Source organism: Chionomys nivalis, chromosome 22 (assembly GCF_950005125.1).
Source record: "Chionomys nivalis chromosome 22, mChiNiv1.1, whole genome shotgun sequence".
Lineage (NCBI taxonomy): Eukaryota > Metazoa > Chordata > Mammalia > Rodentia > Cricetidae > Chionomys > Chionomys nivalis.
In genome coordinates, this window is record NC_080107.1 from 29316064 (window position 1) to 29460242 (window position 144179).

Below are 144179 nucleotides of genomic sequence, written 5' to 3' on the forward strand. Positions count from 1 at the left end.
GAGGGCCAGGCTCACTAATGGAGCCCTGAGGTTGAGTAGGGCTGGAGTGGGTGACTCAGAGGAAAGCTGGAAGAGCACACCCCTCTCCCCGTGCTCTATCCGGAGGTGGGGCTTGGGGAGCCTGGACTTCTGGCTGGGAACCCTGTATATCACGGGCAATGAAGTTGTTTTTCTCACACCTTAAGAAAAACTCACTGAGACAATGGGGATGTTCTATCAGGAACTCACCAAGGCCAGCTGGCCTGGGTCTGAAAAAGCATGGGATAAAACCGGACTTGCTGAACATAATGGACAATGAGGACTACTGAGAAGTCAAGAACAATGGCAATGGGTTTTTGATCCTACTGCACGTACTGGCTTTGTGGGAGCCTAGACAGTTTGGATGCTCACCTTACTAGACCTGGATGGAGGGGGTGGTCCTTGGACTTCCCACAGGGCGGGGAACCCTGATTGCTCTTAGGGCTGATGAGGGAGGGGGACTTGATGGGGGAGGGGGAGGGAAATGGGAGGTGGTGGCGGGGAGAAGGCAGAAATTTTAAATAAATAAATAAATAAATAAATAAATAAATAAATAAATAAGAAAAACTCGCCCAATCAGATCAATAAGCCAAGGGCAGACAAACACAAAGATCGGACTAAAAGCCAGAGGATGAAATCTCCATGTCTTTGGGTTTGATTATATACTTTTAGATCATGGGAACCCCAAGTGCATGAGCAACAACAGCGATAGGAGACCCAACTTCAAGACTGAAGACTTTCCGTTGGCTTTCTCAGGAAACTGAAAAGGCTAGTGTGGAAATAGGAAATCTTACAGGCCATGTTGCTCTCAACTATCCAGTATCCAGGATATAAAGGATTCTCGCGGCCCCCAGCGTGGTGGCAGAGGCTGTGCCTTAGTTAGGGTTACTATGGCTTTGATGTAATACCATGACCACAAGCAAGTTGGGAAGGAAAGGGTGTATTTGGCTTACACATCCAGACCGATGTTCTTCATCCAAGGAAGTCAGGGCAGGAGCTCAAACAGGGTAGGAATTGGAGGCAGGAGCTGATTCAGAGGGCATGGAGGATGCTGCTGACTGAGCTGCTCCTCGTGGCTTGCTCAGCTTGCTTTCTTATAGAACCCAGGAGCACCAGCCTAGTGACGGTCCCACCCACAGTGGGCTGGGTCCTCCCCACAAATCACTAATTAAGAAAATGCGCTACAGGCTTGCCTACCGTTCCTTGTTATGGAGGCATTTTCTCTATTTTTTTTTTTTTTTTTTTTTTTTTTTTTTTTTTGGTTTTTTGAGACAGGGTTTCTCTGTGGTTTTTGGAGCCTGTCCTGGAACTAGCTCTTGTAGACCAGGCTGGTCTCGAACTCACAGAGATCCACCTGCCTCTGCCTCCCAAGTGCTGGGATTAAAGGCATGCGCCACCACCGCCCGGCCTTGGAGGCATTTTCTTAATTGAGGTTCAGTCCTCTCAGATGACTTAGATTGGTGTAAAGTTGACATAAATCTATCCAGCACAGTCTGTAATCCCAGCACGAGGGAACCAGGGGCAGGAGGACCACACAAGGCCAACCACGGTTACATAGTGAATATTGTCAACAAACAGACAAAATTCCTATAATTTAACCAAAAAGGCAAGAAACACAGCCTTTAAAATGCGCAGAGGACTTGAACAGACATTTTTTCAGAGAACACACACAATTAGTCAACAAGCATATTAAGTATTTGAATTTCATTACTCCTCGGGGAAATGCATAATGGCTATAATTTTTTTTAAAAAAAGTTAATCTTGGCAAGGATGTAGGGAAATTGGAAATCTTTACATCAATGATAACAACTTCATATGGTTTGGAAAGAGTTCAATGAGTCTTCCAAAAGTTAAACACAGACAGCAACAAATACACACACAGACCCACACCCACACCCACATACGCATGTTCATAGTAACATTATCCTAAAGGTGTAAATGGTTCAAAATATCCTCCAACAAATTGGTTAGTAATTATGTTTACATATAATATGAAGCCATCAAGAGGATGATGTGCTGAGACATGATACAAACTAAGTAAATCTTAAAAACGGGGTGCTAGGTAACAAGTGAAGGGAACAGCAATCCAACAGAAGAAGAGAGTAGATGAGAAGATGCTTAGCCTCCTTCATTAGAAGAGAAATTAAATCCACACAAGCAAACAGGCCTTACTTTTCAGACCGACAAAAACTCCGAAGTTGAAAAACTCTGTTGGTCACGCTGTGGAGAGCAGCCACAAATATTCCTGGCGAGAGTGCACACACCCCTTTATTCTCTTCACTGCCCACCAGCATGGCTGCTGTATCCGTCTTCTAACTGACGGGTCCTGTTTGGGGGCTGTCACTGACATGTCAGTCCACACTGGGAGTTCATTAAGATGGAGCCCACAAACAATGGCCTGGGATTTGTTTTCACAAGCAGTCACACTGGGGGCTCGAACATTCTATCTGGCAAAAGCAAAGTTTGAGACCAAGGCCATGGCTTCCATCCCATTCTCTCCTTTGGTAGATACTCAACACCCCCCGGAGGAGCCATGCCTTTGGAACTTTTTTATTCTCAGCAATGCTCCCAGGGTGATTTTAACACAGAAACTAGTCAGTAGTTACTGAATAAAATCACAGACAAATAAATAAACAAAGGAAGAAACAGAAGTCATTTTGCTCTGATGTCCATTGCAATCACTTCATCAATTTTAATTTCTGTGTCTTGCCCTGGAGGACTATCACACTGTACCGCAAACTGCTGTGTGGCTTGGGATGTGGCTCAAGCTTACTTTGAACTCATGTTGACCATCCTGCTTCAGTTTCCTAAGTGCTGGGATTATAAGGTGGGCTGCCACAGCTAGAATTTTATAAAGTTTTTTAAGGTTGTTAGCTGGATTTTAGGCCTGTAGTAATTTACCTCTTCCATTTGAAATATATATGTAATAAAGATAAATGCAAAGAAGGGCCTTCAAGCTAATGAGATTAAGCTAAACTAGTGAATATATTAAAACTTGATTTTTTTTGTTTATATTTGTTCTAAAAATGGAGTTTGGGCTTGGCATGTTAGTAAATGTTTTTCATTCCTGCTCCCAGGATTTAGAGGCCAGAGAAACTAAGGCCTAGAGCAACCTTGCTACTTAGGGAGATCCCACCCAAAAATTAAAACTAGACAAATGAAACTGAATAATTTGATGAGCTTCTACTTAGATATAACAATCTTAAATTTCACCGTAATAGCAAATGAGCATTGAAAAATATTGAGTTCAAAGAAGAGTCTCTAACCCAATGATTCTCAATCTGTGAGCCACGACACATTTGGGGGTCAAACAACCCTATCTCAGGGGTCACCTAAGATCATTGGAAGACACAGATATTTACATTATAATTTGTAACACTAGAAAAATTAGTTATGAAGTAGCAACAAGATAATGTTATGGTTGGGGTCATCACAACAAGAGGAACTGTATTAAAGGGTCACAGCATTGGGAAAATTAAGAACTACTGCTCTAACCTATACAATATATATGACAAGGTGTTTCAGTGTTATGGGTAATAGTGTCACCTGGCATTTTCAGAATTATCACTAAGAAATGGAAGCCACCGACGCAATTTATGGGCCTGTCGTCTTGTAAGGGAAGCACGTAGAACTGGCGTGCATTGGCACTGGTCTTGGATTGGGCACATTCAGCCTGATTCAAACAAGCTCTTTCACTTGTCTGTGGTTCAACTGAGGAATGGATTGCATTATTTGTAGAGTTCTTCTCCAGACCTAAAAAAAAAAAAAAAAAATGTGTCGTCTCTATATGGAAGAGAGCGAAAGTTTGAAGGAAAGGGTTTTACACGCATTTGTAAACACCTAACCAAATTTCCTCAGGAGTAGAAAGCTGACTGCTCACATGACGCTGTTGCCACGTCACCTTGACAGCACCGTGCAGACGGGAACGAGGAAGAGGCTGCCGCGTGTCTCGCGGGAACCACTGATGAAATATTACTATCTTACAAACACGACGGCCCATAGTGCTGCTGTCAATCTTCTCCCGGATTCTCTCACACTTGAACACAAATACTTAGCCGTATAAATAGAGGCAGAAAACCCACTTTGGGGACTCTTCGGTGCTATTTTCTGCCGCTTTGCGCCCACAACCATCTACTAAACGATGGAGGAACGAGGCAAAAGATGGTCCCTACCTCAGAGGAAGGCGTCCCAAGGAAAAGCAAGTTCTGACGCGGAGGGTCATTCTGTTCCAGCAGGAAACTATTTTAGACCTCAAATCTTCTGGCGTAAGATTTGAAGCCATGTTTGGTGGCCACTGCATTTTGGTTTAAATGATAATAGAATGGGACATGGAAACATCTCCTAAGCTTATTGAAGAGCACTATAGTTATTCCTTCACTTGGTTATTCAACGAACATCATAGCAATTGCCACGTGACAGGTCCCGAGTCGAGTGCCTGAGAGACAATGGAGAACAAGCCCCTACCACTATGAGGCTCCGGAGACAGATGAAAGAGCCAGCGAACCGACAAATAACAGAGTTATGTCGCTCGTGGCATTTACAGTAGGATGACCAGGACAGAAAATAATGATCCCCGAGCTCCCAGAGGAGGATGGCCAGGGGCAAATTCTTGAGATGAAACAAGCAGGAGGGGACCTGCAAAAACTAAAAGATAAGAGAACAAAGAGAAGGGTGCTCTAGGCAGAAGCAAAGAAACAAAGCAGAAGTTGGTTAAAGGCAGGAGGTGGTTAAAGGCAAGGACCGGTTATTGAAAGACTTGAGGCTTGACTGCAAGGGAATGGGATGGTATCGTATCCTGAGATCGGAAAGTCTAGGAGGGGATGGGATGGAGAGGTGGTGGCCATGACTAGGGAGACAGTGGAAAGCCGTGTGTAGGTATGTGTGTGAGATTTTCACACAGAAGTGCCATGGAGGCCTTGGGTGTAAGAGGGTGTGATTTGGAGCAGTTTTGGGCTCAAGATAAACACTTTGAAACCTCAGGATAAAGATGACAAAATAGATCCTAACCCAAAGTCATAATAGGTAATGAAGAATGTCATTCATATTGACTAAAGGAAAATTCCATCCAGAGGACATTACAATTCTCAATATAAACCCACTGAATACAGGTTCAGCCGACTTCGGGAAACTAATACTACTGGACGTGGAGTCGCAGTTGTAGAGGGTGACTTTATTTATTTTGTTTTTTAAATATTTATTTATTTATTATGTATACAATATTCTGTCTGCAGGCCAGAAGAGGGCACCAGACCTCATTATAGATGGTTGTGAGCCACCATGTGGTTGCTGGGATTTGAACTCAGGACCTTTGGAAGAACAGGCAATGCTCTTAACCGCTGAGCCATCTCTCCAGCCCTAGAGGGTGACTTTAATACCTCATCCTCAACAATAGACTTGACTCTCACAAGCCGTCCTCTGATCTCCACACCCTCACTGTGGTGTGTACAACTCGATGTACACACATGCACACACACTTATAAAAACACACAATGTAAGAAAGAAAAATGAATGGATTCTAGAATTTGTATATGACATATCAAAGTTAAGTCAAGATAAGATAGATAAGTTAAACAGATCAATAAGATTGAAGCACTAATTGCATTTTTTTCCCCAACTTAAGAAAGAATCCAGGTCCAGACAGATTCATCGCAGTGTCCTGGTTCTACTTTAAAGATGTACCACTGAGTCTTTTCAAGTTGTTCCATAAACTAGAAAAAGAAGGAATGCTTCCAAACTTATTTTATAAAACCAATGTTAATTACCTTAACTCCCAAACCAGAAAAAGACACAACAAAAAAGGAAATGATATGCCAATCCACTTGTTGAACATAGACACAATGATCAGCAATAAAATACTTGCAAAGTGAATGCAAAAACACATTTTTAAAAAAGAAAATTCATTGCTGGGCACAGCAGCATACATCTTAACTCCCTGCACTTGGTGGCAGATTGCTGTGACTCTGAGGCCAGCCTAATCTACATAATGAGTTCTAAGCCAACTATGACTGCATAGTGAGACCTTGTCTCTAAATAAATAAATAATTAAAATAATAACATTAAGAGAACATTCAGGCCGGGCGGTGGTGGCGCACGCCTTTAATCCCAGCACTTGGGAGGCAGAGGCAGGCGGATCTCTGTGAGTTCGAGACCAGCCTGGTCTACAAGAGCTAGTTCCAGGATAGGCTCCAAAACCACAGAGAAACCCTGTCTCAAAAAACCAAAAAAAAAAAAAAAAAAAAAAAAGAGAACATTCATCATGATCAAGTTGGCTTTACTACAGAGATATTGGGATGGTTCAACACATGCAAATCAATAAATACAATATGTCACACGAGGTATTCAAGGACTGAAATCACATGATCATCTCAACAGGTGCTTTAAAAAAAAAGGCCTTTGGCAAAATATAACAAAACTTAAATGATAAATCCAAGAAGAGAGAGGCTGGAGAGATGACTCAGCAGCTAAGAACACCGGCTGCTCTTCCAGAGGACCCAGATTCAATTCCCAGTACCCACACACAGCTTACAACTGTCTGTAACTCCAGTTCCAGGGGATCCGGCATATCATATAGACACACATGCATGTAAAACACCAATGCACATAAAATAAAAACAGGCAAATCATTAAAAATAATAATTTAAAAAGCCCTGAAGAGATGAGAAATGGAGGGAACTTAGAAAAAGCTATATATGACAAACCTACAGCCAAAATCATGCCAAATGAAGAAAAATCATGCCAAATGAAGAAAATATTCAAGGCATTCCCGTTAGGGTCTGAAGCAAGACAAGCACTCATTCTCCACTCAGACTCAATTTAATGCTTGAAGTTTTAGCTAGATCAATCAGAGAAGAGCAGGAAATAAAAATGATACAAATGGGAAAGGAAGAAGTCAAGGTACTTTTATTTGAAGATAATATTAGCTTGGCTTATTTCTAGACAGATTTTCTTAAATTTTTCTGTCTACCCTTTGCCTCTGGGCTTTTACCTTTCTCTATGTCTGTATATATTTTTCTTTTCTTCTTATTCTGTCTGGTTGCATGGCTGGGTGGCTGGATGCTGGCATACTCCTCTTTATCCTTTTCTCACTCCTTCCTTCTTCTCTCTTCTCTACCTATGCTCTCTGCCTTCCAGCCCTGCCTGTTTCTCTCTCCTGCCTGCCTATCTGCTATTCAGCTCTTTATTAGAACAATCAGGTGTTTCAGACAGGCAAAGTAACACAGAGTTAAACAAATGCAACATAAAAGAATGCAACACATCTTTGCATCATTAAACAAATATCCCACAGCATAAACTAATGTAATACAACTTCGACTAATATTCTACAACAGTCCTGGAACCCATTTCTTTGGTGCCCACTGATTCTGATACCCATTAGGATCCTGGAACCCATTTCTTTTGGATACCCACTGATGAGCTGAGTAGAGGGTTCCAAGCTATCCTGGGCTTCAGGCATCGACTGGAGGTCTTGAAATTTATTCCTGGGGACCTAACACAGCAACACACACACACAGATTAGAGAAGGTATGTGGGCAGAGGTTGGTCTAAAGGGGTTGCAAACCTCGAACACTTGAAAGTGTTCATCATGCTGCCATAGAGTGATAATTCTTTTTTTCTTTCCTTTTTTTCTTTCTTTTTCTTTTCTTTTCTTTTTTCTTTTCTTTTCTTTTTTTTTTTTTTTTTTGGTTTTTCGAGACAGAGTTTCTTTGTGGTTTTGGAGCTTGTCCTGGGACTAGCTCTTGTAGACCAGGCTGGCCTCGAACTCACAGAGATCTGCCTGCCTCTGCCTTTCAAGTGCTGGGATTAAAGACGTGCACCACCACTGCCTGGCTAGAGGGATAATTCTTAGAGCAGAATGTTCTGGAAGAATGTTCATTGGAAGCTTGGATTGCTTGGGATGGGTATGTCTAACATTTATGTAGAGAATTTTAATTAACCACATTTTAGATCTGCAATGGATTGCTGAGATAGAGTGCCTCCCCCTAAATCTCACAAGCTTAAAGTGGGGTAGAGAAAAGCAGTTGTTATAAATCTTTTTATAACCCACATGAATTCTAGTGGCTGGGAACTTGCTCAGTCAGAGGAATTGTCCTATTTCAGGGGAGTTAATGAAGCCAGGGAAATAAATTCCCTTTCACTTGCCAGGCAAGGGAATAAAATCTGTGCTTCTAAGCCATTACTTGTATACTACCATGAATACAAACCTTAGCTGTAGTCATTATGTGGGAAGGGAACTTGGGAACAGTCAACCCAACCACCCAACTACACAAGCAAAGAACTGCAATGATTTAAGCGCACACCATTAATACCCTGACTGAATCTTGGTGGCTCCAGTTCAATCAGGCTGGCATGCGAGGACATATACCTTTCTTCAGTATCTTTACCCCACTTGGATGGGCTTTGCTGTGGCCCAGATTTGGCTTCCTAAGTACCTGGTATTACAGGTGTGCCCTGCCATGTCCTACACACGTAGTTCTCAAATCTTAGATGTTCTTGAAGCCCAGGAGTGCTGCACAGAACTGTCCTCAGGCTTTCTCACATCTCCCAACTTGTTAATTTCTGTGTCCTAATTTCCTTGCAGATTGCTCCTTTCTCCCGACACTCTGCTTCTGCTGGTTCTATCACGCGACTGCTTCGATCCTTGGCTACTCTCCCACCCTGCCCACACAGAGGCTCAGGCTCCGCTGCTTGTTCTGATTCCAGCTTCCACAAAGGCTTTGGGGTTGTTGATGTTTTTCTTCAGTCCTGACCTTATCGCTTGCCCAATAAAACAGCTGTATTTGTATTTGAGTGTCTTAAATTATTTCTTTATAGAATTTGGCAAATAATTTAAAAGGTATTTTCTCAAGTGATTCTGAATATTTCAGTGTCCTAATGTCCCGAGTTGAAGGCATGCTGGAATAAATGGTAGCAAGATGCAGTTATCTGATCACAAAGTGGGTGAGACAGACACACCCTCTAATTCCTGTTATTTATGCCAAAATTGTGCAAGATCACTGACCTGTTTTAAACCAATAGGATATAGCAAATACGAAGGTTTGGAAGATGGGGTTAAAGCCCGAATCACTCAATGGAACTCAACAGGCAGCCGAGTTTGGTTTCATAAACTATGAATTTCACAGCCACAAGGAAAAGAATGGTTACAACCTAAGGAGCTTGGAAATGGACCCTTCTCTATTTGAGCGGCTAGACTAGAACACAGTCCAGGTAGCAGGACACTGCAGCAATTCCAAACCCACACAGTGACATTATTCAGCAGTGTTAACATACTGGTACCCTATGCTGAAACCGAAAGCCTACATCTTGGCTTTCTTAACCTGACCTCTCTCTGTTATGGATCAAAATCAACTCTCTTCAGTGAGACAAGTGCATCGAACACATTCTTAAAAAGTTGTGTGCCGCCGGGCGGTGGTGGCGCACGCCTTTAATCCCAGCACTCGGGAGGCAGAGGCAGGCGGATCTCTGTGAGTTCGAGGCCAGCCTGGTCTACAAAGGGAGTTCCAGGACAGGCTCCAAAACCACAAAGAAACTCTGTCTCGAAAAACCGAAAAAAAAAAAAAGTTGTGTGCCATATGTCCTGGTTGCCCAGATTAAGCGTTCTATATGAGTAGTTACAGGGCTTCAATACCATTGCTCTGGGTGTGTGGCTTTCTGGAATGGTTTGGATTTTCATACAGAAGATGAAATATTTGATATGGCATCAGACTCTTGAACAACCTAAAATAAGCACCGAATGATTACTGAAATACATGGCTGTTGCCTATGTTAAAACTTTTGACAGCTAAAAGCTCTTCAGAGTATGAAGTGTAGGAGGGCACATACCTGACTTGCTATTGATACTGTATGATGGTTTTAAGGCAATGGATACTGACAAGGGCAGGGAAGATAAATTTCTGGAATGCCTTGAGAAGTAGCTGCCTAAATGATACAAATTCAGGGATAAGAGCAGAAAAGGATCAAAACACCCCTCTAAAATTTGTACTCCACATTCTGCATTCTCTGTTGGTTATAGTCATTAAGTTGGTTACAATCACTCTACATGAGTTTATCTAGATGTTTGCTGCAATACACTCACCGTTAGTCAGTTTCTCTGTCATTCATGATTCAAAGAGTTCTAGACATTGGCAAAATGTCCCAAAAGGGCCAACCTCAGCCAAGTCCTGCTCCCAGAGGTGTATGCAGACTGAAAGTTTTGAAAAACTCATTGGCTACATCTGGAGGACCGGAGACAGCTAGAAGCAAGGCTTGCAAATGCATGCAGCTTGGTGGTGAAGGAGTGTGGGTGAGGTGGAGCTTGTCTGGGGAAAAGCCAAGCACAGGGCAACACAGTGGGGCAGCTCGGGAGGGGACTTTCACATTGGAGGTGGCAGGTATTGACTAATATGGTGACTACCTAGGTTTAACCTCCGGCTCAGGAGCTCAGCTTGCTCCAAACCTCCTCTGACCAGCAAAATGAGTTATTACCTTGTAAAACTGTTTGTCAAAAAGAGTCAAGGGAAAATAAACACATATTATGTCAGAAGGTGTAATATCATACTCGAATTCAGTTGAACATACCAAGTCAAAGTTTCTAAAAGGTCGACTCTCTTCACTGTTCTCAACTCCATCCAGCCCGGGCCATATTAACCATCAATTACTCAACAGTCACGGACACTGTGCCCTGTATTTTTCAGCCAGCTACAATGCTATACGTACACACTTAAAACATGCACTGTGAAATACTTTTATTTCCTTTTTGTCTTCTGCAAAAACATACACTATATCCTCCAATATATGCGGAGCTGTATGGTAATATTGACTTTGATTTACTGAGAAAGGGGGTATTATGCAGTAAGGCAGAAAAATACAGTTTGTCAGATATTCTGCCTACACCAATTAAAGGATGATCTAGCAGATAAGTTACTCTTCTCTAAACCAAGGCACACATACAAGTCAAATCTATTCCTGTCCCCACACCCTCCAAAGGAGGGTGTATTTCCGCAGTATTCTGAAAGATTCCAAGAAATGGTGGAGATGGTAGCATGCTGAGCAGACACACAAGCCACCCCCTTAATTGACCGTACCTCTTCCTTTCAGACCTGTTCAGGGAACCACGCACACGAGTAACTGAAATACCACTCATGAAGCAGGCACCAACCACCAAAGTAAGGGAGGCTTAGATTTTCTATTTTACTTCAAAAGGAACAAATTGGCCATCAGTCTTTGATAAATTCTGGACTTGCTATCACCTCCAGACACTGTACAAATAAAGAGTTCTCTAGTTTTACTTATTTATAACATAAATGCACTCTCTCTCTCACACACACACACACATATATCACATAAGGCAAATTAACTTCATGCTTTACTTCAGCAAAATGGGGGAAAAGCTTTCTCTGAAATTGGCACTGAAGTTTCAAATTCTTAATAGTAAGAAGATACATCCATCTGTAAGCAGAATGAACAGTCATATACATATCAATCAAAATTATTTCCTTTATATCATCAGCAGTGAACCCCAGAGGTAGTATGGCAGAAACGAGCATGGATCCTAACAGGTCACAACCAATGAATAATTCAATTTATTTTTTTTTCCTGTGGTTTTGACCATAAATCACTTTACATTTAGGATCTGAATAAAAACCACTCTTCAGCAGAAATCCTGGTCCATTAATTTAACTGACAATAAGTTTACAACTTTCAGACTGCAGATATAAAAAAAGGTATAAAATTATGTTCAGTTTGAAATGGTTTTAATTGTATTCATTAAAAATATTTACATTTCCCAGGACTTCCAAAACCCCCTTGCAATATAATTCTACACTATATTCTATTTATTTATAAAATGAGGCTCATTTATGAGATTTCAATGACTGCTATACTGCAAATTACCTACATTCTGTAAAATATTTTAAGAACTTTTCATAGCAAAGGTAGTTTATACTGGATTATCTGAAACCCAAAAGTGTCCACAGATGAGCCTCTTAGAACTCTTGGCTTAACGCTTGGGTGCACTATGAGGGGACAAGTGCTACCACGTGCTAGCCTGCCCTTCGCTTTCCCTTACACTGTGTGCACATTGTGAAATAAACACATATGCAGCATGGCCGTGTTTTGATATGTATTTTTTATTTCCCTGCAGTTTTCACTTATCAAGAACAAGTAACAGGGAAAGTTGTCTGAACTAGTGCATAAACAAACATTCTGAAACACCACTACACGTATCTAATTTACAAGAACCGTATAAAAAAAGTCACTAAAACACTACACTATGAAGGTGTCCAACACTTACAGTCAGACTTTTTCCAACCCGTTACTTGCCTTGTAGCCACAGGAAAACTCTCCAAAATTGAAAAGACAATCTTGCCACAACCCTCCCCCCTCCCAAAACCTGGGATGGCTCGATATATAGACTTCCAATAATTATTGCAATGATATAATGCAATACATACCTGGTAAATATCTTTTATGTGGTGTGTTACAGTTTTAAAGCCAGTTAAAATATGCAGTCTTCAGATAAAATGTAATCCATGAAAAATTTTCATATCTGCACAGTTTAAATGTGCTAGATGCATAATTTTCCTAGTCCACTTTTTCTGTGTAATTATTTTTTATAAACTGGTATTATAAATAGAAATATACATTCAAAATATATGGAAAAGTGAGTTACTCCATTAAATTTGCATGTATCGATCCATCCCTTTCCCCTGCACAGTAATAGAAAATACTATTTTGCCTTGAAGTCGTATTTGACAGTGAAATGCCACTAAAGTATTTACCAAAAAGTCCATCTAGTCAAATTGTGAAACAAAATGAACCAAGTGAAAACTTTACAGTTCCTTTAGAAAAAAATTACAAGAATTTCATTTCCTAGCTATGAATCTTTAACTTTTTAGACACAAAGTTGGATTTATTTTTTTTTACAAGATACAAAATGTAAACATGGCAAAATAAATAGTTAAAACAAGTGATGCAGGATCCCATTTCATGCTCATGATCCCATTAAAGAATTATTTTTAAAATCCATTCAGTTGCAAATTCAAGTGCAAAAGCATGATGATGAATATCTACTATTCAAGTAACAGAAATAATATTGATGATACAAATAAACTATTTTACAAGGTAGTGATTTTCCCAATTTTACAAAATATACATCATATATCGATTTAACATCTGATATACTGTAGTCCATTTAGGTCCATTGTTCTGCTCTGTGATCCACAGAGTGTTGCCTTTTGTATTCCGCTGGAATATGAATGACTGCACACCATCCACACAGGTCCAAGCCACATGCTGTAGGTTATGTCACTTCCATAGCTACTGTTGTCTCTGCTATTCCATTTAAACCCAATCTTTCTGGTTCATGGTTCTCTCTATAAGAAGACAAAGAGTAGAATAAGCTTTAGAACTCTTGAGAATCTATGGATAGGCCACATTTTTTAAGTAACTATAACTAAACCTAAAACCCTCAATTTTCATCTTTTCCAGGCAGAAATGAAGATTTTTTTTCCTTCAGCCCAAAAATTTTAGTAATTTCTAATACGAGTGATAAAATAGGGAATATATAACATGACTAATCCAAGTTTCTTTTTATTGGCTTATGGTCAAAAACTTTTTTACCCATACAAAGAAATTTACTTTCTGCTTCACTGTCCTCTTTGCATAAAAACTTGCCCTGGAAAATATTATTTAGTTTTAGAAAGTTCTTAAAATCTACACACATACACATAATATCAAAATAAAAATTGTTTTTAAAAATATAAATGTCAAGGTCACAGAATATGATTTCAATTTAAGCTCTGGTATGAACCAATGACAGCTCCAACTTAGATTATCAGTCTATAAAGATATGGTGAAGAGTGGAGAGATGGCTCAGCAGAGGACCCAGGTTCGATTCCTAGCACACAATGTTTTATATCCCTCTGTAACTCCAGTACCAGGGAATCTGGTGCCTTCCACTGGTATCCACAGGCCCCAGGCATGTACACGGTGCACACACATGCATGAGGTCAAACAGTCATACACCTAAAAAAATTATTTATAAAATTAAAAAAAATATGAGAGTGACTGAAGCTTCTAAAGTATCAGTCAGCTTGACATTCTCTTTCTACACCTCTGGTTGGCATTTAAGGATGCTACGAGTGTCTGTAAGCACAGAGGTTTCTTTCTATTCAGCAAATCCTCAAGCTTTTTGAAAAATCAAGTCTGTCAATGCCTTGAGCAGTGAAAAGCCAAAGGCCCTTCTCTTCCTACAGCATAGCTGGTGCAAAGCCCAAGAATGGTCCCCACACCCACACACCTGGCCATGCTGCTGATGGCACTGCTGGGAGTAACCTTTGGCACTCTGTCCATACTGGCAGCAACTGTGGCAAGTTTTAAGGCTGTTGGCGATGGTGCTGAAGTCCGTGTATTGATATGCACATTGACAGGGGAAACAACACTGACGTTATTGAGGTGCACTGCATTGGTCAGGCAGGAATTGTTCATGGGAAGTGGCTGAGGACTGCTTGTGCACAACGCAGGGATCAAGTGGTTTGTAGTAGTGTGGCCAACTGTCCTTACAAGCTGTACAGCTGAAATCCCTGCGCTGGATGATAAAGCCATATTGGTGGAATATAATGTTTTAGATGGTCCTGCAAAAAAGAGGGGAGAAATTATTCAATTGGTGCCATGGGACAAATAAAAAAACTCCTACAAAATTAGGAATTTAGTAATAAAAGTAAATGCACTCATATTCAATAAATTCTAAGCTAACTTTGCATATCACAGTTGTATAAAAAGACTTCACAAAGCATTTTGCTACCTCCTTACATGTCAACTTTGGAGAAAAATATAGTAAGACAGATGAAAATGATAGCTGTATTGCCCTAAAGATTTATAGGCATACAAGGATGAGCAAGGGTAGACTAAAGGAAGAAAACTTGAGAATTCTGAGTGTGACAGCCATGAGGAACAGAGCAGCAGGTCTCTGGAGCGCAGCAGGTAAGCAGCAGACAGGCTTTCACAGCCACACTATCACAGGAGGAGGAGTCAGGGTAATTATTCTTATGAATACATGCACATGGGAAAGTAAATGTGACCTCAAGCTTTTTAACTGACTGTGCCGTTCTGTATTTCACTTTTTAGTCAATTCATAGATGAATCAACAGGGGCGGTTGATAATGAGCTCAATGGATTCCTAACACGCGAGACAACTGGCAGTCTGAGGAGGAACTCAGGATGGAGGGAGGTAGGTACACACAAGAGAGCGTGAGAATTCCGGGAATCACCCAGCTATTCTGAAGAGCATGAACATACACTTCCTCTGTGCACATGATAAAAACCAAACCCAACTTAGTAAGTGGCAACTTCAAGCTACTAAGTATTATGTGAAACCCCAACTGTACCTGAAGGCTGGACGACACCATTCATGTTGTTGTGGCCAGTGTTCTGTTCCTTGGATACCTCACTGCGACTTGGAACGGGAGCACTGACTACTGCAGATGCAGCAAAGTGGGCGCTGGCTGAGTCAAGTGTTTTAGACATACAGTCAGAGGTGCCTGAGCCCTATAGAATGGACAGGAGCAGAGTTCAGTTTTCCATGCTTATTTGTCTGTCTGTCTGTCTATCTGTCTAATCTAACCCCTCAGTAGTAGGGGGACACCATGTTCATGCAGAAGTCAGAGACAACTGTCAGGAGCTGGTCTGTCCTTCCACCATGTCAGTTCCAGGAATCCAACTCACATTGTCAGATTGGAGCAAGTGCTTTTACCCGTTAGGCCATCTTGCCAGCACCCTATATTCTCAGTTTTGTTAGATGTGATTAATGAATACATTAAAGAATGTGTGGAACCCAAAATGATATTGTCTAATTGTGAATAGCTGTATTTAGATTAGAGGCATAAGACTTTAGATTTTTTTGTTTATGAAGCATGAAAATCACTAAAACCAGCAAGTAATTATTTCTGAGAAATAATTTTTCTAAACTGAAAAATCCATGCTCTATTAATTTTTCTAGGTAATAATGAACCTTTTTGATGAGCAGATTCCATAAATAAGGTAAAATCACAGACATGATTAATACCCACTTTTGTCACACTGTAAAATCATAGACTACCCCAACTTTGAAGCAGATTGCAAACACTTCAGGTTAGTTATTCAAAGAGACTCACAAAAAAGCAAAGCAAACCAAACACAGTGGCCACTCTTCTATGATTCTGTGTAAAACTAGCCGTTACTAACGCTGACGGTCATAGACTCCACGTCAAGCCCAGATCTATTGGGACTATCAGCTTGAGGATTTGCTGAATAGAAAGAAACCTCTGTGCTTACAGACACTCGTAGCATCCTTAAATGCCAACCAGAGGTGTAGAAAGAGAATGTCAAGCTGACTGATACTTTAGAAGTGTAAGGACAGCAACCAGAGTCACCAAGATTTTCATGGTGTTGACTCAAGACTTAAAGGTACCGAGCCATGTGGGTAACATATACTAGAATAATGGGCTAATATAAGTTATAAGAGTTAATAAGAAGCCTGAGCTAATGGGCCAATCAGTTTATAACTTGTGTAGACATCTGTGTGATTTTCTTTGGGGCTAAACGGCTGTGGGACCTGGTGGGAGGCCAGAAACCCCAACAAGTAGGCCCACATGTTACAACCTACAATGTGAAGTTTATTCTCTGATGATTCAACTTTGAGATTATTTCTTTGTATTTTTGTTTGGCTTTTAATGGCTTAAAACAATGTATCATATTCTTATATAGTTACAGAGGTCACAGTCCACAATGAATCTTATAAGGCTCATACCAAGTGTTTGCCGTGTTGGTTTCTTGCAATCTTATATAGTATTTCTCATTCATATTACTCAAGTCTGTATTTATACGTCGCTATAAACTTCTGGCGGCATTTCTTTTTCCCTTCAGGAAAAAGTGGTTCAGAGAGGCAAGGGGGCTGTACAGTTTAGATATACTGCACAATTCAATGGAATTCCTTCTCCTTATGCGCTATACTAACATAGTACTTAAGCACAAACTTGAGGAAGAGGTTAGAAAAGCCATATTCTTGAAAAAAAAATGGGAAGTAAGGGTAAGGAGTGATGGTTTCAAAAATATATAATAATTTTATAAAGTCTCAACAATCCTTCCAAAAACTAGTTATTTCTTTCTTAAATCCAAAGTACATTTGCTCTCAAAATAACCAGAGACTATCCTATAAACTAGCCATTCAAAAATAGGTGAGCTAACTAAGGAAATCTGGGTTATGTCAGACTCCAGAGTAGAGGTATACAGTCATCTGGAGGAAACGGGAAAAGAGGAGCAGGAGGTCACCTGTGCTTTTGGATGTGTCTGCTGTGAGGAATGCTGGGATTGCTGCTTCTGTTGAAGCTGCGCAAGTTGCTGCCGTTGCATTTGAACTAGCTGCTGTTGATGCGTCTGGAACTGCTCTTCTGTGATGCCCCCTGTTACTGATGAAGGATAAATAAGCGAGTATTAAAGTATTTTTAATGACATAAGTAGAATACAATGCAAACCAGTTAAGAAAAAAAAACAACCACAAATCACAATATACATCTGTAAAGTAAAATCATAACGGCAAGTCTTTCAGTGTGGTATACGTTCACGTCTATCTCCTTCATGCCTTTGCAGTTTTGAACTTGATTCTAGCATGAGGAATTTACCATTTATTCAGATTGAAATTTTTCTTTGAATTTTTTTTTGACATGATTTGTGTATTTAGCATGTGGGTGTGTATACCACAATGCACATAATGGAGGTCAGAGACAGCTTGAGGGAGTAGGTTCTCTCCAGCCACCATCCTGACGATTGGTGGCAAGCCTTCCATGGTGGCCTCAGATTTAGTGCATTTAAGATTCTCTTAGTTCTCCGCATTAGGGTTCCCGTGGAGTAACAGTAGTAAAGTAACAGTAATAATGATGATAAACACTCACATTTACTAATGCAAATATTAATAATGACCAAATTACAGCCTTAGTAAGAGAGGGCCACCTGTAAGACAAAGTGACTTCTGCCAGTTTTCATGATACTAAGTGAAAATACTTTCCTTTCTGACTCTAAACTGGAGTACAAAACAAAGATATTCAGCAACCATAAGTCCAATACATTCAACACCTAAAATAAATACTACCAAAGGAAGGACAGGAAATGAGATTATTTTCAGAAAACTAGAGTCACAATGGACCTTCAGATGCAACCAGCAGTGCTCTGAACAGTGTGTGAAGTTATAGATTTCAAGTAAAAGCAAGAGACCAGTTTTCTTAAGTTGACAGAAGGATTAGCTCAAAAAAGACAATTTTTCTCAAAGAAATGTAAACCAAGCTTCCTATTTAAGTGGGTACTGATAGACCGACTTAGCGAACATAAGGCTCTTCGTAGAAATGAGCACACATTTAGAATACAATGTCCCACCACACCAGAACACACACATACTTTCGAGACTAATTCTCATTCTTCTTTTCTTTTCTCTTTGCTGTGCTAGGGGCCCACATGCTCAGCTAAGCAGATTCCACCACAGAGCTACATCTCAGTAATAATTTACTATCTATTCCCATGCAGAATGGTGCCCTAGGAATTTCCGTGACTAAAGGGAAAACAGATTAGGAAAAGGGTTATTAATATAAAGTCCTACAGTTTCTTATGGAAAGAAACAAAGTGCCAGTCAATGTTTGCATATGTGCTAAGGGAATCTAACAATATGAGCTACAGCCAAGGCTACTTTATTCCCCAAAGTTTCTGTTTAGTAAGATTATCAAATGAGAACATTTTGATAGTAATACAGACATATAGCCAAACTGTGTCTAGAAAGTCTTATCTTTTTAAAAAAATATATAAAGAGAATTAGGTCCAGAGATGGACTGAGCTATGAAGGGAAAAATATTTTGTTTCGAGAAGATTTCAAACTCTGCTATATTTATTATACTGTTCACTTTAGAATCTTTACCGGTATTTTTGATGTACACAATAGTTATTTTACTGAATTATCAACAAAAATCAAATGTGTTTCTTTGTATATGTTAAAGTCAAGTGTTCTATTTTTAAATGAAAAAAAATCAACTCTAAGGTTATAATCTTCAAAATCAAATGAAAATATTAAGTATTCATGAATTTCCAGTTTGAAAACCTTGGGGGGAAAATAGTTTATTAAATATAAAGGCAGGAGGAAAACCCATAAATTTAGCAAGTCTTACATGTCTTCTAGTGCTGAGCCATTTGGAAAGGAAAGGCATGGGGATCGAGAGCTAGCTCAGTTCAACGAGACATTGCTCTTTTACTAGAGCTGAGCTTTATGTTGTGGAAAAGTGTGGCCCATGTTGGTTATGGATAAAATATAAGACATCACACACAAGAAAAGTTGTATTTAAAAACAGATAAGTGAATAAGAGTCTTTTTTTCCTTTCCAAAGCCTGTGAGGCAGTTGGTTAAATGGTTCTAATTTAGAATAAAAGACAAGTGACTGACACTGCCAATCAGAAATGCTCTACAATCCAGAACCTTTTCACTGTACTCAAAGACCTTACACACTCAAAGAATTCCAGATATTCTGATTAGGGATGTTTAATCTGAGCACTGTGAATTCCAGATATTCTGATTAGGGATGTTTAATCACTTAAGTTCACACAAATATTCAAAAACTTGGAAATTCACAACACTTTGGTCCTCTGAAATATTTCAGATACAGGACAGTAAACTATATCTATGGTGGTACCTGGCTGTGATCCCATTAAAGCAGCAAGGCTAAGGCTAAGTTAGCTAAGGCTGCACAGGGAACAATTATTCCTGAGTTAGTCCATGGCTAACAAAGTACTGCCAACTAAGAGTTCTGCAAGTGGTCTTTTGGGCATATATAGGGTATGTGTTAATGTATGTATATATACATATATATTACTATAAACTCTCATCCCTGATCCCACTTCTGATTAAGAATCACTGAGAAAACAACAACAACAAAAAAACCAAATCCAAAACCTAAAATCAAAGAAAACCTAATTCTACAATATAGACAGGCTTTTAAAATTATACCCTCTCTGTTTTACTCCAAGCTTAGTGTGTTCTTTCCATTCATGACATCCAGTCCTTTAAACTAAGGTGTTTTGTGTTTCAAACAAACTGATGTTCTTTATCCAGAATTTTCTAGAGTACTGTTTAGTATCACTTAAATTCCTTAGACGAAAGTAAGAAATAGTAATCAGGATAGAGAGTTGCAACAATTATCCCCTCCTAACCCCTTCAAGGCAAGGTTTCACCTGACCCAGGCTGGCCCAGAACTCACTATGTAGTGGAGGATGATCTAGAACCTGTGATCTCCTGCTTCTATTATAAACATGCGCCCACCTACAACACAAACATCTTGATTCCTCTGTTACCAGACAGTGTGGTAAGAGATACACAGTTTTCATGCTACAGACATAATAGTGAGCTGTTTCTCAGGGCTCACTACTGATAGTAAAAGAGTAAAACACAAGATTAAAACACTTCCTAAATGGATTATTTTTCCTTTTATAAATTGTTGGATTATTTCAAAGAGATTTTTTTTTTTTTTTTAACACAGGGTCATCTAGTGGCACAATTAAAATGCATCAGAAAGGTCACGGTTAACAGTGAGTGAATCCACTTGAGATTCAATGCAGGAAAGGAATTCTGCTTTGGTCAAGGTTGTAGTGGCAAAGGCCAAAGTGAGGATGGACCAAATAATAAGCTCTCTTCTCACCTGCAACCAAATGAACTCTTCTATCTTACAAGTTGGTAGCTTAAGAGGAAATTTAGCTCACTCCCCATAGTTCTATTAGGTCACAATTACTACAAACTTGTCTGTACTGAAAGGTGACAATATTTGACTGACTGCTTTAAGTAAATGGGAAGCATTCTTTATAGTAACATATTACAAAGTCCTAAGATTGGATCCACAGAGTTATTCTTGTGGTTATATGAAATATATCTTAGCATTTCTTAACTGTGTATTATTGATAAAGAGAAAAAACAGAAACATGTTCTAGATACTCCGGAATGATCATCCTATAACAGAATACTGAATACCAAGCTTTTTTTTTTTTTTTTAAACTTGTGTCCACTTTTGTTCTTTAATTTTTATCAGTGTTTCTTAAACTGGGCCAAGATGATGTACTCTTGAGAAGGCATGGTTTTTCAAATATTGTCCTAGAATGAGTTTTCAGATTAATGGAAAGAACCCAATGTGGTAAAGATTACGCTATCTTGTATTTTCTATTGGGAAGGTCTTTGTTATGAATTATAGTAAAAGGTTTAAATCAACACTGACTTCTCCAGGATTTCATTTTAAAGGACAGATCTGGGTCTGAACTGGGGTAGGCAGATAGGGAGGTTCTGTCTTAAATCTTCAATGTCACAATGCAGAGTAAGGGGCAGTCCTCATAAATGACTAGGGAAGTTAGGGAAGTTGGATTAGCGTATAAGTCTACAAACATTCTATAAACATAACTTCTAGATAAAGGGAAATAACTCTAAGTGTTGCAAGGCTCAGGAAATGAGGAACTAACAGATACAAGGATAATGAGAACAGACTTCTGATGCCCAAGCATAGTAGTTAACAATAAAACAGTGCACACTACAATATTTTAATACCTTGGGTCTGAGCCTTTTTCTTACCTTTGAAGGCAATCATAATCTCCCCAAATGTACCTTATAAGTATTTATGTTAGTTGTTAAAGCAGTTTGATGCTAACACTTTTTACAGTTATAAACACTGTATGGCAATGTAAGAATGGAAAAGAAACTAAGTAAATGAGACCTCAAGAATTCCTCCTGGAACACTGAGCAAACTTTTATTGACAGTGGGGTATCTGTTGGTATCTATCAAAAACGCAAAAGAAAACGGTAGCAAGTTAACTTGACTGTATCAGTGAAACCACGTTACATGTAAATCTGGCCCTTCAAGTTTGAACAAGTAAAGCTGTTTCATGTATTTAACATATTTTTTGAACTTTATACTACAGAAAAAAAAATCTAAAAAGTTGACAGTATCAGTTAAGTGACTATAAATTAGTATGCTTTACTTATATTAATAATGCAATATTGCCATGTGCTATAAGCTCCTTGAGATATTTTTCTTCCTCACTTTTCAACTGTTAAAAACATGCTTTTTACATAAAACAGAATATAAACAATTTTGTATTAAATAATTTTTTGCTTTTTCACTTATGTTCAAATATAGCCTGTCTTTACTTCTTCTGTCCTGTTGAGTTTTTAAATTAAGAAAGATTATTTTAGCCGGATGGTGGTGGTGCATGCCTTTAATCCCAGCATTCAGGAGGCAGAAGCAGGTGAATTACTGAGTTTGAGGCCACCTGTTCTACAGAGAAGAAGGAGGAAGAAAGAAAGAAGAATAAGGAAGAAGGAGGTAGAGGAAGAAGAAAGAAGAAGGAGGAAGATCTTTATGTAGTAATTAATAATGTCACTTAATTCAAAACAAGTTTTCTGTTTTAGTCTAATACTTAGGGCACACATTTAAATTTTTCTTGAAGCATATAAAAATAACAAATATAAGTTAGATATGAAGGGATACATAGGTAATTAATTCTAGCACTTCAGAAGCGGATGCAGGAAGATCATTGAGTTTGAGGACAGAATGGGCTATACAGAGACCCTGTCTCTAAATAATCAATACATTAAATAAGACATATTTAACACAGTGACTTTAAAGTTAACAATGTTTATTAGTAACATGAAAGTAAGAAGACGCTAGGTCACTTGGCCTCGATGCATATAGTATAGCCCTTACCTGATTTCCTTAACAACTAAGAACATGCCATAACAAACACTACTGCTAAGCACATGAGACTCCATTTCTGCTTAAACACTTCATTTATTAGGATTTCTCAGCTGGGAAAGAAAACTTAGCATTAATAACGTAGAAATATTCTCCAATAGGTAAAAATATGTGCCTGTCTTATTAGTCTTAACAATGTATAGCTTTCAAGACTAAAGCTCACTAAAATGAGTAAATGACAAAATTTAACAATTTAATGGAATTCCCTTCTAGTTGTTATTCAGCTGCTGTTTACAAAAATGACTTCATTCCCATGTCTGACCCTGCCCCTCCCCCAGTGGTAAAAGGAACCAAACCTAGGGTCTGCTAGGCAAGTTCTACCACTGAACAACATCGCCAGCCACCAATCCCACTATTTTAAAACAAGTTTTTTAAAATAAAAACTCTCATGATCAAGGATGAAGAGGACCTCAGAAAATCTAGAAGGAAATAAATTCTTTGCATTACCAACAAATACAGAGACCTGATTTTAAGACTGGCTTCTGGGGCTGTGGAGATGGCAGAGCTAGCAAAGTGCTTGCTGTACAACCATGGTGACCCAAATTCAGGTTCCCAGGCTGAAAGCAGGGGGAAGAAGAAAGCACCTATAATCTCAGTACCAGAGAGACAAACAGGCAGATCTCTGGAATTTACTGGCCAGCCAGCATAGCTAATTTCAGATAAATGGCTATCATTTACATCATTTTACAGAATACCATGCATAATTGCAGTGCACACATTATAAACACATTTATAAATTATGTATACTTGTAAACACGTGATAAGATTATCCACAGAATAAAATAAATCAAAACTACATTTTAGAATGTCTAGGTATTGAAATTATTTACAATACATACATCATAAAATCACTAAATTAATTTGACCACAAACTCATATCCTGTGTATTTTTTTTGAGCCTCAAACTAGCTATATAATCAAGGATGATCTTGAACTCCTGATCTTCCTGACTCTACATCACATCTAGCACAGTATCTCTTAAAATGAAAAAGATCTCTCTGATCTCAACTAAAAAGGTAAACTATCAGACCAAAATCACTATTCAGTGAGGCTCCTTTAATTTTTTTTTTCTTTGCCAGAAAGGCTTTCAAAAGAATTCTCAAGGAGCAATGCTGACATTCCCTCCAAGTTAATGAATATACACTGTTTAAACATAAGTAGACAGCACTGTACGATTATCAGGAGGCAGCTAGTAAGCAGTAAGCTCACAGGGACACTGTTCAGCCCACACATTCGCCATACCAGACATTCACATGCCAAATTCAAGCCATTTAATAGGGTTATGTTTCTTATGCTGAAAACCAAAAATAAATATTTCTTAAGTAGAAGCAGGAAGTAAGTCTCCACAATTTATTATGAATTAATTTATCATATAATGGACATGAAGAGAAGGGTGGCAACAGACCTTTGATGCTCACCTGATATGCCATTCTTGCTGGTGTTCAATAAAGCTACAGATGCTGCAGAAACCCTTCTACTGCTCACAGTCTGCCCTGGTTTTCTTGAGGTACATTCTTCATTATCAATGTCCTGTACATTTAGTAGCCTTGGCTGGAAACACTGTAGTCGACATGATCTGATATTGCTTAATATTTCAGAAAGGGACAGTCTATTTTCACAAGGTTTACTGGAAGCATTGGTCCGAGAAAAATTAGAAGAAAAGTCTATAGTTTGGGAAGAGCTTGAAGAACCATTCAGCATCTCAGGGTCTATTTGTTTGAGGACTGGGTCATGTTCTGTAGATATTCGGTCCATTATGACCCTGTAAAGCAATAAGATATACATGTGCATGTGTATATCACATATTAAATACATAGCTGTTTTTTTTTTTTTTTTTTTTTTTATCACTTCTCTTTCAGATAGAAAATGAAAAGAAGGTCTAAGTAGCTTACCTTCCACCTCTGCCAATTCGCCTCCGTGCAAACCCTATACATCTTCTTGGAACTGTAAGTGTTGTAAGACAATGCTTATACCTCAACTTATCCAGGTCTGCCAGCTCTGAATTTTCACACGTATGGTCCAAACGAGGCTGTAAAGAGAGAGAGAAAATAGAGTAATTATGAAAGAAAGAAAAGTTAAATCATGATAGAAATGACTGAAGGTAGTATCAGGAGAATAACCAAAATTAAGATGAAAAACTGTAAGACTGGGGTTTAAATGTATTAATTAAATCAGTTAAAATTTATAAAATTATATAAGAAGTTTCCTGTTCAAATTATCTATACTAAATACATTTAGTAATGCATTTTAAAAAACCTAAGAAGAATATATCTTAGTATTTATTTATACATAGGGAGTAGATAAAATTATTAATTTTTTATGTGATAAACTAGAATGCATTTTTTCAGGGGGTGTGCTAGAGACAACAAAAACTTGAAGCGTATGCACAGGTTAAGCTTAAGCTTTCTCTTTACTTTTAAAGAATGCAGAGCCTATTTCTTGGCCTTCCCATTCTATGTATCATTCTGTTTTTCTGTCTTACCACTTTGTCACCCTTCCACAGTAGTCTTATCTTCTTTTATCATTCTAACTTGAGGACAAATCCCTACCCTTCCTACATTAAGTCTACTTCCCAAAAAGCTGTCTATCTGCACATACAACAATGCAATCACATGGTTTCTATAAACCATGTTAAAAGGGTAAAACCACCTTCACTGCTCTATAGCTCCATGCTTAATGGCATTAGTATTGGAAAGTCATTGGAAGGTCATTCTCTCAACACTGCACCCAAAATACGACACTAATAACAAGAGGTTTCTAAATGTGTCTGAAATTTATGGATACAATTATAAGACAACATTCTCATGAAAAAAGTTTAAAAATTATACTTACAGGGTATTTTATACTACACACACACACACACACACACAATTTCAGTGAAAATCTAGAAACCACCAAAGTTCCAAAAACTACTTAGACATGTGCAATTTTCAAAATTGCTAAAGCTAGAATTAAAGTTCCAAATGAAATAATTTTTAAAATATAAATTGTCTATTTCCAAGTATAGGATTCTAATATCCTTTGAAAGAATTTGGTATCTTCCATCTATTTTTGTTGGTACTGACACACTATAGGAGGCATTAAATAAAAAATACTGATGCACTTCCCACTTTTAGACTCAGCCTAAGTTACCTTGATACGAATGCTCTCTTAATTCCAGCTCACAAAAATATCACAAAAAACAAAGTTCTTACAGCATAATACTGGCATCCTGCCCTCCTTCTGAAAGCACAGGGACCATCGGGATCATTTTCTTCTTCAGGTTCTGATGCTGGAGATGGTACCTGGATAAAACAGGTGTTCTAATTTAGCAGTTATCAAGTTAACTGAAGAATGTACATAATGATCAAAAATAAAATCAGATCACAACACACCTGCCTATGTCCAGTGAGTAGCTAATTTGTCCTAAACATTTAATAACTGGTAAATATTTTCTGCGGCTAGAAATCCATATTTTTAAGATTCACTCTTGCATCTAAGTACACATGGTATTGTTTTCCTGTTTCTGAACGTAAAGGCTAGACTTAAAAATGATATGTTTATATATCCCATTTTTCTAAACTGTGCAGTCATAAATACTTGATGACAATTATGCTTCCCCTATCAGTAGTTGTATTTTTATCTGGAAACTTCTTTCTATAATACAAGTCAAATGGTAGAAAATAGAGGGTATTAGATTCCTGGGAACCAGAGAAATAACAGTGAGGCACATTATAGGTATTGGAAATAAACCCAGGTCCTCTTTAAGAGTAACAAGTGATCTTAACCACTGAACCATCTTTCTAGTCCTTTAAATCTGTGCTTAAACCTAACAGGTCAGAAACAAAATAGAAGACAGAAATTTGGTAAATTATAAACAGATTCGTTGCTGAGAAAAAGCTTAAGACCACAACAGTAGAGTAAAGTATAAAGACTTGAGTTGCTACATTAAAAAGGATTTTGCCAGGACCAGACGCTACCAGTCAAATATCCTTATATAATCTGATGGGGACTCCTAGGGCAGCATTGACTCACTAGAGCACAATTTATGTCATAAAAACAGGTTAAGTGACATGCAAAATATACTTTGATACATCAGAGAAACAATAAATATAAACGTCCTCCCTAATAGTTAAATACCATAAAAACCTTAGCACTTAAGTTTTCGTTGTCTTACTTTACTTTGCAGTACATCTTTTTCTCACAAATGTCTGCTTAATCATATTTACTTGGCAGCTTTAAAATCACAAATCCTTTATTCCTTTTTAGAAAGGATTTTCTTTTCTCCACATTAATTGCAAACTGCGTCACCTTGAGAAAAGGGCATTTGTTTGAGCCTCCAATAGCTGTTCAATTGCCCACAGAGGAGAAAGGCACAGAGAGCCAAGGTTAATTCTCCTTCCTGAGGTATCAATTCCCAACTCAAAACTATAAAGAAACCTTAACTTTACATTTTGATTCCTTTGTAAGTATCTAACTCTTCTAAAACAGACAAGAAGTGATACCAAGTGTCCAATAATTCTTTGCATGAAGCACTTCTTCCCAACTCACTCTAGGGAAATACTCCAACATGCACAGAAAGGTAGCATCATAGAGTGATGACGACAGTAGGACCGGAACTATAATCAAAGTAGGCTTAGGCCTTCTTCCCAACTACATTCTGTTAGTCAGCCTGGCTACAATGCTCTCTTAAAGTTATTTGCTCCCTTGTTCCTTTTCTACTGGACAACATGCTATCTTTTCCTATGTGTCCTGAAATCCACCCCTGGGAGAATTTACAAGAAGAATTTAGACATCACATTATTTAGTGATGCCAAGGAACAGGCAAGCAGTCCTCAGTAACGTGAAAATACCATTAAAAACTAATGAAAGTTGACTAAGACTTAGTAAAAGGTTCCAGAAAACCCTAAAAGTTGTATAATGCAATTTTAATGTGGGGATGGAGGCTGGGGATTATGTGAATAAATATAAAAATTTTGAGCTGAAATGAAGATTCCTTGATCTACAAGGAATGTATGCTGAGTGAGCTCTTATCTAAGGCAGTGGATGGAATAGCAATCAGGAACACATTCCCCTTATGGTTAGTGTCTCATGGCACCCTTTTTATAGAACACAGAGCATATGCAAGACTTTCTAGGTTCTCACAAGTACTGACAGTAACCTACTCTGCAAGTTTTACATGCATTTATTTAACCGTGTCATTTTCTGACTTAAGCTTTTAATAATTTCCCATTTGCCTACTCTTAATACCTCATCCCTTCCACCTTTTCCTCTCTCTTCTGACTTCAGCAATGCCAAACTGTTGTATTTATCTCACAATGCTGAATCTCTGTTTCCAGAGTCTTTATTTCCTCTACCTGGAAGAACTTGATAGATTCACTATTTGTTACATTTTTCATTTCTTCAAAATCGTCATCTGATGACCGTTCTATGCCTGCAAATGGTTATCCCAGACTAACTGGACAATTCTTCTGACAAATGTAATGACTGGTTTCATTAAGTGGTTCCCAGTAACATATAAAATAAAGCGTATTTTTGTGCATTTATTAATACATATGAATACCAGAATATCATTTGGGGGAGAAAAGTCAGTGACAGGGCAAAAAAATAATATAGCCACAGGAGGCACATTTTTATGAACTGGGATTTTAAATGGCTCGAACAATAAAAGTATTTACAAGCAGTCTTGTAAAATTATGTTGGCTTTAAAAAGAAAAGTGATTTTAAGTAAATAAAAATATTAAAATATGACACATCTGATAGCAGATTCAAGCTTTTACAGTATTTTCTTTTGAATGCTTTCTATATCATAATATAGAAAGAAAAATAGATTATTGTCAGACCAGGTGCTTTGTGAAAAATAACCTGATCCTTTAATATAAAATAAAAATCTTGTTTTAAAAATAACACTGATGAAATGAAATTCAAAAAAATTAATCCTAAATACTTTGCAAAGTTTTCACAAGTAAAAACTTTAATTAGTTCTTTTAAATCTTCTTTAAAGTAAAATAGCTATTACCTGACAAATAAAGTTTACATTAAATATAAAAAACTATCATGTTGGTAGAATTTGACAGAAAGTGAACTACTGGTAAATATTTGTACTCATGTTTAAATGTTTTCAAATACTGACATCTTGGACTCAGTAACGTTATTTCTAAAAAGGCCACTTTACCAACAGGATGAAGACAAAGATGCTTGTTTTTATAAAAGGGGAAACCTAAAACTATCTAAATGTCCCACAGAATACATCTCTACAGCTGACAGAAAAACCAGAGTAAACATTGAGTGGCAACATGTGTGTATCCATGTACACTCATGAATATGTAGAAAATGTTTTATACCACTATATGAGCAAAGCAGAAGCAAGACTAGGATGCCAATTACGTTGCAAAATACAGCAAACAAAAGAGTAGGAGGACATGTGTTTAAAACAGTTTCAAACAAGCACCTGTGGAAATTCATCTTCATCTGAGCTCTGAAAGTCATATTGCTTAATGTCACTCTTATTGATCACAGGCAATGTCTCAGGAGTGGGCTGCGGAGGGGCTATCACAGCCTCTGCCTTAGGCTTCTTTGGGTACTTCTTCTTTTGACGAACCACGTCAGAAGCCTCTTCTTTCAAAGACAAATGATGAGGGTGCTGTTTACGTGTCGGATTTTCCCCCAAAAGGAAGAAATGAAAATCATTTTAGAAGTCATGAAAAACTATGCTGCTCTTTGAAAAACATACACTTTTCTTTAGGAGTTAATCTGAATTATTATTTTAAGTATGAAAACTTTATTATGGTCATAAACTGAAACATGATTTAGATTTACTTTCTGTAATTTATAATGAAAAATAATTATGGTGTTTAAGTTTGTTTTTATAAATAGTTTTAGATTGTTATATTATCAAACCATTCAGTGTTTTAAAGTATTTAAATTTAATTCTTAGTTAAATCCACTGTGCTGGTGAACAAAATTCATTATTTTAAAAGTAACTGAATAGATCACAAACTTATTAATTTAGTTCTACACTTATGTCCAATTTTAAAACTGTCTACATGTGGTAATATTTTGAGAAAAATAAGCTTATGAGCTAAACAAACACTGCCATTTTTTACAACATATAATTATTGCCTTGACTGAACAATAATCAAATGGTCCTCAAGTACCCCAGGGTTCTGTGGAGTCCATCTGGCAAAGGGGCCTACTGAAGGGCTGGGCCCTCCTTCTTTCCACAAAGCAGAGACCTGTTTCTGTTTTATACACTGGCTGGTATTGCTTTTGATAAAGGGAGAACTGCCACTTTAAAAAAAAATGCTGGAAAGACTGTTCTGAGCAACAAAGAAAAAACAATATTAAAAGTGTAAAATTATTAAGGAAATTATATATTGAATCATATAGCCAAGATATTAAAATTACCTTAGAATGAGAAACAGTGCACACATCAGAAATGCTGTTTGAGGGACAGATCATACTTAGTGAAATATGAACTGCTTGATAGAGATGGATAATTGAGTATAAACTATTAGATCAAAAGAAAAACTCCAAATTCTCAGTAATTCTTCATGTTTTAAGGTCAGATGAATGAAAATTAAATATAGTAACTATGTGTGCAGGGTAAGACAATAATATATTACACTGTATCTCTAAAAATAATAGGCTATTTCTATTTACTTAGATAAGATCTAAAGATTGATCCACTGTAACTCTGTCAATAATTATGGGTTAAAATTTTATATTCAAATGCTTAGTAATCATACTCTTAGGAAAGGCTCTGACAAAGTGGATTAAAAAGTAGTTTTCAAAGTGACATTTGTTGCTGCTAACTTTTTTTTGGCTATCTTTGTGAGTGTGATTCAACGGGAATTTAATGTGGGCTAGATGCCTGTGATTAATAAGAACCTGCTGGTTGAACTGACATGAGTTGAATGAGGAGGAGTCATACTGCTCCACATTCTTCCTTGGTGTTTAAAAATGAACCCATAAAAAACAATGACATTTTTAAAAGATGAATTTTCCACAAACACCCCAAGTCACTTATAAAATCTTGCTGCAGAGTAGTCTCTACTTACTGTTCAGATGCTTCAGGTCAATGCTTATCTAAACTTATTATTAAAGGCTCTATGAATTTTTACATACCCAAGTTAAATAATACTTGAATACAGCAAATGAGCACTAAATAAAAACAATTCTTTAACCTAAAAATAAAATGTTCACCAAGGCTAGCTCTTTTAGTTGGAATAAGCCATATTCCAGAATGTAGAGGATTTTTTAAAGTCAACCAAGGTATGTAACTGGCAAATGCTGGTTCTGGCAATGACCCTGTTCTCTACAGAAGCAGACAGCACATGAAAACAATGAACTTTGGTAGACATGACCTCAAACTGTGATGTAAACACTAGCTATGACTGGTGTCACAGAGGTAGAGTACTGGAGGTGACTAACAGTCAGCTATATTTAAAGACCTCTCTTAGAGTGCTGACATGACAACAAGCCATGCCATTTACTTCCTTCCTTTACCACCATATTATGTGATTAATATTACCACCCATGATTCTCTCCAAAGAATTATTTACCTTAGTTTTACATTCTTGAACTTTGTGATGGTTTCCATTATGAAGAGTTGCTGGTGTGGCATATAACTCTTTTTCCGATCTATTAACTTTTACTTCATTAAGGATTTCACCCCCATAGTCTCCCAGATGATATCTTGAAAAGATAATATAAGTATAAGAAAATAAAGCAGAGTTTAATGATTAAGGAAAACATATTAAAAATTATGGCATTTAAAGTAACTGTTTTCTGTTTTTTGAGACAGGGATTCTCTGTGTAGCTTCGGAGCCTGGTCTGGAACTCACTCTGTAGACCAGGCTGGTCTCCAACTCACAGAGATCTGCCTGCTTCTGCTTTCCAAGTGCTGGGATTAAAGGCGTGCGCCACCATCGCCAGACCATTTTAGGTAATTGAATGAGCAAAATAGAACTATCAATTTGGGGGGATGGGAAGGAGTGAGACAGAGCCTCAAAGTGTCCAAGTGGCCTCAAACTTGCTTCAACTCCTGATCTTCCAGTATCAAACTCAACTGCTCAGATTTCAGGTATGGACCATCAAGCCTAGCTTTAAGGTATCTGATTATTGTTAAGAGAAAAGTTACAGAAACAACAAAGTTTATATTTAAAATTCAGTTAAAAACACAACAAGAAACTTTAAAAAAGTTTAAGGCATATGATAAATGAATTTCTCACATAAAGTACTTTTAATCAGGCACTGGGAATATTCCTTAGAATGTTTACTTCAGCAGTAACACAAACTCCCTAAAAGGTAATGGAACTTCAGTCTATTTAATTATGCAGGAAAATATTTTGTAGATACTAATTCTGAAGAATAGAAACAGGAAATTTTGCCTTACAACCATTCATTTCCTTTAAACAGTGTTGAAGAAAAACTAATATAAAGAAAAGGGCAAAATAATCCCTTGGTTTTGTTAGAAAAAAAAAAAGTACAATGATTCTGACAATATCTAAAAAGATTAATGCGCACGCCTTTAATCCCAGCACTTGGGAGGCAGAGGTAGGCGGATCTCTGTGAGTTCGAGACCAGCCTGGTCTACAAGAGCTAGTGCCAGGACAGGCTCCAAAACCACAGAGAAACCCTGTCTCGAAAAACCAAAAAAAAAAAAAAAGATTAATTCTCTATACCAAAATTCTCCCAAATAAACCACAGCACGTTTATTTTAAAAACAACTAGTTACTACAAATGTAAAGCTAAAAATGAAATTCCACTATACAGTCACTCTCTATGGACATAAAGCCTGGCTAGCATGGCTCTAGTATGAACAGTGGCAATGTTACCTTTTCTCCACGACTTCCAGAGTTAAGTGCAATAATTCCCTTTTGGTTTTCTCTCTTCTCTTAATCATTTCCAAAATTGTTATGGCTCTGCTGAACTCCCGCCTCAGCTTCAGCATCTTTTCATAAGAGGCTTCATCATTCTTACGGTTCTTTGGAAATAATAACAATTTTAGAGAATAATGAAATTATCCATGTTTCCAGTTTCATTTAACAAGCTCTTACTAAATCTGAGTAAGTTTTAAATTATTAAAACAAACAAACAAACAAACAAACAAATTCCCAAATAGCAACTCCACAAGAACTCATCTGTTTAACTTTGAAAATTTATGTATGTTGACAACTAATGGCACAAAAAGAATAATTCCAATATAGAAAAAATCCAACTGACACAAAATGTAGTATATAAAAATTATGAAATCCTTTTACTGCAGTAACATGCTACACAATGATAAAAATAGTTCTACCAAGATCAAGGTACCTAAAAAATAGACTAAGTGAGTGTCTATCCATCAAATCTGTAGGTGGGAGCTAAAAGGTTCACAGCAATACAAAATACTCGAGAAAAATGACAAAGCTTCACTTCTAGCAACTCAGAAAACTAAAAACAGCACCTCAAGAAATGGCATTCTCATGCTCTGATAGATACGTCATTGAAGGGGATGAAAGAGATCTAGCAAAAACCTTAGACTTCAAAACATTGGTAACTTTTAAGCATAAAACATAACTTTAATAAAAGATGGTTTCATTGTAATAAGCAGCAGTCATCAGAATATAAAATCACCAGTGACGTGTGCTCTCAGTCCATGTCCCCACAGTGTCTGACTTACACAGAGCCACATTTAAATACAGACCCTTACTACTTCTCTGCTAGGCAGACCTACACTTATGCAATCTTCTCACTCTTGAGTTAACAACTAAATATAATATTAGAAAGAATCTGAAGAATATCAAAGGTTTACAAGAGATTATGAATGAAAATATTAAGTCCTGAGTTTTATTTTTCTTCTTTTGCATAGTTCCTTGGACTTGGAAAATAATCCTCTACTGTAAATAGCATAAATCATATTCCTTTATGTTAATGCATATGGAGTATTTTTAAATGCTAACAGATTATCTTATTTTATCAAAAGAAAATTGACCTTATCTCCCTCCCCCACATCAGTACTCAGTGACAAAAGGTAGCATGTAGAGCATAGTTGTAAGCAATTTTGGAGGGTAAACGGGAAATAATTTTTAACTGAAAAAAATGAACACAATTAACAGCAAACATTAAAATGTCTACTATTCTGCTAATATTTTGTGTGCTTCCCAGATGTGCACAAGAGATACAAAGAATCAAAAAGTGAACATTCATGATGCCATACCCACCTAAATTACCCTTCTTAGCCTTTTCTTTGCTCTGTCTGTTCTACTTTTCAAAACATTATTTATTTTAAAATGATTTCAAACATACAAAGTTACAAAAACAGCACAAATATTTTCCATGGATATTTAACCAGATCTCCCAAAGGTTTAAAGTTTAACTACTTTTTTTTTTTTTAAATCTCTAGTTAGGTGTATAAATATACATAATATTTGCAGTATTTTCCAAATTTGAGATGAACAAATGTCCCTTAATATTCTAATCTGCTTTTCCAAAAACAATGTTTTTATATAATCACAGCAGAGCAACCAAAATCTGGAAACTAAGATCAATAGAAAATTAGTGAGATGGTAATTTTCAAAATTAACTTTTTTTAAGTTTGACTCCAAGGTTAAAGACAGTTTTTAGTTCCTATGCTTCTAATACTCTGTATTTGGACAAGTTCCTTTTTCTGTGATCATCATGACCCTATTTTTTAAATGGAGAATATTTATTTTTATAGTGTATTCTTCAATTTAAGTTTCACTGATGTTTCCTATGATTACATTCAGGTTGTATGTTTTTTGCATAATTAACACAGGAATGATACTGACTCTGTCTCACACCCTATCAAGAGTTAGATAACACAATTTGTCCTCTTACTGCTGATTACTCAATTAGGATGGTGCCTGTCAGGTTTACCTGCTAAAATATTATTTTCTCTTTTAAACTAACCTAGTATGCTGTATAATTACATAAGCATTGTTTGTCATTAAATTTTTTCTCACGAGTTTAATGTTCAATGGTTCTTTCACCTGGAGTAATTATTAGTATTATGGCTGCCAAATGGTGAAGTTTAAACTATTTCTGTTGATTTTTTAAAGTTATGTATGACATCTAAAAAAAGATGTAATAAATGGATAAAGAAAAAGCACATATACATAGTGAAACTTTTTTTCAGCTATAAAAATGAAATTAAGTTTAAAAGAAAATGAAAAAAATTGGAGATCATTATGTTAAATAAAATAAGCCAGGACTCAGAAAGACAAATACATTTCCTCCAATGTGTAGAATCTAGATTTAAATTTGTGTGTACACAGATGTGTACATGTGTAGTCATGACAACAAAAAGAGGATGAGTAGATCTTGAAGGGAGGCATTAATATATGTGACAAAGAACATAAGGGAAGACTGTGGTTGTTTGAAAGAAAATGGCCCCCAAAAGGCATGGCACTATTAGGAAGTGTGGCCTTGTTGGAGGAAGTGTGTCAACGTAGGGGCAGACTTTGAGGTCTCTTGTTCAAGCTTCCAGTATGACTGTCAGTGACTTCCTGTTGTTTTCAAGATGTTGGACTTTCAACTCCTCCAGCACTACAGCTGCTTGCATGCCACCATGCTCCCTGCCATGTTGATATTGAACTAAACTTCTGAAACTTTAAGCAAGCCCTCTCAATTAAATGTTTTCCTTATAAGAGTTGCCGTGGTCATGGTGTCTCTTCACAGCAATAGAAACCCTAAGACAAAGATTATCTGCAGGTGTTAAGAAGAGGATCAGCAGGTGGAGAACAGTGTTAGGAATGGGGGAAGACAGCACAAAGACAAATATGAAACTCATCACTTTGAGTACTGACTTAAAAACATTTACATGTACCCAGTCTCCACCTTAACCTCCCACTTATCTAAGTATGGGCTCACGGGCTATTCTATGAGTTATGATTCATTACTCTCATTATTTTGATGCTTAAACTTTCCCAGATCTCTTCAGGTCGACTCCTATGTCCTACTATGACTCCAAGGTTATTTTCTTGCACAGCAGTATTTTTCTCCCAGGCTTGTCTTTATGCTTCATCAATATTAAAAACAAGTTCACACTGACACTGTTTCTGTTCTCTTCAAATGGCCTTACTCTCTAGTTTATAATTCTTTACCTCTTCTTATAACTGTCTTAGCACCAACTCGTGCTTCTTTTGAAAAATCTTTTCATTTATGTTTTATTTTATCTTAATGATATGTGTGTGCACCTATGTATATATAAGTGCAGGTGACCACAGAAGCCCCAGTGTTGAGTCATCCTGGGAATGAAGTTACATAAGTTGTAAACTGCAAGTCAAACTTAGGTCTTCTCTAAGAGCAGCCAGTGCTTTTAACTGCTCCATCTCTCCAGCTCCTCAGGATTAACTCTTTTCTTCTTATGCAGCTAAAAAATTATACTTCTGTACCTACCATCAAATCCCTAGGGAAATGATTTTTAAACTGCTGTCATTTGAAATCAACTGCAGTTTTGTAATAAAAGATGATTCACAGATGACTGATGTGCACAGGTAGAACTGGGAACCTGGGAGTTTCCTTTCCCACCCAATTATTTTTTCTGAGTAAGAGGTAGACAGATGGCACAGGCAATAAATAAGACTGTATCTATGTAGTTAACATATTAAATACACATGTTGGTTAGGACTTTCTAACCAATATATTCAGATAAGATCATCTGATGTAAAAACGTCCTAAAGCACTTATTAATGTCCAAGTTAGTTAATGTCCAATTTTAGTTCAGTGACTTATGGCTAAATTCTAGACTGCCATGCAAGCACTGTTGTGCAAACAGTAGTCCTTTTGACCTCTGAACAAGGTATAAAAGTGTTTTCTAGTTTATTTAATGAAGCAAAGAAAGGGAGCAAGGCCTCATGACCAACAGTATTATCCCTGCATGCCCCACCCTGCCCACCTCTTCTGTACCTAGTGTGCATGATCTATGGAGCACTTCCCATCTTTCTAATTTTGAAACACAATAAACGTTTGTTTATAGCGAGGCAGGGATAATCCATCTAGTCTACAATTGAAGAGAAGAATGAAAAGCAATGAGTACTGAAAAGGAAAATGTAGTACCCTGCAGAGGAAAATGAAAGGTAAGAAGCAAAGTCAGGAAAAATTGGTTTGGTGATTGTGGGGTGGTGACATGCCAAATTTAAGAAACAATTACTAGTAATTTTTACAATACACAGCTGAAAAAGAACAAAGTATACTTTTACATCCAGAATGTCACTTATATGCAAATAAATCATCAATTTCAAAGCTTTCACACCTTTTCACTAGAAGAAGCACAATCCCACTTTCCCTCAAGAAACGATCATTAACAGTCATGTTCACCGTGTAACCCAACCAACAACACTGCTTTCAAAAGACAACTTCAGATTGCCCATGCTGACAAGCCTTTCTTCACAGCCAGTCCACATGCAAACAGTTACTGTGGTCACAAATTTAACTCATCTCAATCTTTTCTAATTAAGATGTTACAACCCTCCCAGCACTCGGGAGGCAGAGGCAGGCGGATCTCTGTGAGTTCGAGACCAGCCTGGTCTACAAGACCTAGTTCCAGGACAGGCTCCAAAGCTACAGAGAAACCCTGTCTCGAAAAACCAAAAAAAAAAAAAAAAAAAACCAAAAAAAAAAAAAAAAAAGATGTTACAACCCCCAAATCCTTAGCTCTTCTCTGCTAAAACTGGGGGCACTAAACTATGAAATAGGTCTGTGCTAGTGACAGCCATATATTATTGGGAAATCCATTCTCTTATGTTTAGGAAAACCACATTCATAAAAAAGACTCATACAAAAATTCTAATTATTAACCAGTAGGAGAGTTTTTCCTAAAATAATACAAATCCTGGCATCTGCTGTACTTCACAGCTGCTATATTAACAGCTGACAAAGATAAGCTTTCAATGTTAACAGAAACAAGAATCCACAGAAAATGCTTTGTTCCAAATTATAATTCTTCAGTTTTTATCTTAAGTGTTCCTGTTTTCTCGTGAAGTTAACAGACTAAGATGCCATATGTTGTATTTACTGTTCCTTCCTTATAACAAATGCAAGCCAGCGAGCAATCCTCTCAAACAATACTTCCATTTTTATTTTTAATATATCACTCCACAGCCCAAAATTTTAGTTCTCTTAAATTCTGACTCACACTTCTGGAATTCAGATGTAGACATGTCTGTTAATTTCTAATCTGACACAACTGAAAATTAAGAAAGTGAGGAAAAGATGCCATTGCTACTTTTGGTAATTTTCAGAACAGGTTTGAAAGAAGTTTTCCTGACTTCCTAAAAGATCATAAAACTTAAAGGCAACAAGACCATTTTCAATTGTATGAACAAGAATGCCATTTCAAAACTCCCCAGTAACCAAGGAAAAGTAGTGTTCAGATTCTTAGCTTCTCCAATAGAAGTGATTCATAAGTGAACTCAAAACCTGCAAGTGTATAGGCACACACAGCTTTTGCTATAGTTACAACTGGAAGTCTAAGCTAGTTATTAACAGATTGCTAAGGCAGGCTTTCGGGTCATCAGTGTCACGGTTTTCTAGTGAACACAATCAAACTGCAGTCAATGAAATACAATGTGGATATTACCTTCCGAGTCTGCATTTTCTCCGTTCTCCTCCGAAATGCAACGTAAGGATCATTGTTGGTAGAGCCATCTCTTTTCTCTTGCTTAATCTGGGGGATGAGGGATGGCCCCCTGCAGTTTTTCCGCTTTCTTACCCAGTAGTCATATACAGCTTTAATAAGGTAATCGTCTTCATTTAGCAGCAGTTTTGCTTCTTGAAGTGTTACAAGCTAAACAGAAAGCACAAGATGTCATCAAGGGCAATGCTGAGAAAGAAATCAGTTTAAGCTACAGCAACTGAAGAAAATGTGATCCACTTAAATAATTACAATTAGATATTGAAGTTGCTGGTGAAGATGTAATTCTATTCAACCTAACAAAATACACCTAAGTTGGGATGCTATTTTTTTAAAAAAAAAAATCAGTATTTTGCCCAGGGAGGTAGTGGTTCTACTATTTAAAATATTTGATATGGGGCTCAGGACATGGGGTTCAGTAAGGAACTACAACTAAAAAGACAGAGGGTCACTGAAGAAGAAAGCAGGTGTAAACCTTCAGACTATACACACTCACACACACACATACATACAAACACATACATACACACACATGCAAATATTTAACAAAGTTGGACAAGTGATACTTGGAAGGACTACCATTGATATATCTTGTATAAATGCTGGAATAGAAGATACCTAGAAGTCTTCCAATTTTCTGATATAAGAAGATTCTACAACATTTGAAGTTGCCTAGTTTCAAGTTTATTAGCATCTATCTGTTTGGTTTTCAGTAGAAACTAGAAGATATGAATTTCTTTTTATCTACCTTCAAAATATACTGTAATGACTATTTTGAAACTGATAAATAAAAGGACAGATTTCAAAATTATGCAAATTTTGAATCCTTTGTATGAATTACATATAAAAATAACTCCACTAGTAGAGCTGGCTAAACGCTAGAAAATTCTTGTTATCATCACTTCCGGTTCAAGATAAAAATTTGCTTAACCGTATATAGTACTTTGGTCCTTGAGAAGACTAGATCAGTCACTCACTTTTTAGCAGAATGTAATGGGGGTGTCACTTACTTAAACGAACTATAAATTAGAAAAACATGCCATTTTAAGGCTGGGAAGCCTTGCTGAAGTGATACCACCCAAGTCACTTTAGAGAAGAGTCATTTTTCACAAGTTGAGATAGAACCTAAGACATGTTCCCTAGAAATCAAAAATAAGCAGGGAATTTTCTCACTAATATTACACATTGATCTGTATGCTATATATAGTCATTCAAAAAGATATGACTCAAAAACATTTCTCATATGAGTCCCTGTGCTGACACAGCTTGACAGAATAAATGCACTGATCACTGCTTTCCCTAAATCTATGCAGTGACTCTGAGTTGAGTAACTGGTCCATTATAATTCGGCTGCCCTACCATATACATGCATATATACACACACACAAGCACACACAAAACTCTTCCTATTGCTACAGCTCAAAGTCTAAACTAATTATGATAAGGTTGCTAGGACATGTGAAACAAATACTGTAAACACGTGGTCAAAAGATCAACTGAGGAGTAAGCTTTCAGCAGCTCTTCGATGTCACCGTGCTCAAATGACTAATGATAGTAAACACTACCAAGCTCCACTCAGTCAAACCATTAAAACCTTGCTGCATCTGGTACCTTGGGCAACTGAGGAGAGGGAACCTGAAATGACCCTATCCTATACTGATGAATATCTTACATATCACCTTAGAACCTTCATCTGGCGATGGATCGAGATAGAGACAGAGACTCAATTTGGAGCAACGGTCTGAGCTCTTAAGGTCCAAATGAGGAGCAGAAGGAGGGAGAACATGAGCAAGGAAGTCAGGACCACGAGGGGTGCACCCACCCACTGTGGAACTGATCTATTGGGAGCCCACCAAGGCCAGCTGGACTGGGACTGAATAAGCATGGGTTGAAACTGGACCCTCTGAACATGGCAGACAATGAAGGCTGATGAGAAGCCAAGGACAATGGCACTAGGTTTCGATCCTAATACATGAACTGGCTTTGTGGGAGCTTAGCCTGTTTGGACGCTCACCTTCCTGGACCTAGATAGAAGTGGGAGGACCTTGGTCTTCCCGCAGGGCAGGGAATTTGGACTGCTCTTCAGTATCGAGAGGGAGGGGGAATGGAGTGGGGGGGAGGAGAAGAGAAGTGGGGATAGGGGAAGGGGAGTGGGGGGAGGGGGCAATATGTGGGAGGAGGGGGAGGGAAATGGGAAACGGGGAGCAGGTGGAAATTTTAATTAAAAAAGAATAAAAATAAATAATAATAAAAAACCTTGCTGCATCACTTCAACGCTTCCCAGCCTTAAAACAACATAATCTTTTTGTAATTTAGAGATGATTGTAAGCAACTGACACCTGCATTGCATCCTGCTAAAAAGCTAAATGAATGGTCTGATCTTCTCAAAGAATAAAGCAGTATATATGATTAAGCAAATTTTTTACACATTTTATTTACAGGTACATCAGCATTATGCTGGCTGAATTCATAAAGGAGAAATAAACCCTTTAAAGCCTATGTCAGAGCTCTTATGGAAAGCATTTGTCACAAACACGATGGTATCTTGAACCAGGGAAGAGTTAAGAACAAGAAATTTCTTGTATTAAGTCAGCCTGAGTATTAGGTTTACTTTTATATATGCAGTTCATACAAGGAAGAGAATATACTAATAATAAACACATGTATTCCAGTCCATGTGACAACTGAGTATAAAAAAGGACTAGCATTTCTAAACATGATCTTTTCTTAAAGTTATTTTAAAAATTATGTTTATTTAACTTGCATGAGTCTATGTAAATGAAGGCCTGAGCATGCCATTGCTCCTGTGTGGAGGCAGAGGACAATTTGCAGGAGTAGGTTCTCAATTTCCACCTTGTTGAGGCAGGGCCTTGTTTCTGTTGCTGCACTGTGAACTCTAGGTTAGCAAGCATGTGAGCAAGCTTCTAAGTAAATTTCCTGTCTCTACCTACCATCCTATAGGTATCAGGATTACAGATTAAGGCCACTGCATTTGAGTTCTGAAAACTGAATGATCAGACTTATTGCTGCTTTTACTTGCTAGCAATTTCCCTGGCCCTCTAAACATGACCTTAGATAGCTTCAAATTGTTAAAAAAAGTTCTTGGAATGGTAATATAGAGTACTAAAGTCTACAAAAACAGGACTAGAACAAGAACTGAGCTTTCTCTTCGATTTCTTTGTACATCTATGTGTCTTTGGGAGAGTGTAGTAGATTGAATTTAGGACCTAAGGCAGGCTAAGTGAGTGCTATCTACTGACCTACACTATTGTCCAGAGCAGACTTCCTAAAGCTCATAACATCCTACTTCACACTGACAGCATCACAGCAGCATCATGGGCTGCTCTTGTCTTCTAGAAGCCAGGAAAAACAATGCTGTACTATGTTGTATGTGTTGCTGATACTATTTTGCAATCTTTGCTAATTAAATCAACAACTTAGTCTATTGCAGAATGAGGAGGAGAACAAGAGCTCCTTTCCAGTCAACAGACTAATAGAGATTCCTATCCCACACCACACTCCTGCATGTGCCAGAAGACTAAACCATCTCCATTTACTCCTCCTTTCTGGTGCTCTTTGCTCCAGCTTACAATGTCCTTTTGTTTTCTTTTTAAATATCCTATAGTACAATTAATAATTTAACATACAATTTATAGTTAAACACTTACATTTTTCCAATGTCAGCTATATTTTACAAAAATCTATAAAATCAAAACCCCATGCCATTTACTTATTGGTGCTTGTTGACGTGTGGTCTCAGCTCCTCACTGCTGCAGTTACAGGTAGGCACGAGTATGCTGGGCTTTTCCTACCACTTTGAGAGATTCTTTAAAAACCCCTATCACTTAGCATGCACTTTAGTCACTAAAAAGCAATGGGAGTGAGTAGGGGCTGGAAAAAGGTCTGCAGTAAATTTGCTCTGAGCTGCCTGGACACCTGGGTATCAACAGACAGGAGGAAACTAACTATACAAGCTCTGTGGTATCAAGGACCATTAAGTTTGCTGGCAGATAAAAACCCAAGGCCTTGCAGTGTCAATATATTTTGAATAAACAAATAAATTACAAAAGAAAATTGAAGTTTTTTATTTACAGAAGTAAATCGGGCAAAAAGGAAATATTACCAGCTCACCAATAGTTCAGATTGTAGAGAAGGGGAAAGATAAATTCTCTAGCTAAAGAAACTTACAAAATGGAAATAAAAGCAAGACAAATACAAAGCTGAAAGAGAATTTAGGAATTTTAGAATACATTATTGGTGAAATCAGATACAGACAGACAGAGTGCAGGAGCTCTTCCTCTGGGAGAGGTTACATTTCTTTTCTGTGAGGGTGACTCACTACAGACCATCTTTGTCTTACCTTTCTTTTTCCAAATCTGCTGGTATAACTATAATTATCTACATTAAATTTAAAGTGCTAAATGGTATTTTTTTACTTTATGTTCTTCAAGAATGAGCAATAAAGGTTGGTTTACATTGGATATAGTGAAGGATGACATAATTTTATGTAGGTAACACAATAAACATTTCTACTTATCAAATGACTCCGAATACACAACTATGGAAAGCCAATGCAAGGAAAAAATATCAGCATTCAATTAAGTAGAAATATACACTGTAACACACTAAGTAATATACATGTATTAAATTGAAGAAAAAGCAAGACTTTTATCAAGGGCCCAGAAAAGGTTTTCAAACTACAGCAATGAAGATTTGACATAATCACAGTCTCAAGGACAGGATTCCTGAGAAAGCACAGTAACATCAACCATGTATTACTTTTCAAAGGACTTGCGTTCAAATCAAAAAAGTCTTCTATTTCAATTCTAAGCCTATTAATGAAACAGCTAAATAACAGTATGTTCCTTGTTCACAGGGAACCAAAACTAATCCATTAAAATTCATATGATTGCCAGGTTTAGTGGCAAAACACCTGTAATCTCAATGGTTAGGAGGTAAAGGCATGAGGATTAGGAGCCTTAGGCTAGCTTGATCTACACGAGACCCTAAATAAAACAAACAAACAAAAAACCCAAATAGCCAAACAAATCACACTATTCCACTACCTGTATATTTGAGAAAATTACTAAAGAAAAATTTGTGTAATTCATTCTTTCATTCAAAGATTTCACTACAGCTTTCATATATTGAAAAAAAAAATTTCCTAGCCACATAGTGCTAAGACAACTGACCTCTGCAGCAATGTGAACAATGCTGGTTTCCCAGAAATACAAAGTTAAAACAAACCTGGGGGTAACAACACTTTGAGCTGTAATGGAAACTATAAACACTACATTTGAGGGCAGGAATGATGGCTCTGCAGTGAACAACACATGTTGGTCTGCTGTGGACCCTGGTTTGTTTCCCAATGCTGCATGGGCATAACAACCACCCCGAAACTCCAGTCCCAGCTGATACAACACCGTCTTATGTCTGCAGGCACCAGACACGCACATGGAGCACATATAAACAGGCAAGCAGCACTGTGTTCATAAAATTTTAAAAATCTAAAAAAAATTAAATTTAGAATTTCTTTCATCGATTTCATAACACACATGCACTAAAACTATCACTGCCTATAGTGCAACTACTAAAAATTATGTTTTGAAAGCCAAAGAGAGGATGAGACAACAAAATAGTCCAGTATCAAGATATTTTTCTTGAAAAAGAACGATTTGACTATTCAGGATGTTCTAGGAATCTTCCCAGGAATATGATACAGAAATGATAAAAGGTAGATAATAAAATCTACTTTAAGCCGGGTGGTGGTGGCGCACGCCTTTAATCCCAGCACTCGGGAGGCATAGGTAGGCGGATCTCTGTGAGTTCAAGGCCAGCCTGGTCTACAAGAGCTAGTTCCAGGACAGGCACCAAAGCTACAGAGAAACCCTGTCTCGAAAAACCAAAAACAAAAAAAAACAAAAAAAAACAAAACAAAACAAAAAACAATCTACTTAACCCCCAAACACCTGTTAATCTCAAAATACTTTATATTGGTATGGATTTTGGCTTACTGAAAAAAATTAAAATATTTTTCCATTCCTGTAAAATAATTTGTATATTGACATAAATGCAAAATTATGTCATTGTATATATATTTCTACTTCTCTTAAAAATATTTTGTACATTGTTTTAAGTATAAGATTATTTTTGTCATATTGTATGTATGCTTATACTTATGTTTAGGATATTTTGTATATTGACGCAAATTAGGGATTTTTTGAAAAAAAATATTTATTTATTTATTTATTTATTTATTTTGTATGTAGTGTTCTATCTGCATGTATGCCTGCAGGCCAGAAGAGGGCACCAGATTGCATTATAGATGGTTGTGAGCCACCATGTGGTTGCTGGGAATTGAACTCAGGACCTCTGGAAGAACTATCAGTGCTCTTAACCTCTGAGCCATCTCTCCAGCCCCAAATTAGGGATACTTATGTCACAGTGCACTACACATTTCTACCTCTGATTACGATATTTTTGTATACTGTCACAATTTTGAGGTCATTGTCCCTGTACATCTGCTTACAGATTGTTTATTTTTATAATGTGAAACTTTAGTTTTTAAAACTATATAGGTTATTAAGAATTACAGGTTAATAGTCACCCATATTTGTCATTGGCTAAACAGACTGAGCTCCCACAACACAGGAAGATGCCATAATTCTAGCTTCTCTTCTGTTTCTCATCTCCTATCTTCTGGCAGGAATCTAGCACCAGAAAAATAGAACTGATACAAATCCTGGAACTTCACTATGGATTTTAGCTGAGTAGAAGGAGCAGGATAGAAATCAGTGTGGCTACTTTTTCAGGCTGTGATGATGATGGACTTTAAGCAACTGTAAAATGTTTAGTAAAGATCATCAGACTGAGATTTAGATGACTGCGTATCAAACCACAGATTAGAAATGCAGACTTGGCCTTCTGGGCAAAGGGAACAGGGAAGATCTATAAATAGGCACAGAGCATTGGGAACCAGAGAGTTACACCTGGAGCCAGGTGGAAGACAGTCTTTATCATAAACCACCTAATAATTTTTCCTCCTTCTTACAAAAGGTTTTTAATAAAACCACGACTAGCATAATGAAAAGTCCAGATGAGACACCATAAAATGGAAGAGGTGGATAAGACAATATGACACTTCAAAACAAAAATCACTGGTTTTATTTAGGATACACTGGCTGTGGATGGCTATAAAGAAGTCAACCATCACGTACAATGCTGGCCAACTACATGAGAGACAATGCTCTTAAGAAAGAAAGAAATGGGTGTGAAAATGATGAATTTGAAAATTCTGCTATGTTAGAAATGTTATAGAGAAATATTGCCTGGAGCTTAGCAGGTAGAAATAGAACTTGAGGGCCAGCAAGAAGCTGATGGGAACTTAAGATAAAAGAGTAAGCTGAGGACTGGACAAAATGTGAATATTAACACATGACAGAAAAGGGCAAAGGAAAAGGAGAAAACCCAAATCATCAAATGTGGCTAATATCATCTGATATAACACAGGGACACTGAGGTGAGCACAGGTTGAAAGAGGCTCCTGGATGACAATCTGGAGACTACTTGGAACTTAAAGAATTCAGTGGTATGAGTAAAAGATTATGCTATGTAGAAGGAGGCACTAAGTATTTCAAATTATCCTCTTATTGGCTAGCTCTTACATACTGATCTAACCCATTTTTAATATTTTATGTAGCACCACGAGTTGGCTTACCAGGGAAGATCTTAACCTGCGCCTGTTTGGAGTGGGAGAATCATGGCGACTCACTGACTCGGCTTCTTTCTCCCAGCATTCTGTTCTGTTTACTCCACCCACCTAAGGGTTGGCCTATCAAATGGGACTAGGCAGTTTCTTTATTAATTAACCAATGAAAGCAACAGATTAATACAAGACCCACCTCCATCATTACTTGTGGATCTGAACTCAGAGCAACTGTGAGCACAAGCTGTGAACATTTTAAAACATGGTCTCATGTTTTCCAGGCTAGTCTTAAATCTGCCATGCTGTGAATCTTTGAATCCTAGTAATACTTCTGACTACCTCTGAAAAGCTGAGATTATACACACATGCCACTACACCTGGTTATATAGCAGTGTTAGGAATCAAATTCTAGGCCTTGAGCATGCTTGCTAAACACACTATACCAACTGAATTTTAGCTCCATAGAACATTGGGTGTTACTTTCAGTCAAAAAAGGGTAAGATTGGTGAACAGTACAGCCAAATAATTTTTCCAATGGAAAGGCTTTGAAAATGTTCTGAAGAGCTGGTACACTTTAGAGCAGTGGTTCTCAACTTTCCTAAGGCTGCAAACCTTCACAATACAGTTCCTCATGCTATGGTGACCTCCAAACATAAAATTATTTTTGTTGCTACTTCATAACTGTAATTTTGCTATTATAAATTATAATATAAATATGTGATATGCAGGATATCTGGTATGTGCCCCCCCAAAAAAAGGTCATTCATGACTCATAGGTTGAGAACCACTGCCTTAGAGATGTAAAGAATTTAAGCTGTAAGGGGAATCAACTTTTATAGGTAAACTAGTGAAAAAAATTAATAATCGATTGTATAGTTTATTTGCAATTTTTGTTATATCCCTAACTTCCTTATAATTAGCACATTAATATACCACACCATACCAAAAGTAATTTTAAAGACAGTTTATTTAAAAATCTAATTATGCAAAAATACATCTTTTATTATAGTAACCTTGCAAGACAAAAATAGCATAAAGAGTACAAAAATCCCCAATAATTTCATCATTCAAATACAACCATACCATTGTTGGCATTTTTTTTTTTTTTTTTTGTTTTTTGTTTTTTTCGAGACAGGGTTTCTCTGTGGTTTTGGAGCCTGTCCTGGAACTAGCTCTTGTAGACCAGGCTGGTCTCGAACTCACAGAGATCCGCCTGCCTCTGCCTCCCGAGTGCCATTGTTGGCATTTTGTTGTATCTTCTTTTTCTTACTGGACATATGCAAATATGCCTTACCTAAACCTCAGTTTGCTGAGTAAATTATATATCCTCTTTTCAAAACTTAGTATCATGCAATAAACAATATCCTCTGATATTAGTCAACTTTCAAACTCATTATTAAAATGCCCGCATTATATTCCATCATACAGGTAAATGTCTCTCTTTTAATTTTTGTGGTGCAAGGGAGATGATACCAGGTTTTCCACATGTTAAGTAAGAGCATCCCATCTGAGCAACATCCCCAGCAATCTATTTATTTTTCTGCAAATAATTCTAGACATTAGGTCATTAAGTCAAAAGGATAAGCACTTAAAGTCTCCTGACATGAGTAGTTTAATTCTTTCTAGAAAGACAGCTACTATTCTAAATTCCTTGTGAAATTTTGCTTACTAAAGAAATTCTCATTACTTTGTGAATGATTTTCTATAACTTAGCATTTTGAATAATATGCGAGTTATTAAATTTAAAACTCATTGAAAACAATGGAAACTTGTATACATTTGGGCAACTGAACAAGATTTAAGAAAACTACCTCAGAAATCCAATTGAAACAAAATTAGGTATGGAAATATCAAAAACATAGCAACTACGCAAAGGATCAAGGCACTCAAACACTATTCAATCCATATGGAAAAAGTCAGGATGTTATTCTCCATGCTCCTATTCAAGAAAATGATGAAATATTTAGTTCACACAGAAATTCTAGGATGTAAGAAAAAGAAAGAAATTCAACAAAGAGTAAAATGCAGCACATTCCAACAACACACTTGGATAAGGGGAAGCTAAAGTGTTAATTAGTTTAATTATAAAGAGACACTTTTACATGGTACAGTACCTGGTTAGAACTGGCTTTTTCAAGTCTGTCAATCATAATTTCAAATTGCAAAGGTTTAATTTCCATCTTTCTGTTAAGTCTATTTAATAATGTCTCATCTTCCGAATCCATATCATAATCTGGTTGCTCGTTGTCTAGGTTAAAAGCTAGGAAAAAAAAGAATAATTCTTTAAACTGAGTTGAAATCATGAAGCTGTACACACACAAATCAGTTTTAGAGACTGTAAAAGGGCAGGCATATGGCTTTACACATGATTTAAAGTTTGACAGAGTAAAACATCAACTGAGAAACTATTTTTAAAGTACCCTACACATAGGACAAAATATAAAATAGTAGTTATAAAAGAAATGCACATGCCAGTGTTGTACAGAAGAACTACAGGAGAACATTAAAAATCCGCAATTAAGCTTAGCATATAACATATAATGCAAATCACTGAAGATAAAATGTAAAATAAAAATGTTTTAATGGTGTTAGAATGGCAAACTAATTACAAGATAAATTAAGGCTAATTCCTTTTCTTATTATAAAGTTAATAAATTACTCCCTATATCTCCCTCTATTTAAAAAAAATCAAGATACACTAAAATATAAGAAGAAATTGCCGGAGGAAAATATATGGACAGTTTTAAATTCAAACACCATAGTAACTAATTTAAAATACTTGACTACATAAAATTTTAAATTTCTATATATAAAGTTTTATAACAATAAGTCAAGAGACAAAGAACTAAGGGTAAAGTAACATATAAAGAGCCACTTTCCTTATGATTTCTCAGAAATATAAGCAAAAAACTAATCTTAAAAAAACTGGCAAAGAATTTTTAGTGGAGAATATCAAAAGATTTTTAAACATGCAAATTAGGCAGACACAGATACAATATTTGTCACACATCAGCTAGATAAGATATAAAAGCTGACATTAAGCTAGTTGGAGGATAAGAGGAGCAAATTATAACTGGTATTTATCAATTAAAATACATATTCTCTGACTTAGTAATTTCAATAACTTAAATTTACATAGAAAAAATACATAAAGGATTTTTTTGTGACACTATGAGAAATAAAAAATTGTCAACGAAGTATTCTACAGAGGAAAAGAGAAATGACAGTGGATACATGCTCAGACTCTTAACCAAAGCCCAGGAGGGAATGAGCTGTGAGCAGTCACGATGAGGTGAGGCTGAAAGGACGTGTGCAGAAGGCCAAGGTGTAGAAAGGACATGGGTGGGCATATGCACATGTTTTTTTAATTTTATTTTATTTATTTATTATGTATACAATATTCTGTCTGTGTGTCTGCCTGCAGGCCAGAAGAGGGCATCAGATCTCATTTCAGATGGTTGTGAGCCACCATGTGGTTGCTGGGAATTGAACTCAGGACCTTTGGAAGAGCAGGCAATGCTCTTAACCACTGAGCCATCTCTCCAGCCCCTGCACATGTGTTTTACGTGCAGAGTATTTTGAGAAAAAAAAAAAGTTGCTGATAATTTGCTACTTCTGCTCAAGAGAGGCTATCAAGATAGGAGTTCAAGGATGGAAAAGGGAATACCAATTTTTTCTCTGATATGCATTGTTGGGCATTTTAAAATATCTGTGTCTTTACTGAAAAGGCTAAAGTGCACAAATAAGTATTGAAAATATGTGGTGAGAATTGAGAACAAAGCAGTAAGAAAAGTCAGTCACTAGCGTGCTGGTTACTTAATGCTGCCTGCACATGAAGGTGAACCCATACGTAACTATCCTCCACATCTGTACTATTTGTACAATTAAGCATGACATTCTTAGGGGTAATTCCCAATAGTGACAATAGAAATAGGGGTATATGCTTATTAACTTTAATAAAACCAGTCACTACAGATAAGATTTGAACTCTAATTCATTCTTTAAAATACTTTACCACTAAAAACAACAATAAAAATAAATGTTAGCCAATACTTATATACTTTTATACTAATTACTATGGGCTAGGCAATAGCTAATTAGTGTGCTTTAAATCGACTATCTCAGCTTCCCCATGTAGTAGATATTTGATGCCCCAATGAGTCTTAGATTCTGAAATTTTACAATGTTAGTATATTTAACTTGTACTATATCCTACACAATGAAAACTACAAAGTCAGGATTCTAGACTTTTATTGGTTAACTTAGGACATACTACTCTGTACTTATGATTGATTTAAAAATACACTTGAAATTTAAAAAAAAATGTAGTTTTTAGCCTTTATAATTATTTTAAATTTACATGATTTCTTTTATTCAAAAAGGAAGCCCAATTCATATCAAACTCAATGAGAGACATTATAGAACCTATAAAGAACCTATAAACTATACAGATTACTAAACACTAGTCTTTTTTCCATAAGAAAATGCTATTTGCAGTTGCACACAATGAACACCTTTGTAATGCAGATTAACAACAGTTAACCAGGTAGCTGATACAGTAGAAGCTAAAGAAAGACTTTCCTAACTGCTAAGCAGCATTAACCCAATATGCTACTTTCCAGTCATCAGAAATTCCCAAAAGTTCAAGGGCAAGGCTATATATAAAATTTGCATGACCACTTTGTACACACCTACCTAATCTTACTCACCTCTTGTTCCTCCACCTCCTATCTGCTCTATCTTCTTATTCTATGCTGACAAAAACCAGCACCCCCACTTGTGAGGCGGGGGGGAAAGGACAAGAAAAGCTGGGAAATAGTTTAGAAAAATTAATGGTGAGAATTGACAGGAGATCTGACAATGTGCTAAATCAGAATTAGGGCAAAGACTAGCTTAAACTAGCACTCTAATTATTCTAGCACTACCATTTTCCCTTTTATCTGAAAACTATACAAGCGTCATTAGAGACTTCAACTTTCTGCTGGTTCCAAACCAGGCACAGGTGTTTCAGCATTCTGTTTATCCCATGCACGGGTTCTTTATGTTATCAGATAAAAAGGCAGACTCTCTTGTAACAGCTATTATTTATATAGCTCTACTAGTACTTGGGAAAAATGAATACTAAAGGCTGTTGGCTAAAACAGTATTTGTTAAATATGGCATAAGACTCAAACTATAAGCAGAATATTTCCAATTTATTGAGAACTCAGTTTTTGAAACCCAGAAAATATCTTTTCTTGCTATATAACAAATGATATAAACAATGGGTTAGTGTTGCAGGTCAGTCAATTAAACAAAAAAAAGTAAACACTCCCTATATACAAGAAAAAGAGAGGTAGAGCTGGAAGAGCTAGAAATTTTCTTGTACCTTAGGGAACATTGAGGAAGTGGGGGCAGAAAGATTTTAAAAGCCAGAGGCACAGGGAGCTCACTGATTATGTGTCTTCTAGTTTTGTTAGAAGCTATACCCATAACCTCTCATCAACATGACTGACCAAACATGGGCTGACCAAGGACAACAATACATGTCAACGAGGATGGGGCGAAAAGTCCACAAGGTAACCCTACAAGCAACTAAGGAATGCTGGGCAACAGAGAAACCATTTTCTTCAGGGAGGAGCACATCACTTAGTTGTCCAGTGCCAAACAGTCAGCCCCAAAAACATATACACACAAGCAACACAATATGGACCAAACAGATTATATTTAGGAATACGTACGCATACACATATGCATATATGATTGTAATAATAAAAAAGAGGCCATGAATTTGAAGAAGAGTAGGGAGCGACTATGGGAGCGTTTAGAGCTTAGAGGAAAGGGGAAAAATGCTACAGTCATAACCTCAAAAAATAAAATTTAAATAAAAAGGCATCGACAAGGTTAATAGGGACATATATGTCCCTGCATGTAAATGTCTTGTGGTAAAAGTGTATCAGCAACAAAACAAAAAAAGAAACAAGAAGATTTAAAGATGTGCATAATCATGCTAAGAAGGAAAAATAAAGCGGGAAAGAAAGCAGAAAATTCCCTTCAGTGTCCACCAAGAAAATTTGGTTACTTCTGTAAGAAGAGCAACAGCTGCTGCATGGGAAAAAAATTTGTATAGTCTCTTGACAGAATATATAAATTCTCTTCAAGCTGACTAGTTATATCTTAAGGAATATATGCTTAGTTTAGCTAGGAGTACCTTTCAAAGTCAGTTAGCATTTGGCCATATTCATATCCAAGTATCTAATAAGCACAGTAGCCTAATGGAATGAAAACACATGTAACCAGGAAGATCATATTTTCAATAGCTGAAATATGGTAGCTAACTAAGCATGGTATAACGCGAGTGGTATCCAATTCAGTGGAGCACAATAGTGAGGCAGCTGCTCTCATCACTTCAAAGTACCACTAGCAACATGACAGCTAACTACTATATACTATCATGCTCATTACATGTTGCATGGTACGGGGAAACATTTATTCTCTCCCCCTATTTTTCCTCTCAGTCTCCAGGAGGGAAAGATAAGTAATGGTAATACTAATTAAGTTTCTTTCTACCCCTTCACAGTTTCCTGACTGGTGGAGCTGGGAGAACTTAACTGGGTATATAATCTCTCATGTATGTCTGTCCTTCCTTCCTTTTTTCCTCTCTCCCTTCCTTCCAAGCCTCCACCGAATGTTAAGCAAAAGAGGCTGAAGCACCTACAAGTGAAGACCAGATGCCACCATTGCTTCAGTAACGAGTGGTACAATAAGCGTTTCTGATGAAGGTCTTAATTAGAAAGTCATTTAAGACACATTATTTTTTAACTTCTGATGCTACTTTAAGTACTATTAAAACTGTTTCTCAATTTTAAAGTAGGAAAGGGAAAGGAATGATACTTTGCTGAATATAGTATTTTTAAACAGTCAATATTTTCTGCTACTCCTTTTTATTTGTTGATGTCAAAACGTTCTATTTTCTATAATTTGGTCTCCACCTCATGGCCTTTAGATAATACAGCCAACTCTTCCATTTGTTTTACTTATGCTCTTATTATTGACATACGAGTGCAGCACCATGTGTAGTGTAAGTATTCTCTGACATATTGTACTGCCAATCAGAGTCCTTAAAAATCAAGGTTTTACAAATAACAAAGCCTGTACTGTTCCCCTCTCTACTTATTTGTGAATTCATAGCTCTTTACACAAATCATCTTGTATTTATAGAAGTCTACCCTGCCCTGGACACTTACCCAGTTCTGTCTGATACTTTTCATAGATTACAGGGGTGCCTATTGTTGCGGTAAAACACCAAGATCATGAGCAACATGGGGAGGAAAGCACTTATTTTAGCTTACAGTTTACAGTCTATCACTGAGGGAGGTTAGGGAAGGAACTCAAGGCAAGGGCTAATGAAGAAGCCATGGAGAAATACTGCTTACTACTGGCTTACTTTCCATGTCTTACTCAGCCTGCTTTCTTATACAACCCAGAACAACATATTCATATCACTGATTAAGAAAATGCATACAGGCTTGCCCATGGGCCTATTTGATGGGGGAATTTTCTCAGCTGAGGTTCCTTCTCAAATGATTCTAGCTCATGTCAAGTTTATATAAAACTAATCAGCACAGTAATAGATACAAAGAGAAGAAAGCCATTTCCTTTGAAACTACAACTTAATCAAGAAACAACATCAAATCACTGCTAATCACCAGTATCAGCTGAGTATACTGAGACATGAAAACTAAATTCTAATCTTAAATAGTATGAAGTAAGTTTTTTTTTTTTTTGGCTTTTTCTAGACAGGGTTTCTCTGTGTAACCATCCTGGCTGTCCTAAAATTCACTTGGTAGACCAGGTTGGCCTGGAACTCACTGAGATCTACCTGCCTCTTCCTCCCAAGTGTTGAGATCAAAGGCTTGTGCCACCACTGCCTTAAAATAGTTAAAAGAGAGTAGTATCATTATTTGGAATTTTGAAGACAAGCCTTTTCCTATTCTATAATAATATACTGTGACAAAAGCTACTTAAGGGACAAAGGGTTATTCTGGTTCACAATTCCAAGTTACATCACAGTGGGGAAGACAGGAAGGAGCCGAGAGCAATCGGAATGACGCATGCATGCTAGTACTCAGCTAGCTTTCTCCACCCTCCTACAATCTAGGATCCCCTGTCAAAGGAATGATGCCACCCACAGTGGGCAGGCCCAACAAACATACTCATAAGACATGCTAATATAATAGACAATCCCTCTGAGACTCCCTTTCCTGGACATTCAAAATTCTGTTAAATTGACAAATAAAACTAAACATCATATGCTAAGCTTAACAGTTGCTACTTCAATAGAGACTGACTTTCTAAGATGTTTTTATTACATACATTATGCATGATAATAGATTTCATAACCTTCATACATCTAATGTACTGAACTCGCACCCCAAACTCTTACTGTCTCATTCTCCTGCCACTATCTCCAGTCCTCTTTTCTTTCCAACAATCCCACTTCTACTTTCTACTTTCACATCTTTGGGTATGTGGTTCTATGATCGCATTAAAGGTATTTCTAGGAGCATGTGTTATGATTTGTCTACAGGCACATGGAGCATCTTAATAGTGCTTCTTCCATCAACCTGCCTTATCAACCTTAACTGCATGTAAATCCTTAGAAAGGAGTGGGTCCATGAGGCTTTACAGGGTACAAAAAGGCCTCATCTTGGGTAGATTTTGTACATGCAATCACAATTGCTGTGAGTTCAGGAGTGCAACAGCTGTGCTGTATCTGCAAGTCCATGTCTGACACCAGACTGACTTATATGAGAAAAAAAAATTAATTAAGTTTAATATTATATGTATTGCTTTTATTTTTAAATAAATTTAAAGTAAACCCTAAAAGAACAAAACAGACATAATAGTTAATGATGAAAGCAAAGATGCAACTTAAAATAGGGATCATGGAAGATCCAGCTTTGAAGCAGTAAGGATGGGGAGGAAAAAGGAGAAATAATTCTAGATCCAGCTCACAAGCATTAAAAACTGTGGAGGCCCCAAAATGTGAGCCTATTTCCAACCTGTCTGAGATCCGAGAGTTTGCTCAACTGTTAACAAAAATCAGGGCTATACATTCTGAATCAGGATGTGGTTACTTGGTTCTTTTGACATTAAGAAGGCTTATACAGGTAGATCCATTCCAACCTGGCAGATGGTCAGGATATACAAACATACTTCTGCTCCTTCTTTTGTAATATTACCTGGGGAGTGGCTGCCTTCAGGATACTTGGTCTAGAGTGGCTTCACTGCCTAAACAACAGAATGCTAATGACTTGATGTTTCAAAGTGTTAAAGCAATTAACTGTCGAGCTGTCCTTTGTATCATGTTAAAGACGCCTTTTGTTGCAGTCTCCCCCCTTTTGTACTGGGGTATAAAACTGTATGCAAAATTAAACATGGGAGATTTCAGTATTCACTGGAACTCCCTCCTAGTACTATTCTATGTTTTCTGTTTACTTTTAAACATATCTTCATATTTTTTACTTATATTTTTGATGATTCCCATGCTCTTACCCTGGCAAGAGGTGTTTTTTGTTGAGGCTAGTCCCCAACAAAAAAATCCATTCAATAACCCCTCTTGATTTCTGTTTTCATTACTGGAATAGTCATTAGCCTTATGAAAATTATCCTTATAAAATATTTTACCCATTTCAAAAGGCTGAACTTTTTTTCTAGCTCCAACAATCTTGGTAAGGATAGAGGGTAGAAGCTATCCTTTGATTTCTTTATAACCTAAATATTTCTAGTTAAGTACCTAATCGAATCCTAATTCACTAATATTATAATACTACAAATTACAATTACTGTTTACTTCTGATGTTTTTCTTTTGTGTACTTGTACTTATATTTTTCTTTCATTTTGTCTTGTTTTGTTTTCCGAGACATGGTTTCTCTGTAGCTTTGAGGTCTGTCCTGGAACTGGCTCTTTTTTTTTTTTTTTTTTTTTTTTTTTGGTTTTTCGAGACAGGGTTTCTGGAACTGGCTCTTATAAACCAGACTGGCCTCGAACTCACAGAGATCTGCCTGCCTCTGCCCCTCCCGAGTGCTGGGATTAAAGTTGTGTGCCACCACTGCCTAACCACATATATTTTTTTCTAATCCACAAATCCGGAAAACTATTTTTAATTTCATTTGTATATACTGACACTAAGATTCTAGAAGTGTTTTAATCAGCCTACGTCAAATCACACATTCTTAGCACCCAACCTGGCTGGATTCTGAGGAAAAGATATTTTATTTTCCCTCTACTCCCTGCTGCCTGAAAGATGTGCATTCATTAGTGTTTCCCTCCAGTCTGAGTTCTATAATGTCTTGGTTATCAGAATGCTAAATTTTAGTAGTCTTTGCCTTTACAGTTTATGTTCTTTGCCTGAAGAATTAGGAGCAAGGGAAATAGCTCAGTGAGTAAAGTGCTTGCCATGTGGGCATTAGGACCTCCTACCTGAGCTTCATCTCTGGCACTCACGTCAACAACCAGGTATTGGCAATCCCTACAAGCTGAGCAGCATGAGGTTGGCTGGGTCTTTCTGCCTTTCTAAGGTCCTAACAGAAGGGTCTTGGAAATATAAACTTTCTTTTTCTTTTTCCTTTTTTTTTCCCATCCTGTTTCTGCCTTTCAAATACCAGCCAGAATGGAAGTATGCTTTTTTGGTGGGGGTACTTTGGAGTTCTCTTACTCTTTCTCTTAAGCTCCCCTCCCCACCATGTAGCTGTTTGTGGGCTATACGCCTGATATCCATGCCAAGCTTAAAGGACACGGTCTTCCCTCCACTTCTCCTCCAGGGAGCTGCTGAGATTTTCAGCTTGCCTGCCCTGTTCATTTTGTTTTTCTTTTAAACTCCAATAAAACTGTCCTTGAGCTTAAAAAACAAAATAACAAAAATCAAAACAGGTATGCTTATAAACTCAGTGTTGAGGATGTAGAAGTAATGGTTTGCTCATGCTTGCTACCCAGCTATCCTAGCCTAACTGGGTAGTCACAGGCCAGCGAGGAGGGAAAAAAATCAATGTGGAGGGTTACAGAGGCTCAGCATTTGAGGAAGACTTCAGGTTTCTACATGCACAAACATATGCACATACAAGTACAGGTATATATGTTGTCTTCTGTATACATCTTGTCTGCACTTTTAAATCATGAAGATAACATTATATAATCTCTTCTAAAACTGTTAGTATTGCCATTCATATTTATTCTTTGTTTCTGTGATTTTTCATATGAAAAACTAACTGACCTAGTACCACCTACCAAATACTTCCACCCTTTCCCAATGATCTCCAATGGTTATTTGGTCTTTGTGAAGGTCAAAATTGCCAATTTGACAGAATATCAATGAAGAGACAGGCCTCTGACCATGGTTGTGAAAGAATATTTAGATTAAGTTAACAGAATTGAAGACTCAACCCAAATATGAGTAGCATCACTCCATAGGCTGGATTAAGATAGGGAAAACTAGGTCAACACCAGCATCCATCACTCTCTGTTTCCTGATTGCAGATGCAACATGACCCTTGTCATCTCTAACTTCCCTCTGTCATCTCTAATTTCACGATGGACTGTCTTTCCTGAAACCACAGGCCAATATAAGGCCCTCCTTCCTTATGCTGCCTTTGTCACGTATTTTGCCACGGCAATAAGAAAGTGACTGAGACTCTCTAACATCAAAGTCCCACTCCTGTGGGAATCTTCCTGAAATATCTGAATGGAAGTTCAATATCCTAAACCATGATTTTAGAAAGGGATTAATTTACAAGGAAGAAATAGAATGGTAGTAGGGGCAGGAGGTAGAGAAATACAGGGAAACATCTGGTTTTCTTTGAATATAGCTTGCATCATTACATTTAGAACCATTTTACATGCTCAAAAGCAAGCCCAAGAGCAGACAGAGAAAAAAAAATCACATATATAATAAAAGAAACATCATCAAAACAAATACATTTATGCAACACATAATTCATATACCGAGATAGTTAGAAGACACACAAAAGCAGGTGTCAACCATCACATTTGCTAATAGCCTCAACAAAGTTGTCAGAAGGAATGCACAAAACCACCTCAGTATGTTTATTCAGAAAAACAAAACCAATAATTTGTCAATATATACTTGTCATCTGTATAAATCCTCTATTCAAACCCAAAGACCAAGAATGGGTCAAGTTGATTAGAGCTCGTCTTTAGAAATGGAGGCTCGTGGTGGAAGAAGGTTGAGAACCCTTAAAAGTGAATAGTCCCTACAGACCAGAGCCCAGATATTCGTATTTGCTGGAAAAACAACAGGTGTGTAGAAAACTATACAATTAACTATGGTTGCTCATGTAATATGTAATAAAGGAAAAAAAAATCAGTCTTAAACTTGATTGTTGTGCTTACTCATTTGTGGAATTCAGTTTAAACAAACTTTTTATTTTTATTTTTTATTATTTTTTCCCTACTACCATTTTATTCTGTATAGAATACAGAAACAATCAGAGTATGCCATCCCAAAATATTTAAGGGCCATATTGGCCCTTAAAGTGTTCCCAGATAAGGTCATTTGGAAAGCAGAAGACCCAAGAAAAGCATGCCTACCTTCCCTTTTTCTTTCCCAAAGCAAACAAAGCTCTCATGTGAAGACACCTCCCCAACCAGGAGATGGAGAACAAGATGGTCAAGAGTAATGGTTACAAACAGACCTGTTATCTGCGTTTAGTTTCCTCATATATTTAATTACTTTTCTACAACTGCTATTCCATATTCAACACACCACATCAGTAACTGGATCCATCTATTTTTTTCTGGTCTTCATTTACCTATGAAGGTTCCCCATGCAGCTATAATAATCTGTATGCTTTTCTTCTAATACTGTGTTTTATGTGGCTTTAATCCCTAGTCCTATCCAGAGCTCTACAGAGAAGCCATGTTTCACTATAAAACAACTGCTGAGGTCTTATTTTCAAAAGAGCAATGATGTTAAAAGAAGGCAGACATAGGAATTTATTTATGTGTTAACACAGCAAAGTTGTATAATTTAAAGTTGAAACACTGCACCTTACAGCTCAGAAAATGGTCAAGAACCCTGGTGAGCGGAGCAAAGGCTTTAGGATCATGATATAAAGACTGGTATTTTAATTATGCACAAAAGCTAAATAACATCCTTCTAGTCTTATTAGCAGTAATGAAAAAGTATTTGGATCATCAAAAGGGAATAAAAACATGAATATGACAAAAGATAGTTTTTGTTTGACCTTGAATTTAAAAATTTAAGCTTACAAATTACATTTAATAGCCTAAGACAGTAAAAAGATTAACGTGGGCTGGTGACACGGCTCTGAAGATCCAGGTGCTTGCCTTATAAGCTGATAACTTGAATTAAAGCCCTGAAACTCATTTAAAGGTGGAAAGAGAAAACTGACTTCACAAAGCTTTCCTCTGACCTCCACACATGTGCTATACTTCCAACATTTTTCTATGAATTGTAACAGTTTTAGAATGCATTAGTCATCTCCATCTATTTCCTAAATGCTTACGTATGGAAACTACCTTAAAAATCCCTCTAACTTTAGGCAACAAAGACAGAAACACCAGTACATCTTGTCCTGAAAGGCTCATCTTTGAGCACTAATAACAGCGCTTTCTAAGACAAGTATGTGTTTAGACTAACCAGGGTATGTTTTCTGTCCAATTTTTCAGTTCTAATGACTTTTCAAAACCATTATTACTTCATTTTATCTAATAATAGTTAACATTGACTCCTCAAGTACAAATGTATGACAGGCTCCTCTTGGAAACAAGCAATGTACCAATACTACAAAACACAGAGAAAGTAAATGCAAAGACATTCTAGAAAGATCAAAAGGATCAAGGATAGAAATGTAGAAGAGACATATTTAACTACAAAATATAAATTGCCAAACATGAGACTGAACAAGTGGCTATGTGACCCAAATCTACCATTAAAGTAAAACAAGTATCCAGGACTACATAGCCAAAGAAGTTATATGAGCATAGATGAGACATACATCTGAACCGAATGCTGTACAAGTTTAGCATAAAAAAAAGTTCTATCTATATACATAACATATGTGTGTGTGTATATATATATATTCATTCCAAATCTTAGTTAAGTGGAATAAAACCACCTTCCAAAGATTTCACATAAGATATAAGTCCTTCTTTACATGGCTATCATCAGTCTTGAAGTCAGTTTTTTCTCAAACTTAGCCATTCACCAGAAATCACATGGAGGACTTGTTAATTTTGTGATTAATCACTTATCTGCAATCCAGTAGGTCTACAGTGGGGTTTATAAGTCTGTATTTCTAACTCTCAAGTGATACTGGACTGTGTTCTGAGAACCACAACTCTAGTGGTTCAGAATTATTTTTTGTGTCTAATGTAAAATACACCGAATTTCAAGAATCTGTAGATCTTTCAGGTCTTCTGGGTTAAAATAACTTTTTAAAACAGCTACTGAAAGCTTAGAAGCAAAGAAAGTGCCAGTTTGGAGCTCTCCAAGGTTCTGATTCAACACACAAGATTGGCTGAGAACTATCAAGTGAGTCTGAGTATAGTAATCAGAAGGCAGTGATTCTCTCAGACTTATAGTCCTTAAAACTATAAGACTTAACCAGGTGGTGCTCATACTCCCATCTCCAACTTATACAGAAAGTGAACTGCAGCCAAATTTAAAGCTTTTTCTACAATGTTATGTAGTAAAATCCAACCAAACCACTTAAAATTTGATTATTTAAAAGCTCCACAATCAGGATTCTTGGTCATAACTACCTATACTTCTCTCCCACTTCAAAAAGTTCATTTTATATACATAATAAATATCACTGCCCTAAATTAATGGGAATTACAAAAATTAAAAAAAAGAACTATAAGCAACAAAAACAAGTAAGTTGGTATCTTGAATTCTTTCAAGCTGGGACTTTTATCATTACACAGAACACATAGCCTAACATTAAACAAACTAGAGAATTCAATGATAACCAAAGAACAGTACTTTAGGTAAAAGAGTATGGCTGGGCTGCTGAAGCAGGAAGACTGAAAGGAGGAGAGCAGTGTGGTTATATGGTATAGCAAAGAACACCCAGTTCCTCTTCCGAAAGGTGCTGGGCTGCTGGGGTAAGGTGTAGAGCACTTGCCCACTATACACAGGACCCTAGGGAATGCTTAGAGCAGTAGAAATTGCTTTCACCATAGAAGAGAACACCAACTGGCTTTCCAGTATCAAATGGTCAGTTCTGAAAACATCACAGAGTTAGAGAGTATGAAGATAATTTTTCTATTTCTCCCTCTATGATCTTCTCAGTCTTCCTTCTCTTCCTTTAGAATCTCATTCTTCAGTTATTTTGTTATTCAAGAGAAAATTCTATGAAGGATAGCATTTTTTTAAATTAAAAATGCTCCTAACATTTGAAGACATTCAACTTCATCCATAAAAAAATTTAAGTTAAAATGCTACCAAGAGAAACAGAAGTCACAGGTACTAGAGTAAGAACAAATGTATCACAGTGTACAGGGACCATTTGTATCACTTTTTCTCGAAATAGAAATTCTATTTCCAAAATAAAGGATTTAATAATTTAATTTTAAAAATATCATGCTAGTTTAGGCATGACATATACAGGAGAAAAGTCACTGTGCTGAAAACTAGGAATGCTGAGAGCAGGAGAAATAACCTCCAGGATGAGCAAGAGCACAAACTGGTCATCCAGGATCAAATGGTCAAGTCCTGAAAACATGCATAAGTAACATACAGACTAAGACTATGGATTTATGAATATATATGTACATGCATATGCATATATGTATAAATACATATATACATGTAATAACTATTAATGAAAAAAGAGATCATGAATTTGAAAAAGCAAGAAGAGGTATGTGGGAGACTTTGGAGGGAGGAAAGCAAAGGGAGAAATGATGTAATTATATTATAATTTAAAAAATAACAGTTACTTAGAGGGGTTCCCAGGTGTCCTAGGAGATGTCACCAGCTTGTTCCTTGGGCAGCTGAGGAGAGGGCGCCTGAACTGGCCCTATACTATAGCCACTCTGATGAATATCTTGCATATCACCATAGAACCTTCATCTGGCGATGGATGGAGATAGAGACAGAAACCCACATTGGAGCACTGGACTAAGCTTCCAAGGTCCAAATGAGAAGTAGGAGAGAGAACATGAGCAAGGAAGTCAGGACCGTGACGGGTGCGCCCACCCACTGAGACGGCAGGGCTGATCTAATGGGAGCTCACCAAGGCCAGTTAGACTGGGACTGATGGAGCATGTGATCAAACCAGACTCTCTGAACGTGGCTGACAATGAGGGATGACTGGGAAGCCAAGGACAATGGCACTGGGCTTTGATTCTACTGCATGTACTGGCTTTGTGGGAGCCTAGTCTGTTTGGATGTTCACCTTCCTAGACCTGAATGGGACCCCTGACTGCTCTTTGGACTGGAGAGGGAGGGGGAGGGAAATGGGAGGAGGTGGAAATTTTTAATAATAAAAAAAATAACAGTTACTGTTCCAAGGCATATAATTTTTCAACAATTAGATCAACAAAATTACAAAAACTAAAAGTAGGCTTTTAATTAAGCAATGGAAAAATAACCATTTCACGTCAACATAAAATGGTAAAATCTCCAAGAACACTACATCTGAACTTTGGTGACAAATATATATAATCATGCTTCTATGAAGTTCATGTTCAAGACTTTTCACTAAAGCACTATATGTAACAACAGAAGACCAGAAACACACACATCTGCTTTAACAAGAAACTGGATATTTAACTGGCACACAATACTCCCCACATGCACACAGAGGCCTATTACTCTGGAGTAAACAAAAAGAATGAAGACACCCTATACATGCCAATATATGATTTATTTTCAGACTATAACTTTTTAAACTAGTCTTAAACATAAAAAAGCAAGGAGTAGAAAAATACACACATGATGGGCAGTGGTAGTACATCTTTAAGCCCAGTGGGAGGCAGTGGCAGGTGGATTTCTGTGAGGCCAGCCTGGTCTACAGAGCTAGCTCTAAAACAGCAAAAGAAAAAGAGAAAAAGAAAAAGGGAGGGAGGGAGGGAGGAATAAAGGCAGGAGGCTGGAGAGACAGCTTAGTAGTTAAGAGTACTGGGTGCTTCCAGGTGACCCAGGTTCAATTTCCAGCACCCATATGGCAGCTCACAACCTTCTATAACCCCAGTTCCAGAGAATCTAACATCTTCTGGTCTCTAGGCACTGCACATACACGTGGTGCACAAACATATATACAAGCAAAATACGCATGGCACGTGCCGTGTGTGTGTGTGTGTGTGTGTGTGTGTAATGAGTTTTTAAAAAGAGAGGAATACCCACAGAGTGTAACAGGGGAGTTTATCTGAGAAAAGACAATAAAGGAACTGATAAAGTAGCTCACCGTAAGCATGGCTGCAGTGCAGGATGAGCATGCACGATGTTTGTTTCACATGTCTTTTTTCTTTTAGAATCAAAATGCCATGTTTTATTTAAAGCCATCTTATTTATTTTGTGAACACAAAAATCACTTTGTGTCTTAACAATCCTGGGTCAGTGGTTCCTATTTACTATCTGACACTCTATTTTCCCTCTAGACAATAATCATTCTTGTTCACTCTCAACTTTGGCAAGTAGAGAATGAGAGCAAAAATTCTTACATAGATTGAGATCAGGGATTGGAGAGATGGTTCAGAGATTAAGGGCCCTGGCCGTTCTTCCAGAGTTCCTAAATTCAATTCCCAGCAACCACACGGTGGCTCACATCCACCTCTACTAGTATCTGATGCCCTCTTCTGGTATGTAGGCAAACAGAACACTGTATACATAATAATAAATCTAAAAAAAAAGGTTTGTCCCCCATTGGTTCTACTACAACCCCTTTAGAATAATAATGTCCACTGTGTATCAGAACTTGGAATTTACAACGATAAGCCACAACTGAGAGACAGTATCAATGATAAAAAAAAAAAAAGGCAAACAGTAGAGCTATTAGGTCTCGATTCAAATCTTAACTCTACTTGATTATGAGCTGCATTATCTTGAGCTCTTTGTAAAATCTTGGGTTCTAAACTGGGTGTCAATCTTAAATGAGTGTCAAAATATAAGATGCCTCACAGCCTTCCTTTTATAATTGCTCTCCTAGCAGGAGAGGAGACATCCTAAAGATGATGCCCTTCCTTTATGCAAACTGCTGAAACAATGAATCCCAAAGAATTAAAATTTCCAGGAATTCCATGCTGAGGAAAGGGAAAGACCGAAGCCTGGTGCCAGACAGCAGGAGGAGCTGGCCTTCCCAAAAAGGGATTGCCACAGCGTTTTGATAACTTACGGGACCATCTTCAAGAAAGACCAGATCAAAGACAATGATGACTCAGCGACGGTCAAGACAACATCCTAATCAGTACAGTTAATTATGCAAAGCTTTTACCCTCGATTTAAACCTAAATTTCATGCCCTGTATCCTAAAAACCGCTCTATGGGTCACTAGACACCCCCACATCTATTTCTCTTCCCATTGTGGCAACACTCGACAGATCTGTTCTACACTTTTCACAAAATTACCTGTTCATTTGACATATAAAGGATGGGTGACTGAACTTAGCTTATTGTGGGTGACAGTGTGCAGGCTAATACCCTAAAACTCTGGGCAACCGTATAAGAAACAACTGGCCCAGTATAATTAAAATGTATAAGAGCAAACAGAGCCTGGACACAGGTCAGTTAACATGAACTATTTCACTATATATGAAGAAAGGTTTAGTTTCCTATTAAGAGTCTAAGAAAAAAGCATTTTCAGGAAATTTTAGGGCAGAAAACACTTTTATAGGTAGGTAATCCACAGAATTATAAGGCAGGAAAGCAAACTTCCCTTAGATTCAATCAAGGTAGGGAGTAAAGATATCGAATGGTGCCAACGCCCCAGGTAGCATGGCATCTCTACAGCATCATCAGGAGAGATGCTAGCTGCTTGGTGAGTGTCCTGGTTAACTCCTACTAGCACAACCAGACATGCTCTGTTTTTCCACAGTATATTCTGTAGGAAGACACACAGGAAGGTCCTAAGTGCTTGCATGTAAACAACAATAGTGCCTCCCCCATCCACCCACCTTGCCCCTTCTCATGCACAATGTTCTGCCACTCATTAGTTCTCTGCCAGGCAAGCAAAAAAAAAAAGAAAATAAAAGGTATGTCCCATCAGTTTTTTCTATCAATAGGCAACATGTTCTCTACAACCAATCTTATTTTTTTGTGTGTTTTATATACTTAAATAGCCATAAAACACGTATCACAGCCAGGTGGTGGTGGTGGCGGATGGGAGGCAGATGGATCTCTGAGTTTAGGGCCAGCCTGGTCTACAGAGCAAGTTCCAGGACTGCCAAGGCTACAAAGAGAAACCCCGTCTTAAAAAGCCAAAACAAACAATAAACCACAACCACACACAATACATGCAAGTTAACTATTAGAATGGCTTTAATTTCTCTCAGTTTTAATCATGATATTTAATCTATTTTCTTTTGCTTTTTAAATTCCATCTCCCTCCTTCTAAGTATCAGATATACGAATTTCACTGAGGTCAAAGAAGCATGTATTCTCCTGAACTCCAGACATTTTCATCTCCCTACCACGATAACCAAAAGATTTATTATTTTGCTTTAACCCAAGTACCTTCACTGGGTAGTATCTTCCAGGTTAGGAACATTGTTCCTTACTGAACTGCAGCCATGCAAACACTGTAAGTTTCAGAGCCGGCTGCTCTCAGCAGCAGCTGAGACTACTGTCTGTGTCTGCCTTGCTCACTCTGTCAGTCATCCTTCTAAATGCCTGAGCCAACTTAACCTGGAAAATTGTTTGCCACAAATCTGATATGAGCTGCCTTGAACTATGGCACTGTTTTCTAGAATTTGCATATTTAAATAGGGGATGTCATTTCATTCAATCTATGATCAGTTTGATTTCTTAATATTCAATGACATTTTAAAAAAAGATGTCCCTTGAAATACATTCTTTCTGCCGTGTAATTCTAATGTAGAAATGCAATAAAACTCAGCAACTGCTTTGGATTGTTCTTTCAATCAAAGGATATTTAGATCACCCCTAACTCTTTTCAATAAAACTATGCTCGCCCCTGTCTCAAGGAAGAGGGTCAATGTTCAGTCCTATTCACTGGAGAAAACAATGAAGAGTATTTCAAGGATAACAAAGTAAAATTAGATGTTAGTCTCGCATATATCTCACACACGTGCTGAAAACAATATCACGGTCTAGTTTATACTGGATGTCGTTTCACCTTTTTCAATGCAGACTTCCCAATAATAACTTCCCAAGGAGCCTACACCAAGTATACTGAAGTAAAAAGCAGTGGCCACACATACTTATCTGCCCAGGCGTCAGGATCCTGGGAGCAGATTAGAACAATTCAATTCTCTGAGTGTGTTTCTGACCTGACAGGTAACAAGGAGCTACTTCCTGAACTCTCTTTAGTCTAGCAGGGGAGGTGATCTATAGATATATGGCCAAAGGTATTACAGTGAAAGAGGAGATGGACCTTCCTTTTAAACCAAGGAATAGAGGCTTGCTACTAAGACCATTTAACTAACTGTAAAAGCAGATGCAAAATTAACATTAATGCAACATTTCAAATTTATTCATGTTCTATAATTCTGACACTTGAGAACAACTGTAAAATATTTCCCCACTAAATAAAAGGGGTAATGGGAAATTAAATAACTGACTGTAAGTAACCAGCACTGTCCTCAAGAGGGTCCCGAATTTAATTAACTTACTGAAGTCCAAAAGGAATACCCTCATGTATTATGAGTAAATTCTCAGAATGCCAGTGTGGTGACTATAGAAAACACACTGAAAACGATAGGAACAAACAAGATGTTTATCTCACATCCAGATTCATTTCATTCTCAGCACTGGGGGGTAGGGGGTAAGATAGGGAGTCTGTGCTGGGAGTCAAACCCAAGGTTTTGTACATCCTAGACAAATGTTCTACCACTAAGCTACATTTCCGGCTTTTGGTTTTATGAGACAGGATCTTACTATGTAGCTCAGACTGGTCTTGATCGCACAAGCTTCCTGCCTCTACCTCCCATATGGTGGGATTATACATATGTGCCATAAAACCTGACCTACTTTCAATTCTTCTACCCTAAAATAACACTGCTGATGAGTAGGGGAACCACTTTTTAATTTCTAACTTGGATGCAACAGAGCAAGTCTTCAAATTTCACTGAATGTGTTAATAATTTAGTTTTATATTTAACTCAGTATACAATTTTTATGTCCTGCAAAATTACTAACAATAATCAAGGCATGTATGCATTTATCTTTAATCATTTACTCATTTATTCAACAAACATTCAATTTAATCAAAATCATGTTAAGTAGCATGCAATGAGATTCAGATTTTAAAAATCTGAGAGACAACAGAAAGCTTTCACCTTCTTTGCAACTGAAAAGGCTTTTAAGCAAACAGCAAAAAAAACTTTGTTGAAAGGAGACATGAAACACTCCTAAAAGCAATCCCAGGGACAACACTTATCTTAAAAATAAGAGTAGAAGGACTAAGAGGTGCAAGCAAATAAGGTATTTTATATATAAAGTGAGTTTTAGAGAGTTTCCTACCCCTATAGCTCAAAACATGAAAAGTCAGAAGAATTATCAAACCAAAGTTCACTGAAAGAGCAGCTTCAGACTGTATGGGTAATGGAAATATTCAAGTAAATGTGATGGGCTCCTTCTAATGAGCTTAGAATTCAGAGGAAGAAAAAGACACCCAGTTTTAATGCAGTTCAATAAAGTTGGCATTATAGTAAAAACACAGAGCCAAACGTTGTTGGAGAGGTGAAAGAAAGTCATTACATTATACAAGTATACTAAATATTCTGTCCTATAGGAAACAGCAAGGTGCTGAGAGATCTGGAAATGGGTGGTCAAAATTATAGGAATATGCATGATGGATGCATTCTATGAGTTCTATTCCAAGTAGTCCTCCAGTTAAGCAAACCCACAGTCACAGAAGATTTTAGCCAATGCCTACAACCGTGATTTTTTTCCCCTAGCTAGGTAAATGGGATGCTTACAAATCTTTTAGTAAGAAGGAAGGGAAAAATTTAGTGACATTTTCCAAAATTCATTATATTTATAGGGTTTGTAAGAAGTTGTATTTAGGGCTGAAGAAATGACTCAGCAGGTTAAGAGAACTGATTGTTCTTCCAGAAGACCCGATTCAATTTCCAGGACCCACATGGCAGCTCACATGTGTCTGTAACCCAGTTCCAGAGGAACTGAAACACATGACAAAACACCAATAAATATAACAAAAAAAGAAGTTATACAAAATTTACATATAAGCTTAAAATGACAGGTTATATATATACAACCTTAAAATTTAAGGGAGAAAGGTAGAATATAAAACTACCATGTACAATATGATATATAATAAAATACATACTACATTTTGACAAACTTAGAATAAAATAAAATTTAAAAAAAATCAATGTAAGAGACATGTTTGTTGCATCAAATGGGGCAAATGTGTTATACTTAGTGTTAGTGTTTTACTTTTCAAGAAAGATTTTTAATAGCTGTTCTTGGTATTTAGCTCTGCTATTAAAATGCAAAACAACTGATTTTTTTAGCTTAGGAAAAATGTTTAAGATTCCCACTGTGAAAATCTGTCTCCTTCCTTATTGATATAAAGGCAAAGGCAAATTCAAGAAACTGAAAGGATTAAAAGTCAAAGAACACAGAAAGCAAATCACATAAATAATGTTTGTGAATATATTCTCCCTGAATGCTTCAGAGGAAAGGCTGGTGTGTGGCCCAGTGGTATGGTACTTGCCTAGGTCTATTCCATCCTGAGCACAAGAAGAAAACAAAATGAAAAAAAGGTCTCTAGAAAATGATTCTTTTCCCACAGGGCTTAATTTTTAGTATCATTTGGAAACAAGTCAATAAGCATATAAACAAGAGAAAACTATCTGCTCACCAAGGGGATCACAGTCTAAAAGACAGAAGAATGATTACCAATGGTTACTACATATAGAAAATCTGAAAAAGATATACACCCCTACCTCCACACACAAGCAAAAGATAAACAAAGAGGAGAGATAGAATGAGAAAAGTCAGGGTAAGCTTCCTAGGGGAATTTAGTCTTAAACGAGCTGTGGGATGGAAAAGAGCTTTTGAGTATGTACAGGCAAGGAAATGTAGGTAATTTGCAGTACTCCCTAGGACAGAGTGAGGGGAAGAATAACTGGAAATGACACTAAAGATTAAGGGATGACCCAAGCCACTAAGAAGGTTATATATTTACTCTATCATTGATTCTATCTGCACTGTCATTAATTACAAGATACAGCATTACTATATGGGTCCTAAAGCTTTATCAATGAGTCCTATTATTAAAATGTTTAATAGTTTACTTTAAATGTAAGATAAGTCAAACATGCAGAGGGAGAGCAAAAAAAAAAAAAAATTGAATTGCTCAATTTACTATGGTAGAAGGAGGGGGGCAGGAATTCTTTTGAGAACTGAACTCCGAATCGGTCTGTAGTATGAATTAAAGCTAACAGTATAGACCAAAGCAAGGGATTAAAACAAACAAGCCACTGTTGTCAAGTAGTCTTAAGTTGGCAGTACCCTGCTGTCTCTCAGAAATACATGAGGATTCTGTTCGGAGGGGCAAACTTCAGTTAGGGACAACAGCAACTGAAGACAAAAACTCATTTAAAAGATAAAAAACCAAAGATGGACATCTTAGGATCAATGAAAAAATAATCAATCTTAAGTGTAATGTTTCAGAATTACCTAGGAAACTTTATTAAAAATTGTCATTGCTGGGAGGATGGCATCCAAGGGTATAGTACCTGCCAGGCATCAACAAATCTAAAATCAGATCTAAAACCCTATGATGTCAAAATGTCCATCTCTAGTCCCCATACCCAAGGATAGTCAGAAAGGTAAGCACTTCAGCACGAATTCCCAAAATAGAGCCCTGGAGTCTCATCTTAACAAGTCATTCACATGTAAAATGTAAAATTTGTTTACAATTCTGACAAGATATGAAGGCACTGACACTTGTGTCTATAATATTAGCAATAAGGAACAGTAGAATTTTAATCAAGAACATGATTGGATCAGACTGAAAAGGTTGGAAGACCACTCTGGTGGAAGGCAAACTTTGTAGAGCTGACAGAATAGCTTAAGAACAGAAAACAAGGGGTAATAAATGTTATAGTTAGGAGATCATCAAAATAATAAGGTTAAAGATGACAACCATTTATGTATTAACAGTGGGAGAAGAGTAGTAAAAAAATTAGAGTTTATAAAACGTAAACAAAAAATGTTATTTTGAATTTTCTAAAGATAAAGCCCTACTAGTGAGCATTATAAACACTGGCCTTTTAAAAAACAAATCTTGCCGGGCGGTGGTGGCGCACGCCTTTAATCCCAGCACTTGGGAGGCAGAGGCAGGCGGATCTCTGTGAGTTTGAGACCAGCCTGGCCTACAGAGCTAGTTCCAGGACAGGCTCCAAAGCCACAGAGAAACCCTGTCTCGAAAAACCAAAAAAAAAAATAAATAAATAAAATAAATAAATAAATAAATAAATAAAAAATAAATTAAAAAAAAATCTTATTGAGGAATATAGCCTACCATCTTTTTACCTGAATAATAAACTGTGTTCTATAAAATCATATACTATATAAACATTACATAGTTCAAATATTATTAAAACTCAAAGTTGGAAATTTTTTTCAATTAAAAAAAAACTCAAAGTGATCTTCAAGCTCAAATGAAAATATAAACAAATTTAAATCTCTAATGTTTAACATTCTATTAATCAGAATATATGAACTGAAAGCTTAAAATCTCAGACAATATAAAAAACTTTCAGTGATTGATAATTTAAAATTACAAACAGAAAACAATCAATTAGCAAACTTACGCTGAATGTGAATGAACTGTTTGGGCTGTTTAAACTCCCCTTTGTACAAGCGATTGTAGTAGTTGACGTTGCTCTCTGCCTCAGGAACTGGAATGACCATGCTCTCTTTTTTTTCTCTAAATACTTGCTGCGCTGAAATAGCTCGCTGTAAGTGATGTTCCTGGAAAATGTAAAGTAGGCAACATAAGTTGTGTTGGTAATAGTAACTCAAAGCATAATTCTATTTAAAAGTTACTTGGTTAATTAACTGCAAAAAAATCAATTATGAATAGTCCCGTTTGCTAAGTCATAGGAATTTTTTTTCTGCATACCCAAGAAAGCTTTCCCATCATTCTCCCTTAATAACTGTGGCTTATTATTAGTATCACAACTTAATAGAGTTTTAAAAAGACAAACCCATATATGTTCATAACCTAGAATTTTAATATTTCCATTATAAGTCTATATCTTGTTCACTAAATACATAGAGGTATTTGTCACCACTATCAGATTAAGAAAAAAAATTCAATCATAGGTATTAATTCTTAAATATCATCTACAGTTTAAACTTAATGAGTACAACATTCTGATAATTAAAAAACAAAGATGAAATTATGCCCAACAAATAGTATTATAACCATGACAGGAAATATTTAATAAATATTAAACAAATAGTTCCTATAAAATATACACGTGTTCTAATAACTTCTCATCAATAGCCTCTGAATATTCTACTATACTCATTCCCAGTATAGCAGTTTCCCTTTTGGAAGATAAATCAGACCATGCCATTCACACAAACATTTCTATCATATCAGTGTAAAGGTTAAAATTCCTCGATGACCTTTAAGGCTCTGCAGTATTTCTCTGACACCTCAACCTCTCATCTTTTGCTCTAACCACAATGTTTCTTCCTGTTTTCAAGTAGTATCCAAATAGCCTACATTTAAAATCCTTTATTTTCATCTTCCTAGGATTTCCTCATCTAAAACAGACCTTGCCCATCACACCTTGGAAAGCTTTGTTTTTTTCTCCATTCCACTTAGCTACAGATGATACACACACATACAAAATCTCATTTTTCCATTCACCTACTAAGCATTAAGCATGCTCTTAGGGAGCAGCTATTTCTGCTTCTTCTATAAGTATTTACATCTATAAATTACACAAAACAGTACATACAAAAACAGTTAAATATATATTTAATAAATTAAACCTACTATATTCCTAATATTTCAGAGAATGCAAAAATGTATTGTTGACACAAAAACCGAGCTGTTAAATGTGCTTAATAACTTGTCATGGCTACATAATTCTAAGTGGCGAAACAGATATGAACTTGGCTATGTACAAGCAAAGTCAAATTCTTAACACTATCATTTTATACCATTTTAATTTGTGAAGTTCTACAGGATCTAAGAAATTAGATAGTAACTTCACTCATGTCTTGTGTAGGGGTGCCCAGTCCCAGGCACAGTCACAACCACAGGCTGACAATAAACAAGGTAACTATGAATATGACCTAACACAAAATCATAACCTTACTTAAAATATTAAGAGATCTTGATAATATTTAATAATTCAAGTGAGTGGTTCTCAACCATGTACTTTATACATTAAATACCATCACAGTGTCATTCAAAATAAACTTTATAGTCTCACTATTTGTATGTATACATGGGTTCAGTCTGAAGGTGGTATGCACCTTTACAGTGTCGCGTTCCAAGCACAATCCAATTTACACCATCAGACATTACACGTGCTCATGGCAGTATGGTAAGTGACATGCAGCAATTATCAATATTTTAGCCAACTATTACAAACAATAGGTGTTTAATGTTATTCAAAAGGCAATATACTTGATTATTAAAATACTTCCTTCCACACCTTGGTCATGCCTCAAACATCATCTGCTGCATTCTGTAAGTTGGCAACAACCCATTTGAGTTGCATTGGCAGTTGAGGTGCGGAAGGGATTTTTGCTTTTCTGTCAATTAATGTTCATAATAAAAGTAAATATAGTCCCTTAGCTATTATTTTTTAAGTACTAGCATGGCTTTTATAAGAGCTGAGAAGAAAAGGAAAGGAAAGCGTCCAAAGGAAACTTGCGGAAGAAAAGGATTAGTCATCAAACAGTGGCAGATGACTAGTATGTCAAAGCACATAGGAAGGCACTGCACTTTTGGGAAATCTATCCAAACTTTTGAAAACTATGATTTGAAGAGATATCACATGCAAAAGAATATTGCCAAATTTAGTGAGTATCAAGAATATCATAAAGACAAAATGTTAGAACTGAAAAAAATAATTCAGATGGATTATATTATAAAAGCAAGATATGTGGTAAGACATTTAGAAAAAATCAAAGTCATTTACTTTGATAGTAGACTTACTGAACAATGTGGTAGACATAATATGCTCTGAAAAAATAGGAAGGCATGTCTAAAGTCCATCTGTCTCACAAGCCTACAGCCAAGGGGAATTGAAGCATAGAGCTTCTAACCACAGATATTTTGGTGATGCCAACAACACTGATGGTACAAGTAAGACTTGGCTACTCCCACTTTTATGAGAGATACTGATGAAGATCATGACACAAATAAATCAAGAGTTAATACAAAGCAGTAAATTTCCTTTGTTCATTGTCAAATTATGGTACAGGTGATGGGAGGCAAAAAGAGGGACCTGTAAAATTCTAACATTTTTTACCTTTTCCTCTGCATCCTCCTACCTACTTCTGCCTCTCAAAATCCTGGCCCTCTCCTGAAGAGAAACAACTTCTACTTTCCAACCTTAATTCCCCATATATCTCCAATCTGTTATCAACAGTTTGTTCCCCAATTTTAAGAAAAGCTTCAGTTTTTCAACCTCTCCACTTTCCTATGAAACTCACTCATCACCCTCACTCCTTATCCAGGTCTGGAACATACAGCTGAGACTACTCATCTTCTCGCCAGTGCCCTCCTTTCTATGTTTCTTCTTTTCTCCTATTCTATGTGAAAGCACTGACCAATTTAATATAAATATTGTAAGACCTTAAATGCTATTTAAGCTTTTCAAACATATTCAAACACTAATACACACAGCACACACACACATACAAAAATAAACTGAGCTTCAAGATACAGAAGTATACTATACTAATACAAATAAAGATTAGATGATAAAACAAATAAATTTGAAATTAGTTATTATCAGTCATCCTTTTAACAAGTTTAAGTGAACCAGTTAGTACACTGATATTATCTTGTCACTCAAAAATCTGAGAGTGAATGAGCACAGTCTCTGCTATTAAGAAGCTTGTTTGATAGAAGTGAAACACTCAGGTTACAATCCTATTTGAACCTGACAAGTATGTCTCCTCTCAATAGTCAAACCACTGTTTCAAGAGAACAGAAAAGATGCCCAAAGAATGTAATATATATTATATAATTAGATTATATATCTATATATAATAATCTATATATAATATCTATATTGAGACTCTTAGGAAGACTGACAATTTGACAAAGCAAAAAAAAAAAAAATCCCATGCAGCAAAAACAACATGAACAAAATGGATATAGGTGCAGCCTAGCAACAAAAGCTAGGTAGTTGAGGACAGGACTAGTTGTCTCCACACTTTCAATGCACTTTTCTTCACAAGGTAGGACCCCAAGCTCACCAATTACATTTTCTCATATATTAACAACTAATACTATCCTATATTAATGGTACAAATTTGAGTCAACCAAATGATTATGAGGATAACATAAAAACAACACAAACTGCATTCTGGAAGGCAAAGCTTTGGATAAGTAATGTCTAGTACCTAAGGCTGTATTTTGTTATAACCTTGCTGAGTAACTCACCTTATGGTCACAGAAAGTCAGACCCACAGTAACACCTTCCTACAGTTACATAGTGCTTTCTAGCTTTTAGAGACCATTGACAATCACAAACTCACAATAACCTTAAGATTCAAGAAACAAGTGATCTGTTCTTAGATAAATTACATGCATATTAAAGAATCAAATTTCAGGGCTCTGGTTATAGTGTTGTTTGACTATTCTATCCTCACAAGACAAGGACATCTGCTACAGTAGAGATGAGAAACCATGATCTTATAATACTAACAGTCTGCAACATGGACAGTAATAAGAGGGATTTAGATTGAATGGCAGCATGTTTTAAAATCTGGATTCATCTAATAGAAATGTCACTTTCCTCCAAATATAAAACATTTTAAATCATTAATATCATCAAGCTTTAAAGTATTAAAATTATCAAAACATTTTTAAAACATGTTAATTCATAAACATTAAGACATTTATTCAATTTGGTGAACAAAGGGCCTCCTGCTTGAAATCACTTGTTTACTAAACTATTTACAGTTCTAAACAAAAATTTTTAAAGTAGATCAGAAATTATTTTATTAGAAGAGTTGGCAGATAACAGAGTTGTAGCCAGAAATTGAAAAACAAGACTACAACACTCCTCCGGTATTTTAACTTAGAGACAAAATTTGTCTCTAAAAATAAAAGCTCAGCTATTATTTCCTTCATCTCTCAAAAAGAAGGTAGGGCAGACGGAGAGAAGGCTCGGTATTTAAAGGTACTTGGAGCTCTTGCGGAGGACCTGGGTTTGGTTCTCAGCACCCACACAGTGACTCTCACTACTATTTGGAACTCTCGTTCCTGCAAATTTGATGCCCTCTTCTGTTATCTGTGGGCACCGGACTTCCATGGAGACTCCTAGAAACCGGAGGTAGAAAGATTAGGTGTTTGAGGCCAGTTTGAACTACACAGCAAAAACTTTGTCAAAGTAACAACAAAGACCTGGGAATACTGGAGCCTGACTATTTTAATCCTAATATTTAAGAGGCAGAAGCAGAAAGACCTAAAGTTCAAGTTCAGGCTAGATTATATAGCAAGATCCTGTTTTTTAAAGAAAAAGAATAAAGTTAACAACAAATCACATTTCAAGAAATCTCCTTGAAATACAAAGTATAAATTAACAGATCAAGCAAGGTCTATTATATAGCCCCCCACCCCACCCCGTTGCCACACTGTAGACCAGGCTGGCCTCAAACTCCTAGAGAGATCCACCTGCATCTGTCTGCCTCCCAAGTGTACCACCACATTCAACATAGTCTGTGTTTTTGGAAAAAAGGGAATAAGCAAAACATTTAAACAACATTCTGCCCATATGGAAAGTTTTCCATGCCTATCTTAGAGCATCCATTTCATTAACAACTTTATATACCCAGGGCTACTGAGAAAACAGTTCTACATCCTGCCACAAGATTGGAGAATCAGTAGTACATAAGACAGACATCAGAGGGTACATACAATTTCGAGTACCTAAAGAAAGTCATACAGCTTTAAAAAGTTTTGGGAGACCCTCAGAATCGCCAGCTGGACTGATTAGTTAAGGTCTTCCCCCACACAAAGTCAGTTCACAAGAGGTGGCTGCTTCCTCAAATGTTCAACTGACAGAGAAAGAGAAAAAGAGGGGGGGGCATAAAAAATCTGGGAAGTATAACCCAAGGGAAAAAAAATGAATCAATGAGTCAAGGAGGAAAAAAAACTGAATCAACAGAAATTTACACACTAATAAGAATTTTAAAGGCACTGTCTTGGAGATAGATGCAATACAAACAAGAGAACACTCACAGGCAAATAAATGAAATTAGGAAGGCAAGGGATGTGCCAAATGATAGTATCAGGGAAGTGAACAAAATTACTATAAAAAGAAAGGAAGAAAGAAAGAAAACTAGGCCTAGTGACACACTTACAATCTCAATACACAGAGGTAAGGAAAGAGTTCAAAGTCAGCCTATACTATGTAACTAAGTCTTATCTCAAAAAAAATAATAAAATACCATCATAGTTAGCTTCAGTTGTCAACTGACACAAACCTAAAGTTAGGCTAGCCAGCAGGCTAGTCTGTGAAGCATTTTCTTGATTTTTAATAGATGGTGGAGGATATTAGGCCATTGTGGGAGGTACCACTCTAGGGAAGACAGCTGCTGAACAAGCCAGAAGAAGCCTAAAAGCAGCTTCCATGGTCTCTGCTTAAGTCCCTTCCTTGGCTTCCCTCAATAACCAAAGGGAAAACACTTTCCCCAGCAAGTTGCTTTTGGCCAGAGTAGTTCATCAACGCAACAGAAAAGTAAACTACAGTAAACACCAAAAAGAACCTTGGAGCTTTAAGGGAAAAAAAATCAAAACAAAACCTGCATTGAGAACTTAAGAAGCTCAATAACAGACTTAACCAACCAGAACAATCTTTGAACTCAGAAGACAGGTATCATGAAACTATTAAGAAAAAAAAATAGAAAAAAATGAAAATGAAAAAAAAAATCTAATCCTAACAGGACACAATCAAGTGGGAAAATAATACATTTTAAAGGAAATTAAGATGGAAGCAGGAAAGAAAAAGCAGCAAAGTACTTACTTACTTGAGAAAAAAAAGCCACAAAAAAAACCTTCCCATATCTGATAAACAAGAAGGACAAAGCAAAGATAAGCACACTGTGAGACTATTAACAGCCCTAAGATTACTGTGGAAATCATAATATAACTTATTACAGTACTCAGGACAGTTCACTGCATAACACAAGGAATGTTGCATACTTTTATAGGAAAGGCATGAAAAACAAAACAATGGAATTTTAAGAAGAGCAAAAAAAACCCTAGAAAAATTAAAATGTTTAAGTACTTTTGAAAACCTTTTAGTAACTCATCTATATTTAAAATTTCAAACACAGGAACTTCCTCAACTTGATAGAAGACAAACAACCATAGAAAATTCACCTCTAACATCACATTATGTAACCAAAGGCAGCACAAGTCAAATACCGCAAAACTCACTACTTCTGGTCACCATTTTACTTGAGTGTCTAGTTAGTGTAAATAAAAGCATGCAGGTTAAAAATGGAATAAAATCATCATGCACATAATGATCATTACTGGTGCAGTATTTACAGTGGTATAATCATTATTAAAACACAGACCTGTGCAGGAAATATTGTGTTCAGAGTATTCTATAAACTTCAAGATCTAGGAAAAGAAATCTATGAAATGAACAAAACAAAAGGTAATATTGTGATGTTACCTTAATAAACTAACAGTTAATTTATTATCGTGCAATTATTGTAACTGGAAGTGACCTATCTATAGTACTAGAGTAATTCTATTTTTGCAGTCCACATGAAACTGTTACACTGCCATTTAACACTTTTTGAAAAATTTAAGAACTTCTATTTTTGATAAAAGGTCTCACTATGTAGCTATAGACAGCTACAGGTATCTTGGAACTTGCTATATAGAAAAGGATAGACTTGAACTTGGCCAGATCTACCTGCCTCTGCCTCCCAAGTATAAATCTGGCTTAATCTAAAGACATTTTAAAATGATTTTGCATTAAGTAGAAAAAGTAGGAAACCAAGTCATACAGCAGGATAATCTCAGTAAGTAGTGATGTGCACAGAATGAGAGATGGCAATATGTGTGAATGAAATATTAAAAAGAAACACAGAAAAAGAGAAGAAACGGTCTGAGAAAAATGTGTCCAAATATCAGGTATTGCAATTGGTTCCTAGTGTCCTTGTCCAAGTCTTTTAGTGTTTTCTACATTATCTCAAAGGGCAGGTATTACAAAAAGCAATCAGCACTTTCAAACTATTTACATGTATTTAGCAGTTTCACTCAAAATCAAAGAAAGGAACACATGGAGAAAGATAGACAAGAAACAAAGACAAACAAAACTCTAGAAGTCATTTTCCTATTCTAATTAAATTTGCAGTTCTAGAACATTTTAAATCTGACTTTCAGCCCAGTGGTGAATTAAAATCACCTCCAGCCAAAAATGGATGCAACTGGAAGAAATTAATGCTACAGAAAACGAGACTCAGAAAGACAAATACCACATTTTCTCTCAAAGATGAGCAGAAAATAAATTTAAATATGTGTATGCACTTATTTGTGTGTTTGTAGGTCATAACACTAGACAGGGAACATGAGAGAGAAGAAAGAGCTTAAAGAAGGTGGGACAACAGAGTAGATCCAGAATCCTTAACAAATTAATAGAGTAAAACCTAAAGGTATTAAACTATTTACAAGTAATTCAGCTATACCCTCCCCTGAAACAAATGTTAAGAACATTCATGAGAGTACAAAAATATCTACCACCCATCAAAATAAAACTCAATGGGATAAAAATAATTTTTAAAGTGTCAAATCTAAGTGGGTGGTGGCACACGCCTTTTAATCTCAGCACTTGGGAGGCAGAGGCAAGTGGACCTCTGTCAGCTCAAATATGGCTTGGTCTTCAGAGCCAGGGCTATGCAGAGAAAACCTGCTTCACAAAATCAGGAAGAGGGAGGGAGGGAGGGAGGAAGGGACGGAGGGACGGAGGGACAGAGGGAGGGACAGAGGGCGGCCGGGCGGGCACAACAAATGCTGATAAAGATGTGAGAACAGAGGAAACCTTATTCACTGCTAGTGGGAGTGCAAACTAGTACAACGATTATGGAAATCAGTATAGAGGTTACTTTAAAAAACTAGAACCACCATGTGACTCAGCTATAAGTATCACTTGTGGTAATCTGAGTAAGAAATGCTCCCCACCTCTTCCAGGCTCACATATCTGAACACTTGGTTCCTGATTGGTGATGCTGTTTGGGGAGGATGTAGAAACTGTAGGAGGTAGAGCCTTGCTGGAGAACATGCATGTGCGGTGGCGGTGGGGGGCGCTTTGAGAGGTCACAACCTCACCCCACTTCCAGTTTACACTCTGTGGTTCTGTTTTGCATTTGAACATGTACTCTTTAAGCTTCCTATTACAGCCAGATATTGTCATGCTTCCCCTGTCACTGGGGACACTATTTCTGGAATAACAAGGCCAAAAAAATCTCTTCTTTCTATAAATTGTCTTGGTCATGGTGCTTTTGCACAGCAACAGAAAAGTAACTGATACAGCATCTGGCACCAGAAGAGTGGGTTGTTGCTGTGAAAAAACTGAGCCATGTTCTTTCCTGGAGGAAGACTCTGGAAGTGTGGACTTAAGAAGGGGTTCAATGCTGTAAGTAAAGCTTATGCAGCTGTTCCAATAGCAGTCTGGAAGATAGCAATGCTGAGAATAATTCTGGTAGCATAAGTCCTACTGAAGAGGTTTCATAGGGGAGCAATATTAATAATTGGGGTAGAAGCCATTTATTTGGTATGTTGGTAAAGAATCTGGCTGCCTTCTGCCCTTGTCCTAAGAACTTATCTGGGCAAAATTAAAGATATTTTTTTGGCAAATTCAAGAAAACATAAGTTTAATCAGTGGTATAGTTATTACCAATAGCTCTTACGCAGATTTGCAATGAAACATAACAAGAAGTACAGAAAGAAATACAGATCAGATTGTATGGTTGTACAACTGTATAATTTGGAGAGAAAAAGTGCAATAGGAAGCTTACAGTGGGAAGACAGGTACAGAAAGACTGTAACACAAAGGAGAGTGATGTCATTAGGGAGATGCCTACTCTGCACTAGAACAAAGGGAAGTGCCCTGAGGGCAAAAACCTATGCAGCTAAGCTTCCAACCTGTGAAAGAAAAAGGCCTAAGAGTTTTCAGCTCCTAGAAAATAACAGCACACTAAGCTCGTGCTATTATGACCTAAGAGGACAAGAGTTCATCCCAAGCCGGCAGTCAAATGTGGCAGTGTCATCCATATGATATATATGGCTTGGGAGATTAAAAAGTGACGGTGGAGCTGGGGGTCATGACTCTTCATGATCCTAGAGGGATAAGGCTTGACTCTTCCTTTTCACTTAGCACATAGTTCAACAGTATAATCTTGAATTCCAATTACACCTATTATTTCCTAAGAATCTGTTAACAGGGCTGTAACCCAGTGATAAAGCACTCGCATAACTAAGGCCCTGGTTTAATCTCCAAAACCTGTACAGATGCAGGCATGCGTGTGCACGTGTGTGTGTGTGTGTGTGATTAAAATGTCATAACCAACCCAACCTTTAAGTCTTCTATTTACAAAATCGGCATTCAAAGAATTAAGACTTAGTAAGAGTGATCTCCAGTTCTGACTAAGCACATCCTAGATTTTGAAATGGAGAAAATTCAATCATGGCTCTCAAACATTTGTGACCATTAGGATGATCTGACGAACTGTTTCAACAAACTCTAATATGAACTTCAGTCTTTGATTTAGGACATCTGGGATGAAGTTAGACATTGCACATTTCTAACAAGTTCCCACAAGATAATGATGCTGGGGGTTGAAGACTACACTCTGAGAACCACCAGTTTAAGAACCACTCGCTTAAAGCAGAACAGCTCATAGAATGTGGTCCTCTGTAATCACAAAACTTCCGAATAAACATTTGGAAACTTTAAAAGCAATCTGGTAGCAATTTGGTGCAACCAAAGGTTTAAAATATGTGCTTTTGTATTTTTTATCTCTTTTCCTTAATTTTCTAGTAACATATTTGTATTTTGACAAAGGTTGTAGTGAGGAGCCGCTTGTTGTTTCCCAGCCGCTTACCTCTGAAATAATCACACAGAAACTGTATCATTTAAATCACTGCTTGGCCCATTTGCTCTAGCTTCTTATTGGCTAACTCTTACATATTAATTTAACTCATCTCCATTAATCTGTGCATCACCACGAGGTCGTGGCCTACCAGCAAAGTTTCAGCACACCTGTCTCTGGCAGCTCCATGGCTTCTGTTTGACTCTGCCTCCTTTCTCCCAGCATTCCCTTTAGTTCCACCCCCACAGCTCTGTTCACTATAGGCCCAAAGCAGTTCCTTTATTAACCAATGATATTCACAACACACAGAGGGAAATCCCACATATCAAAAGGTATAGCCATAAATTATTAAAATTAATGTTTATAAAAATGTTCCTCAAAATATCTGGGGGCTATTTTTTTTAACCATACACTGTCTTTGAAGGTAGCATTTACTTATTTCATTAATATTGCCTCCTTAAGAAACATACAAGTGCTCGGTGGTGACGCACCGAGCTTTTAATCCCAGCAGAGGCAGAGGCAGGTGGAGCTCTGAGTTGAAACTAGCCCAATCTACAAAGTGAATTTCAGAGCAACCAGGGCTACACAAAGAAACCCTGTCTCAAAAAAAGAAAAAAGAAGAAGGAAGGAAGGAAGGAGGGAGGGAGGGAAGGAGGGAGGGAGGGAGGGAGGGAGGGAGGGAGGAAGGAAGGAAGAGAAACAAGTTTTAGTTTGAAATAATTATATTACCAAACTTTGTTCTTTCTGTTAATGTATATTTAAGGATGTTTATCAAGAAAATTAAGTATTCATTTGCAATGAATTCCCTTTAGATTAAAGAACAGGGTAGAGATTTTTCTCTCTTGAAAAACAGCTGATAACATTTTAAGTGACTCAGAACTGAATCATCCCCAGCTTCTCTTTTTATTGTAATTAGCTGGGAGGTGTATGACGGCAAGGTGGGAATAAGGGACTTTAGTGCAATGCGTTACATTGTAAACATAGATGGAAAACTGGAAGCAATCCCACTGTGTGGAAATGTCATTCTAAACAATTTGACTTATAGATCAACATTTGAAAAACCTATTATGTTACTTTAACATTAACTTGGTCCTCTTGATAAAGTAACAAATATCTGTCCTTTGTTACTGTATCCAACTTTCTGAAACCTTGTTTTGAATCATGTATTTCCTAATTCTAGTTAAGAACATAATCTTCAACACCAACAACAGGAAACACAAACAACATCCATGTCATTTAGAGAAATGAGCAAAAGATTCAAACCAACAGGCAAGTTACTGACATTTGTTTAAAAAAGACTTATTTGATGATTAATTTATGCATTGCTTTATACTTATTTCTGAAATTATCTTCCATCCTTTTAACACTAAGAATAGACACATAATCCCATACAGTATTTCAAGACCTACATTTAAAAACAGTCAAGAGACTTGTGGTCTGGGAGATGGCTTAGTGGGCAAGTGCTCAACAAGCATGAAGACAAGAATTTGAAGTGAGTTGTAGATATGTGTGCCTATAACCACAGTGCTTGGGAAGGCAGAAGAGGATGGAGAGAGAGGATTATTCCTGCTGGCTTGCCAAGCCAACCTAACCAAAACAAAGGGAGTTGGGTGTTCAGTAAGACACCCTATCCTGAGGAGATAAGGTGGAAAGTGGTAGCACAGGATACCTGACATCCTTCTCTAGCTTCCACACAGCTGCCAGCACACTCAAACATACCCACTACAACACACAAATAAAAAAGAACTGAGGCGGGTCTCAGGGAGTTTGAGGCCAGCCTAGTCTACAAAGTGAGTTCCAGGACAGCCAGAACTACATAGTAAGGCCTTGTCTTGAAAAACCAAAATTTAAAACAAAACAAAAAAAGAATTTTAACTAAGAATTGCATTACTGTGTGGTGGTTTGAATTAAGATTGGTCCCTCATAGGCTCATATATTTGAATATTTGAATGTTTATTTCCCAGTTGGTAGACCGTTTAGAAAAGGTATGGACTTGCTAGAGAAGTTGTCACTGGAACTGGGCTTTGAGATTTCAAAAGCCCATAAGGGGCCCAGTCTCTCTCCACACTCCCTCTTCCTGCAACGTGTTGATCAGATGTAAACTCTGTGCCATGCCTGCCACAATGTTTCCAACAATGACGGAAATGAACTAATCCTCCAAACTAAGAACAACTTCCAATTAAATGCTGTCTGTTGTAAACTACCTCAGTCATGACGAACCTTCACAGCAACAGAACGGTAACTAAGGCACAGTGGTTGGGAGAGAGCTGGAAAGGGTATGGCTAGCAGGCAGTCTGACACACCAGTTGTGGCAGTTTGAGAATGGCCCTACAGGCTTAGGTTTCAATACTTCCTCTCTAGTTGGTGGAAATGTTTGGAGATGTTCTGGGAATGTTCTGGACATGCCCAGAAACCAGACTCCCAGGTGATTCTAGATCCTGTCAAACTGACAATTAACCTTAGCCACAACACTCTCCATTACCAATATTATATCATACTTTTTAAATTAAAAGAATTTTTTACAACTTTTTATAATCTTACAACTACCCCCATACATGTGTCAAAGCCTTTATGTGTTCTATAGCAGAAAAACAACAACAAACAAACAGAAACGTGAGAAGTTCTACTCTCCAATCAAAGATTCTTAAATTCTAGCAAGCATTTGAACTACTTAGGGAATCATAACAATAAACCAATTACATTATAAAGTGCACATTTTGACTGTCTACCCTTAGGATTGGACCTGATATTTAATATATTAAACATTCTCCCAGGTAAGACCAAATCTCTATCCCAAATTTTTGCATAACAAGGTTTTCAACTATATACAAACCTCAAAAAGGTATCACTATGATAGAAACACCATGGAAAACAGTTTGCCACTTCAAACTTTTGCTACCATTACCTGAAGTCATTTCGCTCAAGGCATTTATTTACCAAAGCCATTATTCTCATAGCAAATTTATTTTTTAACAGTCAAATGTCACCTAACAGGTAACTAGTGTACAAGTATAAAATGGAGTACTATTCAGCAAGAGAAAAAAGAATAAAGCTTCCTTTCAGAAGTGAGAAGGCTTTTTGGAAACGTGTCTTACTATGTATCACTGCCAGGCCTGTAACTTCAAATTTGTGGTAATCCTCCTGCCTGTCTCCTGAGGATGAATGTCATAATATGTATGGATCTTAAAAACAATAAAATCTGAATAATCCCACAAGAGGGTTGAAAATATGCTACATTTACATAAAACTCTAGAAAGTGCCATTAATCTCCAGTGATAGGAAGACTGTTTATTTACAACTCAAGGTAGAAGGGAGAACACTTATATTGATGATTCTGACTGTGGCATGGTTTTACAGGGACACAAATGCCAACACTATCCAATTACATAAATTCATATATATACTAAGTCAAATATAAATAAGTTTATCATTCAAATACTAAATTCCAGCTTAAATAGGTTACTGTATACAATATAGGTATATGCTAATTCTTTGAAAACCACATAGTATTCAAAAGTATGCCTCAACTAAGAATATAAGAGGTCTTTTAAGGGATTGAGGGTGGAAGGTGGTTGACTCTGAAGGTCATTTAGAAATGAAGAACTAAGTTACCACAAAACACATGTACTGTGAAGTAAAATAGCCAGTCGTTGGTGATCCAGGTGTCTGACACCAGTTACCAGGAAGAGAAACAACAATCCAGATAGTCAAACTGGCATTAATAGCTTTAAATTTTGTACTACCAAATATAAAATTGCAGTAGGTATCTCTTCAGGTGCCTGTCCCATTCTTTAAACTGCCATTCTCTCCCACAAATTATGGCCATCAACCAATCACCTCACATGCCCAAAGTCACAGTTAACTGAATCAACTAGATATATGACCTGAACTAGCCACTCATATTCCATCTGTCAGTAATTTAGAAGAATGAATTACAGAAGCTTTGAGGTGATCATATTTGGTCAAGAAGATGTGAAAGCTCTGTTAAGACCCTTTGTCAATAATAAAACTAAATTAATTTTTGAAAAGGGTAAACACTTCATTGCCAAATAGACTTCATTCCAAGAAGGCTAGGAGAGTACAGTCTCACAATATTCATCATTAGTGAAGGGAGAACTCATGTGGCAAATCTACAGAAACAAAAAGCATTTAAAGATATTTACACTCATTTACAACAGACATGAAAGACTTTATATATACACGTTACATTTTATGTACCACATAACATGTACAACATGTAGTATTTTCTGTTATTAATATGTAAAGTAACTATTTTTTTTCCACATCTATAAATCAATGAAGAATAATCTACATCTTATTTAACAGAGAAATACTATTGGGGCATATAATCTGGTGATATTACAACACAACACTGTTATTTTCAAAGTTCACCCTCAAGAACTACATAGGAGGAACTAGAGAGAGGATGGCTCAGCTATTAACTTCCTGTGTTCCCAGTACACAAAGCTGGTGCTCATCAACCTGTCACTCTAGCTCTAGAGAATCCAATTTCCTCTTCTGGCCTCCACAGGCACCACACACATGTGACATACACTCAGACACACATACAAAATAAATTAGTTAATTAAAAGAAAAATAAAAAACACACAATAGAATTACAAAATAAAAAAATCCAATTTAAAGAAATTTACAGTTTTTTATTTTTTAATACAGTCAAAGTTACCCTTGACTGCATGCCCAGCCCCTGGGTTGTACATACTTGCTTAGAGACAGACATTCATATAAATGTCATTAAATAAGAATGCTCATTATTCTCCACAATTTTTCAACCTGAAGTTAGATGTATTTACTAACAGAATTAAAAAGGGAAAAACAATCTGAGGCCTAGTGTTTGAGAAGTAGAGGTAAACGATCTATATTAGCAGATATCTAACTCAATAAACCCAAGGGAATCAATGCAAAACCTAGTACAATTAGGTAATTTAGTTATGTTATAGAATTTGAAATTAACATATAGAAATCAATAGCTTGGGCTAAAGAGATGGCTCAGTGGTTCAAAGTACTTGCTACTCCTGCATACAACCTAGGGTTGGTTCAGAGTACCTACATCAGGCAGCTCACAATGGTCTATATAACTGTCATTCCAGGGAATGCCCTCTTCTGGCTTCCAAAGGCATCAGACATGCACAGGTGCACATACATATGTTTAGGCACTCACAGTACACATACAAAACTTTTTTACAAGAAATCAATCACGTTCATAAATATAATGACAAGTGGGAAGGAATATTGAAATGCTATTTACAATAAAAAATACATAAAACTCATTCAAATAAGTCAATGAAAACATAAAAAAAATCTGTAAGAACATTCCTCAAAGATAAGCAGGCTTCATAAAGAGACAATCTATGTTCTTGGATGAAAAGTCAATTCTCTGTAAGTTGAGTTATCAATGTATGTAGAGTCCTAACAAAAACACTGTGGTGGTTTGAAAGAAAATGACCTCCAGACATGGTATTGCTGGAATAGGTGTCGTCTTATTGAAGGAAGTGTGTCACTATGGAGGCAGGCTTTGAGGTCTCATATATGCTCAAGCCACTTCCAATGAGACAGACCATTGCTTTTAGATCAAGATGTAAGAGCACCATGTCTGCCTGAATGCTACCTTGCTTCCCGCCATGATGATAAAGGACTTAAGCCCCTGAAAATGGTAAGCTACCTAATTAAATGTTTTCCTTTATAAGAGTTGTTGCAGTCATGGTGTCTCTTCATAGCAATGGAAACCCTAACTAAGACAAATATAAATGCTATTGTCTGGATTCTGGCAAAATAATTATAAAGTTCACATGGAAAACTATGCAATGGTAAGGTACTTAGGAAATCTCTTTTTTCAGAGCGGTGAGAGGCAATGGTGAAAAGTCCTAGAAGAAGTAAAATAAATAATGGAATGGAAGGATGAAATTATAAACAACAATGAAAGCAGCAAACATTCTGCTCAATAAATCAGCAAAGAGAAAGTTATGTTAGGCGTAAGAGGGGTGTGCTGGCATACACCTATAACCTACACTCCGGGCTCACATATCAGCTTGGATATATGATAGAAGAGCAACACAAGAATCCTATCTCAAGAAACTCAAAGGCCTCAACACCTAAGAAACTTCAGAGAAAAGATGACTTTGTTTTTTCTTTAAACAACTCAATGTCCATCTGGATTGGGCATGGTGGATATTGGAAAGTTTAGGGGCTTGGGATGTGACTCAGTGAAGAGCACTACGTCTAACATAGGCAAAGAACTAGATTTGATCCCAATACAAACAAACAAAATAGCACACACTAGAAACCATGGAAATTCTATAATAAAGCTTAAGGTAATTAATAACCATAGAGAGGGACCTTTAATTTTAATTACATTAACTAGAATAATTTTTTAAAAAATGAGCATAGTATTTTGCCTGCTTGTATGTCCTTGTGAGGGTATCAAGACCCCTGAAACTGAGGTTACAGAAAGTTATGAGGCACCATGTAGGTGCTGGGAATTGAACTCAGGTCCTCTGAAAGAGCAGTCATCTCTCCAGCCCCAGAAACATTTTTTTATTCAGAACTAAACTTACTGACTGCATGTCAACACTTGTCGATATACAGAAGACTGACAGCAAATGCACACTCTGAACTACCACCTAGTTACATCAGTGCCGCAGAGCCCACAGGGGTCTAATAAACATATCTGCTTTTAGTCCCTTTGTTTTTTGAGAACCACTATTCATCCCAAGCGCAAGTTAGAGCAAAGATCCAAATACAAGCTGGATTGTTTCTGCACCACCCACGTCATAGACATCAGTGACTAGACTAACCCAAAATGACAAGACGTCACAGACTCAATCAAAGAGATTCTTTTCACAGATTTTCAATCTAACAGAAACAAGTTAAAAAGCAAAACAAAATAGGCATCTGTTCCCCTCTCTCTTATTAAAGGGATACCTATACAGAAAAAGGCAAAGATAGCAGTACACTCACCCCAAAAACCAATCATGGACTTCTCAAGGTGGCTGAGATCTACGGGTTTTGTTTTTACCCCCCATACTTTTCTGGTATATTCTGGACATCTTTACACACATGCAATATTGTTATGATGGAAAAATGGGTAAGGATTCATGAATCTAATCTGGAAACCCAAAAGGATACCACACGTGGAAAACTCCACACCTGTAGTTCATGGCGTGCAAGTTAATAAAAGTGACACTCCACCATAAACAAACTGAAGGTTAGAAATCCATATGATCAGTTCAACAGATGCAAAAAAGGCACTTAAGAAAATTCAAACCTTCATAGACAGGTGCTAAATAAATTAGGATCAGAAGAAACAGACAGCAATATTTAATGGTAGCCTACACTAAGCCAACCCCTATCACTAAAGGAATGAGGACATGTTTAAAGCTTTCACACCAAGATCTGTAACAAGACAAATGTGCCACTTTCACTGCTTTTACTCAACACAATGCTAGATGTCAAAGAATCAAGAAAAAGAAGAGTATCTAAACTGTCACTCTACAGATGATATGATCTTATACACAAGAAGCTCCAACAACACCAAAACACTAGAATGCATCAAAATTGCAGAATGCAAAATCAACAAAATAAAATCAATAGCAGAGCAATACACCATAAGTATCTCAAGTAGTAAAATGACAAAACCAGTATCATTTACAACAGCCACCAAAAAAGGGGGGGTGGGGACCACAAAACAAATGCCTAGGACTAAACATATTTAATGAAAGAAATACCTCTCTCCAGTAAGAACCATAAAACACTGATGAAGAAATCCTGCAATTAGAAAATTATATATTTAGAGGCTGGAGAGACAGCCGAATAGTTAGCATATACTGCTCTTGAATGTGACCTAAGTCCCAGAATGACTTCGCCTAGAGTTTTCAGAAAGGTTTAAGTGAGTGAACTGAAAAAAACATACCTCCAGCATTCTTCTGTGCTTCCTGGCTGGTCAGTCACAATGTGACCAACCAACCACCCCACACTCCTACTGTGCACTGCCTTTGCCATCACAGTGCAATGCATCTCTCCTTAAATCATGAATCAAATATAAACCCTACCCTTCATACGTTGTTTTTGTAAATTATTTTGTCGCACCAGGAAGAAAAAAAAAACTAGTACACTTGGGAAAGTCTTAAAAATGAAAATTCTTAAGCTATATATTAGACCTATTGATTGAGACACTGGAGAATACAACCCCCAAAATTTGTTTTAATAAACCTTCCAAAGAATCTGACACATGGAAACATTTGAGAACAAACCATTTACACTAGCTTGGGGAGCTACAGAAGACCTGACAAGTCCTGCTAAGCTAGTTCACATGTCCTACCTACCAGGTACTGCATGTGAACAACCTCATTCTCCATCTAGGAAATCAACCATTGCGCTGTATGTTAAAGGACAGGAAATCAATGCATCTCCTATATGACAAGCAAGCAACAAAGTTTCTTATGGCATCCTTCATAAATTTCTTTTCCTTGGGAATCATAGATCGCCAAAAAAGTCACAGAAAATAACTGAATGAGATGCATGAGATGAGAAAATAATAATCTTTTAATTGCCCTAACCTCAAGCAAATTTAACATTTCTTTTGGTTTTACTAATGTGATCGACAGTAAAAAGCAGTATAAATCTTTTTATGTCATGTTACAATGCTACTTGTCAAAATACTGTTTATACCCTTCACTACTCAAATTTAACATAACCAGATCCAACTCTGCATCCTGCTTTAATTTAATGTTAATATTATTTCAATTTTTCCAATATAACTTTCCTATCATTTTGTATATTTAAGGTATCATTCTAAGAAGTTTCATCAGACTGCCAAAAGAATTCATCACACAAAAAAAGCTGAGAATCCCAAGATAAAGGTTCTCACATCAAGTGTAACAACTTCCATTTGAAAACTAGAGAGAAATCGTTTCTTAATTATCCAAACTGGAATGTGACCAGAAATTAATGAGCAGTGGATAGATGTAAAAACTTCTCATTTTGCCTGCAATAGTCACTACAGACTGAACTGCTAATAATGTTCCAGCTGAAAAATATTACAAGAATAAAATATGTAGCATAGCTACCCTCATCAGTAACCTTGTTTTCCAGTTTTCTAAATATGCTAACACTGGAGCTCACTAGTATTCCAGACTGTCTTCTCCAGTCACTCTTCTTGAGCTTACCAACCACTGGAGAGGCTGTCCTCACACAAATCTACTTTCTCTCATACTTATCCAATCTTTAAAATTAAAAAATACTGAAAAACAAATACAAATACTCAACTATTAATTTAGAGTCCAATAACTGCTTTAGAAGTAGCTAAAAAAATTAGTTCTCCTAGCCAGTAATTTCAAAACTTTTAATTTTTAAGTCAATTTAACAATTACTGTCATAAAACAGAGAAGGAAAGAGGAAAATATACATTATTAATTTGCTAGTGCTTTTAAAACTAAAGTTTTTAAAAATAAAAATAGTTTTTCAATCAGCAGGTGAAAGAGAAACTAGGAGAAACTATAGGAAAGAATGTGTTTGGGGATACTTTATATTTTATTCTTCCCATTCCTTCCTACTTTATTATTATCAAACAGCATATAAGGCAGATTTAAGTCTTGATAAAAATAAACTCTTAAAATTTAAAACTATCCTCTGAGAGGCTGACGAGACGGCTCAGTGGTGAAGAGCACTTGCTATTCTTGCGAATGACTGGGGTTTAGTCCAGCACCACATGGCGACTCATGACCACCTGTAACTCCTGGTCCAGAGGATCAGACACTCTTCTGGGGTCACTAGATATGTATCAGTTTACTTACATACACTCGAACAAAAACATTCATATGCATTAAATAAAAATAAATCTTAACAAAAACGACCCTTTAGAAGTTATCACTTAATTTTGTCCATGAGAAGAGGCAAAGGCCAAGGTTATTTTGTCATATTTATAGTACTATTAACTACCTTTGTAGTTCAACCAAAGTCTTACACCCTTTGCCCAAGGAGGGTCAAATAAAAACTACAGACTGATTTTCACTCTACAGCCTTCTGATTTCAACACAATATTAGTTTATGAGAAAAGGGAGCCTAAGAGTAGATGGCTAAAGAAAATGCTGCTGAGGGAAACCTGGAAGTGATCACCATTTACTTTCATAATATTCACTCCACAAAGAACAGTCCTGTTCCATTTATATAGTACAGTTGTCTTCTATTTATATAGTACAGGCAAGGCAAATAATCGAAGACTAACTTTAAGCCAAAATTGTAAGAATTTCTGCCATCTGTACTAGCCTCCCTTGTGACTTATTCCTATCAGCCCTTCCTCCTCTACTGGTCCTATCATTTTTTACCATCTCTCCACTTCCACTCTACTTAAAATGAAGATGCAGGGATGTATGTTCAATCACACAATCAAATTCAACCAAGTAGCTATGACCATGGCAATGCCTATATTACAAGTCCTCCATCATATAAAGTAGCTGTGACAGAGTTCCTGCTGGATACCAAGCTTGTGTAAGGTAGTAAATAAAACAAACATAATAACTTTCTTATGCCAATTAGTCTAATTGGGAAAATGTATATTCATTCTCTCCCCCCATACAATTTTACACTCAAACCCAAGACAAGAGAAAGCTGACTGAAACAGTTAATAGCAATGACTAACAGCAGTAAAGATCATGCAAGAAAACTAAAGTTAAGGAAATATCTGAAATACAGAGTAGACTGCTCTATCCCTTTATAAGAAAATATCAGATAGTGAATAAACATAATTCTCATTTAAAACTCAAGAACTGCAGAGTTCAATCTTCTAAAGGGGTATTCCTAATCCCCAGTACTATATCTGTTAGTTCTCTTCATCTAGTTATGTCTAAACTGTTAGACAAAATGGAAACTCACAATGCAAGATAATTTTACAGCTAAAAGTCATCTAAAGCTCAGTCTAATTCAATTTCAGAAATAAGGACACTAAGGGTCAAGAAGGCTCCATAACTTCTTTGAATTCCAGAAACTCATACCTTACAGTTCTGCAAAGTATGAAGGATTGGCTTTCTTTAAATAAATTTTGGAGATTTCTTCTAGTCTACTTCATTATAACCTCTTTCAAATTTATGGCTTGTAAAAACTAAGTACATGAATTCACTATGCGCCAAACCATGGATTTAAAATAATTAGCCTTGAAGAGGTGGCATGTGTCTTTAATCCCAGGTGGAGGCAGAATCTCTGTGAGTTCAAGACCAACCTGGTCTACAGAGAGTTCCAGAACAGTCAAAACTACACTTAGAAACCCTGTCTCTAAACAAACAAACAAACATTTAAAAAAATTAAGCTCCCTAAGTGTTCCATATCATCAGTAGTAACTGTTTGGTAGACCTTCTATCTAGGAGTAGACCACCTCTGTAACTACCACGCTTAAAGATGGCAATCTCATACAAGCCAGATAGGTTACACATTCAATATTCGAAGAATCTGAATATTTAAACTGAGAGAAAATAAGCAATGATGAAAACAGGAGGGCTGGTGAAATGGCTAAGAGGGTAAAGGTGCTTGCTGCTAAGCCTAAAGATCTGAGTTCAACTCCCACAACCCATATAGTCAATCTCAAAAGTTGTCCCCTGACTTCCACACATCTTCCAGATTTTTTTGTTTGTTTGTTTTTGATTTTTGAGATAGAATTTCTCTCTGTAGCTATGGAGCCAGTCCTGGAACTCGCTCCATAAACCAGGATGACCTCAAACTCACAGACAATGTTCCAGATATTTCTCTCTCTCTCTCTCTCTCTCTCTCTCTCTCTCTCTCTATATATATATATATATATATATATATATATATATATATATATATATATATATACACACACACATACACACATACATGTGCCACAGACTAAATAACTGCAGTTAATTTTTAAATTTAAATTAAAAGATAGTAATTCCTGATATTTAGTGAATGCTCACCTCATGCCACTGTTAACTTTTCTAAACACACTGCAATTCTTCCTCCAACAAACTGATAGACTCTTATAAATAGTAGCATGCCCAAGAAGGCAAAGCTAGATAGCCTGAACAGGGAACAGGTACACTTAACCAAGGAGCTTCTCAGAGATAATTGGTTATCAGTGATATCAATGTCACTTGCTGCTAAAGGGACTAGCACAACCGTGTTGGCCTTGACTACTCAACCATTTCTTGGAGTCTCGTGGACAATTAATTAATTCCCAGGACTCCTTAAAGTAGTCAGCTTTATTTTCTGCTACTTGAAACCAACAAAATCAATTATAAATGTTAATATAGGACCTCATTTTAAGAGACCAGAAACAAATATTTAAACTCACACTACAAATCAAACACTCCTTAACATTATTAAGGAATGTATGTACAAAAGCAATTTAGTGTCTTCAATAATACCGTTTTAAATACTAATTTAAGAGATGAAGCAATGCAAAGGTGAGGTTCGAGTACCTAAGTCAGATATAAGACCTCAGCCTTTGACACTAATGCATTTTAACTTATTTAGATCGTGTTGGACGAGTCATTTAATTTCTAACGTGCTACTACTGCCCTCTGGAAATAAGACATTTGCACATGCATATCCTAGTGCTATAATGAGCTCTAAACCCTGAACTTAACAAAGTGAAGTTAACTGAACTTAACAAAGACCTGGCACACATTCAATACTTGTGTTAACACATTTGCGGGGTTACATAAGATGAGCAATCTGAGACTCAGACAAGGTAAGGCAACTTTCCTCATTAAAAGCCACGTAATGACCAGAACTAGAAAAGTTGACTCCAGAACCACATCAGAAAAATCCCTTCCAGACTACTCTACCAGCTCCTGGGCCTAACACACAAAGCCACCTAGAATCTGGTATAGTTCCATGCTTTGCTCAACTTACGTCAATCACTCATCAAATATTTACTGAATTTCTACGATACTTTAAACATCACTGAGGAGAGGAAGCATTCAGATAGGATGAGTTAGAAAATAAATAAAAGATGTCTATATATCCAAAAATAAGAAAAAGTTAAAAGAATAATAAAATTAGGAACAGCACTGCCCTCTCCTAAATTCTGGATCAGTGAGAGGAAAGTGAGGGCTGCACAGGCTCGAGAGGCTCTGGAGGGGCCTTCCTTTTGTCTGTGTAATAACCACAGACCTTTCTTTAATACCTCATGCTCAAGTATTTGCATCAACATATATTGTACAGCCAAGCTTGAAAGCTCAAATGGGGGAGGGGGGCGGGGAGTAAGATAGCACATTGGGTAAAGACACTTGCTACACAAGCCTGGTGTCCTGAGTTTGATCCCCAGATCCCACATGAATGTGGGAAGAGAATGATGTAACAAAGCTGTCTCCACGCTCACAGGAACACCCTGGCATGTGTGCACTAGTCACACAAATATATTTTTTAAAAGAAAACAAATTCTCTTTCTGCATGAAGCCTGCTCTATACATCAGGAAGTTTCACTCATGCCTCACAACTGTAGCGGCATTTAACTTTTCTGACATGCCCTGATTTCTGCCATGTTAACCTGACCCCCTAGTTTTTGCTAACTTTCCCAATACTGTAATGATTTTTACTTCAAACGACTAATTTTAATTCTATGAAATAAAGATATGTATTTTTTTGAAGAACAAAGAATACTTCAACACACTGGCTTATATATATAACTTCGATGTCCAATGTTTCAATAACTAACATCCCAATGTCTTATTTAGGTAATACTTGGCATATAACACTTTTGTTGAAAAAAAACTTCATGTTTTTTACAATATCAACTTATAAAACTGTACTTTACATTCCATTATAAATCATGAAAAATATTAGTGCCTGAGTTAATTCTGAAGAGATATGAAGACTCAATATATTTCTTACACTGGAATATCACTTAAAAGACAAATGATAAAAATCAAGAAATAATGGGGAAAATCACAACTTTAAACGAGTCGTGTTCTTTTTCCTTGAAAATAAGCTAAAAGGTGCAGAGGACACTGCTATAAATTCATGGGAAGAGGATGCAGGAGGACAGTGAGTCTGAGGCCAAGATGGCCACAAATCAAGACTCTTCTTGTCTTAAAAATACTGTACATGCATTTACGTATGTATATGTATGTGAATGAATATTGAATCATGATTCATGTAGACTTTTGTTTGGGCGCATACAAAGATCTCTTTCACAGAAACCTGCTTATAATTATAAAATAGTTATTAACACAGAACAAAAAAAATAATACTTCGGTCACACCTATGTGTTCAAAAAACAACTGAGGGGGGCTGGAGAGGTGGCTCAGCTGTTAAGAACATTGACTGCTCCTCCAGAGGACCGGGGTTCAATTCCCAGCACCCACATGGCAGCTCACAACTGTCTGTAACTCCACTTTCAGGGGACCTGACACCCTTCCACAGGCAAAACAACAATGTACAATAAACAAATAAATTAATTTTTAAAAACTGAGTAGCAAAAAAGGCCTCAAAATTAATAGGAAAAACAAAAGTATCATATTTGGTTGTTTGCAGCATCAAAGTAAAGCAACAAAAGAAGGCTTCTACAACCTCCTAGTTTCTGTTGAATTTTCTATATACGTGCACACAGAGGCAGAGAATGTACATGAGTGAGTACAAGAGTAAACGTCCATAGAAAAACAGGTCTCAATATTGAAAAGAGTATCCAACAAACATTTACCAAGCATATACATTATGTGCTAGGCACAGTTCTAGGCACTTGGAATATATTAATGAACAAAATCAGCAGAATATTACAAAAGTTATATTCTAACAAGAGAAAAATCTAAATAATAAACTAGGATTGTTTCCCACACATCTTATACACTTAAGGAAACAAGATGTTTGATATAATGGTGTCAATAGAAGACGAAGCAAACTCAAGTAACTACTAGTAAAAAAGAGAATCTGAACAACAAAGAGCAAAGCAGAGCAGAGGAAACTGCTCAAGGGAAGAGTGCAGAGCCCATGGTTCTATCCCAAGCCCTGCAAAAGAAAATAAAGCAGCCAAGCCAGACAGAGTTAAGTAATGAAAAAACCCAACTTAATAACTTAATAGTCTGAGCAAGTCAGTATCAGTTCTGAAAGTTCTCAGAATTATAAAATACATTTTTTACAAAAATTCTAATAAGTATACTAGTATAGATAAATCTGAAATCTAATAAATATATAATAGTAGCCGGGCGGTGGTGGCGCACGCCTTTAATCCCAGCACTCGGGAGGCAGAGACAGGCGGATCTCTGTGAGTTCGAGACCAGCCTGGTCTACAAGAGCTAGTTCCAGGACAGGCTCCAAAACCACAGAGAAACCCTGTCTCAAAAAAAAAAAAAAAAAAAAATATATATATATATATATAATAGTATAGATAATTTGGGATCTAATAAATATAATAGTATAGATAATTCTGGGATCTATAAGAATCCTAAGTATGAAAGAATAGGGATTCTGACAATGGGGTTTTGCGTCATCAAAGGCAAGGATTTGATGACCATTACTATCTAGCCTTTATGTTACCTATAAAAAGAAAACTGCAGCAACTCACAAGGCTGTCATTACTAGGACTAAGAAATAATCATAAACCAGGAAAAAACTCAAATGTCTAGTAACAAGTACATATGGATTATATATTATTTGTAATTATTCAGCAATAAAAAGGAATACATGGTGTATGAAACAAGAGAGAGGATTATTAATAGCATCATGCTGGGCAAAAGAAGACATACACATATAGGCATCCTCCATTTACACAAAACTTCAAAATGCAGCGACAATCTACAGTAAAGCAAGTTGATAGTTTCCTGGAATTATAGTCCCGGGATTAGCTACAGGGACAAGAACACTTTCTGAAGTTGGAAATGTTTCTTATTCTTGGATGTACACATTTATGAAACCTCATTAAATCTTTATTGTAAACTGCTGCATCTTTCCGAACTTATAGCTCAGGAAAATAGATGTTTAAAAAATGTTTATATTAAAATACCTAGAATTCTTAGCACAGTATCTGAGATCTAAATATTCGACAAGCAATAATATTAAAAAACAATAGCTACCACTATACAACATTCATGAAGAAACAGAATAACTGATAACCTGATTTTCAGGTTTTGAGTAAAAATAAATTACAGGGCTTTAGACCAAGCACCATGAGGAGCACTACTGGGATGGAGACTCAGGTCGACAATTGGCAAACCTTAGACAAAGACAACAAACATAAGGAGGAGAAGAAAACAATGGAAAGACACATGTCCAAAAGAAAAGGTCACGAGAAATATGTGGCCAGCACAGACAGTAAATGCTACCAAAAGCAAGCAACTTCTAAATTACCATAGCAAGACACTGCCAGAAGGTAGCTCAAAACTGAGTCAATGACTACCTAAGTAAATTTGTCAAACACGACTAAGCTCTAAATCTTAGGTATAAAAACTTGCCCTTTTTAAAAAAAAATGGAGGTTTAAAAAGAGGCTTTATTTTATCTTCTATTGAAAACGTTAAGTCAGGTAAGCAAACACCAAAGAGAAATGTGATTAACTCAAAGCACCAACACAATGAGGTCAGAATTCGAGCAGCCAATCAAAGACTTTAATGCATTTCCTGCACTATTAATAGTCAAAAGAGAAAACCAATCACAGAAACCTCCAGCTTTCTTTTGACAGTCACAGAAGCAAGGGAACCAATCCACACACACCCGAGGTTGACAATAAGGCGGGACTGAAGGTTCATTGAAGAAATTCTTCAGGGTGCAGTTACTATGAACTTCGCACGCAAGTAACAACACTCCAGAGTCGTAAACACTGTCAAACCAGAGGAAAGTCATTCTTAGGTAAAATTTAACCCCTGGGAAGAGGGAAACAGCATTTTTGCCAAAAAATAAAAATAAAAAAAATTAGCATCCGGTCAAAAATGCAACTGTCAATGTGGACGCGCTGAGTCTTTCAACTTGGAAATGGCCATCTCGCATGCTAGCTACCTCCCGGGACGCGGCGCCGAGAAGCGCGGGCCCGGAGGCTGGTTTCTAGCGCTCGGGCTTCGTCCTAACGCCGTGCAATCGAGCAGGGCCAGCCCGGCAGGCAAAGCCCGCGCGCGGTGCAGCAGCGGGCTCGCTAACGCAGAGTCCCGTTCGGGAGTCACTGCCCCGGAGCAGGGCTGCACCGCCTCGTCCCGCCGCATCTCCTCCGGCGGGCAGCGCAGACCGTCATCTTGCCAGCACGGACCGTCCCCCTGCTAGCACGAAGGCTGTTTGTCTGGAAAGGGCTTTACTTTTCCTAAGCCATTTTAGAAGCACTCGAATGCACACAAGGATTTTAAAATGTAACGAAAAGATGGCCTAGCTAAACGACTCCCCCCCGCCCCCCCGCAATCAATTAAACCCGCGCCGGGGACCGGTCTACAAGGTAAACAGATGCCGTACGCCAAGTGCGGCCCGGCGGATCCCTGCGCCATTCCCGGCCGCTGCTTACGGCAGAGCCCCCTTACGGCAGCGTAAGCGCCGCCGAGAGCTAATCACAACACTGGGACGCAACAACATGGCGGCCGCGGGCGGGCGCTGCGCCGGCCGACAGGTTTACGCTACTCCGCCGGCGTAGGGTCCCGAGCGCGCAGCGGCAGCGGCGCCCTCCAGCGAGCGTAGAGCGCTCTGTGAATGGCGAGGCCCGGCTGACAAAGGGGAGGGGGGAGGAGGGAAGGGGGGGTAATAAACACTCGAGTCCCTACCGATTCCTCCTCCTTCTCCATCCCGGTGGGCATCTGGGGCACGGCCCGGTTGATGGAGACGCAGTCGTTGAGATCAGGCATGTCCTTGCCGCGGTAGATGGGCAGCGGTTTGGCGGCGTCCAGCGCCCGCGCTCGGAAGGAGAGTTTACTCATTGTCTCCCCGCCTTACAGGAACAGCCCGGGCGGCGGCGGCGGGGCGGGCGGGGAGGGGGGGAGCACTCCCGCCGCCTCCTCCACCTCCTTCCTCAGTGCAGCGCGGCCGGCCCGCTCCTCCTCCTCCTCCGCACTGCCCCCGGCCCCAGCATGGGCGCCCACCCCGCCCCAGAACAGCCCCCCGCCGCCCGCGGCCGCTTCCACACTCTAGATCCGCCGCTCGCCCGCCCGATCCGCTCCCTGCGCCATGGCCAACATGGCGGACATTACCACAGCGGCGGCGAGCGATCCCGGCAGCCCGCGCGAGAGCGCGCCCCCGCCGCGGGGACGCGCGTCGCCCTCTCCCTCCCTCCCTCCCTCCCTCCTTCCTCTCCCTTTCCCTCCCCTGCCTGCCCACCCACTCTCTCCGCGGCGCGGCTCGGCTCGACGCGCCCGGCCGGCCAGCGGGCGACAGCGAGCCGAAGCCGGGTGCCCGTCCGTCCGCCGCTCGGCGCGCAGGCGGGGCGGCAGGTGCCAGGTGCGCTCGCCCGGGCGCCGGAGCGGGCGCCTCTGCCTCGGCCGCCGACTCGTCCGGCGCTCAGGGCTCCCTCGGGAAGGCGCGGCGCTCAGGACCGCCCGCCCCAGGGGGCAAGGGGGCCGGGCCACCCGGGGCCACCGGCCGCCACTCGAGCCTGCGCTTCGAGAGCTCGGGTCTCCGGGGCGCCTGCTGCCGGATTCGCGCCCCGGGGTTGCGCATCCCGGGGAGATACGAAAAGTCCGTTGCGGCTGCCCACGCCGAGAGGCACACAGCCCTGCTGCGTCTCGCGCCCGGAAAAAAAAAAAAAAAATCGGGCAGCCCCCCCTTCCGACCAAAAGAGCGCCCCAAAGTTAGGCACCCTCGGTTTCACCGGGAGGATGCTGGTGGTAGCCTTGAGGGTTTCTGGTTTGAGACTGCTGGGCGCAACAAGCGGACTTGCACCTGTCATCCAAACTTCCCTAGTTATTTAGTGGATGGGAGGGAGTTCTCTGATCTCAGAGAAAAAAACGCCAGTTCTTAAAGGTTCCTCTTGAAATCTTTTGCCAAAAATATTGGTTACTGTGACGACTCGAAGAGTTTAATAAAGTTCCTGAATCCAATTAACTTGCGTGTTACTGTGTTACAACTGTTGAATAATTAGCAGTAAGAGTCGTAAATACTTGAAGAAAGGGGCAACTGAAAAAGATTATAGTCCAAAAATATATAGATAAGTGCCTGAATACTTCGAGAAAACGATACAGATGACACAGGAGAGTAATGCCACGCTAATTACCAAGTGACATCAACAACAGTTGCTGTGACCGGTGAGAGGAAGGAGACTAGCTTTGGCCAGAAGAGGTAGACTAGTATCTCCGCAAAATAATTAAATACAGCTACTGTTGACACAAACCTCTTTGTTGCCTAATTTCTTAGTCTTTAAGCATTGCAGGATTCTCGGAAAATTTCCACGAAGTGCAAGAATTTTATCATTTTTTAATCATTGACTAAAAACCTAACTCAGAAAAGGGTACGTAGATGGTTTGCTAAAAAGTCCAGCTGTAAAAACTGATTTCTCGGTGGGCCGTGGGTGGTACATGTTTTTGATCCCAGGACTCGGGAAGCAAAGGAAAGCGAATCGCTGTGAGTTCGAGGCCAGCCTGGTCTACAAGAACTAGTTCCAGGACAGGAACCAAAGCTTCAGAGAAACCTCGTCTCAACTATGTTTCTTCATGCGACCTGCTTTTTTTTTTTCTACTTCCTTCTCTGCCTGCGTTTTTCTACCCTTCTTCCTTCCCTCTTTCCCCTTGGTCTCCACCCTTCCCTTTGTAGGCAGGATGGTTAATATGAACGTCTAAATAACCTAGCCAGGTTGTCCCACCAGCACTTGGGAGCATTGTTCAGGGGGCTGTGTTTTACCTCCACTGTTGTTGGGAACGGTGCAAACGCTGTGACTCGCTTCTTGTAAGCAATACCTTTTTCATGCTTGTGGATGTGTCTTGCTCTGGGTGTGACCCTCTGGAGTAGTTCCAATCCTTTGTAAGGAAGAACAAAAAGTTCTTAGATGGAGGGGGGTGGGGGTGTCATTGCTGAGTTCAGGCCTGAAAGGCAGGGGAAGATAGTAGTTGAAAAAAACGAGTCACCCGGGCCTTTTATCTGGATGCCTGGACCTTCTCAGGCTCAGATTGTGTGGTGAAGTCTCAAGCTATTGAAGTTCTTTTAATTCTTACAGCTCTATACTCCTCATAGGGAAAAACACTGTCATGTTTACGAATAAGGAAACAAGCCACTAATAAGGGAGCTTGTCAAGTTCCAATGGGACTAATGGATCACAGAGCTGGATTCAAATCGGGGTCTATCCTGAGTCTGGAACTCTGCCCTCACAGTGGGATACTTTAGGTGGTCTGTTGACCATCTAGTGTTCAAAAGTTTCGGACCCAAAGTTAATTAGTGAGAACTCCTAACCCATGGCATCTCCCCTTTCATCCCTATGAACCTAGTTCCTCACACGAGGCACGCATCTCCTGTGTTTGCTGATTGATAAGAAGTCGTATCATGTCAGTTCTGTGAAGACCTCCAGTACTGCGGACCCTGATCCACCCCAAGCTGGAGCTGGAGTGTCTTCTTGACCTGGCATCAAGTTCATGGATGCTAACATTTCTTCTTTGGCCTGCCCTGTTCTTCAGATTCTTACCTTTGGCCCTCAGAACTTTAGAACCAGCAAGAATTTCCTAAAGAAATTCTTTTTCCCTAGTGTAAAACTCAACCATGGAAACGGCGTGTGCATCATAGTCGGCTTGCTGTTGTTCTTTTGCTTTGAACACATAACAAATCTTCCCCAAAGGCCCCTTTGCTTTTTGCGGCATGGGCAATGATCACAGAGCTGAGAATAAAACAGTTGGAAGTAAACGTCCCAATGCTCTTTCACCTGAGCCACAGTCTGTGTTTCCTTAGTTTCTGATTCAGTGCCCAAACCCAAATGCCTGTTTCATATCTGGAAAGTAGTTTTTACTTGTCTACAAATGTTATTTATGATAAAGTTTATTTCTATTTGTTAAATACTTTTGTTTGTTAGTGCTAAAGACACAGAAATCTTTTCAACTTCTGAAGTAAGTCCTTTTAGGAAACTTCTTTATCAAAATCTGTTTCAAATGGTTACGCAGTCTAGTCTACTCTAATTTCCATATGCAATGCATACGTACATGTATATGCAGCCTAGCCCACTCTAATCTCCATATGTAATACATATGTACATGTACAGCCATCCTAAAAAATCAGTCGACTTCAAATATATTCTGGGTCAGTCCAAATGACAGTCATCTAGTTTAGCGAATGCAATATACAAACGCCAAGAATTAGAACCAGTTTTATAACCATGCAAAAATACACATATTAAGTAACTGTCAAGAATTGAAATTATATGTCAGTTTCCATTTCCCAGTACCATAATCAGGGCTTCCAAGTACTCGACAAGTCACTTTTTGAAAACAACCTTTAAACTAGTAAACACAGTTGCTATTCAGCGATCTCAGGGTTTTGCAAAATGTCACGTTGTTTCTAATTGATTCCAAGTCTCCGCAAACCCAACGGAAAGTTAATTGGGTTGGTATGTTAACGGCATCTCCACCCTCCCCCTCCCCACGTGCCTAGGAATGAACCTCGTACTAATAAAGCTTCCTTGTTCCCCATATGTCATCTAAACGTGGGAGTCTGCATTCATCACCATCAACTGGAATCGGTCCTGCAGGCCCAGTGCTCTTGACGAGGAGCGCTCTCGGTCTTTTTGAGATGTTGGGAGAGAGACCGTGCTGAGGGGACACGTGACAAATACCTACTTCCACCCTCCACTTGCCACTGGGAACGTGAGCCAGTAAATAAAAATCCGTCTCTGTGGCTCAGATGCGGGAGCAGCATCTCCTCTCTCAGACCTGGTTGGAATCACAGGGTGCCACCTTGTGTATAAGCTGACAATTTCCTTCCGCGCTCCACCAAGCCTCCAGAAGGACTCAAAAATAGTCGCTCCCAAAAAAAAAAAAAAAAAAAAAAAAAAAAATAGTCGCTCCCAAAGCCCTGCATTTCATTAACCGAGGAGACATGGGACAGATTAATTGAAGGAAACAAATTTGAAAGCACCCAACTCCAGAGCATCTACAACGCTTGATTTTAAATCTGACAACCTGTCTCATTTGTCTCCCCACCCCTGACCGGAAAACACACCCGATGTCCCACATATGGAATAGATTGACACCGTACACTCAGGCTTTTAAGTGGGGGAGGGGTAGAAGTAATTAAACTCTTGCGATGGGGCTATTATTTCTGACTTGATCTGTGTTCTCGTATGCCAGCAAGAGAGCTACTTAATACCGGGACTTGGAATTTCTTAGAAGCACTAGGTTCTTCTGTTCCGCTGATGAATATGGTACTACTTATTTCAATAGCTCTGTTTGGGAAAAAAATGAATTGGAGACCGGGAAATACAAGCAAAGTCATGGATGGTAAAATAGGGTCTCTTTCAGCGCTGCTACTTGAGGAAAACAATCACCACCTTCAGTACTGCTCCCATGTAGCTAAGGCTACCGTCTCAACTCAGAGCTTCTGGCACATTTTGTTATAAGGCATGGGAATGAAGAACCTGGGGCTTTTCTGGCCGTGGCTGCATGCCTGCTGTTGGATAGCTCTCCTGTAACAGGCTCATCTCAGATGCCGTCCCCAGTTTCCCCTACTGGCTCATCATTTTCTTAAGCACCCAGGAAAGGTAGCTGGGAAGATATATTCATTTATTCACATTCTCCCTCTCCTCCCCGTTCCTGGTCTCTTTGACCATGAACAGGCTCAGAGCACTCAGCTCTCCGAGGTGGAAAGTGTCAGCAGTGAGAACTCCATTGCTAGGAAACCCGGGCTCAGCTACTTGAAATGCAGCTCCCTTCCTCTCACCTGTTTTGTTTTGGTTTGGATTTTTAATCTCTCCCACTAACAAAGAGCTGATGTTTACCATATAAGCGCAGGTTTGTGAATAAAGTACACAGCTGGAATCATGAATTAAAGAAAACGGTGAGTTGATTTAATAGGAGTCATCGTGCCTTGTTGACCTTATTGTTGTGGTCCCAGAACATGGCGTTTGCAGGGTATCGAGAGTCCCCTGAATCCCACAGTGAATCGTCAGGAGGCAGAGAGGAAAGCAACTCTGTATGTCCAAATCAAAGGACCATTTACTTACCTTTCATCTGCTATTAGAGGAAACTTTGCTGGAAAGAAACGCACCCCTGAAATAAAACACTAACTATTCGCATTTTTACTGGCTTACCTAAGCCACTCACTCACCTTGCTTCAGAAAGAGGTTCATGTGGCTTTAAAAGGTAGCTAACGTATATAGTACAATGGCAATTTGAACTCTAAATTCCTAGCATCCTAAATTATAAGCATGTCAGTTTCACAGTTCACCGTGTCCATTAGAGAATATGATTACTCTGAATATTTACCACTGCTCTCAATCAGAATGTGCAGGAGTAAACAGAACAGTTAGGTGGCATAATATTATCTTAACAATATCTTTACAATAGACACAACAGGGTACCCTAGTGCTGTTTCCTACAGTGATCTTCCATATAAAGTAGGAGAGTAAAATGAGCCTGGGATGTCTAAAACAAGGAGCACCAGCCCACACAGGTTTCAGGGTAAATGGACACCAGGACCCCAAGGCAATCCTTCATCAGGGCGTTTTTCTCTCTACTGTCTCTTGATAAACTGGATTGAGCTGAAAATTGGACTCTGTTCTTTTCACCCAAAGTGTGGTTCTCCTAAGTGCCCAATTACACTCATGGGCCTCAAACGACCATGCTACAGGGAATCGAGTTGGTGTTCTTCTCTAAAAAGAGCTTAACAAGGACCAGGGCTTCATCTTGCAGTGACCTGAGGGTGTGACCCTTAGCAGGGCCGAAAGGCAATTTGACCCTGGATAACTAAGGTAGGTATTGCCCTCTCAGGTTAGATGGCATTGGGGGATGGGGATGCTGAGAAAGTGTTCTTGTATTTGCTATGAAAAGTTTCAATAGCCCATCAGACTGTGCAAAGGGTACTCTTGAAGAAACTGAGTTCACAGTACCCAGTGTCCACTTTCCACTGAAGGATCAAGTCCTCGTCTTCCACACTTCCCCCAGGCTGGCATTCCCTCTAAGACAGACACACAGACCTGTGCCTACATATGACCTAGACCCACTATCTTCAAATAACAGAAGTGGACCTGCCCTGCGAAGACAAGGGATTCTGGGCATAGAACTCATGTTATTAGATGCACATGGTTAAAGTCAACTATAATACATGACAATTGCTTGAACCCACCGAGTCATCTCACGGGCCCAGAAAACTACATTTAAAACTCTTTTAGATTTATTTTATTTTATATGTATGGGTGTTTTTCATACATGTATATACTTGCACCTGAATGTTTGGTTTCAGAAGAAGGCATTGGATTTCCGGGAACTGGATTTAAAAGTAGTTCTTAGCCAGCTTGTTGGGTGTTTGGAATTGAACGTAGGTCCTCTGCATGAGCAACAAATGCTTTTAACTGCTGATCCATCTCTCCAGTTCCTAAAGCCTACTTTAGGCATAGAAGTAAGGCTGGAATTTTTTTTTCCAAAACATCCCCTTAGTGGGAGAACTCTCAACCAATTCTCCAGCACCATATCTGCTTACATACCACCATGCTTCCCGCCATGATGATAATGGGCTAAATCTTTGAAACTGTAAGCATGCCCCAGTTAAATGTTTTTTTCTTATAAGAGTTGCTGTGGTCATGGTGTCTCTTCACAGCAATAGAACACCCACTAAGACCCCCACAACTGTCAGCCTAAACAATCCTTCCTTTCTAAAATTGCTTCTTGTGACCTATATTGTTGCAGAAAGGAGAAAGTAACTATACAAGGTTCATTTAACATGTAAATGTCTTATATTTAAAACTTAACAAAATGAAACATTCTATCTCACCCTTTCTTTAACACCTCCTTCTCTGTGCCCCTTTGGCTCCTATCAACTAACCAGGTGTAGGCATCAACTATTGCCACCATGGTGGCCAAAGATGGGTATAGAGGTTCCTTACTCATAATCCCAGCACTCAGGAGGAGCGCAAGTTGGAGGCCAGCCTGGGCTACATAGTAAGACCAGTTTCAGTGGATGGAGAGGTAGACGGACAGACAGACGGACGGACGGACGGACGGACGGATGGATGGATGGATGGATGGATGGATGGATATGTTGGAGGCAGGGAGGCTATGAAGATAGCTCAACCAATAAAGTACTTGCTATGCAAGCATGAGAACCCAGCAACCATGTAAAAAGCCAGGCACAGTAGCACCTACATGTAATTCCCGAGCTGAGGAGGCAGACATAGGAAGAATCCTGGGTACTGCTAGCCAGCCACTTTAGCCAGTTGGAATCTCCAAGTTCAGTGAGAGACCTGCCTCAAAAAAATGAGGTAAAGGAAGGTAGAGAGATAGCTCAGTTAGAGCACCAGCTGCCCTCCCAGAAGGCCCTGGTTCAATCCCCAGCACCCACATAGCAACTCACAACTGTCTGTGATTCCAGCTCCAAAGGATCTGAGACCATCGTCTGGCCTCCTCAGGCACCAGACACACAAGTGGTGCAAAGATATACATGCAGACAAAACGTCCATACACATAAATTAATAAAAAACATGTTTTAAAAAATGAGGTGGAAAACAACAGAGGAAGACACTCAATGTCAATCTATGGCTTCCACATCAACGTGCACACCTGTGTGCATATACTACTCACAAATACAAGTAAACACACACACGCACACACAAAGACACACACAAATATTCATGGCACAGCAAAAATGATGACCTTAGAATTTTGAATAAGAGAAGTGTTTCTTTCTTAGGAAAAAATTATATATCTATGGAGGCCCACTTGTATCTAAACCTTGAACTCTCTAAAGTAGCAGTTCTCAACCTGTAGGTCATGACCCTTTGGGGGGAGTCTGAACAACCTTTTCACAGGAGTCACCTAAGACCATCAAAAAACGGATATTTATATCATGACTCATAACAGTAGCAAAATTACAGTTATGAAGTAGCAATGAAAATAATTGTATGGTTGGGGTCACCACAGCATGAGGAACTGGATTAAAGGTCTTGGCACCATTGCTCTAAAAAGCCTGATTTGCCAAAACTTCTACTCCAGCTTGGAAAGCCACACTTGTTACTTTTGCGGAGGAATTGGTTTGATTCCCAATGATGACATGGCATACCGAAACCATCTGTAACTCCAGTTAGATTCTGGGTTATTTGCTGATGCTGTTGTTTGTGTGCATTTTTAAAGGATGTTTTGTTTGTTTTTGCAACAGGGTCTTACTATGTAGCTCTGTAGACCAAGCTGGCCTCTAAATCATAGAGATCCACCTGCCTCTGCCTCTCGAATGTTGAAATAAAAGGCCAGATCTATCTCTCTCTCTCTCTCTCTCTCTCTCTCTCTGTATGTGTTTGTGGTCTATGTGTTCATGAAGGCCAGGAAGGGCACTAGATCCCCACCCCAGACTCTAGAGTTGGGGAGTTTGATATTCCCGACTTGTTCTGTGGTGCAGGGACCCAAGCTCCAGTCCTTGCGGTTGTGTGGCAGGCTCCTAACGACTGAATCATCTCTCTAGGCCCTCGGCTTGGGCTTTTCATTTTCCTGTCATGAGGGTCAGAGACCGATTGGCTTACAGGATTTGTGACTAACTCTGAATGCCTTTTCCAACCTGAGTTCCCAGGATGCAGGGTGCGTTCTCAAGTCTCCCCGTGAAAGAGGCTGCTGTTGGATACACATATTGTGTATTTATTAAACCAGTCCCCAGGTCAGGTGTGGTGGTGGCACAGGCCTATCACCCTAGTACTTGAGAGCCAGAAGCAGGAGGATAAGGAATTCAAGAGCAACTTAGGACATGCGACCCAGACTGCAAAATAAACAAACAAAAATAAAACACAACAACAAACTACAAAACAAAATCAATAGGATCCTACTTACTGACCCTCTGACTTCTTTTACCAAAAAAGTTTGTTTGTTTGTTTGTTTGTTTGTTTGTTATTACTTTTCCAGTCTTGAGAATTGAAGAAGTGTCTCAGGTATGTGCTAGGCAAGTCACTGCTCTTCTACTGAGCTATAGCCTTAGTCCCTCCTTGTCCCCTTTTATCTATCACTGATATAAATAAATTCAATGGAAAATTTGAGATATAAGGCTAGTAGGCTTAGTTGGTTTTACCAATCTTTCTGAATCCTGGGAAGTAAGAAAATTCCTCTAGCTGGAACTTTGCAAAATAAAATAGTAAAATAAAAGGACAGTAAACATCCTGCTTGTCACTATTTTCTTTGACGAGGTACTTGTTCTTTATTAGTTTTATGAGTTTATGAATAGCTCCAATGTTCTACTTAAATAAACTTGAGTCAAGTTTGATGTCATTTGTAAATTTTAATATCGCTGTTAAGTCTATATGTATTTCATCACTTTTAGACCCACTTTCAATTACAAATAACTTGTTACATGAAGAAGTATAATTCAAATACTTAAAACTGAAAACGTTAACTTCATTTTCTTCCTCAAACCAAAGATTTGTTTCATACCCTCAAAGGTCATGTTTGCTGTCATTTGTACAACCAGCTCAACCACATAATCTATAATAATAAATAAAGAAGCCATGCACTTACACACAACACAGTCACTATCATAGCTGGCTCATCTAGGTTCAGATACAACCTGATCTCTTATCAAGCAAGCATTGTCCAATATGATAGGACCACATGATCACTGCCCAACAGGCCCTTTCAACATGGTCCCTACCCTAACTGTCTTAGGGTTTCTATTGCTGTGAAGAGACACCATGACCATGGCAACTCTTGTAAAGGAAAACATTTAATTGGGATGGTTCAGAGGTTTAGTCCATTATCATCGTGGTGAGACATGGCAGTGGGCAGACATGGTGTTGGAGCAGGAGCTGAGAGTTTTCCATCTTGTTATGCAGGCAACAGTAAGTAGTCTAAGACACTGGACATGGCTTGAGCATATGTGAGACCTCAAAGCCCACCTCTATAGTGACACACTTCCTCCAACAAGGCCATAACTACCTTAACAAAGCCACACCTCCTCGACCACCACACTAGCCCTGACTAGAATATCAGGCCACTTGTGAGCACCAGAAACTCGACTCTATTTCTACAGAAGTGGTTTGATGAGGACATACCACAGAACACCTGACTCCTCAGCACACTCAGGTGCTAATGTCCTGTTTATTGGCACAGCAGTTTCTGTCATAGGGAAATTTGGGAACAGGCATAGCAAAGATAAAAAGCAATCACAAAAAAATTATCCTGGATGCTAAAATGACCCTTATACTGCAGACATACCTCTCTTTATCTTAAAGAATTATGTAATAGTAATATTGCTTCTTTAAAACATTTTCAGCCGGGCGGTGGTGGCGCACGCCTTTAATCCCAGCACTCGGGAGGCAGAGGCAGGCGGATCTCTGTGAGTTTGAGACCAGCATGGTCTACAAGAGCTAGTTCCAGGACAGGCTCCAAAACCACAGAGAAACCCTGTCTCGAAAAACCAAAAAAAAAAAAAAAAAAAAAAAAAAACATTTTCAATGGTGCTTATTTGTCTGTTTTGTGGAAGGAGGGCAGGCAGGCTATGGCATATATGTGAAGGTCACAGGACAACATTCAGGAGTCAGTTCTCCTTCTCTCTCATGTGGATCTCAGAGCTCCAACCCAGGTCATCGGGCTTGGCAGCATGGGCCTTTACATGCTGAGCCAACTCACCAGCCCCCTCTAACTTCTTTTTATGCGCTGTAATTCCAGCGTGAAAAAATGGGCATGGTAGACAACCCCCTGACTCTGATCCTGTAGACGAGATGTCAGGGGGCTTCTGATCTTTACTTTTACCAAGTGTCCATAAGAAAATGTCTAACGATGAACAAATGATCCATACTTAGGAACCACCCCAGCAAATGGACCGAAGGAGAGAGCAAGACACACACTGTTGCGGTTCACGAGTTTCCTGCACGCCCAGCTCCAGCGCCCGTGGCAGAGGAGAAAACACTTTTGACATTATTGTGCTGCTGTTCTCAGAGCGGAGCCTTCTGATGAAAGGTGCCACGTTTCGGGGCTGCTTTGATGTGTGCGGAAGCACACCACCATCTTCACCAAAGTAATGGTTATCAAGCGAATTAAAGAGAAAAGCCTTTTAGGCGAGGAGATGAACTATTTTTTTTCAGCTTTAAAGAAGCAAATGGATTTTAAAATTTGAATAAAATACAATTTGAAATCAAATTAACAAGAAGGGGAGTAATTATTTTATCAGAACGCTTACTCTTAAATCATGCTGTTGCCATGGATGCCAATTTGGTTAATCTGGGATGTGGCCCAGAATGAACGATTTCACAATACAGGTGATTCCGCCTCAGAATAGCTACACTGTCTCTACTTTGGTTCCTCTTTCATGATTACTCTTTTTTCTTTTCTCTAATTTTCATCTTCCTCTTGTTTCTCTTATGTTTCTTTGCGTGCTCTCTCTCTTTCTCTCTCCTCTCTCTCTCCTCTCCTTCACCTCTCTCTCTTCTCTTTCTCTCTCTCTCCTCTTCCCCATCTCTCTCCTCTCTCTCTGTCCTCTCTCTGTCTTCCTTCTCCCTCTCCTCTCCTCCTCCTTCTCCTCCTTCTTCCTCTCTCTCTCTCTCTCTCTCTCTCTCTCTCTCTCTCTCTCTCTCTCTTTCTCTCTCTCTCTCTCTTTCTCCTCCCCCCGTATGTTCTTTTCTCCTTTTATTTTCTTTCTCCCAGGATGGAAGGAAGACACTGAAGGAAGGTGGCAGTAGAGATGCGGATACTGGTTGGGGAAGACCTGCAGAATGAAGAAGAAAGACAACTACCGATTCCATCACCTTCAACTGTACTACCAAACAGTACCTGGCCTCACTGTGTTCTCCATGCCCCTGTAAGTGTGGCATACACTCAGGCCACCTAATTTTCTACAGTCATGGTTAACAGAGGGAAGCCACCAGAGGCCAGGGGAAATTGGCACGGGTCTTGGATTAAAGCCTGCAAACGTCCAGATTTAGTCCTTTCAACTTAAAGAAGCTGTGTTAAGAATAAATGCTCAGAGGGAACCCAACACTAGAGCAGCTATTGCCTTCACTTCCCGACAGTCACTATTCTGATCTCCGTCTTCTCTACCGCCACTTGCTTGTGTTTATTTCTGCTGCACAGAGGCTTGTTCAAATGCACTTTTCTAACATACTAAACTAATATTGTTTGAAGAACATTGACCCAGGAGTCAAAGGAAGCGCATCCACACCTGCCCCCAGCATTAGCTAACCTTGGTCCTTGGCACACCAAGCAACCTCTCAGCTCTCATTGCCCATTCCCGTCAAAGGGAGGGTGTTATTGACAGTGCTCATTTTGGTGCTAGAATTATGCTAAATGAAATTATATTAATCTTTTATGATGCTTCAAGATAAACAAGATCAGGCATGCATAATGATAAGAATAAGTGAGTTTTCATTATATTTTAATTTTTTAAAGCTTTATTTTAATTTTTAATTATGTATATGTGGGGGGTGCACATACGTGAAGGTGACTTTGGAGACACGAAGTGTTGGTGTCTTGGAACTGGAGTTACAGACAGTTGTGAACTGATGAGGGTAAAACTAGTAAGCAAAAGGAAGGTATCTCCAAAACCCAGTGTAAGATTTTCCCTGGCATGGCCCTGAATGAGTCCTTGCTGTCAATCAAAAATGATATACGTACAAGACCCAAGGGTCCTATGGGTGTTCCGGATAGCTAGACTCAGGTGTTCTATTCCTGGGTGACTATGTAAAAGGTTGAGCAGCTTCTTACAGCATGACAAAACTTTTCCTGGGGAAATGCAAACCATATCTACTCCCAGGCAGATCTCTGAGTTTTAGGCCAGCCTGATCTACAAAAGTGAGTTTCAGGGCAGCCAGGGCTGCACAGAAAAATCCCATTTCAAAATAAAATAATAAAATGAAAAAGAAAGAAAATTCACATAAATTCTCAATGGTCAAGTTGTACAATCACAAGGGCACGCCCACATGTGGCAGAAACAAGTTCTTTCTACGGAGGCATGAACATTAAATTCAATAACAGCAAGCAATAATGAACAATCTGAAGTAAACTCACTCCTATCTGCTACACCTGGTGTGGGGGGGGAGCGTGAAAACATATCACAAGAGCAATTCTGTGGTTTAAAGAAACTGAGGTCACAAAACTCTTGCCTTCTTTTCTCGGGGTTTTCTCACAAGCGTTCCGAATTCACCTTGCGTGACTCCATTCTAGGTCTGTGTTCTGACACAGGGAGGGGCCCAGGGAACCTGGTCAGTTTTAGGGAATTCCTGAAGCTGTTTTGAGCTGCTTGCCTGGCTCTCTCAAAGCTTCCCTGCAAGTGGAAAGTTTCAGTCCCAGTAGAAATGTCTACAGAAGAGTCCTCCGTGAAAATTAGGAAGTCAACTAGCTGAACAGCTTCATACTATCTTAAGAAAACATTCCTTCTCTCCATAAATAAAGATATCAGGGAGAATGAAAAGCATGCGACATGTTTCTCCTCCTGACCATCACGTCCCTGGAACTGACTTTTCTCCTCTTATCCATTCCTCCACTCCAGCATTAGTAATGTCTACTACGCCTTCTGCTCTCCGCTCAGTAAAGCTTTCCATCAAGTTCTCTGAGGATTTGCAGAAGAAGATGCTTTTTCTTCTGGTGCCAGTTGCCTGCTAGAGGGCATACGGTGTAAGTGAACATAGTTGACTACACGGCAGCATGCAAAGTGATGGGTACCACATGGAAAATGCGACACCAAACACAATAGGGAGAGAAACCACAAAGTGCTTGCTCCGGGCTGATGGGGTTGGTGATATTTCAGAGAAGTCGAGGAGAGGAAACATGACCTGAGCTTTGTAAAAGCTGTAAGCAGGTAGATACGGATGGGAAGTTTATGGCTGGCTGAGAAAAGAGGGCATGCAAGCAAGCACACCCAGGAAGGATGGGAGGCATTTCAGACTCGGGAACCCAAGGAGCGGCACAGAGGGAGTGCAAACACGTACGGATAAACCAGTGATGTTTCCAGGCTAGGTTTGGCCTACTAATGACCTAGTATGTCACCAACATAGTTAGCTTCTTTCATTTCCAGCTTTCCTTATGGCAGATGGTGGAATAAGCATCTGCCAGAACCACAGGGTTATTGTGAGCACAAGACACAGCAAAGCCTGTGAACACTCTTCAAGTCCTACGGTCTGAATGCCCTTCAAAGTGCCTGTGTTGAAACTTAATTACCAACATAATGGCATTTAGACCTCTTGGGAGTGTGGCATCCTCCTGCCTTTTGCCCAGCAAATCATTTATCTTATGGCATCGTTTCCCCGCGAGCTGAAGCTCTGCCTGATCTAACTCCCATGATCTAACTCTCCCAGTCCCCTGCATAGTGTCTCCTCCTGTCCAGTCTTGCCCTCCCAATCTCCACAGAGTATTAGAACGGCTATTTTGTGTGTTAATCTGGGCATACGCTTCCTGTATTTCCTGTGGGCCATACTGGTCTCTATAATCTCTCCCTTCTTCGTCACTTCTCCCCTTCGCGCCTACCTCAAGTCCTGGGGACAACTCCCTGCACACTGGTGCCCAACACTGCCCTGCCAACAGAGCATGCTCTTTTGCAAATTCCTTCTCTGCATTGCTCTTCCCTGGATTTCCCACTCAATGGCCCTACAGTCCACCATCAAATCAAAATATCGGCCCCTTTCCCACAAAGACAGCTGGTGGTGATACTGCTCATCCCTTGGCCTCGGTGACTCAGTTACTCTCTCAACATTTCACCCACACATAAGATATTGCAGTATTTTCCATGCATGTTGTCATTGTTCATTGATCTCCACATCACATCCAGTGTCCTCTGTTTTTTCCCCCTAGCTATTACATTTAGAACAGTTAAACCTAATAAATACTTATTAAATGGATTAACAATGTACCCATAGAGTTGAACTTCAGAAAATTCTCCTCAAACCTTGGCTCTTTTTCAGCCTTTCTCTGATTGCCTATTCCACTTAGTTCTTAGAACCACAATGTCCATTTCAGTTCAACCCAGCCCCAGATGTCTTGGGTCAGGAGTAAAAAGCTGTACTCTATTTTCAAGCAACACTAGTGTGGAGTGAAATGAAGCCTTTCACACCTGTCAACCATTTTTCACTTGTCTGCTGACATCAAGGTTTCAGCTGCACACACATTTTGAAGAGGAATGGGTTTTTGCCGTAGTCATTCCTACCCCTGACTTATAAACAGAATTTTACCCAATAGAAGTAGCAACAAAAGAGAAAAATGGAAGTAATATCCCAACCTATTCAAACTTAAATCCAGTCCAGTTTTCGGCATTGTCTCTGTACCGGGCTGAGTGTGAGGGAACATCTCCAGACACGCTCTTCTTCGGCTATAATCATTTATCTACTTGAGAGATTTCAATTCCGGCTCTACAGATGTTTAGAACGATACACCTATTTGTTAGGAGGGAGGGGGAGTCTCATGGTATCAGAATATTCCACAGCATCCATTGCTTCTACCCACTAGATGCCAGCAGTGTCCACACATTGTAATGATGAAAAATGGCTCAAAACAATTGACCAGTATTTCCAGGGCAGAATCACTATTGGTTGAAAATAGCTGAGTTAATTAATTCTGGTTATCATTTAGATTTTAGATAATATGTTATCATATATCTGAAGCCTCTCTGAGCTCCTTAGATCAAATGCCCTGTCCTGTTACTTTATTATTTTATGGGTGTGGGTGTTTCGCTTTCATGTGTATCTGTGCACCTTGTGAATATCTTGGAGCTATAACAGGACATCACATTCTCTGGAATTGAAGTAACAGTTGCTACTTTTGCTGTGTGGGCACTAGGAGTTGAACTTGGGTCCTCCACAAGAGCAGCCAGGGCTCTTAACCACTGCACCGCCTCTCCAGACCCATATTCTCAGTTCTTTTAATAGTGCATGCTATTCCTTCAGAATAGATACTAAGATTTGCAGTCATCTAGTTACTAACATGTATATTCGAGTTCTGTACAAACAAAACCAATAGGAATCACACAGAGGATTTATTTCATCAGAACAATTGGCTGATGTGCTCATGGAGGCTGAGAAGTCCCTGGACAGGCTCTCTGACAAGCGGGTAGTGGGTGCTCTCAGGGGAAGGGCTTCAAGACCAGTGCTAGGGAAGCCGATGGCATCATTCTCAGTCCCCACCAATGGCTGGAGATTCCTGGGACTACTCATCTGAATCCTGAGTCTCAGGACCAGGCAAGCTGCGATTTTTGAAGTCCAAAGGCCAGAGGAGGAGGAGAAGGAGTGTTCAGCCCCAGGAGGAAGGAACTCTCTCTCTCTCTTTCCCTTTTGTTCTTTCTGAGCCTCCAGCTAATGTGATGGTTCCTGTCTAAGTCTAACGCAAATCTCCCCCTCATCCCACTGAGTCACAAGCCACTCTCCTGCAGTCATGCCTTCTCAGACACATCCAGCAGTAATGAATGTCTTTCAGTTCTCTCAACATCCCTCAGGTCAGGCATGCTGACACCTAGAATCAACCATCGCCACATGCTCCTAGGCTAGCAGAGCCGAGACAGCACAGACCTGCCGCGCTGTGCCTTGCCCTTAGCACAGTTCCTGGCTCATACGCCCGGCTTCATGAAAGAACTGGATAATTTCTGCCTCGGTAGCAAAGTTCTAGAAAACTCCAAGAAATCCTAAGTGTGGCCCCGTGACCAGAGAGGTCTTTAAACAACAGAGTAGTTTGCAAAGGATGGGAGCTTTTCGTATTCTTTCTGAAAACCCCGAGAGATAGGGAAGAGCATCCATAAAAACCAACAAGGCAGAAGAGTCTGATAAGCCCTTGGGGAAATGAAGGGACAGGCGTACAAAGATGTTTGTTTATATTTGCTGTAAGTGTTTGATGGAGGTTGGCACCCTGAAGAACCCACAGTTCCCATAAAGTCCTAGTCTACAGAAGGACTTTCTGATCTGGACCATGACAAGCAACAGTGGCCAGGGACCCTAGGACAAGTGAGGAATTTACTCCCAGCTTCTCAAACATTTTGTATGTATGAATAAATTCAAAACAAAAGCAGTTTTCCTTCCCTTCAATAAATATCCAATAGATCATTCTCCTTTCTGGAGATGTAAACAACATAGGGGAATAAAAAGTGGTTTTCTCTTATCTCCCTGCTATCAATGACACCTTTCCAAATAAAAGATCCTAAACTTGCTCTAAACTGTTTATGCTTCGTCTTGTTTATTATTTGAAGGGTGTTAAGAGTCAGGGTGTGGGCAGGAAAAATAAAAACATGATAAGAGATGACTTACAAAGTGTGTTAGGGGCCGGGCGGTGGTGGCGCACGCCTTTAAACCCAGCACTCGGGAGGCAGAGGCAGGCGGATCTCTGGGAGTTCGAGGCCAGCCTGGTCTACAAGAGCTAGTTCCAGGACAGGAACCAAATCTACGGAGAAACCCTGTCTCGAAAATCAAAGTGTGTTAGGAAACCACGAGGCCAGTGCTGTAACTAAAGTCCAGTGAAAGGAACTGGTTCTCTCTGGTTCTCTTTCTCATCGCTATGCCTAGGGGGTAATGACAGAATGGGGAGGGCGGCTATGTGCAGTGGTCTGTGGCCTTCAGAACAGGGATGAGGTGACTGGGGGTGACGGAGAACAGAAATAAATCAATAGTCAACGTTCCCATTCTCTGCTCCCTTTTATTGATAGCAATCGGTCTTGAAGCAGCAAGGTGGTCCACTGGAGCTCCCAGCGGCCCAGAGAGCAAGGGAAAGGGCAGAAAATACACCCAATGCCAGAGAAACCTTCCTGCAGACCTAACTGCCAGAGATTTGTAAACGAACGTGGATTTCCCAACAAAGCTATTAGGAGATGGTATATACTTTGAAAGTTGGTACATCATGAAGAAATTGTGCGTGGCTACGTCAAGGGATTTGGTCACTTTCATTGTCCTTGCAGTTGCCTGTCACATTGCAGAGCTCACTCCAATGACAAATACATGGGAGCAATTAAACTAAACGCCACACCTGCCTCCCTCCTGCAGGCAAAGGTGTTAGAGGTCTCACAACACCACCGCTTCCCCTTTGCCCTTCTTCTGTGATGGAAAGAGAGACATGAGGAGAGCCATCAAGACCTAAAGTATGTGTAAGAGTATGAGGAAATCGCAGGGGAAGCAGAGAGAAAAATGCAGCTGATTGGAGGACGAGAAGGACCTTCGGACCCTAACTGGATCAAAAGGATAAGATGTTTGCCCATGTGTGGTGCAATACTACGTCTTTCCCCTTTGGAATTTCCTGAAGCGTTTAAGAGAAGATTTTAACTGCCTCCCAATTTTGTTTCTAAATATAAATGGAGCTGCGCAGACAGACACCGTAAATTACCCCAGCCTTCATGTGGACTGCGGAAGAAAGCAAAGAGCAGATGACCATCTGGCCAGGGATTATTTTCCAGGAGGAAAATGCAGAGGAGATGCGGGCCGAGAGTTGCCAGGCTCTATGTGATCTCCTCTGCCCTCGCTCTTGTTTCCAGGAAACTCTTGAGAACCTCTTCATTCGTGCATCCTGGGAGATTCGGAGGAGAAGAGCAGTCCTGTGTAGTAGCGGAGCACGAAGACGGACACGGAGCAGAAGAGCTGGGGCCGCTCTTCTAAACAGAGTGCCTTTAAGAAAGCCAAGCCCGAGCCCCACTGGTGCCGAGACCCTTGCTCTTTGGGACCAAGCCCCTACTTCTGCCTGCCCCATCTCTCAAGTCCTGATGTAAACTAACTGGTCACCTATGCTTCTACCTGCCCACTTCAGTGTTTAGTAACCTCAGCCTTAGCTATCAGTGCCTTCCACGGGTCTCTTCTACAAACTCTAGTCTTAGCTTGGTTGTGCTCAGAACCAACCTTCCTTTTCTCCCTTCATCTCTCCCTTCCTTCTTTCCTTTCTTCCTTCTTCCCTGCCTCTCTCCCTCCCATCCTCCTTTCCTTTCTTTATTTGTTGTTGTTTTCTTTTTTCCTTTTTTTTTTTGAGACAGGTTTTTTCTGTAGCTTTGGAGCCTATCCTGGAACTAGCTCTTGTAGACCAGGCTGGCCTCGAACTCACAGAGATCCGCCTGCCTCTGCCTCCCGAGTGCTGGGATTAAAGGCGTGCACCACTATAGCCCGGCATTGTTTTTCTTTTCTTTTCTTTTCTTTTTTTTTTCTTTTCTTTTCTTTTCTTTTGAGACGGGTTTCTCTGTTTAGACTTGGTTCATCTGGAACGCTCTCTGTAGACCGGGCTGGCCTCTCTCTGCGTCCCTGGAGTGCTGGAATTAAAGGCGTGTGCCCCAGACTCCTGGGTGCTGAGATTATAGTTGTGTATCACCATAGTTGGATTGTTTGGGATCCGCTGCACTGTCCTGGCTCTCGATGTATGATTCCTGTATGGTAACCAGAACATGACAGGGGTTGATGCTAAACCAAGTTCAGGACACTACCATTAGGATACTTGAGCCTTGCCAAAACCACCTGCAGCCAACATAGTATCGCTGACATTTATTGTTTTATTTTTTCCTTATGATCTCAGGCCTTGGCATAAAATATCTTCTAGAATCCACGGGAATATATATCTGTGAATGAATGTTGCCATTCTTATTTTATTAACAATAGAAGTGCAGTGAGTGCGTGTTGCTCTTTGGGCTGAGGAGGAAGGAAGACTTGATTGGGGGAGGGGGAGGGAATGGGAGGTGGTGGCGGGGAAGAGGCAGAAATCTTTAATAATTAAATAAATTAATAAAAAAAAAGAAAAAAAATTAAAAAAAAAAAGAAAAAAAAACTTATGTATCTGCTGTAAAGAGGAATAGCTGTGTCTCTCTGCGACTTCTCTCTCACCCCAGGCTCAAGGAAACCTGAGTCAGGCCTTCATAGCCTACCTAATACCCTACTAAGTGCTGAGCTCCCGGCATATGGCTGCCCAGGCCACCTTATTTCTAGTGAGGGACACCTCTCCTTTAAAGTCTATAAAAGCGAGTAAGAAATCACCTTTATTCTGTGCGTGCTGGCTCTCCTCAGTTTGCCCTGTTACCAAGAGCTGGTGTCACTAAAGATGTTTCAGCTGAAATCAATTTCAGGGCTTCTCTCTGTTGAACCCGCAACGGATATCTCTTTTTTATGTGAAATGGTAAGTCTGCGTAGCCAGCTGGGAGTGGAGCTGGAGCAAAGCCCAGGCAGTAAGACTGTGTGCCTGGGCGCTCAGCCACGGGCGCCAGGTATGTAGGCTATGACCCTCACATGAGCGGCGCCTCTAGGTGGGAACTTTCTGGACATGGTGGGTTACTCTGCACCCTTTGCGGCTCCTCCTCAGAGGGGCCTTCCTGCTCACCAGTCTGGGGACAGTCTCTTGTTGTCTTCCTCTCAGCATCCTTTTTCCTTTGTTATGCTAATCCCTGCATATGTGTGTACCTGTGTATATTTACCTGTCTAGCGTTTTATCCTGCTCCATAAGATTTGGGACTGGGTCTGTTTTACTCAGCAGTTAGCTTGGTAACTCACCCAAAGCAAGTCTCAGTCAATCTCTTTTAAATGAAGTACCAAATGGTCTTTTTTTGGGCACCCTTCTTATCAAAAAACCTCCCAAGTTTCCATATGCTACCTAAGTTGTGGCTAGTGTTCTTTAGTGTTTGCTCGCTGCTGAGAAAACAAACTTTCTTTTCAAAGAGAGATAAGCATCTATTTAGGTCAAATTTACAGCAAGCAGGTTGACCATGATTAGATAATAAACTCTAGTTCAAATGTGTTCTGATTATAAGGTGGTAAGATGTGTGGGTGTGTATGTTGTGTATGTCTGTGTGTGTGTATGTATGTGTGTATGTGTATATGTATGCATGTGTGTCTGTATGTGTGCACACACGCTGCACAGAAGATGCAGGGATTTAAATGGGTGCCCAATGGCAGAAGTCCTGAGCTGTGTACAACCTACAGAAAAGAATTCATTGACTGACAAATTCTAGCACATCTGTTGAATGGTTTTCTTCCTTTTAAAAACTTTATTTTTATTTTATATGCATTTGATGCTTTGCCTACATGAATGCCTATGTGAGGGTACCGGATCCCCTGGAACTGGAGCCACATACAGATGCTTGTGAGATGCCATGTGGGTGCTGGGAGTTGAACCCGGGTCCTCTGGAAAAGCTCTTGACCTCTGAGCCATCTGTCCATTCCCTCCGTTTTATTTTTCTTTTTTAAAAGATGTTTAATTATGTGTATGGGGAGTATGTACACAAGTGTAGGCGCCTTTGGAGGTCAGAGGCATCACATCCTCCTGGAACTAGAATGGTAGTCGTGGTAGTGAGGCACCTGACGTAGGTCCTGGGAACTAAGCTCAGACCTCCGCAAGAGTCGCATGTGTTCGTCGCTGCTCTGCCATTTCTCTACCTTGACTTTATTGCTTTCTAATTAGCTTTCCAACACACCTTGTTTAGTTTAGAGTTTTCAAATTTTCTCAGCTTGGAACCCAAAAGATACTCTTGAAAACTATTGAGAAATGTGATTAGTGAGATGGATCATCAGGTAACATTTCTGCCACCCAGTTTGATAACCTGAGCTTGATTCCTAGGACGCACATAAAAGTGGAAGGAGAATCAGCTGTACAAAGTTGTCTTCTGACCTCCACACACATAATGTGGCACATGGCCACCCTCCCCACCCCCCAATAAAAGTGATAAATAAAATTTTTTAATTAATATTAAGGAAACCCAACGAGCTTTTGAGCCTCGTTAGTAGCATCTTGTGTTATAATGAAAACCATTTTGACTTACTAGTACCTTGGAAGGCTTGTATGTTCATCTAAGAGGCTGAAGATCACCCCAAGATTGGCTGTATCCACCTACTTGCTAATCAATTTCCCAAACGCCTTCTGCAAATTTGTGGCATTACCTTCTAGCTTCAGGTAAACACCTTTAAAGCACGTTTAAACAGTGTAAACCCGAAACCGAAGGAAGGCTCAAGAACCACAGGAGGAAAGAAAATGTGGGCAAGGAGAAATTATTTATAAGCAAGACACGTGATTTTGTGATAACATCTTTGGAAGCACCTGGTAGTGGTGATGATTCTCAGCTCTGCCTTGCTTGGCCTGTGAGGACAATACTTCAGGGGGGCAATCTCAATGGTTGCTATGTTCTGCTGGCTTTCACAAATCAGATTCCTACGTCTCAGCATATACAAAATGAGTCATTTGTCTGTTTTTGAGACAGAGTCTCACAATGTAAGCCTGGCTGGCCCAGAACTCACTAAGTACCAGGCTAGCCTAGAACTCATGGAAAGCCTCGTGCTCCCAAGTCCTGGGATTAAAGTGTGAACCACCACATCTGGCTCATGCTTTTGAGGAGAAATTGGATGTGTCTTGCTGTGTAATCCCAATTTGCTTGCTGCTACAAATTCAGTTGCTCCCCACAATATGAGTTGAGTTCTTACTTCTGACCAGTTTTGTCCCATCTTGTCTGTCATTCCAGGATGGTTACAGTGTATGTTACCGCTGCTTGTATGTGGTGACATCTGGGAGAGGACAAGGTTGGGAGAAAGTCAAGTTTATATTTGGCAGAAGGGGGCTTTATTTTTAAAATGAAGAGCACATTCATCCTTTTAAATATTGTCAGAGCCACAGAGTCGTTCTCTGAGCAGAGCCCAGGAGTTATTCACAGTCAAGCTGAAGTGAATGGGAGAGTCATAGGGATCTGTTCCTGCACACACAGCCCTAGGGAGGGGACCTTGGAGATAGTGCTATCAAGGTCAAATCGGAAAGTAGAAGAGGACAGATCAAATTCTTCACACCAGTGTAGCTTAGCTGTTGTATCTTCTCGGGATCTAAACCGTGGAGGTGGGCCCTCTGGGCAGGACTCAATCCACCCTGGGAACTAGATTCGCACCAAAGCCTCACCCTATCTCCAGATCAGTGACCACAAAACAGCAGAAAACCAACGTGTCTTCCCTTAAAACCTTGGTGGTGAAGCACTGGAATAGATATGGTTCTTAAATCCGAGAAATGGGTCAACGTTTGCCCTAGGTCCCTGCCATGTGGTCAATGACTCAGATTCTTAGGATCCCATGAATGAATTGGAGCCAAGAGAGTATTCTCAACTTGATGTATCAGCGGACTGAAGAGGAATCCATTTAGAAATGTGAACCAAATGTGGAAAAGAGGAGAGGAAACTAGCATTTTCCTTTTCTTATGAGGCAAAACTTATTGTAGAAATCTCAATTTCGATCAAGTTGTTCTTTACGGAGGAACAGTGTACTTCACACTTTGAGAAGCATTTGCCTTTTTGAACTATTCTTTTTCTTACATTTATGCATTTGCAACATTCATATTTTGTGCTTCTCTTGAACCAACTGGAGCAGGCCAAGGAGAAATGAGCCCCTCAGCTTGCAGAAATGCCGGGGAATGTTTCCAAAATAAGGAAATAAAAAAGCTGTAAAAACTTCACGTTTGCATCTCAGGCTGTTCCTTGGTACGGAGGCAGAGCTGGGGGACCAATCTCGGTGCTTTTAGAAAATTTCTTTGATGTTACAAAAAATGAGAAGAACCTAAATTTTTTTTCAAAAGTGGTGCCCTCACAACAGGAGTGGGAGGCGTTCTGTCCTGGAGGCTTCTGTTGAGATCATTTACATTTTTCTTTTTTATTTTCTTCCAAACAAGAATAAAGGCATCTGGTGATCCTTGCTTGTTGTAGTCTTTCTTATCCCAAGGCCATTCAGAGTTTCCAGCACCCACACTGTTCGAATTTGCTACCTGGGTAAAATTCCAGTATTTGAGGTCCTTTCAAATGATTGAAGGAGTCATGGGTCTGCTATTGTGCTCAGAATAAAATTAATAATAAAAGATATAAAAACAACCCCAAAACACTGGGTTGTAGCCTATAGCTGGGGTGGGATGGGAAGATCTGCACTGTGTGGCACTAGACTTCCGTCCTCGAAACACAATGGGAATGTCTAGCTTAGCGTGCACACTAGAGAAGAGGCGGGGCCACACAGGCGGAAGTGTGCAGTGCAGGTCCCTGGGATCACGGGGGTGGTATCTTGCTGGAATTCATTGACACATGCTTACAAAAGTTGACAGCTCCATTTTCAGGAGTTCTGCTAGCCCGTTGCTGAACGATTGGCAGTTTAGAAGGACGATGGGAGGGATACTCATCACTCCATAAATGTCAGCAATCAAAAACAGGGTTCCTCTCAGTCGGCAGCCAACGATTTGTAGGTAGTCCATCAATGCTCCTAATGAATGGAAGGTTTTTTTTCTTGGAATTCAGTTTTTTTTTTCCTCCTCCCCATTCTGTATCTGAGTTGAGATAGGGTTTTGCTACGTAGCACAGGTTGGCCTTGAACTTAGCTTTCTTGCCTCTTCTTGCTCAGCCTTCCCAGGGCTGGGATTATAGGTATGTCTACCCTACTCAGTTCTTCCTTGATTTCCTAAAAATATGGTGGACTAAATAGTTTGGGTATAAATGTTTTGAAAGTGTTACTTTGTTCAGTGGGATAAGATCTCTCTCTCTCTCTCTCTCTCTCTGGTTTTTTGAGATAGAGTTTCTCTGTGTAACAGTCCTGGCTGTCCTGGAACTCGCTTGTGTAGACCAGGCTGGCCTCAGATTCACAGATATCTGCCTGCCTCTGCTTCCCAAGTGCTGGGGTTAAAGGTGTGTGCCACCACTGCCTGACTGGGACAAATTCTCTTTTAATTAAAAAAAAAATGTTATCAGGTAGTGATGATGTACACCTGCAATCCCAGCACTTGGGAGGCAGAGGCAGGTGGATCTTTGTGAATTTGTGGCCAGCCTGGTCTACAAAGTGAGTTCTCGGACTGTTACACAGAGAAACCCTGCCTCAAACAAGCAAACAAGGAGGAGGAGGAGGAAGAGAAGAAGAAGAAGAAGAAGAAGAAGAAGAAGAAGAAGAAGAAGAAGAAGAAGAAGAGGAGGAGGAGGAGGAGGAGGAGGAGGAGGAGGAGGAGGAGGAGGAGGAGGAGGAGGAGGAGGAGGAAGAGGAGGAAGAGGAAGAAGAAGAGGAAGGAGGAAGAATATTAATGCAATGCAAAAAACTGAGAGACGTAATTCCAGGTATCAGCAAGTTTTTTGGTTACAGTCTTTACTTCAGGCTGACTACTGTACCAAACCTCCCTCCACACTGAAGAACTACCAATAATCTTGTTTTGAGTGAAGGTTGGACCAATGCTAATTCGCAGTCCCGAGGTTGATCATAACAGATTCTTCAGACATGGAGGTGTGATTTCTCTCCAACAGTGACTTTTTAAACGGTGCACATGTGATTCTGGGTGGCTTCCATTCCAGATACAGAAACAGATCATTAGAGAGATCGCATCCTTTTGTGCTTATCTACTGTGCTGTGAAGATGTAAGCTTCAGGCAATGGTCTGATGGGGGAAAAGCCAACTTCCTATGGGATTCTAAGCAGAAAACTAGAGCATGTAATTCTGTGACATCATTGCGCCACCACCTAAAGTCTGAACTTGCCTTTCCCCAGTAAAAGTAATTTAAGCCACGGTTATATCTTCCTTTTATTTGAAACCTGAAAGCTTTCAGTTTAATACACGGAAGGAAATATATTGCAAGTACAAATTCCCTTTCACAGGTCTGCTGGCTGTAGCTTGTTGTACTCAGCACCTCCTTATAGAGACTATTCTGCTTCCAAATCTCAAAAGCCCAGAGAGCAACATTAGAGTAGAACGTATTATAGGGGTAAGAAGATAAGGGATGGGGGTTTGTTTAGCCAGTGTAGCGAGGTCAAGCATGGCTAGACCTCACCCATGTACTCTGGTACAACCACAGGTGCCCCTTTAGGGCTATTCCTGAGGTTCTTTTATCCTGGATTACTCATTTCTTACCAGAAGTGATATTTGGGGAATTCATTCACGGCCGAAAAACTGATGAAGACAGAAAGCAGTGCTGAAGCTGGCAACGGTTGCTGTGGAAACAGAACCTGTCACACACAGGGACTTGGTCCTCTGTCTGCCCCTATGACAAGCTTTTCCAGACTTCACGTAGGAAGCCTGGGCCTGGGACACGGGGACTAGCCCTCAGAAGGGTGTATAGACAGCCCTATGCTCCTCTCCTCATGGCCCCAATTCCTGTCTCATCTCTTCTCTGTGGAGTCTTTCAACTTGTCTGATGTTGACATCTTCCCATACACCAAAGGCTCTGGGCTTCAGAGGGCTCAGCTACCAGGCTGATGCCTAAGACAGACAATGGCAATAGTAAGAAGACACATTCAGGGCCTCAGCACTGGGGAATGGCCGAGAGTGCTAGGAAGTCTACGCATGGCTTCTGACGCTGTTCGGAGCATATCAAATCTTCCTTTCTCCTATTGCTGAAAACTCCCAAGGAACTGAAAGGAACCTCTGTCTGGTTAATTTCAAAGGGGAGTTTGTAAAAAAAAAATGCTGAACATTATCCAAGTAGCTCCTTACTGGGTAATTTTCAGAGCTAAATATCTCAACTGCTCAAAAATAATTCTTTTTCATATTACTCAAAGGGAATGGAAATGGGGCTTGACACCAAATGCATCTTCTTTTACATATATTCTCTCTCTCTCTCTCTGTGTGTGTGTGTGTTGGAAAGATTTAAGCACTTTTAGAAACTATTTTTAAGGAGCAAACTGCTACTTAATAAATGTTTGAGTGATTTCAGAAAGAAAGGGGCTCCTGCATAGTGTTCATACTATTTGAGATCAATGAGCTCTGAGTTTTTAAGTTGTTACAGACCCAGCCTGTTTCCATGTTCAGTTGCCAAGGGACAAAGTTAGAAAGAATACGGCAGGGCCCCGCTAGGCTCAGGGCCCCTGTTCGAGGTGTGGAATTCTACAAACCCTGTGTAAAGGATACATGTGCACACCCCCTCACTACGTTCACATCTAGGAAGCAGGCACAAAGAGGGAAGGGGCTGGGCTGAAGCTGGAATCCTGCTATAATTGCATCATTCAAAATAAGGCTTCTGAATAATTTTACGGACAGCGATACATTCAAGTTACCTCAGCAAGCGTTGAAAGTAGCGATTCTTTTGCCTCAGTGGGTGTCTTAGAAAGAATCGGGGAGGCCAAGAAGACCCACTTATCCTAGTCTCCAAGAGAAAAAGAACTGTAGCAGAGCTAGGTGAAAGAGAAAGGAGGAACTGTCCAGCTCCCGCCGTCCAGTGACCCTGGTCTCGTTATTTCTGCTTTCTTGTAGTTTTTTGCCTCGTCATCTCATAGTTTCTGTTTCCTTTAGCCTTTCTGCTCGTGTGTGGACCCAATGGCACCTTGTGATCTCTCTCAGTGCTCTGCTCCAGCTCCAGAGCCAAATCTCTTGCCCTCATTTATTGCTTCCTCATTCTGGCTTCTAGGGAGAATTGTACAGCCCAGTTCATCTTCTCTTGTAGCCCCTCCGTCCTGTTATTTCAATTCCTGTGGTTTTGATTACTCACGGTTGACATCAGCCTGAACGTTATTAGGTGGGAAATTCCATAAATAAGTAATTTGTAGATGTAAAAACCTGTCAGCTGTTTTGGTAGCAAGATGAAGCTCTTGTCACCCTGTTCCACCACACTGAGGACATGAATCATCTTTGTTTTTCCATCTCCCCCAGGACATCAATCATCCCTTTTCCTTAGCATACACACCTGCATATCTTACCTGCCCGTTTGTTATTTACCAGTTACCTTAGCTGAAAGATGGCACAGCTCTCAGTGTTTGTGTTGGGGTGTGCCTTGTCTTCAGTGATGTTCCTAGAGCACAGGCGGAGCGACAGAAGCAATGCAGGTCTGGCCAACAGAAGCCACTGTGTCTTCCTTAAGAAAAAGGGGAGACCTTTGACATAATAAGACAAAAAAAAAATGTGCCGCTGTTACTGAGACCTGCTTTGGTAAGAACGAGTCTATAAAATCATGAAGGGGAATTTGCTGGTTTTCATGTCATATTTCAAACTGCAAGTGCTTAGTTATAGGGTTCTCTGGGCCAGGCATTCACTGGGGGCTTAGAACACCTCATCCAAGGGCAGGGAGGACTCTGTTGTCTGACATCCTGAGGGTTGGTTGTTGTGGCTGCAGGCTGCTATAATCGAGGAAGTGGATCATGGGGCTCTAGCCAGGGCAGTACTGAACTGCCTCCTGCTTAGGAGCAGCTTCTAGGGGTGGGCACCATGGTTGGTATGTTTGCTATAATGTGTGAGGATATAGCTCAACTACCCTCAAACCAAATTTTCAGGATTTTTTTTTCTAACTGTGTGCATGTGTTTGTGTGTTCATGTGTGTTTTATCCTGAATGTGAATACTTAGGCAGGCACAACACAATAGGACAGCATCTCATTTGGAACTCTACCCTCTCGTTGAGCCTTTTGAGCATGTGATGGAAAGGGCTCATGGAACCACTTGTCCCCTACTAATTCCCCAGTGCTTTATTTCCTTAGTTCTTATATCTAAAATGACACAATTCTTCTATAACCTATTGCCTCCACCAACTGTAAGCCCCTAAAGATAGGGACTTAGACTTGGTTGATCCTAGTTCCTGTGCTAATTCCCAGCATATTACATGGTTCCCGGACCACAGGAACAACTTGTTGAATGAATTAACAAGTAACTGGGATTAGGGATTGCACAAAAGAAAACACTAACATGGAGTCTCCAACGTCCAGTGAGAAGAATAGCCTGGTTCTTGTTTGAAGTGCACATTCCTTGTAGATATTCTCACTGAGGGCTTCTGGGAAAGAGTCCAGCATTCCCCCATTGTGAACAATCACTGTGGGAGATTCTGATCGCTTCAAGGATAACTGTTTGATAAACATTGCTGCAGCTGAACCTCAGAGATCTTCCATTGGAGATCCCCTACCCAGTCAATACAAGGGCAAGCATGAGACTTCAAAGGGACCGGCACTTGGAAGGTGAAACTAGCCCCGTTTGATAAGGACAGTGATGACTGATGGGCCACCAACGAGTTTGTTGCCTCCGACTATATCAGAAAGACCTGACCAAATAAAAGGTATTAAATCCAGTGCAAGCGCCAGCTCAAAACCCCTTTCTGAGTGTTGTGAGGGGCTTCTGAAGTGGCAATGCTCACATCGGAGAAAAATACAGGACTTTAAATTAGAATATGTAGTCTTCTTTCTTCATCATCATTAATATTCTCACATACTTTTGAAAGATGATTGACAAGGTGTTATGGGTTACTGTAAAGAAGAGGGAAAGGCAGTTTTTAGATAATCTTCACAACAGTCCAGGGGAGAGTCATCCTTTCTACTCCCATTTAATGGATAGAGCACAGAGAAGTTGGGGGACACATCTGAGGGGTGCAATGAGGATCCCACATACTTGGACATAAGAAGCTATGTGTTGATTTTTTTTTGGCAAAAGAGCACTCTTAATGTGGGTGATGTCCTTTAAACACACAAGTCACTTAGTAAAACCAGTCCCAACCCGAGTTTTCCATGCACACAAGCCAGTGAAACTCTTGTACAAGCCAGAGGTTGTGTTTTCAGCCTCGAGCAGTTACAAGGCTACAGAACTTGCCGGTCACTGCGCACTGTGGTAGAAACACCAAACACGTCTTAACACTAAAGGAGGAAGATTTACTTTGACTCATGGTTTCTGGATTTTCATCCCCTCGCTGACTGGTGCTTCGGCAGGCAGAATATCATGGCGAGCAGGGTATGAAAAAGCAGAGCCACTGAGAAGCAGAGAGACAGCAGGAGAAAAGGGTATTGCGAAAAACAGACCTTCCCAGGGTCTGTCCCCAGTGAGCGATCTCCTCTAAGATGGCCCTGCCTCCTGTTTTCTATCAACTCCTCATACGGCTGGGCTGTCAAATTACGAACCCATGAGTCCCTCAGTGGAGTCGCCCACTAATCAGGATAGAACCTGTGATCTAGGCACTGCCCGAAGCCCCTCAGCAAATGAAAGCTTGCACTGTGAGCCCAAGTAAATATTTTTTCTTTTAAAGTTGATTTCCTCGAGTATTTGCCATACTAACAAGAAGGTAACAAGTCCCCACCACTGCTATCTGGTGTCACCAACAGCACCCAGGATGAATGCTATATTGGGATCTAAGTCCCCTAGAAATCATCAGTTAGAAAAGTCTCCTAACACCTATGTGGGTGGCGTTTACAGTATTTAGAGGTAGGGTCTTTGGGAGGTGATTGGAACAGGTCACGAGAGTGGAACCTCCACAATGTCATTATATTTATAAACAGAAGAGCCCAAATCAGAGCACTTAGTCTGCCTTGCCACGCCATGCTCTGCACGTTGTGACCCAGGAAGAAGGCCCTCCCCTAGGACATGCTGGCTCGGTGTTCTCAGAATTCTGAGCCTTGGGAGCTGGGGGGCAAATCAAACTACTTTTAAATATTTCCTAGTCTGGGTTTTTTGTTATGGTCATGGAGAACAGTGTAATACTCTAACCTTCTGGCAGTTTCTCTCAGCTTACCGTACTCATTGACTTTTGTGTGGGTAAATATTTATCCATTTGCTTTTCAGGTATTAAAAAAATGAAGCCAATGATGATGTTCTGTGTATTAAAGCTTCCCCGTGACTGGTTTCAAGTTATTAACATGATACCCATGGACATGGCCTTGGGAAGAGAATCAGACCACCAGCTCCTGAAGTCTATAAAAGCAGATTCTAGTGTACCACCACCTCTGGTCTGGGGGCTTCACTGTTTTCTTATATTAGAATGACACTCAAGTCTCTCCACTGCCCCACAAGCACTCAGCAGCTAATTCCCCTAGGTCTTTCATCTGAAGCACAAATAGAGCCACCACGTCTGGTATGGAAGCATCTACTGCACTTTGCATAGTACTTAGAGCCTAGTAAGTCACCGTGTTTATTGGATAGATGAAAGCATGCATGTGTGCGTGCCTTATGTCTCATGAAAGAGGTTCTTGTGAGCAGCTGTCTACCCAGTATGAAGCCAGGCAGAACATATTCACTAAAGATGTAAATGATGCATCTGGGAACGGCTTCCCAAGGGTTGAGATACTTCTTAGGCTCATCTCATTGAGAGGTTGTGCCCAAGTGATCAGTAATTCATGTCTTCTCTCTCCCGTGCCAGCTTTTCTTATTCGTGAAGCCCCGGGGAGGCGTCCGTAAGTAGATGAGAGCCTGTGCAAGGTGAAGGGTGTATCTGTGCACGCGGAATGCCTTGCTTACCTTTTTGTCTGTGAGGATGGGGACAATAAAGCCATCAGGATAGTGAGTAGATGTGGCAAAGACTGGTGGGATGGTTGGATGGTGGTGGGAGGGAGCTGGGGCTGAGTAACACTCAAGGGGGAGAGTTGAGGGTTACTAACTCATTCCCTACATATTTCGGGGGCTTGGAGGTGGGGAACATTCTATACTTAAATGTATTTTCAAAGGTGGTCTAATACTGTACCCCATTTTAGAAGAAAATTACAAGCAGCAATAGATCATTTTGATGCTCTGTTGTGAAAAACAGATGGGAAACATGATAAACTCCTTATTGTAGAAGTAGAATATAGGGCAGGCATGTTGGCCCAGTGGGTCAAGGTACTTTTCATAAAACCTCACAACCAGAGTTCCAGTCTGGGGTCTATCATGGTGAAAGGAAAGAACAGAGCCTTAAAGGTTGTTCTCTGCCCTCATGTTTATACTGTGGCATATTCTTGTCTATCCACCTGTTCAAAATGGATTAGTAAATGTACAATAAAAGTAAAATTGAAACTAAAAAATAAAGCTGGTATGCCTCCTGAACACCGATGGAAAAGATTCCAGTGTTTGTGGCTGCATCCTCTCTTGTACCCTTACCTGCAAGGGACAGTCAGCGCCGGGATGCACACCTGGACACTGGATTCCTGTGCAGCCACATGGACAGGAGCACAGCACTGACAGCTGGCTCCACCTTTACAGCTTTTGCTATTAGCTGAAGGGAACGGGGACTCTGGCTTCCTGGGTCCATTGCTAAGCTCCATGGCACAAGCATTATTAAAGGGTTTTCTCTTCCTTCTCTGTTCCGGTGACTCTTCATCTTCTCTCCCAGTTTCCAAAGCACTTGAGTGCAAGACTCAGGTTTCCAGAGCCAGCCGTGTGTTTGGAGTTAATAAAACATGAAGTCTTTGTTTTTAAGAACTTCATAGGCAAAATAAGTAAGTGGTACCTTTTGGTTTTTGGCTTATTTTTTTTTTTTAATATGGGTTCCTGATCTTCATGGTTATGTAAGTACTTAAGTGTGGACTGAGTATAAAATTCCAACTATTTCAGGAGAGGGCTCTTAGTGTCCACTGGCGTCAAAAATATTTCCCAAACCTGTAACGCTCAGAGGCCCATTCTTAGCAGAATCAGGCTGCAATGGAAATATCAGGAAGGTCCTACTGTCTGACTGTCTCTCTCTCTGTCTCTCTCTCTCTTTCTTCTCTCTGAGACAGGGTCTCTATGTAGCTATCCTGGAACTCACTACGTAGACCAGGCAGACCTTGAACTTACAAAGATCTGCCTGCCTCTGCCTAGGATAAAAGTTGTGTGCCACTATGCCTGGCATGTAGAAAGTCCATGAGCAACCAAGCATGGTGAGAAACCCTACAGCTGCTGTCCTGAAGGAGCAAGCAGATTAGCTTGGCCTCAAGTAGGTGAATTATGAATCCTGAGGTCCAAGAGTCCACAGAAGAGCTTGGACAAATGGGGTGAAATCCTGACCGCAGCAGCCCTCTGTACTTTTAAAAAATGTACAGAGTTTGAAAAGTTGGGCAGCATAGACAAGCTAATTCCAAGCTTATTTTCCAACACCGTGCTAAATCTATTTTTATTTTATCTTTTCAGAATAGATGAAAGACTTCTCAAGTTAAACCGAGTCCAGTTGTTCACCTGAGAGAAGCATAGTTAGCACTGTCTTTCCATGGTTCTAAGACTATTGGAACCATAGTGTACTGAAAAGTGAAAGGCTTATCTGAAATACTGTCTGGGAACCGAAGAAAAGATTCTTGAGCACATTACTTGGAAACAGAATAGCACGGAGCTTAAACAGGTTTATCTCCCCCAGACTATTCAAGATCCCCTGGCTACGGGTTGTTGACACACTGCTTTTATTTTTAGTAAAAGAAAAGTTTTATTCTCAAAGAGACAAGTGAAGGGCTTGTGATTCTCCACTGCTCCACCAGGCCCCAGTGGTCAGGTGGAGCAGCTGCCTGTCTTTTTTGTACCTCCAGCCAGCCATTTCATTCAACTCTAGCATTGGCAAGCTACCTAGCACCTTGGTGTGGTCTCCTCCGTGGCAGATGACTGTCCTCGTCTGAAGGGTTACACTGCACTTCAACAAACTCAAGTCAATTAAGTCTCATGAATGTGATTTTGTAAAAATGCTGGCTTCAGAATAAGAAGCCTGGAGGAGTCTGGTACTTCCCCATGAAGTAAGCAGGCCCTGCAAAATGTTCCCAGGGCTCTGTGCATTTCCATCCCCCCAGGGTGGGGCTCAAGGGATGGCAAAGCCTTCCTCTGACCTATGTGTGGATGCTGATAATGTGTGCAGAAAATGCGCACCATAGCTTTATCCCCAGGGCGAGAAGTTTGCTCACCTACAGAGACTGCTCCTGCTGGAATTAGCGAACCCTGCCTCTTTCTCCAGGTGTATATAGTAACCCTGCTTCCTTGTTTATCTCTATGTTCAGTTGTATGCAATGACGCTGCCTCTCTATTCAACCGTATAGGATAAACATGCTGAGCTTCGTGTTGCCAGGAGCGAAGGAAAATGGTGTCATGTTTTTTCAGTTATTTATTTAGAGAAAGCTCAAGAGCATGTGCCAGTCAGAGGACAACTTACAGGAATTGGTACTTTCCTGCACCATGTGGGTTCTGAGACTGGATTCAGGTCATCACGCTTGGTAGCAAGTGCCGTTATCTACCGAACCGGCTCACTGGCCTTAAAGTGGGATCACTATTTGAAAAACTATCTGGCATTTCCTTATGAAGTTCAATATGAAACAGCCCTGAAAGTGAGCACTTCGACTTCTAGATATTCACTTGACCAAAGTGAAATAGTATTAATCAAATTGCATCACGTTAAGTGAGGCCATGCAATCTCAGAATTAAAAAGCTGCGTTTTCCTTAGTCTGTGAGTCCTAGCGCATAAAGTTCATTTTGTCCCAGTTTGCTTTCCGTTGATGTGGTAAAACACTGTGACCAAAAGCCGCTGAAGGAGGAAAGGATTTGTTTCAGCTTACACTTCCATGCTATGGTCCATCACTGTGGGAAGTCAGGACAGAACTCAAAGCAGCAACACGGGGACGGGAACTGAAGCAGAGGCCGTAGAGGAACACTATTGACCAAAGCCTTGTTTCTACGAAACAAGCTGTGTATGTTTGTTTCTCATGACTTGCTCAGCCTGCTTTCTTACACCACTCAGGACTACCTTCTCGGGTGGGGTACCACCTCCAGTGGGCTGGGCCCTTCCGCATAAATCAGTTAAGGAAATGCCCCCACAGACATGCTTCTAGGCCAATCGGATGGAGGCAATTCCTCAAATGAGAGTCCCTCTTCCCAGATACGTCTAGGTTTGTGTCAAGTGTGCAAAAATAACCAGAATACATGAGTACATGTAAGGAATGCACATGTGGGTACACTCTAGCATGTAGGAAGGAGAACAGAAAGGGCAGCCTCTTGTGATGAGAGATAAAGAACACATGCATCGTAAAGGGGCTATAAAGCTAGCTGGTTTCCCAGCTTAGCTCTGGCCTGGGTTTTACATTTTTTAATTTTCTTTCATGGTGGTGGGGTAAGTGCATTACAATGTAACTGATAGTGAAACTGTGCAATTCAAACGGAAGCTCTGCGACTTCAGAATGGTTTCTCTAACTGTACCAAAGTTCTTTACAATAAAGCAATTTTTATAATTAAAAAAAAAAAGGGAAAGCAAGTGTCTATACAAAAACATGAGCTAAAAGCTGGAGACGGAAGCCTATAGAAATGATAATAAATGCAGGCTGATTAATCTGTTACATTTGTAGCCACTCGTTAGGCGGTCTTAAGAAAAAGGAACACACAACCCTTGTGTTCATTAGCGGGTGAGTGCGTGAAGATCGTGCAGCATTTTCACATGAATGATACTTACGAATTACGAATAAATAACCAGAGCCCTCGCTGATGGGGAGTAAATTCCAGCATCTGAGAGCATGTGTACAATGTAGAAATTGGGGCAGTGGTTACTCCTGAGGGTGGGTGTCTGACTAACCCCAAAGCACCAAAGGAAGCTTTCTGGGCATTAGAAGTCTTGCTTTGGGTGATATTTACATGGAATGTAAACATTCATCAAACGCAATAGGATGGTGCACTTAAAAATCTACATGTAGCCGGGCGGTGGTGGCGCACGCCTTTAATCCCAGCACTCGGGAGGCAGAGGCAGGCGGATCTCTGTGAGTTCGAGACCAGCCTGGTCTACAGAGCTAGTTCCAGGACAGGCTCCAAAGCCACAGAGAAACCCTGTCTCGAAAAACCAAAAAAAAAAAAAAAAAAAAAAAAAATCTACATGTAATCTCACCTGTATTTTGAAGCCCAAGTGTCTTTTCTCCCAGATTCTGCGTCAGAAGGTCTAGAGCAAGGGTGTACAGACTGTTCTCTTGTGCGCCTACATGAACGTGAGTGTTCATGCCAGAGGTCAACCTCAGAAGTCATTCACCTTGGTTCCTGAGACAGGGTCTCTCACTGGGACCTGGGATTTGCTGGTTAGGCTGGCTAGCCAGGGAACTTTAAGGATCTGCCTGTCTCTGTCTCCCTTGCAACTGGGTTACGAGGGAATGCCGCCACGCCCCGCTTTTTATATGGGTGCTGGTGATTAAATGCATGTCCCACACTTGCAAGGCAAGTACTTTAACAGCTGAGCTATCTCTCCAGCCCCAATTCTTCACTTTTTGCCAACACCTGCTTCTAATGCAGAAGTCACTCCAGAGCGGCAGGTCATGTAAGAAGGAAGGATAAAGAATCGGGGACATATGCTTTCTTCTGACTCAATTTCGCTTTCTCCCAAGCGATCCAAATTGCAATTAGAATAACATCGTCGCTCCTTGCTCGGCCGGTCAACAAACACTTCCAGTCATCTCAATTAACAGATTTTTTTTTTGAGTAATTACCATTTATCTTACGAGATTACGAGACAACCATTCTTCCAAAAGTGAGCAACATTTAATTAAAAGAAAACACCTGTGTATATAAGAAATTGGAACCATTTGATTGTAATATAAAAGGGATAAGCATCCACTGTCTCCAATTTAGTTTTTCCCGTTCATTTCCCAATAGCTCTGCTCCCTTATATCTGTGTGTCCTTTAGAGCGACATTTTCGTGGAGTAGCCTGTGTTTGTGATGGCTGTTCGAATGCTCTTTCTGCTACCCGCTTTCCTTTGATCTTAGGTTCCCTTTTCTCATTTTCGTTGCAGTTAATCACAAATTCAGCAGATCTCAGGCCCTCTGAATCGAGGATCAGACAGTAATACTCCATCCTCCAACTCCCTGGTGTCTTGTCAGAGCCCGTGTTCCAAGAACAATTGAAGACTTTATTCTGATCAAAAGCCCAGCCAGACAGATAAAAGACACCATTCTAATTCCCAGATGATACTGGGTTTTGCTGAGCCTATTTCTCAGGGTAATTTCTGCTAACTACCTAAGTGTTAAATTTTAATCCCAATTATCTCAGCCTATGATGTTCACAGAGATCCATACTTTTGAAACCTTCCTAATAATTTTCTACTTCCTCAATTCCAGGTCATTTAAAAGAATGCTTTTCTACTAGTAATCAATGGTCCAGAAAATATTTCTCTTTGGTGATAAAGATGGTATTTTTTTCTTCTTTCTAATGGAAGAGCAAAAAGCCCCAGATCAGAATGGCTTTTCAAAACTTATTTTGTTGTTAAAGCAAAAGCCTATGTAGGGAGACTATAAATCTAGGGACTTAAGCAAGATGGAGTATATTTGGCAAAAAACATCAAAGAGGAAGGATGTGCAGGGATTCCTTGCTGCAAAGGAAGGCAAGCTTCAGTAGCTAGTGTTGGCTGTTTTTCTGGCTGCAAGCAAGGAATCTGGTCCTGTAGTACAAGGGACAGAGTGACCGATCTTAGTATAAGCGGGAAACATTTTCTTGCAACAAGTACCACTTAAAGATAGAATGAACTGCTTGGGAGGAATCACTAGCTTTCTGTGGCTGGGATAACAAATAATCACGAATTTACCTTCTTACAATATTAACCATTTACTATTGTTCATCTCGAGAGGTCAGAAGTCAGACATACTGGGCTCCACTGATCTGCTCTGATTCTCACAAGGCCGAAACCGAGGTGCTGGCCAGCCTGTGTTACATTCTGGGATGTCTGAGGGACAATGGAACATCCAGGCTCATCCAGTAGGCCAAGTGAATGCCACCACGCTTCTCACCGTGATAATAACAGACTAAACCGAAGCCAGCCCCAGCTGAATGTTTTCCTTTACAAAAGTTGCTGTGGTCATGGTGTCTCTTGGCAGAAACCCTAAGACAGTCACCTAGTCATGTTCCTGCCTCCTTTTACTTTTTTACGAGCATGCTCCCCCCAAATCTTTTACATTCCTAGTTTTGTCTCAGCGTTTGCATCCCCTGAGACCAAAACAAACCCAAGTACTGCTGTGAACCCTTTGCATACGTTAACTACTCCAAATGTGTGGCTTTTCCCAGAATTTAAAACCAAAATCCCAGTAGCATGAGAAAGTTAATTAAGCCTTACTTTTATTAGAAATATCACTCTCAGTTCTTAATCTTAAACCATTTTAAAATAACTAATTTTTTTTTTCTTTTTTTGGAAAGAAAAAGTAAGTCACCATGGGCTCTCTGGGCTTCTGTTGCCTGTCTTCCTACCGCCCACATCTAAGTCCAGCTGACCCCACTTCCTCTCTGGACTTTGTGCGGCCTGACTTCCCTCAGTCACTTGGAGCTTCTGGCTCACTCCATAACCTGCTCTGCTCCCCATGAATCTCTTTGCTCTCTCTCTCTGTCTCTCTCTCTGTCTCTCTCTGTCTGTCTCTCTCTCTGTCTCTGTCTCTGTCTCTCTCTCAACTCCATGTCCAGCTATTGCTCCCAGATTTTCTTTACCTTTTCTGCTTTTCCCTCAAATCCTTGGCGGGATCATCCCAAAGATGATCCCTCCCCGCTGTTGTCTCTTGAGTGCGGTCTCCAGTGGATTCATCCACGGCCTCTCTTAGAAGCTGCAGATGTCTAATGACGGTGCATTCTTTGTCATTTCTGGATACGATCACACTTCAGAAGACACTCCATAAAGAGAAGCCTGAAGGGGAAGCCATAAGAAATACTGGACTCTGCCGGCTTAAGATAAAAACACTGCCATCATGGAAAGACAAACAACAAAGCAAGAAATGCCAAGAAATCAACTTGACCGCAAGCAAATTGAATCATTGAGAGAGTGTGCTAGTTCACTTTCTATTGCTGAAATAAACGCCATGACCAAAAGCAACTTGGGGAGGCCATGGAGAAACATTGCCTGACGGCTTACTTCCTCTGTGTCTTAGCTACCTTTTATTGCTGCAGCAAAATACCACCACCAAGAAAAATTATAAAAGAAACAATTTAATTTGGGGGCTTGTTTACAGTTTCAGAGAATGAGTCCATGATCATGATTTTAGGTAGCATGGCAGCAGGCAGGCAGACATCGCTTTGGAGAAGTAGCTGAGAGCTTACATATGATCCATAGCCATGGGAAGAAGGGAAATAGGGAGGGAGGGAGAGGGAGGGAGACAGAGAGAGATAGAGAGAGACAGAGACTGGGCTTTCATAGGCTTTTGAAACCTCAAAGGTTATCCCTAGTGACACTCCTCCTCCAACAAGGCCACACCTTCTAATCCTTCCCAAATAGCTTCGCCAATTGGGGACCAAGTATTCAAACCTATGAGCCCATAGGGCCCACTCTCACTCAGACCACCACACTCTGGCTCGCCTCCCTAGCGATCCCCTCCTACATAACCTAGTACCACCTACTACCTGCCCAGCAGTGGTGGTCAGCCAAGAAATGCCCCTCAGACCGACTCAGAGGCCAGTCTGCTGAAAACAGTTCCTCAGCCATAGTTTCCTCCCGCAGTGACTCTAGCTGGAGGGAAATTTACGAGGAAAACAAATACAATCCATATGACTAACTTTCTTACTAGTGAAGAGTGCTACAGAGTCATACGAACTCCCTAAAGGAGCAAAATAGAAAGAAATAGGAAAGATGTGTACACTTTATAGGGTTAACAAGGCCAACGAATGGTGGGGCAATCAGATACTGACATGAGAGAGAGAATTTTGACTCCAACTTCATACTGTATATTAAAAAAAAGATAAAAGTAAAGAAAAGATTTCAATGTGAGCATTAAGACTATAAAACTCTTACAAGAAAACAGTGTATTTGTGACTTTAGATAGGTAAAGATCTGACACCAAAAGCATAGCAAACACATAGAAAAGTCAGGGGTATTGTGCTGTGGGAGCTCCTTCTGCTCCTTCAACCAAAAGCCTTTGAGACACCAGCCCACTTGGGCATGGTCTCTTATACTATAAATGCAGCTGTAAAGCTGTGCTCGCTCTCACTTCTGGCTGCTAGACTCTGCACCTGTTTCCTGTTTGTGCAGAGAATTGTGATCTAGGACAGTGATCTGTAAGTCTCTCCAAAATAAATAACCCTTTATTATATGTAATTCTGAACCAGTGCGGGATTATTTTGTATCTTCCACCATCAGTTCTGCACTCTGCCATAGAGCAAAAGCTTTCAGGCATCAAAGGAAGTGAAGAGGGAAAAAAAATCATTTTTAAATCATACATCTACTGAGGCCTTGGTGTCCAGAGCATACAGAAATGTTTAGAATTCACCAGCAAGAGACAAGGCAGTGTCCAAATGGACAAAACATTATGATGTATATTCTTCAGGTGAGAAAATGGCTAAGAACAACACAAAAAGCTGCTAAAATTCACTCACTGTCAGGAAAGGCAAATAAAAGCCGCAGAGGGGTACCACTTTACATGGGCGACCATAGAGAAAACCAGGTATCACGGGGACAAGGAGGAGTACAATCCCCAAATCATGAATGGCAAAGCAAAGTGGCAGTCTCTGTGTAAAGAAGCTGGCTGCGTCTCAAAATGTCAAACGTGAAATTACTGCATGGCCCAGCAATTTCATCCGTCAAGAGAATTGAGTGCAGGGACCATAGGTTACGTGGGACAGTGCTTGCCTGGCATGGCCATATCCATGGATTTTAGCCCCAGCATTTAGGAGGCAGAAGCAAGAGGATCAGAAGTTCAAGGTCATCCCCAGCTATGTAAGGAACCAGTCTACCCCGGTACAAACAGACAAAAACTACAAGGAATATGTATAAAATGTATATATACATTTACACATATATGCCCATATTTTATAATAGACAAATGTTTGTAATAGACAAAAGGTAAAAACAACCCAAATGTCCATCAATTGGTGAATGGATAAATAAAATTTGTTTTATTTAGACAATGGATCATTTAAAATATATATTTTAAATTTGTTCTTTGAGAATTTCACACACCATATATATAATGTATTTTCATCATATTCTCCTTCCTTTCCCATTGTTCCCCAACCCCCAAAACACCCCCTCCCAATTTCATGTCTTCTTTTTTTTTCTTTTTATAAATAACCTAAATTCAGTTTGTGCTATCCATGTACACTTGGGGGTTTGTTCATCTCTGGAGCCTGGGGGAGCTACTAGGGACCATATTCTTAAAACTGACTTGCTCTCCTAACAGCCACAGAGTCAATAACTTTTTAGCTAGTGGGAGGGGCTTATCTACTCTGCTACAGTGCTGACTGGTTTGATCTCGTTCACCTGCAAAAGCAACAAAGTATTGAGAGATGGATAAGTATGCTAAGCAAAAGGAGCCATTTCATAAAAGCCACATGTCATTTGCTTCTAGTTATTGAAAATGTCTGTATTTGTGACTGTCAGGGACTAGGCTGTGGCAATAAGGTGGGGATGGTGGCTGCTAATGCACATGAAATTTCTTTTCGGGGTGATATAAATTTCTAGAATTAGATAATGTAACAATGATGTAAAGTTTGAACACACCAAAACCACCAAGTTGAACCTTTTTTTTAAAAAAAGTCTTTTTAAAAAAAATTTGTTTTTAAGACAGAATTTTATTGTTCATCCCAGTCAGGCCTAGAGCTCACTAGATAACCCAGCTGCTCTGGACTCAGATTCTAACGTCTTCATCTTTCACATGCTGTGACCACAGATATATTCCATCATGTCTACCTTAGCTGTGTCTTAAAATGGTGACTTATTGTAAATAAATAAGATTTATTATAAAAGACTTAACATAAATAATGATAAACTATTTATTTATCTAATAAAAATGTGCTAAAAGTAAGGTAATAGATGATCAAATTCAGTTTTGAGCTTCGAATGTTATGATTCAAACAACAACAACAACAACAACAAGCAGGATTCATTTTTCCATTATTACATTAGCAAATATTTAAAATTTTATAACTTACACTATTTCATAGCTACAAGAAAACTTACCTAGTTTTGTTCAGAGTAGCAAGTTATAGCACATTTTATGACTTTAAAAAAAAAAAAAAACAACCCCTCCTGAGTCAGGTGTTGCAAAATCTGCCTTTAACTACAGCACGCCAAGACTGGGGCAGGAGAACACTGAGATTAAGGTTAGTCTGAGTTACATAACAAGTTTTAAAATAAAATAAATAGTATAAAATTAAATAAATTTCTAAAAGTAGATAAATAAATGGATGGGGCTTAAGAGATGGCTTTGTCAGCAAATCATGTTTGACAAATATTCATGAGAACCTGAATTCAGTCCCCAGTACCCACATAAAAAGCCAGAGATGATGGTGAGATGGATATAATCCATGGTAAGATGGAGATGGATATTTCCATCATGGTGGAAACAATGGTAGGCAGAGTTCAGGAGCCGTGGTCAAGTAGCCTCTCACTTCTGGTCCCAGAGAGAGCAACGATAAAGTCGATGGGCTGGGTCCTGAGTAATGACACACACGTTTGTCCTCTACATACCCTCACACATATGTGCCCCCAAACACATGCATACCAACAGTAAAGTAAAATAAAATACATAACTTCACTTCCAAAAGTTAAGCCTATGCTTCTGCTTTTATACATACCTGTGTAAAAGTTGTTAGCTATAGCACCGTTGTCAAGACTTAAACCACTGGCCACAGTTGTACAGCCACACACAGAAAAAATCAGCTACCTTGAAATAAGACAAGCTTTATGGGAAAATGCCTATAATATGTTGGTTTTTTTTAATGATGCTAAGTATATATGTATATTTACACATATATACTTATATTTTATAGGTATTATATTTATAGTACTTAAGAGTAATTAAAGAGAACATTTGAGAGTTAAAAACAGTTTTCTAGAGCTCACCATTTATGTTATCTGTGATTGGATATTTTTTTTAGTTTTGTTTAACCTACGTCTATCACATATTAATTTATAAAACTGTTCTCTCCTGTTATTTGTCAAAAGTTTATATCATTTTGTACCTAAAGGGAAAAAGCTGGACTCTGGAATCAAGAGGATTGCTCTAGTGGAGCACAGCCGTGCTACCCAGAGGATGACTGCTTGTGGGAAGGACCGGTGGCTAGCATCACGGGAATTGTCAACTACACGGTCACCAATGACCTTCTGTGCACACCTCGCTGAACTTGAGGGGGACAGTTATCTGTGTCCCTTGAGGGCAAGGCTCCTCTTTGGTCAATGACTCTGTTCCCAGGAACTGGCTCAGACACTGCACACACAATGGTTGTTTTCTTCTCTAACTGCTAGATTATAGTGGCTATGCTCATGGGATGGGTTAAAGGTGCCATGACATGAAGAGAGAGGGCTTTTCAGTGTCCTCTGTGAAATGGCTGTACTTAACACTATTGCCTTTGATGGGTGACACTATGCTATATATGCAAACCCCAAAAGTTTGACTAATGGATTTGTAAGGATTTTTATCCTGTATGCTTTAAAACAGGGGAGCAACGTACTGCATTGGTCAATGTAAATGTTTATTTTTTATTTTTTTTTAATATTTATTTATTATGTATACAATATTCTGTCTGTGTGTATGCCTGAAGGCCAGAAGAGGGCGCCAGACCTCATTACAGATGGTTGTGAGCCACCAAGTGGTTGCTGGGAATTGAACTCAGGACCTTTGGAAGAGCAGGCAATGCTCTTAACCACTGAGCCATCTCTCCAGCCCCGGTCAATGTAAATGTTAACGCAGATGATCCCGAGTTTGTTGCTAATACAGCTAGGCACCTGTGCCTTCCCAAATTAGTGGAATAGGTGGTGATTTCTTTTCTAATATGGTAATAGACGCGGGGCTGCTGCTCCACAGTTAAAACTGGAAATAAATTGGTCTCCTTTTGAGCTGTAATTAGATTTGTATACATTTTGATTTGATTGCATGTTTAAGCTTGGGTAATTTCACCTCTCTAAAAACAAAGCAATAATAGTTGTTTACTAATCTGAAGTGAAAAACAACAGAAAAGAGCAAAATCCTCTCTATCACCTTGTTTTTGGTGGCGAAATGGGGATGGGGCAGAGGAGGATGTTGACTAAGCATGGACCTTGTTTTTGTTCAGAGAGCATCTCGCCATATAACCCATACTGGCCACAGACGGCTGGGATTACACACCATGCCACCACGAAGAGGTTAGCAGGAAGTCTTAATGGGATTTCAAACTGATTCCTCTCTGCCTCCGTCGGAACACCTTTGAAAATTTAGCTAGGATGGGGATCTAGGCACACCATACACATGTATTGAAATATCACATTTGCCCCACAAATATGTACAGTGACTGTATCTCAAATAATAAGGAAACAAGACCCAAGAGCGAGAGAAGAAAAATAACAACAGCCATCAGGTACAGCCTCTTCTCCAGGGGCTAGACTGGAGACACCTAGACTGCGAAGCAACGCAGTTGGGAAAGGTGCCAGGTTCCCTTTGTTCTCCAATCACAGGGAACTTTTAGGAAAATGTCATGCACGGTCCGCTCCATTTTAATCCTTAGTTATGGTATCAGGAGATGACCCTTCGCGACTGTCCACTTCTCAGCTACCTCAGCCGGGAGCATCGTGACTGCAAGCAACAGTCCAAGCCCTTAGAAACGCCACACTCTGGGTTTCAGGCCAGGACTTGCAACTGCTTTAAATTCTTTGTTTGATGTGAATTCTGCTCAGTTCCAACAGAACTGGCACATTTCAAATCTAGACGAATAGGGAGCCACCTGAAAGTTCCTGTTGAGGCAGGCAATTCTATCAGGCTGTCTGTCCTTGCCAGGCCTGTGATAGCATCTGGGTTTTGCTTGTTATTGTTTTTCTTTTTCTTCTTCTTTTTTGTCTTTGGGTTATTTACTAGCAAATTCCAAATGAAGTTATCACTGGTAAATATGAAATCGCCAGTGTGACTATGATGCCACTTTGTCCAGAACACAGACTTTAACTGATTGATCTTGAGTACAATTTTAGACCAGAGATGATACGACATATTGGAAAACTGGGAAAATGACTCAGTTGGTCTTAATAGCATTGACAAATAAAGTCACGGGTGATAAAATGGAACTTATCAGGGTGTGTGTTGTAGGTTTAACGCAAGATCAGATTCCTTCGTTATCTTCATAGCCAGGCCAG

At 39.3% G+C, this 144179-nt stretch overlaps 1 protein-coding gene and 1 non-coding gene across 3 annotated transcripts; one reads left to right on the top strand and one right to left on the bottom strand.

Moving 5' to 3' along the window:
• Positions 1-11084: 11084 nt before the first annotated feature.
• Epc2 (enhancer of polycomb homolog 2) lies at positions 11085-99754 on the bottom strand. Of its 2 annotated transcripts, XM_057755178.1 has the most exons (14): positions 99315-99754; positions 71111-71270; positions 48231-48376; positions 38358-38564; positions 32611-32759; positions 31336-31468; positions 29223-29414; positions 25987-26076; positions 24685-24821; positions 24211-24554; positions 17302-17438; positions 15381-15540; positions 14294-14627; positions 11085-13367 (listed from the first exon to the last, which is right to left on the bottom strand). In XM_057755178.1, exons 1-14 carry the CDS (start codon positions 99465-99467, stop codon positions 13295-13297), a joined length of 2415 nt encoding a protein of 804 aa, XP_057611161.1. In that variant the 5' UTR covers positions 99468-99754; the 3' UTR covers positions 11085-13294. The 2 variants fall into 2 exon arrangements, with proteins under 2 accessions (XP_057611161.1, XP_057611162.1); XM_057755179.1 differs by lacking the exon at positions 29223-29414.
• A 42533-nt stretch (positions 99755-142287) lies between these two features.
• On the top strand, positions 142288-142422 carry LOC130865001 (small nucleolar RNA SNORA29). The gene has a single exon (XR_009056045.1). It is a non-coding gene; the product is annotated as a small nucleolar RNA SNORA29 (small nucleolar RNA).
• Positions 142423-144179: the final 1757 nt, after the last annotated feature.

What these genes read in the sequence shown, in the direction of transcription:
- Epc2 (XM_057755178.1), bottom strand. Translation starts at nt 99,467, where the DNA reads ATGAGTAAACTCTCCTTCCGAGCGCGGGCGCTGGACGCCGCCAAACCG. An exon ending in ATGAAGATGAATTTCCACAG is followed by an intron (nt 26,077 to 29,222) that starts GTGCTTGTTTGA and finishes TGTTTTATCCAG; the next exon opens with GTACCATCTCCAGCATCAGA. An exon ending in AGACACATCCAAAAGCACAG is followed by an intron (nt 15,541 to 17,301) that starts GTGACCTCCTGC and finishes TCCATTCTATAG; the next exon opens with GGCTCAGGCACCTCTGACTG.